Source organism: Rhinolophus sinicus, chromosome 4 (assembly GCF_057876585.1).
Source record: "Rhinolophus sinicus isolate RSI-liver-muscle chromosome 4, RSI-T2T, whole genome shotgun sequence".
In the NCBI taxonomy this organism is placed as follows: domain Eukaryota; kingdom Metazoa; phylum Chordata; class Mammalia; order Chiroptera; family Rhinolophidae; genus Rhinolophus; species Rhinolophus sinicus.
In genome coordinates this window covers 43,918,825-44,063,003 of record NC_142504.1, presented here as the reverse complement: position 1 = coordinate 44,063,003, position 144,179 = coordinate 43,918,825, and the positions used below count along the sequence as shown (strand labels likewise).

Here is a 144,179-nt window from a genome sequence, read left to right as displayed (position 1 = left end):
CATAAAGAAATCTTCTTGTCAGCATGTGTTTTTAAAAGCATGCACCTATCACTAATATATTACCATCTGTGAAATTTTAATATTTTGACTAAAATTGGCCTGAAAAAAAAATGGTCTTGAAATTTTGAAAGATTATGACAGACCTGGGATTGGAGGCTTGTTTGCAAGTGAAAGTCTTTTTATAGGTCCACATTTAAAAGAGCCCCCAACATGTCTTTTGTATACTAATATGAAAGGATAAACATATTGTTATACAATAATAACAAAGATCATGTATTTGGATATTATCGGCCATAATGATATTTCCTGCTAACCTCAGTACAGTCCCATTTAGGGCCTGCTATCATGTCTGTGGGGTTTCCTGCCTATGGTTTCTTCAATACGAGTAAGTCATTTTACAGATTTCCTAGATGCTTTCTCTGTTGCCTGACTGGAACCTTATGAATTTACCTCTAATCAGATTCATACCATTTATTTAAAACAACAATAATAACAATAGCTTTCACTTACAATGTGCTAAACATTCTCACAACAACTTGTCAAGTAAGTAGTATTGGATTAAAAATGTATCGATGATGACATTGAGCCTTTAATTGGCTAAATAATTGACGCTTGTCATGAAGCTGTTAAATGGTTGAATTTTAAATGATAAATATAATAATACTTTCATTTCTTCACTCAGGTTTTTATAAAATATTTCAGCTGGGCACTGACTAGACGTGAGAGCACAAAGATAATAAGAATTCAGGCTTTAAGTGGCTCAGTTGTGTAGAGTCAAATATGATTTATCAGGTACTTGATGGATCTGGACTGGAAAAAATGGGATTTGAGGAATTTATAAGTAGTTTTTACCTTACGATAGATACTAAAATATCTTTAGAGAAGTTCTTTAAAATGACCCTTTGATGATATCCTTTAGACATGGAATGGTAAAGCAATTCCCTATGCATTTTTCTTACAAGTCCTGATTGTTGGTGAGCTGATTTCAAATTGGATGCTTTGAATCCACAAAATGATGTAAATTACATGTGCCCTGAATATTTAGAAAGTATTTTTTACTTAAATTTGGATTTAGGTTGACCTATATCTGATGATCATTATTTATTCTTAGGACATCTTTGTGTTTTTGCCCAAGAGTTTCCTCAAAAGATAGATTGGTATAAATCTATAATAGATTAGATGCACAAGAGAACTCTTTTCTACTCAATAACAGAAAATATTGCAACAAGGAATTGGACCAGATTTGGAGAAGGGCTGACTAGAGTGAGTGGGTTTTGTCCTAAGAACAGTGTTATTAAAAGTTGTGTAATGTGGGTTCTGGACGTGTGATGTGAGTCATTGCGTGTGTGTTGATCAAGTCACAATGGTAAGACTACATTCCTCAAAAGGAAGAGGACAGGCCTATTGTCCGTCCTCTCAGATGGGCATTGGACTCTGGTCCAAAGAGCAGGTGGGCCTAGGTTGTAAAATGTAGAAATGTCTGCAGCTTCACGCTGGTGGAAACTGATCTTCACTCTGTAGGTAGGGACTCTGTGCATAGCTTTTGTCCCATGGGTTCTAAGACTCACCACTTACTGCAGAAGGTTGTTCACTTCAGGTAATACACTCAGTCTATGGCCAAGCCTCCTGTAAAACGGTTAAATTTCACATCACAGTACATGGTTTTGCCAAAAACGGAGGGATGGAAAAGTAAAAAAGAATCAGGGTAATTTAAAATAGTCCCAATATTATATAACCCAGTGAAAAGCCAGCCACATTGATCTTTTCATTAATAACAGTCATCAAAATTATATCATTGAGGCTAACGCGAGGGTACTTCACATGCCTGCAAGCTGTCCCCCACTCTAAAACTGCAATTATAAATTCTAATGTGATTGTTTAGCCATTACAATTACTGATTATATATAAATCTAGAATAAGGCTTTTTGCTTTGTTTCTTTTTTTTTTTTTTCAAAATCTATCATTCTGAGTATTTCCATTATGGATTTAGTTGTCAGTGTCTGAGAATCAGCAAAGAGAAATTCATTTTAAAGTTATAAAAACATGAAAATAAAGATTAGATCATATCCATCCAATCTCCAACAAGTTTCTAAGGCAAAGATAACTGTAAGTGAATTAACACCAACGGCATTTGTTTCCTGAGACTATTTCATCTTCATTGTTGGAGGCCTCCTTGTAAACTAAATGGAATGTATAAATCCCTGCTTGCGGAGCTCTTCTGGTAATAGCGCCTTATAAACTTCATGTTACCTGTCTTTTCTCTTTTTTTCCCTTTTTCTCATTTCTATTTGTTGTCTCTCCAGTAATCAATTGTGCCTTCCATGCTCTATAAACTAAATCAAGAAGTATGATTTGGTAGATTACACAAATAGATTGTTTTGTGTGAGGTAGAAGCAGAATTTCCCCATCCTCTCCCCACCCTCACCTTAATAGATTTTTTCAGAAGATTCATACCCAGAAAAGCATTTCTCTTCTGTGGCTTAATCTCCATAAGCGTACCATCAACATTCCCAGTAATTACCATACTCTAGTTCACTTACTTGATTGCCTTTTGTACTCTTTGAGGAAGAACAATACAGCCTGTTTTCTCTTAGTGTTTTCTGCGAGCAATTTTGTATCTTTGGAACAGGCTTCCAAATATCTTTTTGAACACAAAGAACTCTATTCTTCCATTCAATGTGAAAGAATTGTACAAATAACCACCCATGCACATTGCTGGATTGTGAAGAATAAATAGCCCCCTTAAAGTATCAAACACATCATTTAAAATTACTCACATCAATCATTTAAAATCTATTGTCAGACTTCAAACATTTGAATTGGAAAATTTAAGCATTAACATTGTAAAATATTAATAAAATACTCAGTATAAACAATTTCCCACATTATAAAATTTAATTTTAAAGTCTGAAAAACAATAGAATTTTTTTACTAAAGGTTTTAAATATGGCAGAATTTATACTTTTAAAATTGAACTTGAAAATGGAAGAGTCAATAGAACCTGATCTCATTTGTGAATTTGTAATGTTCTTTCAAAAAAAAAATTAATTGGGCCCTGAAGGGATGTCTAGTCAGATATAATTTTATACACTTCTAAATCTCCTTCCTCAGTTGCCAACATATTGACAATATTATTATAAATTATGTATTTGTATTCCATATTTTCTATTTTAGTCAATATATAATTCAGTATTTATATTTACAAGACACTAAATATGATCATAATATATTTCTATGTAATTGTTTGATGAGCCTGCTTAGGTTTATATTTGTGTTGGTAGAAAGCTTGTGTTTGAATAATAAAGCAAATGTTAGACTAAATAATGATTGTGTATGATTTTAATTGTAAGGAGTCACTTATAACCATTTGAGGTTGATGAATTTTTCTTATTACATAATTTGTAACTGTTTGGAAGTTTGTTTTGAGAAAGCATCTATCTATGTGTGTGCTGAAACCCCAACACAATTTGCTGACTAAATTTCACACAGACCCTGTATGCGTCCTTCTTCCTCTTCCACACACATAGACTTGACCAAAAGACACCTACACACCGCCATATTTCTTCTGAGCTGCACTTTTGGGGTATTTCTCAAGACTGGCTAAGTCTACCCCGGAGGCAGCTGGAAGTTATTTTTACATGGAACTACTAGGCTAACAATACGCAATTGCACTTGGAAATGACTGTGAAGCACATAAATATAGCCTACTAATTGCAGACTCAATATATTCCCTTAGCTAGATCACAGAAATGCCTGTAGCTTCCCCCAAACCATAGACACTAGAGAAGTAAGTGCAAGTAGAAGGTGGAGTGAAAAGAGATGTGATTTGTCCAAATGGAGTTTTAAAAAAATCTTGTATTTGCCAATATCACAAAAACATGCAACCACAGAAACATGTGGGAGGGCCTTCCTTTGGTTCGGAAGAGGCTCATCTTGAAACTTAAGCATCATTCTCTTCACAGCCAGTTTACTTCCAGGTATATGTATGAATGCAGTCATCAGGGACAATAGACTTTAGAGTGACTAATCCTCCCTGAGGGAATAAGAGGAAAACTTTACCAAGGCAATATTTGATCTTGCAGGCAGAGAGGAGGCAGCAGGTAGAGAGAAAACATTGGTCTTAAAAATCAACAGGAAACACTTGTAATGGATGTAGCTTTAAATATCTGGTGTGGATAAACATTCTGAATTTGAATGTTCATCCCAACTCTAGCTGTTTTCTGAAAACTAACTACATTTAGCAAAGAGGAATGTAAATATTCTGAGAATAGACTCTTCATTAGATTATTAATTCCTCTGTGAACTTTTGCCTGAAGAATACTTGCCTTGCTTCATAGTAAGGATGAGACACGAATCTTGGCTAATTTTTTTAAAAAGAAGACACAAGTTATCAATAATGTAGTTTGTAATATAGACCAAAGAAATCAGTGTATCTTTACTTTCCCTCCCAGACTCTCGTTCCTTTACTGTTTGTGTCTATATTTTCCCATGCTCCAACTATTTCCTTCCCTTTAATACATATTATTTGTTGTGGACTGAATGTGTCCTCCCTGAAATTCATATATTGAAACCTAAACTCCAATGTGACCATATTTGGAAGTGGGACCTTTGGGAGGTAAGTAGGTCATGAGAGAGTCATCATGAATGGAATTAGTGTTCTTGTAAGAAGAAGGCCTCGAGGTATCTCTGGGTCTTTCTACCCTATGAGGACACATTGAGAAGTCAGCAGTCTGCCACCCCAAAGAGGGCTGACACTAGAACCTGACCATGCCAGAACCCTGATCTTATACTTCCAGCTTCTAGAGCTGTGAGAAATACATTTCTGTTGTTCATAAGCCACCCAGTGTGTGGTACTTGTTATAGCAGCCCAAACCGACTAAGATCTCATTAACTAAGAATTCCGCTTCTCCTTCCCAGTCTTGTCCTGATATACCCTCTGAAAAACCTCCTCCAAAAAGGAAACTTCTTTATATCTTCCTGCCATAGTTTTGCCCTGAGATCTGACTCCTTCTTCTATTAAGGGAGGTCATTGTTTTAGCTCCTAAACTTAGGGTAACCATACAGTTTACTGTCCTAACTGGAACACTTCAGAGAGGTAAAGAGTTTCAGAAACAGAAAGAAATGATTTCATTTCAGCAGTCAAAAGCCTTCCTTTAGAGTAAGTGTACTTATAACATATACTTGGGAGGTAGTTTCACCTTACAGAAGGATACCTTAAGTCTCTCACTCACCACTAGATCCGGGGTACAAGAGTTAAAAAAGAGGGGGAGGGGGCTCTCTTTATACCAGCATAACAGGTATAAATTTGAACTGTCTGGGCAAACAAGAACGTATGTCAGCTTACCTCAACCCCAAAAAACATGTGACTAGAGCTGTGTTAAAAACAAAATGTAGTCTCTTAAATTTCCATTGTCACTTCCAAAATATTTTGTTCACTATTACTTAATTTATCATCCAAAGGACTGCATTGCCAGACTAGAACAGGGTTCGGCAACTGCAGCTATCAGGTCAAATCCAGCCCGCTCCCTGTTTTGGTAAATAAACTTGTATGAGAACACAGCATGTTCTTCATTTATATATTGTTTGGCCGATTTCAGCTACAATAGCACAGTTGAGTACTTGCAGCAGAGACACAGTGGCTTGTAAAGCCTAAGATATTTACTATTTATGGAGAATTTTTGTTGATCCCTCTACTTCCTGAGGACTAGGGATGCTTTGACAATAGGTGTCACTCACCATGAATTTAAACAGTATGCCAGGCACGTAGTAGATGCTCAATATTTGTTTCATGGATAAATATAAAAACAGAAAATAAAGCCACAGGAACTGATAGAATGTGGTATGATACATGAACAGACACATCGCCCGAACAATAGAAAATGCAGAATTTCTGTAATGTTTGTCAGTATTTAGGATATAGAAACATATTTTCTACAAAAGGAAAAATGATAGCTTATAAAATAAATAAAATTGGGAAAAATGAAACTTTTAAAAAATTACATATTTACATTAGACCTTTTGTGTGCAAGAAAAACAGTTTTCTAGTTAGATAGGAACTTCCACTTGACTACAATCTCTCACTGCACTCAGGCTCCCTTCCCTCTGCAGCCAAAGGACTCCACTTCCCCTCCGGACCAGGCGCCTCCCTTTCGGCACTTCAGCTTTCACTCCAGTACTTTTATTTCTCCCTCTAGGACCTCAGGCTTCGCCTCTTCTGACTTTTCCTCAAGAGGCAGTGAGCCTAAGGTTAGGCATGAAGACTCTGGAGTCAGTCCGCCTGCGTTTAGCCCTGCCTCTCTTTCTAGCTAGTTAACTCGGGTGTCTTAAACTTCCTGTACTTTATTTCCCTTCTTTTAAAAACAGGGTTAGTTACCTCATACATGCTCCATAAGTTTGTAAAGTGCTAGCACAACATGTGATAAATAGCAAGTCCTTGATAAAAATTAACTATAAGTAAAATAATATTTAAGGTTCTCCTATCTAAAAATATGAAATGTCCCATGGCCCTATATTTCCCTCTATATGTCTTTCCCTTCACAATCAAGTTTCCCCTCCTCCCCCAGAGATAATTACTGCTAATTTGGGAGTCTATTTTCTTTCCATACATTTAAATGGGATAAATCTCTGCATGCTGCTGTGTAACATTTTTACATTTATTAATATTTTATGAACATTTTGAATGCCTGAATATTCTTAAACATTCTACATGATGTATAATATAAAGAACATTTTGATGGCTGCATGTTGTTTTATGTCATGGTTATACCATAATTATTTAATCAAAGCCATATTGTTAAACGTTTAGGGTTGTGGTTATTGTTTTTAAGCAAGATTGATATAATGAACCACCCATGACCAGTTTCAACAATTATTAATTTATAGTCAGTCTTATTTCATGTATACCTTCACCCATTTCCCACTCTACCTTTAAAAGGTAAGAACTTTTTTAAAACATATTTCGTAATCTTTGGCATGTAAAAAATATTCTTTGATCATGAAGTTTCTCTTCTGTCAAAATGAGGCAGCACCAAATTCTCAGATTTGTAAGAGTAAATAAATGGTAACATAGACAAAAGTACCTACCATAGAAACACATAGTAGGCTTTCAAAAAATACTAATTTGCCCTGCCTCTCTATTCCTTGATCACACATCCCATTCATCACGCCCTCTGTCTCTTTTCCTATATGTTTTCACATCCATTCCTCTTTTCCATCTCTATTACCACTGCCTTAGATTAGTCATTCATTGTTGCTTGTTTGGATTGGCAGTATCTTCAACTAGTCTTCCAATTTCCAGTCTCAACGTTCTCCACTTCACCCTTTACTCTATGACCAGAATGTACTTTTGAAAATTTATGCCTGATTATATCATTCCATTGTGTTTAAATCAATAGTTCCTAATAACCTTCAGAAAAATAAATCCAAACCTTCTTACCATGCAATTTAAGGCATATTATATTCTAGTGTCCGCCTATTTCTCCCATCTCACCTCTTGCCACCGTGCCCGCCCAATCTGTGCACTCCACCTCAGCTTTCCCTATTTTTTTCACAAGCCATATCCCCGAAACGCATTTTTCCAATTCTAACTAAAACTACTTACCTACAAAGCAGTATTCTAACTTTGTAGGGTGGGAGAAACTGTCTCCAGAGTATACTCATCTGTGAGGTGGAGGTTTTTCCAACTATCTATGTCCCCTCCCCACTTGAATATTCTGGATCATTCCCTATAGGATGACACCATCCCACTTAACTGAGAATCATTCTAATAGAAAGCCACTGCCATAGGAAGAGAACATGGTGCATCCTTCAAACGAGCTGGGGCAGAAAATAGTATGAGGATCATTGTTATAAAGATTCAAATAAAACGTCTCAAATCGGGTTCCCTATCTTACCTAGTCACCACCATAGACCCTTGTACATTTCTCCATCATGTAATAAGATGAATGAAATTATCTTTTAAAGCGTAATCTCTCTCATTAGACTGTGAGTTCCTTGAGTGTATTCCAGTTTGAGGCCCCAGTGACTGGTTATATGACAGGTGCTTAAGATCAATTTAGAAAGTGAAAATGTACTCCAATAGACATATTTATTAAAAGTTCAGTCAAAACTCATTGAAAGTCTAATAAATCCTGGTATAATAAATTATAAAAGATATTCTGAATTTTCACTAAATCATAATTTCATTGTAGTGCATAATGCTACAATCAAAATGAAGATCTCCAGGGAATAAAGAGAGCTCCTGCCCAACTTTCTAGACTTTTGCAGATGAAAATCATGACTGCATGAAATAGAGAAAAGGGAAATCTTGCTAAATTCATCACACAAGCAAGTTCTTGGTTCTTGTGAGTGTTGTGTTCTTTGACTGGGCCTCCTTCAGGTCAAGTAAAAAAAAGAGGCTGTGTGCTTGAAAGAAGACCACTCCTCTGTAGTTTGTCGTTGACAGCAGTCAGAGGAGGTGGATGTCCCGTGCTCCAGGTGGGACTGCTGCACTGCCAGAGGGGACCCTCCCTTCTACAAAACCCAAGAGGAATAGATTGCACTGGGAGTAGGACCCTAATCTGCAGAAATCTGTGCTTCCATGGCAGGAGAAAAGTGGGAGTCCAGAACTAGTCATTTTCCTCATAGAAGACCTCCCGCCTTTCTCACTCCTTCTACGCACAGCCTGGCCACCACTGTCTTGGAAATATTAAAACTAAACGCATTAATCCTCTTACACCAGTTGATGTCAATCACCAGAAGAAATGCAATATTCCTAGATTATCTGGGTTGCAGTGCTGCCTGGTGCCTTTTCTGACCCTATATTCTACTCTTCCCATCTCTTCTCACTGTGACCACTGAAATTCATGGTAGGTTATTAACAAATTGTTCCATAGCCTAAATCTCTTCTGTGAACGCTCACTTTGTCACCTTGCTTCAAAGGAAAACTATTTTTTTCCCTGAGGATCTTCTTTATTTATAGTTTTCTGAAATAATGGCTGATTTCCACTCTCTTCTTAACGTGGGCCTACTGAAGTGGTAGGTATCCTCCTTGCTCCTCTTTGCCACGTTGCCATTTTCTCTTCCTCTTCCCTAAAAGCTCCCAGCTTTCAAACTTGTGTCATCAGTTTGTACCCGCCATTCATTATATGTCCTGGCTGCAGTCATGTGACTCCCGAGGTCAGCTCATCTCACCTTATCCTGAAATTAGGATCATTTACTCTTGATCATTGTCAGGCTCTCCAACATTGGATTGCAGTATCTATGTAGATGATCTTTTCATTTCTCTGATTTTTTAATTGCCAGATCATATGCTAGTTCTATTTTTCATTTTTTGAGGAACTTCCATACTGTTCTTAGTGACTATACCTATTTACAATCCCACCAATATGACAAGAGGGGTCCTTTTTCTCCTCGTCCTTACCAATGTTTGTTATTTGTTGACTTTTGGATAATAGCCATTCTGACAGGTGTGAGGTGATATCTCATTGTGGTTTGGATTTGCATTTCTCTAGCGATTAGTAATATTGAGCATCTTTTCATATGAATATTTAATATCTAATCATAAAGTAATATTTTTCCTCATAAAGTTTTCAGTTAGAACTCTGTTTCGACTATTTTTGGTACCAATGGGACAGAAGAATATGTTTATGTAAATGAGTTGTGAGATCTACACAGATTTACAAATAAAATATCACCGTTAGAAAACTTATTATGGCAATAAATTTTACTGCAGCCTACTACTACTGAGTGATAATGTTACTTGCCTTAAAGTTACTTCAAGGATAAAACCGCCTACCTAAGGAACTTAAAACTTCCAACTTTGGTTACAACCCAATGTTAGCTACATGAGTAATTCTAAATTCTAGGGATAGGTTCATGTTAAAAGATCTACAAGCTATTTCCATATAAATAATTGAGTTATTACCTATAAGGAAAGTATAAAAATAAATATATGTTGAAATTCTACTGACAGGGAAAATTTGATACTAATTTTTAAAAGAGATTGCAATAATTGTTTCAATCAAAAAGTCCTTTATTAGGCCTTCAAGTTTTAAATAGTGCTTACAATGTCAAGATAAATTAGTTCCGGGATGTAATGTACAGATTAGGGAAAATAGTCAATAATATAATAACTTTGTACACTGACAGATGGTGACTAGATTTATGATGGTCACTTTAAAAGATATAAAAATGTTTAATTATTATACTGTACATTTGAAACTAATATAATATTGTATGTCAACTATACTTTAATAAAACAAAATTTAAAAATTAATTTTAAAAAAGAGCTTTCTAAAAATATCAATTTTTGCTTCTTCTAGTTTTTAATCTAAATTTTATTTATATATAATATGCATATTATATACATATGATAAGTATAGATCTCAATGAATTTATACCAGTGTAAACAGCCTCCAGCTCAAGAAAGGGAGTATTATAGAGTCCCTCTTTGCTTTATACAGTAAGTGTGGAACTAGATGTAAATATAAATTTGTTTAAATTGATAATTGCCATCAACACACTTCCGAGTTTATTTCCAGTCAGAATTATTTAAAATCATTTTTAGAGTTAGAGCACAGTGATAGTAAGATCTGACAATCTGTGTGATAAACTAGATAAACTATGTGATAGTTTCACATGTAATGTTCATATAAGTGAACAGAACATTCTCAATAAAAAATGAAATCCTTGTATTTAAACGCAGTCTCACATTTTTATTGATTATATCATGTAGATAAACATATATAAATATCTCTTAGATATAAAAATATTCCATTGTTATTAATTAAGCCTTTCCTAAACCAAATTGGTGCACACCACACTTGGTCATAACAAATAAAAGATAATGTCACCTTCTTTCTTCTAATGAGCAGTATTTAAGAAAGTTCAAAACATGAGTATGTTGTGGTCAGGTTTACAGTCTTTTAGGCAATAGATGAGAGACTACTCATATACTATTAATGCCTGGTGGTGATTAAAAAAAGCTTACATGACACTTTTCTGCTACAGAAATAAAAAAGGCAAATTTTATTACTTCCAAAGTTGAATCTCTTTTTATAGCCCTTTGTTCTAAGGTAGTCTTTTGTTTGATGTTTCAAAAGTAATTTCTCTAATTTAATAGCAGTAACTCTTTAGCACCATCTACACAAAAAAGATCTATATTAGAATAAATTCTTTAGTGAGAAGAATAGCACTGTGTTTATTAGGCGAAGTACACAACTGCTAAATAAAACACCAATTTAATATTGCAAAAGTTTGAATCAGCAGATCTTAGTGAACTGCACTAGCAATTGAACCAGCTTTTGGCAATTACTGCCAAATTCTAACTAATAACGGACAAGTTAGAAATAGCTAGGAAGAGGATTTTTATAGACCACTAGGTGCCACTGTTTTGTGAAAAACTCATTAAATTATATAAATGATCTCTAATTTATATTCCTTTCTTTTATTAAAGTCATATATTAAATTGAGATACAGTATTGACATATTGTTGTTCTAAAATTAGTATATTTCTTTGCCTGGGGTTAGTCAAACCCACACCAAAATTAAAGTAATACAATATTTGAAAGAAGTGATAAAGCAATTTACCATTATCAAGATAAATCTTTGGCTGATAAACTGAACCATCATTGATCAATAATCGAAGGATTTATAAGCTGAAACCGTAAGTGAATATATGTAATAAGATGGCTGTGTAAGCATTTCTAAAGTGTGGTTTATTGCTTGCTTCCAAAATACTTTCTTTTCCTACATGATGGTTTACAGATAGTTAGTAATGGGATCACATATAAGTTAATGTAAGAAAATGTCTGTAAATCAATGCTCTTTAATCCATCAATTGACATTGACCCCAAATTGGATATAAATGGACACACGTCAAAACTAAGGAGCATGAGGTTATCTTCAGAAGTAACCAACCCATTGATATCCAAATACAGAATACCCTTTTCTTATTTATATGCTAAGTTTTAAGGGCTGACTCTATTTGGTCTCCCAAAAGAGGCTAAATAAAATCTTTACTACAATCTCTTAGTGTTGGGTAGAGTTGGTGCTCTTTTGCTCTGGCATAGAGCACCTATGGAATACCTATGGAAATTTCAATACCTATGGAAATTTGGTGGAAAGTTGTACATAGATGAGTTTTCACTTTCTGAAATATTTATAAAGTAATCCTTTAAATACCCTAAGGTTTTTCCAAATATAACAAGGTAATATAACAGCAACTAATGTTGACTAATAAACTATAATTTTATTAGACAACTGATGTGTGATAAGTTGTCATCTAATTATTATTTTTTTAATTCAAGAGATTATTGTCATAACACAAGGTACTCTTTTAACTATCTATTGCTATATGACATATTACCCCCAAAATTTAGCAGATTAAAAAATTACAAACATGTATTATCTCAGTTTCTGAATGTCAGGAATCCAGGCATGGCTTAGCTGGATGGTTCTGGAACAGGTTCTCTCACAGCAGTTACTATATAGTTACCATGTCATCCAGGGCTACAGTCATCTCAAGATTTCCAAGTTCATTTACATGTTGTTTGCAAGATGCAGTTCCTCTCTGCCTGTTGGCCGCAGACTTCAGTTTCTCACTATATAGGCCTCTCCATACTAATGCACATCATATGGTAGATTGCTTCTCTGAGAGTGAGTAAAATGAGAGACATTGGACACCCAAGAAAGAAGCCACAGTCTATTTATAACCCAGTCTCAGAAGTGACCTACTATTATTTCTTCTATATTTTAATCATTAGAAGTGTGTCATTAAGTCTAGCCCACACCTAAGGGAAGGCGATTGCACAAAGGCATGAAGATCAAGTATAGATCATGACAGTCACCTTGCAAGCTGCCTGCCTGGCACTAACACCCAAATCTAAAATGTCTGTCAAGTATTTCTTAAAGTAACTAAAAAGTTTTCCAAAACTGATGTTGACTATTAAGCGATTATCTGATTATTAGACAACTAATTTAATTATTTAAATATTCAAAATACTATTGTCATAGCACAAGGATATTAATTTTATGGAGTCTATAAAAAAAGAAGCAGTGAGTTGATTTGGTAATTGTATCTTCATACCTCTCACACGGTTTCCTTGACTAACAGAAGTAAATAGCTGACTTAGGACGTAGTAGTATGATGACATTGTTTTCTAAAATCACTCAGCTCTCTTTACTATCATTTTATATATTACAAATAATACAATCTTGGCAAAGTATTGATCTATTGCAATCCTGTCTGAATATTTAACTTTTATCTGAATGATATGAAATTTCTTGATGAACACTCTTAAAATATGAGTGTTTAGCAGCTTTATTTCTTAATAAACTGAATGTGAGCTAGATCTGGCTGTATTATCTGTTGTCCCATCATTAATTCTACTATTGGGTTGTTTTCCATCCTTTGGGGGTTACCTAGTTCCCCAAGCTGTGACCTGGATTGAAGGAAATAATATTTACAGAATGGGCCAATTAAAACTTTTACATTTTATTTTATTCATCTCTGCTGATTCATATGAAGTAATTTCCCAAGGTCTTAATAATCTCTGAGTAACCTGATAAAATTATGACTTTGGCATATAATAGGTACACTATAACTGTGGAATGACTAAACATGCAAACCTGATGACCAATTTAACCATACATATCCTTGCTTTCCTTTATTTGAAAGGACCTTTGATATCCTTTAAAAAACATCTCTAGGTCTTTTTTTTTATTAGTTTCAGGTGTACAAAGCAACATACTAAATAGACATTTACACCTCTCCCCAAGTGATTACCCCCTCCCACAGTCTACTACCCCTCTGACATCTTATATAGCTGTCACAATACCAATGACTATATTCCCTATACTGTACTTTACATCCCATGACTATATATATGCATATATATGTATATGTGTGTATATATATATATATATATATATATATATACATCTATGCATATATATATATATATATATATATATATATATATACACAAACACACACAGACACAAGTATGGGTGTGCGTGTGTATGTGTGTGTGTGTGTGTGTGTGTATTTTTTAATTAGAGTTGGCATTCAATACTATTCTACTTCAGCCTCAGGTATATAGCTCAGTGGTCAGGCATCCACATAGTCCATGAAGTGATCCCCCTGATAAGTCCAGTGCCATTCTGACACCCTATATAATCTTTACAACATTATTGATTATATTCCCCATACTGTATTTCACATCCCTGTGACTACTAATTTGTACTGTCTAATCCCTTCACCTTCTCCCCCATCCCACCCCCCTCGCATCTAGCAACCATCAGTTTTTTTCTCTATATCTCTGTGTCTATTTGTTTGTTTGCTCATTTATTTTGTTATTTAGATTCCACATATAAGTGAGATCATACAGTATTTGTCTTTCCCAGTCTGACTTATTTCACTTAGCATAATGTTCTCTTGGTACATCCATGTTGTTGCAAATTTGTTTGATAGTTGCCATAGCTTCAGAGTATATCTGACTATAGATAAACATCTGGTTATGTCAACAGGCCCTCCAGCATACGATATGATTATGGAGGAATGTTTGTGACCTCACAAAACTAGAAAAAGGTATAGACTGGAAGAGATAACATGTGACCCTACTGAATGTTGTAAATGCTGCCTGGTAGTTATAAATGTCACAGGAACTAAACTGGGTAAGGCTGAGAGAAGTCAGCACTGTCCCTCTTGTCCTTGCCTCCTTTGTCTAAACTAGTTATGGCAAGTTTGCCCCCAAAGGTTCCAAAGGCCAGCAAGGTTCAGACCAGCATTAGGATGTCAGAATCAGACTAGGGAGGTAAAGCACAGTGAAGGAGACAGAATTTTAAAGGACAGGAAAAAAACCAAGACGGGGTAATGTGAATGGAGCTGTGGTAATTAAATACAAGAACACACACACACATAAGGAGGGCTGCCATTCTTTTGGGAAGGAGGCAGAATGTTTGTGTCTTTCCACAGTTTCAAGGACTGACAGATGTCCACGTTCCTACACTGACTGCACTGAAATTACCTCCCCTTCTTAGGAACAACTAGAAAAAAACTGTAGCAGCAGGTAAAGGCCCTGAAAAGCAAAATTATTTTACTTTTACTGGGTCCCAGATGGTAAACTGACACTATCAGCTTTGAACAAAATAAGAAGCCACAAAAGAACATAATAACATTATCTTTTGAAATTAAAACACACACACAATTAGCACTATCAAGGGTGATTCTTGAAAACATACACAGACATCATTTACAGTGCTAATTATGTTCTTTGAGAACCTGTGAATGTGGCCTTATTTGGAAATAGAGTCTTGGCAGATATAATCAATTTAAGATGAGTCATACTGGATTAGGATAGGCCTAATACGGTATATCAGGTGTCCTTATGAGAAGAGGGGAATTTTCTCTCTCTCTCTCTCTCTCTCTCTCTCTCTCTCTCTCTGTCTCTCTCTCACACACACACACACACACACACACACAGAGGGAAGAAGGGATACGAAGACAGAGCCAGAGATTGGAGTGATAAGTGAAAGAGCCAGGGACCACCAAGGATTGCTAGCAACCACCAGAAACTAGAAAAGATAAGGAAGGATTCTTCTCTAGATCCTTCAGATGGAATGTGACCCTGCTGGCCCCTTTCTTTCAAATTTCTAAACTCCAGACTGTGAGAGAATACATTTCTGTTCTTTTAAGTCACCCAGTTTTTAGTACTTTGATACAGCAGCCCTATTAAATGTATTCAACTATTATAATACATTTTTTCCTATTCAGATGAGTGTAGAATTTAGCAGGAGCAGAAAGACTAAGTTGCTTTTTAAAAAGTTGTCTCACATTAGTACCTGCTAAGCCTTCCTTTTTGAGAAACAGAAAACCCAGACAGTTCAGAATCTAACACCTATTCCGTATAATCATACCATGTTGAAGGACGTCATTTAAGCACCCATGGTAAGTGTGGAGAACCAAACAATTTATCCTATGCGGTAACTGAAGATAAAATTATAGTTTTATATATTTAGTTAATTAGATAATGGATGCTTTTCATACGTAATTTTAGGGTTTGGGTTTGATGCCATTTTCTGTACAATCAGATTGGCATTCACCTTTCTTTCATACCTAAAAATTGGTTCAGCTCGGAATATCATTTTATTTAAATATTTTTGGTTCAAGACTCGACAGAGATAGAAGGAAATGTAGAAACCAGAAGACAAGCCAGGGAAAGGATGTGTTACACAAAGGAGGAGTCAACTCTGTCAGGTACCACAGACCCTGAGTAAAGTACTGGCTGGAAACTGTTTTGTGTGGAGGGAGCTCTTGACATCTTGGGGGCTTTGAGAAGTTCTGGAGCAGAGGCCACACTGCAGTAGGCTCAGGACTGAATTAGAGGTGAGGAAATAGAGTGGAGAGTGCTCTGCTCTATCAATAAGTTTGGTTTTGAAAGAAAGGAAACAGAGGGGCAGTTACAGGATATTATTTCAGAACAAGAGAAAAAGAGTGGTGATATTCAGAAGGGAAGGAGTCTGAAAGGAAAGCAGGCTAGACAGAGGCAGATAGAGATGAGACAGAGATAGGGACGGAGAGTTGGGAGAGGGAGAGGGAAAAAGAGAGGGAGAGAGAAGATAATTAGTCAAGATATTTTCTTGAGCAAGAGGGGGCACTAATATCCAGACAACAATATGTGTTAGCGTTAGCTTTGGACATAAGCACAGCCTCTGAGACTAGAAAGAAAAATACATGTGGTAGAAGCCACTATTTTTTTTCAGGGAGTTAAGTGGGTAAGGACAGGAAATTGAGAACTCTTGATTTTTTGTGATGTTAGAAAGCAAAATCAAGTGCTGATTTTAACAAACACAAAATCATGTATTTAGAGAAACTAAACATAGTAAACTAAAGCTATTATTTTACTTCAAAGTCAAAATAGGAACAAATATGACTAAATAAACAAGTGATCTAAGAGGTCTCTTTAAAACAACATGGAGAGAGAATCATTGAGTAACATCAAATGTCCTAAACACATGGCTTCTTAATAGGCCATTAACAGAAATTATGGATTTCACATAACCCATCAGTCTTCTATTTTTAGTTCATTTACAAAACAATACATGACAGGTTCAGACTGTGGTTTCAGATGCTAAGAGACTGGTAGATTCGGCTATTTTATCTCTGAAGGCTCTAAGTATCCTGTTTCGATTAAAAAAGTGCTTCCTCTTAAAGGCATCCATTGAGGATGTGGCTTTGCGAGGCACACTTCTACTTTATTTGCCTAAGTGCTTGCTTTTCAGAGTGTGAGAAAAAGCTGCACGGAAATTTTATTTGACTTCAACTGGTAACACTGCCTTATTTCAGAAAAATAATAAAAAATAAATAGTAAATAAGTGTGTAGCTCCTGTACATAAACTGGAAGTTCCTGACACAAATTTAAAAATCAGTAAAATATAGATAAGTGACTTCATGAAGTATTGTCAGTCTGCTTATTTGGAAAAGAAAGTGCTTTCTTTAGCTAAACGTATAATTTATTCAATCCTCTCAAATGAGCACATTCATAATCGAACATGACACAAATGTTTGCTAGAATGCCAAGAGACACACAAAATAAGATTCATGTTTGAAAAAAAAATTTACAGACATATTTATGAAGCACACAAATTCAAGGAAAAAATTTAAAGTATTTTAGCATTGCTGCTAATATTTGCAACTTTTCTCTTTGATTTTATCACTGTATTTATAAGAGTATTCTAGGCCAAAGGGGGGAGAAATGGCACAGGTACAATTCCTGTACTTAGCTCAGGCACATAGCTACTTGTAGCTGGTTCCATTTCCAAGTGAAATCACACGGTACTTGGTATGGGTCAATCTAAATTGGGTGGTAACCATGTCTCTTTCTAGCAGATTAATCAATCCTGCCCTTATGGTGAACTACCTTGTGATGCTTTCCTTCCTGCCCAATGGGTTAATGATAAAAGAGCAAAGCTGCATTAAATGTAGTACCTGGCTTTCTGGTTTTTACCTTTTCTACCAAGGATTTTTATTTCTGAATGGATTTTCGTTTTGTAAATTTTCGCACAATGTCAGGTTCAAGAAAACTAAGATAAAAAATAAAGAATTATGGAAATGATCCTAGCCACACTTAAAAGCATTTATTGCACTTATGTAAATGAGACTGTTTTAACTCAAAACTCAGAGAGAAATTGAGGTTTCTGATTACCCTAGAAATAGAGTAACTGCATTTTTTAAATGCCTCCCCCCTTTTTAAGAATGTATCTAGGTGTAATTGCTGCTTTTTAAATTAGCTTACAAATATAATTATTTATTCATTTTGGGTGTACAAAACAATGTAATAGACATTTGCAAAGTGATAATCCCCTCCCCCAATCTACTATCCCTCTGACATTGTATATAGCTGTTATAATTCTATTGACTATTTCCTATGCTGTACTCCACATCCCGTGAATACACACACACACACACACACACACACACACACACACTGGGTGGAAACAAGAGATTTTATTTGCACATATATATATAATTATAGTTGACATTCAATATTATTCAGCTTCAGCTCCAGGTGTACAGCACAGTGATCAGGCATCTACACCACCCATGAAGTGTCTCTTTAATAAAACAAGTGCCCATCTGACACCCTACAAAATCTTTACAACATTATTGATTATATTCCCCAAACTGTCTTTTGTATCCCTGTGGCAATATTGTAACTACTAATTTGTGTTTTCTAATCCCCTCATCTTCTCCCTCATCCCCACCCTCCTCCCATCTAGTAACCCTCAGTTTTTTTCTCTGTATCTCTGAGACTGTTTCCGTTTAGTTTGCTCATTTATTCTGTTCTTTAGAGTCCACATATAAGTGAGATCATATGGTATTTGTCTTTCTCCATCTGACTTATTTCCCTTAGTGTAATGTTCTCTAGGTCCATCCATATCATTGTAAATGGTAAGATGTCGTTCTTCTTTATGGCCGAGTAATACTCCATCGCTCCATCGTATAAATGTACCACAGTTTCTTGATTCCGTCATCTATTGATGGGCATTTCAGTTGTTTCCATGTCTTGGCTATTGTGAATAGCGCTGCAATAAATATAGGGGTGCCTAATTCTTTTTGAATTAGTGTTTTGGATTTCTCTGGATAGATACCCAAGAGTGGAATTGCTAGGTCATTAGGTAGTTCCATTTTCGATAAATGCCCCCTTTTTATCCTACTACATCAGGGCACTACCAAGGCATTTCATGGTTTACTGAGAAGCAGAAGAAGCAGTATGTGGTGTGAGAGATCTCGTACACTTTGCTCAACATAATTAATTGATAATAAAACGTTACATTCATGATATTTTATGTTTTGTACTTTTATATTACATTTATTTTCCTTTAAAAGGAGAACACTTATTTTTTAAACATTTATGTTACAAAATGGAAATTTCCTTTTAAATACATAATAATTAAACCAGGGGGGAAGTAACAAATATTAATAGTAAGATGATAAATAGTTTGTAAGAGTACAAGAGCACACACCTAAGACATTAATAATGCTATTGTTCTAGAATTCTTGACTATTCTCCATGTTCAAAAAAATTTCCACAAGCATGGTAGGCAAACTGAGTTTTGTGTTTGCAGCTAAGAATCCTAGATAAGCTATACATTAATCATTTATACTGATTAACACGGTTGTCCATACCTAAATTTCTGATAATAAGTAGCATGATTAACTTACTGACTTGTAGTAATTTAGGTAAAGGTAAACTTTCAGTGTTTAAAACGAAAAGCTCATTTTGGGCTCTGTCTCCCCAGGCAATTATGGGCCCACTACTTAGGACTTAAGGACATATCAGGATATAGTATCAAGATTATTTATCACAATTTGTACGCTTTTAATCTGTAAGAATTCTCTTCATAAAACATTACAAGTTATCAGAATCTTGGTCTGTCTTCTAGGGCCTTATTATTCAAAGGTGACTAGTCCCTGGATCAGCAGTGTATCTACATCTCCAGAAAGCTTGTCAGAAATGGAGACTCGCAGGCTCCACCCCAGACTTGCTGAATCGTAATTTTTCATTTAATAAGATCCTCAGGTGATTTGCATGCACCTTAGAGTGTGAGCAGAAATGCTCAAGGGAGTAAAAACCTAGTATGCTAGAAGCTTTAAAGTTCCCAGGTAGTGTGGAAGGAAAATACATTCCAAGGAAATACAGCTCAGTTATATTCAAATTTACTTTTTCATAGCTTGGATTTTCTTTAGACTCAATATATTACAATTGGGCCTCTGAGTGAGTCAGTTTAAACAAATAGTCCAGAATTGGGTGGAAACAAGAGAGTTTATTTGCATAATATGCTAGGTTGGAAAATGTAAAAAAAAAAAAATAGAAAAAGGAAAAATATCTCGAGTATTAGTGATATGTTTTTCTAGTTAATTCCTTTATCTTTTAAAATCATAATTTCGATAATATTCAATATGTCACTGAGCCAAATGTAAAAATCCTTAAGTATACAAATGATTGAGCACTGTATTCACTTTCTTTGAATGACCTGAAGATTTCCAAATCTAGAGAACCTGTATAAAGTGGAAAACAACATAGGAGTTGGTCCTATTTTGAAACTTCACTAACTGTATGTGCTAGATGGTTTCCTCCTTTTACGTATTGAGTCCTCTACAAACATTTGCTGAATGAATGAATTGATGATGAATCAGAGACAAAGATTAATATTTCTAGATCGACTGTAACAGAAAAATATATAGGGCAATGTCCAGAAAGAATATACATTCCAAGTGCTTTTGTTTGACTGTTTATAGAACCAGAAAGACAATTTATTTCAAAATCAGAATTACATTATCAAGAAGAAAGGATACTCATGTTTGCTGATCAGCACATTCTCTTCCTGGGGCAAATATGTGTGGGAAGCAATATTATAATCGGAAAGTTATTGTGAGCTATAGACATGAGATGGATGATCATAAGGCTGCTGCCATCAAGACTGAAAAACTGATACATAGCTTTGTACCACAAGAATATACTAAACCCACAGAACAGATACATGATTTTTCTGGGTTCATGGCAAACCTTCATCTGATCAATACAAGAGACATTTTATTGTTATTTGGCTTTCTGGTTCTTCCTTTTATTTTTTCCTTTCTTTTGGAGAAATGCTTGGAATTGGAAGGAAAAATAGCTTGAGGGAAGGCCAATTCAATTAGGAGTCTATTGCTACAGCGTGTGTGTGCGTGTGTGTGTGTGTGTGTGTGTGTGTGTGTGTGTCCCAGTTTGGCTGGAACAGACCTCCTTTATACCTACTTAGCATTTTTCTAGGATTTTTCATTTTTATCAAAGTGTTAGTATTAATATTTATATTAAAATAATCAGGGATGCATTTGTAAGATCTACTCTTTGTATTTCCAGCTTCTGTCATGATCTGTCAGGAATATGGTTATACAGTAGTAACAAGTTAATAAACGAGAAAGAAAAACACTATCGTCACATTTTAATTTTGTGTGAGACCAAAGCAAATCAATTAAGAACCCAATAACATAATATAGAGAAAGGTAATTTTATAATGCCATTTACCCAGTAAACATAATGTATAATTCAACTAAACAATAAATCCATTGAAATACAGTGTACTAAGAAAATTAAAAATTAATATATGAGTATTTGCGTTCTTTATTGATTTATTACATGGTCATGAAAAAATGACACTGTTTTGTCATGTTGAAACATTCACACACATACATGAACTGAAATCACAGCCCATATAATATCCCAGTTGAAAATATATAGATACAGCATACAAAGCTGGGGTAATTTGGCATTTTAAAGGGTTAAAAAAGACTTAAATTTTAACCTGGCTAATTTTATTCATTTCATATATTTAGTAAGACACTATTATGGTTACTCAAATCTGTTTTTGTGATTTCTATCCTTCAAGTTCTCAAATTATTTTATAGTTTAATTTATCTTATTCATTTATTTGAATACTTTGGAAAGAAATTTTCATGAATGTGCATATGTGTATATTTTGGAAAATCTTTGTGGCAAATACAATGTAGAATCTTTTAATAATATAATGTCTGAATTTATAGAACAGTAAATGGTAGTTCTGACTGCTCATTATATTTGAGGGACTGAAGATAGATATTTAGTCTGGCTAGGTGTCAGTAAACGTAGAAAGTAACTGCTTCTCACGTCACTAAAAGCGGAACAGAAAGTAAATAAACTAAATGGAAACAAAATCAATTAGATTCTAATCACTATTATAAAGCTAATTTTAAAATTTACATGGGGCCTTATTTTCCTGAAATATGTCAGTCATATTGCTTGATGCCCTCATCTTTCATGTCTTGAAAAGTAACTCATTCGTTATGACCTTAAAATACAACAGAAACATCTCCTTATGCTCCTGGTGAGAATGTTCGCACCCCCACCCATCCCGTTAACTGTTGCCCCCGTTGTCCTTTTACTTTATACTTGTCCCCTCTCAGCCAGTCTTTAACACTCAGCTGATGCACACCCAACCTCACTGGTTCACTGAGAAAGTGACTAGAGGAACTCCCTCTCGTTCCTAGCATCAAATCTATTTATTTTCTCTATACTCCTCCTTGTACAAAGGAACTAACTGTCCTATCAAATCTACTCTTATATGCACTGGATTGCATTCCTTCTTGCCTTTTCAAGGACTCCAGTTCCTTCGCCATGTCTCCTCTCTCCTACTTCTTCTATATTTTCATCTCTTCATCACCAGTCTCTTCCTCTCTACAGGAATAATTCTGTCAGCATGCAGATATTCTCTACTACATTATTTCCATTTTTAAATCCCTTGTGTAACCTGTCATCTCCTCTACTTACTGTCTTAGTTTTCTGCTCTTCTCCTTAGCAAACATTCTTTATTTAGTTGCTTTACTTATTCTCTCCAACTTCTTTTCTCCAATTCATCCATCAAACTACACATATTTGGCTTTATTCCCCTGACTCTGTTCTTTTCAAAGAACTGACTGTGTTCTTTTCAAGGTCACAAACTACCTCAGAGTTGCCAATTCCAACAGGACTTTTTCTGTTTAGCCTACTTGGCCTCTTGACAGTATTCAACAAGTTGGCAATGCTTACCTTCTGGAAACCTTCTCTGCTGAATTCACTGACCTAATAGTTTCAGGTTTTTCCTCCTACCTCACTATCTCCTCAAACTCATCTCTAATTTAATTCCTCCTGCTACTTCAGCCCCAAGATGTGTTTGCCTCCTCCTCTTTATTATCCATATCTTCCTGGGTTATCTTTTCTTTCTCCTAACTTGAGATAGCATTCCTGTGCTCGCACATCCCCAAATTGTTTCTTTGTATCAGACGTACTTCCTAGATCTGAAATCTAACTCATGAATTCCACTCTTACATGCGCCGATTTGAGTTGAAATTTTCAAAAAGTAGCTAATGATTCTCTCCACCAACCTATTTCTCTTCCTGTTTTCCCATTTTTTGCAACCACTCTGCCTGTTACTCAAAAAAAAAACAAACAAAAAAAAACAAAACACTAAAAATCATACTTGATTCTTCTCTGTTCTACACTATCATCCCACACATTTAATTATCAAGTCCTATTCGTCTAATTCTAAAATATTTGTTGAATTTATCTACAAGAAGTCAGTTCTAATTCTGAACTGTACCTGCTCTGTTCTAAGTTATCTTCCTGTGCTTCCTAAAATACAGTAAAGAGATCTTATATAATCCCCACTCTCATGAACAGTTCTCCCTTTCTCCAAATTGTGGTAAGAATTATCTTTTAAAATAAATAAGATCACATCACTTCTCTGTTTATTCTCCTCTAATTGTTCCCCACTGTGTCTTTCCATGATCAAAGTCATATCTACCTTTGCAAACACAGGTCCTCCATCTCACCTCTTGCTTACACTCCATGCTTCAGCTGCCTGATCTCCATCCTGCTCCTCCAGTATGCATGTTCCCTTTATCTGCTTGAAATGATCTTCCTCCCTCCCCTACCCTTTACCTGGTTCATTTTCATCTTTCAGATTTCAGGTCAAATGTCTACTTTTTTGAAGAATCCTCCCCTCCCCCATACCATTTAAAGTGGCCTCTGCCTGCTACCCTTTATCATCTCACTCTGTTTATTTTACCCTACACTTATCCCCACCCCCTATTTGGTTTCTTGTTCACTATTGTGTTTCCCCAAAAATAAGACCTAGCCAGACAATCAGCTCTAATGTGTCTTTTGGAGCGAAAATTAATATGACCCAATCATGTTATGTTATGTTATGTTATGTTATGTTATGTTATGTTATGTTATGTTATGTTATGTTATGTTATGTTATGTTATGTTATAAAGACCTGGTCTTATAGCAAAATAAGACTGGCTCTTATATTAATTTTTGCTCCAAAAGACACATTAGAGCTGATAGTCCGGTTAGGTCTTATTTTTGGGAAAACAAGGTATCTATCCATTTGAATGTCCATTGGAATAGAAGCTCCTGGAGGACAGAGACATTGTTTCTCTAAATCAATTTTGTTTTTTTCTTAGGCCTAAGCCAGTATCGGCCCTGTATAGCATTTGATAATAATTAATTGTTGCATAAATGTATGACTAAATGAATAGATGATTTGTAAAGTATATTTGTCATATGAAAAAGTCAAGGATTATGGAATTGGATGGCATCACAATATAGCCCAATCTAAGTGATCCAATACCGTTAGTTGTCTAGAAAATTCACAACATATAGTTGATCCTCAAACAATGCAGGGGTTAGGTGTGCCCACCTCCCATGCAGTCGAAAATCCACATACAACTTTTGACTCCCCCAAAACACTACTAATAGCCTGCTGTTGACCAGTAATAATACAGTTGATTAATGCATATTTTGTATGTTATATGTATTATATACTGTATTCTTGCAATAAAGTAAGCTAGAGAAAAGAAAGTGTTAAGAAAATCATAAAGAAGAGAAAACACATTCATAGCATTTACTGAAAAAAATCAGCGTTTTAGTGAACCCATGCAGTTCAAATCCATGTTGTTCACAAGTCAACTGTATAAATAGTCCAAGAAGACATAGAGCAACAGCAGAGCTGAGAGAATAAAAATAAAACAAATGTATTAAGTTTAGAGGGACATTTTCCCCTTTTTAAAAAAGTTATAAAGGAATGTATATATAACTAAAGAAATCTTAGCAAATATATCTAAGAAAAAATAATCTAGGGTTACCTGCTATCCTAACAACTGAATAAAACCTCAATATTTTATCACATAGTTTCCAGACTTTTTCTCATGGAGATCTACATATGGTTATTGAGCACTTGTAGCTCATACAAATGAGGAACTGAAGCTTTAGTTTTCTTAATTACGTATTTATTTTTAATAAAATTAAAATTAAAACTGAAGTAGCATAAAGCATTTTTTTCAAACACCACTTTATTATTTGGTATGACCACATTTTGGTTTATTGAAAATATAATGTCTGAATTGAAATGTACTGTAAGATATAATATAAAAAATGCAAAAGGTCTTAGTAATAACATTTATGGATTACATGTTGAAATGATAATATTTTAGATGTCATGGACTAAATAAATTTAATCTATTTTTATGTTTTCTAAAGTGGCTATCAGAAAATTTAAATTACATAAGTGGCTTACATTATATTTCTATTGAATATCATTTCTATACCTATACATTTATATACATACACACATATATAGGTTTCTTATAAATCATAATCTTTTATAAACTACTTCCTTAGTGATACTGTACAAACATCCTTTGAAGTCAATAAATATACATCTATATTTAGCCTTTTTGCATGATTGTTCAGTACTTCACTGTGAGGAATATTAGATACATTCTTTATTCCTGAACATTTAGATGGTTTCAAAATTTTCCTTTTATATGCAATGCTAGGGCAAACACATTAAGGGTTATTTTTATTTGTAAGGGATGGTTATAAAGGCCAACTATCTTCTCTGTTAAATTTTAAAAGAATTACAGAAAGCCTAAGGAAATTTTTAGAAAATCTTTAAAGTAATAAGAATAATGGAAAGCAAAAGCAATAGTAGGTTATTGTGTGTAAAGGTAAAAGAACAGGATAGAGAATCAGTCACAAAGAGTTCCAAAGAGGAGCACAAGAAGTGGCAAGAATAGTTTTCAGTGACAATGGAGCAGTGACAAACAGAAGACAGAAGTGGCTAAAATCAGGGACATCAGGGCTATCTAAAGACATTTGATCCAAATGAGCTCACCCAACTCCTATACATGTGGTAGTAGTAGAAGTATGTTCCTAGGATAATAAACAAAAGATCTGATATGCTTCACACCTTCTGTTTACTAAGACAGAAAGTTAATAACATGTTATAAAGATTTCTATCAACAATTAAATTTTATAAAAACCTTATGATCAAGTCGGTTCTAATATTCTGGGAAAATATATGATGATTTCACCTCTTTGAGAACACTTATAATTTGGGATAAATGAAATACTGCTATTTAAAAGATAATAAAACACAAGCTTGTGGCTATAAGGGGCTGAAAGCTCTGGCTTGTATCTGTCATTTTTGCCTACCTGAGACGATGCCCTGAGTATAGTAAAATCTCAGAAGACAAAGAGCCTACCTGGACAAGTAACTCAGACCAGCCCTCTTGAGAAAGTGTGTGTTATCTCTGTTCTGATGTTTACCCATATAGGCCAGCCTCAGGAATGTGGACTGGAATTGTTTAGACCAGTTCAGTGCTCCAACTTGTTAGACTCACTGCAGGTGTCCAGAATCGAAAACAATGTTGTCTCCAGAGAGTTTACAATATACTCCACATTAGGGGAAATAACCAGGGTAGGATTATCTTGCTTTTTCAAGTGTTTCGTAAACACTACATGCTCTGTTTCAGTACTGTGTGAATTACATATTCCAGTGTTCTCCTGCCACTAATAGGTTCCTAGACAGCAAAACATTCAAGTTTAATGTAGAAAAATTATGGGTACAGAAAACGAAATATTTTATGTCAGTATATGGAAATAAAATATAAATACCATAGTTAGTATTGCTAGAAAGTCTTTTAAATTTTGAACCAGTTATGCTACCAATCATACAAATAAAATCGTATTACTTTCTTAGTTAAAAGCAGTGTAGTTGAGTCATTTTCATTTGTCTGTTCACTTCATCAGCAAGGGTCTTGCTGCCTATGTCCTACATTAAAATTTTCCTACAATTGTAAACAAGTTAAGTGGATCAGTGGATCTAAGCATTGTTAAATTTCTAACAGTTATACCTTGTATATACATATATTGGAAAGGCAGTTAGAAACCACTCCTCTCTACCTCATTTCTATACTGTCATAGAAGGAGCACCTAGAAGCTCTGTCCTCTCATTCTGGTTCTGCCACTTACTTAATACTTTATCAAGGCAATGTCAGTTAATCCCTCCGAAAGTCAATTTCCTCATACATAATATGGGGACAATAAATCTTTTACTACCTACGTCACAGGGTTATCATGAGACTCAAAAAAGCTAAAACATATAAATACATTTTGAATGCCAAAAGATATTTCTGGAAGCTTAGAAAAATTTTAACAGTGATAACAATAACAAGTCTCATTTTGTGAATATTTACTTTCTTAGGAATCTTATGATTGCAAGCAATAGAAATCAACTTAAAGTAGCTAAAGCAGAGTGGTGCGGGGAGTAGAGAAAGGATTGCGTTCTAAGGATATTAAAACATCCCCTGGTATCTGAAACCAGAAGGACAACAAGGTCTCTGGAAAGGATTAGAACCAGGTACTTCCCTCTCTTCTCTTCTATTTGTTCTCTGACCAAAGCATTTTTTTTTTTTTTTAATATCTAAAGATAGATTTCTTCTGCTTCTCCTTGAATGTAACTGTGACTACCCGTAAATCCAGAGCATATGTTTTATAGATCCAGCCACCTAAAGACACAAATATCTCTTTCATTTCCAACACCAATTCACAGGGAAATGTGCCTACACATTCACAGGGAATAGTCCTGTACTGTGAAGAACGATCAAGGACAAGATAAACAAACTGGCTGTTTGGTGAATATTGCTATTCTCAAAAGGTAGGAAAAAGAGACCCTTTTTCCCTCCCAAGAAAAGCAGTTATTGAATATAAAATCCCTTAAGTATCCGCTAGTCTATTTAACTTTCCAAAGCACTTTCACATGTGCATGAAAAAAGTATTATCTTAACAGATTAGAAACAGAATTTCTCTGAGGGATGGAGCTGCTTTTGTTGAGGAGGAAAAACACCTTGGCAAGCTATTTGAAAGAGAAGTGAGAGCTTGAGGGTGTGGGTGCCAGCTGAATCCCAAAAACAAAAGCGTGTTTAAGGGTACTCTGCTTCAGAAAATGAAAGGCATTGGATTTTGTCCCTAAGTAGATTGGAGAGGAAAAAGAAAAGAGGAGACTGGGAGGCAAAGAAACCAAGAAATGCTGTGCATCAAAGCTGCATGGAGTAAAGAATTTTTAAAAATCTCCCCATGGTAAGATCCTCCCAGCCCCCTCTGCACCCCCCCAAAAAAAAATTTAAAGAAGAAAAATAACCAATACATGATTTTTAGTTGTTTCTGTATCATTTAGGTTATATGTCCACTCTGTGGACATTATGTAAGTGAGGTAAGAGTGTGTGTATATGTAAATTGAGTATGTCTGGACTGAATCAGCACAGAACAAAGGATGTATATGTGAAAGCAAAAGCAGAGGCAGAGCATGCACTAACTAGCCAGGATCTCTAGGGCAGGGAGGCCACAGCTGACTCAGAGTTATAAATGCATTATTTCCTATAATCTGCCCAACAACCTGTCAAGTAATTAAAACAGATATCATTACCATTTGACAAATGAGGAAACTGAAGACAATCATTTACCCAATGTCTTACAGCAAATTAGCCTCAGAGCAGAACTAAAGCCTGTATATCTCCTCATTCCTGAGCTCATGTTACTGTATTATGTTTACTTTATTTCCTTCAACTGTTATGACAACCACAGAACAGTGGTAGCATACCTTAGTGGCAAGAATCAAGAAGACGTTTCTTTTAATGAAATGCTTTTAATGAAACCACTAAGATTACCTTTTGTTCATTTATCCATTCATTTAATACATATATATATATGTATATATATATATGTATATATATATATATATATATATATATATATATATATATATATATATATGTTGAACTCCTGCTCTATGACCAGCCGTGTGACAGGTGATAGCTCTTTGTTTATGAGTAAGAATAGTTTTGACCACAGTGAATCTTAAAACAGTGAGAGAGGGGCGGCCGGTTGGCTCAGTTGGTTAGAGCACAATGCTCATAACGCCCAGGTTGCCGGTTCGATTCCCACATGGGCCAGTGAGCTGTGCCCTCCACAACTAGATTGAAAATGACGACTTGACTTGGAGCTGAGCTGCGCCCTCCACAATTAGATGAAAAAAAAAAAAAAATCACAACTTGATTTGGAGCTTATGGGTCCTGGAAAAACACACTGTTCCCTAATATTCACCAATAAAAATTAAAAACACACAAACAAAACAACAAAAAAACCTGTGAGAGAAAAAAACTAAAGTGTAGTGGAGAACCATGCAATTCACAAGTGTTCTTGATTTCTTTTTTTGTACTCTGAAATTGCAGTGTCACACAAAGTCTGATCTGGTGTAAGCAGCAGAAATGAATAGTTAAGAATCCAAAATGAACCCTATCAACCCCATACACTGCTGGTGGGAATGTAATGGTGCAGCCGCTTTGAAGATAACTTGGCAGTTACACAGCAAGTTACCATGTGACCCATCAGTTCTACTCTCAGGTATGTGCCCAAGATAAATGAAAACAGGTTTTCAGACAAATACTTGTACACGAATGTTCATATCAGCTCTATTTACAATAGTACCAAATGGGAAACAATCCAAATGTCCACCACCCAATGAATCGAAAAACAAATGTGGCATATCCGTACAAGGGAATAATATTATTCAACAATAAAAAGAAATGAAGTACTGATACAGGCTGCAATATGCATGAAGCTTAAAAACAATGCTGAATGAAAGAAGCCAGACACAAAAGGCCACATACAGTATGATTCTATTGATATAAAATGCCTAGAATAGGTTTAAGTCCATAAAGGCAGAAAGTAGATTAGTGGTTGCCAAAGGCTGGCGTGAATGGGGAGCCGGGAATGACTGCTAAAGGATTGGCGTTTCTTTGTGGAGTGATAAAAATGTCCTGGGATTAGTGGTAGTGGTTGTACAATCTTACAACTATATTAAAAATCACTGAATTGTACACTTTAAAATGTTGAATTTTATACATGAATTATATCCCAATAAAAAGAAAAATAACAGCCACATCACATTTCTACTTGTCTATAAATTCAGGACAATAAAATCACTATCAAAATGAACACTAAGCACACTGCATTCACAGTACTTCTATGGCTACATTTTCCTTTTCAGTGTTTTCCTATGCTATCCAAAATGTCCTCTAATCAGCTACTTGATGTTAAAAAGGAGTCTCAATAATCTTATGGAAGATGAACTGTTCAACTACTGTTCTCAGAATGAACTTTTTGTTGTTGAAAAAGCAATTGTTAGTGGTTCAGTTTAGTAAGATCAGACTTGCCTGTGGAAACAGTGTACCCTGGGCAGGTCATGAGCCCACTGACCCACCCTAGTGCATCAAATGGAAGAAAGAATCTCTGCAGAGTCCCTGCCGACATCTGCCTACCCTGTGGAGATTAGAAGCAGGATATGTAAGGAGAGCGTGGACTCTGGGAGCCTGCCGAGAAATGGAAATCAGTATATTGGAACCCATTCCATGTCTAGGCCTCTGGACTACTCAAATTATTTAATTTATCTTCCTGGATGTTAGGGGGAGAGTAACAGTGAGCTGAGAATAATGGGCCAGGCAAAGGAAATGTGACCAAAGATTTTCTGCTGATGCATGTATTTTACCCCCTCACTTCTCTCACAGGAGATGTAGGATCTGGTCTTCATCATTTGACTGATTGACTCTCCATTTTGCATGCTTCTGTGGTTGGGTATATGGAAAATCCAGATCATTTCACGTCTTAAATCTCCTCATATGTGATTTCCCCCCATTTGATAACCTTGAACTCTTATGAAGAGTTCTTAAGACCTTAATATAAAACATATTCTGCCCCTTTTAGCACCTCCTCTATACATAGCCTGACAAGGTCTTGATAGTTAACAGATGCTTGCTAAACTCATTACTACCATTATTTGGAACAATATTGCTAACAGCTGTAATTAACGCAGGAAAGTACTCAGTGTTTCCCTGAATCCCTTTGGCCTGGCTTCTACCCCCTATCCTGGATCAGTCCTTCTGTTGTAGTTCCTGCTGAGATGAACAAGAGACACATGTCAGTTTCACAGCTTACACAGAAAGTTACAGTGAGAGAAAAACATGCTTCAAGCTTGGGCCAAGGTTTGCATAATCCTTTGTTAGGATTTTTGAAATTTTGGTAGTCAAACAAATATGGGAGAGGAAGAAAAAAGGTATGCCTTACTTCTTCAGTTTATTCACAAAAAGAAAAGTAGGAAGATTGAGAACCATGAAAAGACAAGGCAGAAGTCACAAAAATATGAGCACACGATATGCCAGGAACTGTGTGATGCGTAATGTTATTTAATCATTGCAACATGTTTGATGATATATCCAGTTTTGGAGAAGAAACTGAGGTTTACAAACTCCAATTTAGAATAAAATGAGCATAAATTCTGACTATCACAGAAGGGTCTGCACAGCTCTGTAGGATGTGGCCCCCGCCCGCCTTGCAGCCCTCACCTCTCTTATCAGTTACCACTCTCATCTTCACTATCACACTTCAGTCAAACTGACCTTTGGGTTCCTTGATAGACTCATAGGAATTCAGAATTATTAGGACCTTGTGGACAGTCTAATTGAACACACTCAGCTTTATAGATAGGGTTACTGCAATTTATAGATGTTAAGTTGCTTTCAAAGACAGTGACAGGTGGGTGAAAACAGAGCTTTGAATGGGTCTAAGGTTATCTGACTACCTGCCTAGAGCTTCTTCCATCATACTGCTATTGCCAGTTCTCGTTTTCTTTATACTTGTCTGTGGGGATATTTTTTGATGTATTTGAAATCATATATTACCCTTTTTTTCTTAAACCTCTACCTCCTTTACTTACATTCTGTTATATTCCTCAATGCCCCCTGGCTCCATCAATGACTTCAAGACTTACCTGCGTCAGCGGGAAATTAAGCCTCCTAAAAATGTTCTCCAAATATTTCCGAGAGCCCCCCAAGATGGCATCGAAGTCACATGTGCTCACAAACCAGTCTGTTGGTTGAAGCCACTGCCTCATATCCTCCATGTTTTTCTTCTTCTTTTCCAGTTACCTTTTGTCCTGGGCACTATGAAGCTACTTGAGGAAGACTGAGTATTGCCAAAGGTGCATTGCCCTTCAGGAGAATGCGGGTGGCCATATCCAAAGCTCTGTCTCTAGATGATTTCAATCAGTCAGTGCTCTGGTGTCCGGGTTGGGGGTTGGTGGTAGTTTAATGCTGAGACCATGACCTCTACCTTATCTCAGTCCCACAATGTTGTAACCTGCACACTCAAAGAGTGCTGCTTGCCTTATAATATCTCTCAGTAATAATTCAGTGGGCTTTTTTTTTTTTTTAACCTTTACCCACAATCTCACAAAATGGTTTTGATTTGGGGCCCTTATAGCTATAACTATAGAAGGGTAAAGATGCCATGCTAGCCTCTCTAGTCTTCTAATTATTCCTGTCCTCTCCCCAAACCAAACTCTCTCCTGATTTAGAAAACAGAAACCTCAATGTAGGTAACAGACAGGTGTCCACATGCCACATCTGCTCCCAACTGAGCCAGCTGAAAATACACACTTCCCTTCTGATAATCTCTCTCGCTCTCTTTCTCTCTGACATGTTGTCCTCGCTCTGTCTTCTTCTATTGTTCCTCCTTTCCCTGCACTAATCCATCAACACACCAAGCCAACACATCTCAGGTACACACTTCTTTCTGGCTTTTACTTGTAGGGATAAAATTGAAGGCCAGAAGAAGTTTCTGAATTTTTATCTCAGGTCTGGTCTGAGACTAATTCCATGAACTTCTGAATAATATATAATAGAATCTCAAGGTTGGAAGGGATCCTGAAAGTTCACCTATCTCTAGATCATTCCCAATATGTGATCATCCAGTCTAGATTTTTACATCTTAGTCAAGAATGACTATGTTTCTGAAGTTCCCTATTCTCTTTGGGGCGGGGTTGGGGGTGGGGAGGGTGGGGTGGATTATACACTGTTTTTCCTCACATCAAGGAAAAATTTGTTGGCTATAGCTATCTTCCAACACTTCTAAATCTACCACCTTGAATCCAGACAGAAAATGTCTAATCCCTCTGATTTAGGATGTCTCTTCAGTCATTTGGAAATATCTGTCATGTCACTTTGTAGCTTCTAATTCCTATATTAAATATCCCCAGTTTCTTCAATTATTTCTCATGACTCAGTTTGGAGTTACTTTAAGTACTGGATGCTCTCAGCTGAATGTGTCCCAGTTTGTGATTTAACATATGTCCCTAACTCTCTAGCATATGACGCTCAGTATTATTCAGCAATAAAAAAGAACTGAAGTATTGATACAAGCTACAACATGGATGAACCTTGAAAACATTATGCCAAGTGAAAGAAGCCAGTCACAAAAGATCACATACTATGTTTCCTTTTATACAAAATTTCCAAAATGGAAATCTAAACAGACACAAAGTAGATTAGTGGTTGCCTAGGACTTGGGGGGTGGTGGATGTCCTGGAGAGATTGGGGGATAATGACTGTGGCGTATGGGGCTTCTTTTTGGGGTGATGAAGTGTTCTAGAATTGATTGTCATGATGGTTGCACAGCTCTGTAAATATACCAAAGCCACTGAATTGTATACTTTAAATGAATAAATTATACAGTATATGAATTATATTTCAATATAGTTGTTTAAAACATGACGTGCAGAAGAGAATCAAACAGTAATCTGAAGTAGGTTGCTTTAACCTCTGTATTTCAGTTTCACTCTCTGGAAAACAGATGAGTTATAAATATCTGCTCCACCTCTTTGACAAGGTTGTTAAATCACATTTTGCAAACATCATAATTATGTAAATTATTAATTTGAATGACTCTTACACCTCATATCTGGGTTACTAACATAATCCACTTGCTGGTAACTCATTTGTTTTGTTGGGTAAGAGATTCTTTTTTAAACACCTATTACCCAACTCAGGAGAATGAAAGGAACATTTTCTTCCCATTTTATAAAGTCCAACTCTTCACCTTAATATTTAAAGCTACCTTCCAACTTTGTCCTAGGCTTCCTACCATTCTTCACAGCTAAGCTTCATTTCAATTATAAAACAATTGCTTTCTCCAACATGCACTTTGCATATTAACCCTTTTAGCTGTTTTTTTCCTTGCGAACGAAAAGTACCGTTACGGACTAAATGTTTGTGTTCCCTTGCCAAGCTCATGTGTCAAAGCCCTAACCCCAATATGATGGTATTTGGAAGTGGGGCCTTTGGGTGGTAATTAGGTTTGGGTGAGGTTATGAAGGTGAGCCCCTCTCCCCATAATGAGATTAGTGTCCTTATAATAAGAGGAAGACATACTAGAGCTCTTTCTTTCTACATGTGAAGGCACAGCAAGAAGGTAGTCAGTCATCTGCAAGCCAGAAAGAGCATCCTCACCGGAAAACTGAATGGGCTAGTACTTTGGTCTTGGTCTTCCCAGCCTCCAGAATGGTGAGAACTAAATTCCTATTGTTTAAGCGACACAGTCTATGGTATTTTGTTATGGCATTGTGAGCTGACGTACACATACCCCTTGGAAACTCCCCACCAATCCCCAGTCATGGCTTCCTTCAAAAGTTTTTTTAAAAACTTTCTTCTCTTGGAATTTCTCCCCATACTGTTCACTGCATACACTGCATCTTCTCATCTAAAGCTACTTTTCAGTTCTTATTCACCCATGTATTATATTTTAACTCCTCACCTACTTGACAAGTTTCTCAAAGGAGAGGGGTAATGTGTATAATTCTGTTACACCTTCTTTTCTCCAAAGTACAAGTTTTGTAGTCATTTACCAATAAGTACTCGGTCATGATTACTTCCTCTTTTCCCACAATTGTTGGTCCCACACTCTCCACGCCTTGAAGCTTATAGGAAAGACTCACAATAACAGATAATCCAATATGGCTGATACACAAAGACTATGTTGTAAATTCACTCAAGTTTAAGTCCAGAGTTTCTGATGAACGCCAACATTTAGATGGCCAAGCAATACAAAGAGGGTAGAAGGTGATTAAGTACAATTTTAGGCTTGCTCCTTTTGTTGTTACATTACAGAAGGTCATAGGAAAAGTTGAGGCAGTTCTTGCAGTTGCATCTCTAGAGCCCAGCAGGTTTGACTTTTGTAGAACAGGAAAGGACATGTCCAATGAAGAGGAAACTGGCAATTTCTGCAAGCCACAGGCCTGGCTTATGTGACTCACTCTAAAGCTATACTTGCTGTAGCATCAGCTCAGCCTTACCTTCGTGGAAACAGTTTTTACTAATTGTTTTTAGAAAACAAGAGTTCCAGATGGGAACCAAAGAGCAACTTTCTAATTTTTAACACATCAAAGAAAATGTTTTTCTTTACTACCAGCCCCATCTTATTATCAACCAACATTCTCTGCTATGACGGTAATGGAAAGGTGTAGTGCAACTGACAGGAACCAGACCTTAAACCTACAGCTTATTCATTTGCTGTTGGGTGAAATGCATCTGCAACCTCAGAAGCTTCTCCCCAAACCAGTTAGAGCTAAAAGGGTGGAGCAATAGCGTGGATCAACGCCGTATCATTTTATGGGCGAGGAAGCTAAGGCCTACAAAAAGAAATGACATCCCCAGTGGCTTATGATTTATTAACATATTCATAAGTATTGGTTCAAAACTTGGCTTGGAAATTTACAGGACACCCTAGAAGTGGGCGGTTATGGTGTAGGGCAGATTTATTTGCGTAGGTGTTTTATTCCCCTTGTCATTTTAAAATATACTCTTTGATACTTTGCCTCACATTTTCTCAGGTTATGAGGAAATCCTTTAAAATGTTCTCTGCCTGTGCAATGTGAGGATGGAAGGAGGGAATGATGGAAGGGGAGGGATAACAGAACGAAGGAAAGACAAACTGAAGGAAGTGACCTCCTATCCTCTCTCCACTCTCCTGATTCCCAGTGTTAACCATCTCTGCTTTCTGTTTCCGCCACGGCTCCATTCCCTTCCCAGCTCCCTCTATTTCCCACAGTCCTGAAGGCCAGCCGACAGAGGTTTACATTTCGAGAACCTTTGCGTGGCTGCCGGAGCTGGGCATGCTCAAACGCCCAAGACGAGCTTTTTTTCGGCTACCAAACTTTGGCAGCTCTCCCACCCATAAACCCGAAGAGGCAAGCGGGTCCGCACAGATCCCTGGGAGTGAGTAAACGGGCAGAAATTATCCCACTCCCGCGGAGGGAGCGAGGGAGGGGAGCTCGTGGACAGTTTGAGGTTCCGCGGGCTCTGCCACGGGGCGCGCGCGGCGGTGACCACCGAGCGACGCGGCGCGGGAGTCAGCGGACCCGCGGGAGCGCGCGCGCCCGTCGGAGGGGGCGCTGTCCGAGGGCACGTGCGTGCGCGGGAGCGCGCTCTGGGAGTGGTCCCGCGGTGGCGGGAGGGGCGGGCAGAGGCGGGGCCGCGGCGGCGCGAGGACGCCGAGCTCTGTCGGGCTTCTCCAGGCTGCAGCGCGACTACGGGTGAGAGGGTGGCAGCCGCTGTGCCCAGAGCCTCAAAACCGGGACTTCGGGGGCGCTGAGGGACGCCAGCAGCGGAACCCGGCCGTGGGGAAGAGCCGCGCGGCGCTGTTTGCTCCTTCGCTTTCCTCGCTCGGTTTAGGAAGTGGGTGGGAGTGTTGTGGCCGGCGTCGGGAGAGAAAGCTTTCACCTGTGTTTCGAGACAGCGCGCCGGACTTGAAGGGAGCGGCGGCAGGCTCTCGCTCCTGGCACCATGGGCTGCACGCTGAGCGCCGAGGACAAGGCGGCGGTGGAGCGGAGTAAGATGATTGACCGGAACCTCCGCGAGGATGGCGAGAAGGCGGCGCGCGAGGTCAAGCTGCTGCTGCTCGGTGAGGGCGGCGGGGCGCCCCGCGGCCCCGGGGGTCGGGCGGGCGGGCTGGGCGCGGCGCGCGGCGGGGGACGCTGCGGGCCCCTCGGCGCTCGGAACCCGGGAGGGGACGTGTCACAGCGGCCGAGGGCGCGTCTCCGAGCGCCCAGGATGGTTCCCCAGCGGGAGCTTGTCTGGGAGGTGCGGAGCGGGGGCGGCTGCCTCTCTCCCGCCTCCTGGCCGGTGAGAACTCGCCGGCCGTGGCGCGGGAGCTACCCGCGCGTGCCTTGGTGTGGACCCCGCGGGGAGCCGAGGAGCGGAGCTTGAGGAGCCCCTTTTTCATTGAAGTTAGCTTAGCTTTATAAAGATAAAGGGGCCTTCGTGACGAGAAAATAAAAGCACCTCCCACCCCGAAACCCTTCGCACATGGTGTCGTGTCGCGGTTGGCGTTTTCCCACGTCAAGAGTGCCACATTTTGTGAAATCAGTGCACCTTTTGTGGGGCCTCTGTGGGATTGAAATGTCTTTCCTGTTAACTTCCTGTGGCGACTCAGTGTTGATGGAACACTGATAACATTTACCTGATGACATTTGCGTGAAGAGGTAGGTAGGCTACTACGCTGCATGCTTGATTCTTGTTACTGTGGGGACCGGGAAACCATCAAAGTTGGGTAACGTTTGCTCCAGTAAGAGAACTCGAGCGGTCAAAACCGATGTGAAGGTACGAAAGGGTTGCGCCGGACAACGGGGTTCTCTCTCCGCTGCCATGGTTTCTGATGAAGGAGATTTTCTGGGTACGACGCCAAGGCTTTTTATTTGTTCTTAGTATTGTGCTCTTGGTGAAACGCTGTGTGGAGGTCTTTTCCGGTTGTTTCAAGGGAGATAACAGAAAGAGAAAGCCAGGGTGTTGACTGAGGGGTACATTAGGAAAATATTGACAGCGAAAGATTTGTAGATGTCTGAGTTAGGTTTTCCTTTTGTTTGCTTGTCCCCCGCCCCCCCCCCGTATCCCCCCCCCGCACACGCTGTAGGTATTTAGGTAGATGAAAGGTTTCTCAGAATCTTCATTTGCACTCCGAGCTATTGCTTTTATTTTTGTAACAGTTATAATAAAAAAGAAATACGGCACAAATCTGTTTTCAGTAAGCTTCTGTTTCATTGGTTTAATGACTGCAGGAAATATGGTTTTTTTTTCTCTCTCTATTACTTGTAGGCTTAGAAGCAGCAAACTTGGCATGACTAAAAGTAATAATGCTCTGAGTCATTTGCAAGCAAACTGTGAAATAACTTTGCATTTTAAAGACCTGGGTGGCTTTCTTCATCCTCACTCCCAACGTAAATCTTTCTTAATGCCGTTTACTAAGTTTATACATTCATGAGAAATACTTTATTTTGCCAAGGTCAGTGTATGTTTTAGTACATTGAGCGCAGAAGAGAAACACCTTGGTATGGAAACATGTAGGTGCTCCTTTTATGAATTGAATGTGCTGTGCTTGACAGAAATGAAACAAAAGGAGGATTAAAAAGTTCTTGCATTTCTGCATTCCTGATAATATCATTTCAGTGTGTTGTAGTTTGAACCAGCCATCTACCATGTTTAAAGCAATTGAAAAATAAGTCCTCTGGTGGTGGTCTGTGCTTTAATTCCATGTATGTGAGAGAGAGATGACTAGGATACAGGTCCAAGGAGTAGGCTTTTCCTCATATTCAGAAGAGATCACTGTTTCTCAGCCTTAGCACTATTAGCATGTTGGGCAGGATAATTCTTTGATGCGCACGTTGTCTTGTGCGTTGTTGGTTGTTCAGCAGTATATTTGGCCTCTACCTGGTTAGATGCCAGTAGCAGCCCCCTTTAACCTGTAACTCTCGGAAATTTCTCCAGATAGTCCCCCAAAAGCCACCTGGGAGCAAAAATTAACCTCAGGCCTAGAACCACTGTTCTAGATTAACAATTAAATAAAGTTGAATGTGTAATGTAGAACCAAAAGTTGCATCTCTACAGCTAACAATAGCGAGAGTTGTGAGAGGTGTAGCAGAGCAGGGATTTTCAGAAGAAATAACGGATTTTTTGATTCTCCATACCAGTGACATTAGAAATATTTCAGAATGGTTTTTAAAATCTGTAGGTAAGAGAATTCCTTCAGCTGTCTTTTCTACCTTTAGTCTTTTTGTTTTTTCCTACATCTCTTTTCTACAGAAATTTTGTCTTGTTGGCCCAGCACTCTTCTTCCTCCCCTCTTTATCTGTCTTACTCTACCCTTTTGCCCAGTTCCAACACCCTAGTTCCTATAAACAGAATGCTGGCTTACTTATTTCATAAATCTTAATCCTTGGAATGTTTGAAAACATTTATTTTTTGACTTTAGCAGTGAAGTGTTGACCTTTGGTTCTTTTTTTTTTGGATGTTTAAGCAGCTCAATAAAATCATTCCCTACAAAACACAGCAATTGAATCAACTAGAAATATAAAATGGTCTCTAGGTAACGCACAACCAATGTCAATTCCATTTACATTAGGTCTTCTTCCTCTTCATTGTTTTTCTCATCAGATGATTTTTTTTTAAAAATTTATTTAAGGCACAGTGCCTCCAAAGTGCATATAAGACAGTGGATTAAGTAATTCATCATATTGCATTTTTTCTTAAGACCTATTATGTTTTTAGACATCTGAGTTCAGAGATTCAGGTACAAGATGCACATTATTAGTAAAAAGATTTTGGTACACGGTGTCTATGATAACTTTTTTTTTTTTTTTTCAGTCTGAGGTATTTTCCTATCCAGTGAATTAGGCCTTTAAAAAGAAAGGACCTAATGTAATCATTGACCTAAAGGAAATTAGGTCAGGGTTTGGGTGTTTCAGGGCTTTAGGTTTAGTTTTTAGATTTTAGCATTAGGAAAACAGTAGTAAATAGAGAAACTTATTTTAAAAAGGAAAGTTTTCTTTCCATTATGCATGGCTAATTCCCTCAGGTGAAAACATTTTTTCATTGTTATATCTTTGAGGATGTTACAATTTATCATCCTTCTAAGGAAAGTATCATGAGGCCTAGCCTGTTGATTCAGTGAGACTATATCATACATATGGGTACATATTAAATATGATATTATAATTTTCAAAGATGTAAGGAGTTAATGAGTAAAATCTCATGAATTAATTCTTCCTAAGTCATTTCACTCTAAAGCTTTGAACTTTTCTTTCACTCTACCTCATTATCCTTCCCTGCATTCCACTCATCCTCACAAGAAAACCCAAATAAAAATCGACACCCTTATCTCCTTCTTTAGCTTGGTTTAAATATTATAGGTGGAGTGAAAGTGAGATGAGGGATTAGATTTCTTTTGCTTGGTAAATATTTTTCCATTACTGCCACCAACCAGCTGTTTGAGAAGCTACATCATTAATCTTTTTTTGCTCCCTTTATACTTGCCCTATGACTTCCTTGGTTGAGAAATTCTGGAATTGCAGGGCTTTTGGGTTTTGCATTACTTGAGCTATTTCCTTAGAATTGGCTCAGGATCTTAGATGTCAGAAAGCCTGTTTTTCTTGAATAAATGAACCTAGGATTTCAACATGGGTTATGTGCTTCTTGCTCACTCACCATCTTGTATTAGCAATTCCTTTGATAGAAGCTACAGGTGGTATTAAAGTATGTTTTAAGAGGGTTGATTTTTTTTTGTATCGTCTGTTTTTCATTCTCACATTTACAATTCCAACTTCTTGTCTGCTTGGCAGCTTCATTCCAGGTTGGCTGTCCTGCTGCTGCTCTTTGCTTCCAGCTGTTCTTTCAACCATAGGTACCATGATAATTCTTTGCTCCGAAACCTTTGTTGATTTCTCCATGGCCTGCAGAATAAAAACTTTTTTCTAGACCTGGCATCCCTCTGTCCTTACACTGTTTTCCTCAGGGCGCTCTCCTCCTCCAAATAGTAACAGTTGGCATATGGTAAAGCAGATTTGGACTCTGGTGTTGCTTAGTCTTACTGCCTGCTTCCCCCACTAGTGTGAGCATGTTAGGGGCAGAGTCTTTATAAGTCATCCTGTATCCCTAACAACCCATTTACTTTGCATCATTGGTTCTTAATTGTGGTAATACCTTGTGTAGAATTAGGACTTACCTAGAATATAAACTTTATTATTTGTCTTTTTCAGTGTCAATGGGAATAAATAGCTACCCAAACAACGTAAACAAAAAAGGAATGGTAATAGTGTTATTATGGCCCAAAATAAGTGCATGGTATCTAAATGCAAATTGTTTGGTTTAAAATTTCTTTTTCCATATTTATGAGAACTTTTAACAGTCATTCTATTATATGATAAATTAGATGAATTAGAGAAAATGACAATGGCTGTTTCATTGGAAGAGTGTGCTTTGTTGCCGTTATAGTGCTATTCCTTGAAACTGTTTTTTGTTAGGACACATCTCACATTCTGATCTTTATTTTGGTCTCTTTTACATGTAAATACAGAGCGTGAGCTTTGCTAAATTTATCCATGATAGGAAATATAATGCCAATATTATAGGATTTAGTAGAAGAGCTTAGAGAATATAATGCCTATTTTATAGGAGTTAGTAGGAGATAATATTTTTAAACCTGAAAAAGATTGCTGTAATTTTTTAAAAATTAAATACCCAACCACAATCTTAATTTTTCTTTTGTTACACATCTCTCTGCTTTGGAAAATTCAAGATACCACAAATTCACATGGGAGGACCTGAATGTATTTGTCACATTTCTAGGTCACATATTTCTTGGTCACATGTTGTGGAATGTAGTTACCCAATGTGTGACTTCCCAGAGTGTGACATTGGTGAAGCTCAGATCCCAGATGGCATTTGAGCCTAATGAAGTAAGGTCGGTTGCACCTAATCTTGTGCTTATTGGGCTGCTTTCTCTCATATCTGGTAAAATACTAGTTGAAAACCTTAACAGAAATAGGGCAGAGATATTTTTTAAATGAATGCTTCTTATGACAACTTAGCGACTCAAAACAATGCTATATATATATATAATTTTTTTTTTTTTTTTTTTTTACCTTTCTGGAGGCCAGAAGTCCAGAAAGGGTTTCGCAGGGTCAAATGAGGATGTCAGCAGGGGATAGTTTCTTCTGGAGGTCCTAGAGGAGAATCCCTTCCTTTGCCTTTTCCAACTTCTATCTGGAGGCTGCCAGCTCTCATGGGCTCATGGCACCTTTCTCCATCTTCAGAGCCTGCAATGGCTGATGGACTCTTTCTCATGTAGCACACTCTCCTGCCTCCCTTTCACTTACAAGGACCCTGTGATGACATTGGGCCCACCTAGATAATCCAGAATAAGTCTCAGCTCAAGATCCTTATCTCTGATCACATCTGCAAAGTTCCTTATGCCATGTAGTGTGACATGTTCACAGGTTCCAGGGATTGGGACACGGGCATGTTTGGGGACTATTATTCTGCCTACCACAATCTGCCCTGTGGTTCCCAAAGATTCATGTCCATCCTGCAAGGAAAATTCATTTACCTAGTATCAATGTCTCCAAAAGTTTTAACCCATTACAGCATCAAGTCAAAGCCCAAAATCTCATCCAACTCTCATGATCTTACTCAGTTATGGGTGAGATTCTGGGTGTAATCCATACTGGGGCAAAATTCTTCTTTATCTGCAACCCAATGGAACTAGGAAACATGTTATCTGCTCCTAGAATAGAATGATGGGACAGGCAGTTATAGACATTTCGGTTCAAAAAGGGAGAAAGTGGAAAGGAACAAGGAGTCATTAGTCTCATGTTCTTTCCAAACTACATTAGGTTTCAAGGCCTGGGAATAAGCCTCTGTGACTCTGCCCCACTTTCTGGGCCGTGGACTCCACCCTGGGAGTCATCCTTTCTTTTTAATGAAAGGTAGCACATGTTTGCAGCTGAGTCATTTTGTTAGCCTCTTTCTTGTCTGTAGAATTATGGTGATTTAACAGCATTCTTTTCATTTTTGTTCTCTCTTAATTTATCTTTTTGCTCTCCCATTTTACTATAACCGGCATAAAAAAACAGGTCACACCTACAGTTTTCTTGGAAATCTCTTCATTTAAACAACTGAAGGACTTAATTCACTTAAACTTTCTGCCTCTGTATACAAGGATCATCTTTCCTCTGGTTGCTAATCACATGTTCCTCCTTTCCATCCAAGCCCTCACCAGTAGTACATTCAAAGTTCGCATATCTATTCCCAGTCTGTTCATGACAATTTAGATATTTCCTAAGATCATATATATTTTCTCTACCATGTTTCTCAATTCCTTCTGAGCTCTCACTAGGAGAGACGTTAACATCTGTATTTCCAAAAGTGTATCAAGGCATTCTAGGCATTTTCTCCTGCTCCTCAAAATTCTTTCGTCCATTGTATAATTCCAAAGCCATTTCCACATACATATATTTTTTAATGTTTGTTTTAGCAGCATCCCATTTGCAGATATCCTTATTAATATCTCATGGGTAACTTTAGGGAATGCGTAATGACTGCAATTTTGTATTCTTCAATCCTTTGTAATTTTTGTGACCATCATGCTAACAGCAAAATTACCAGTTTCTGATGCTTCACATTGAATTCGTGATGTGTTTTTCACTTGAGACGTAGTGTGAAAGAATAAGACTGTTCTTTGTCTTCAGTGAAGTTTTTCCTGACCATCCAGTCTGAATTAGTCTTCCTTCCTCTCCCTTCATAATTACACCATTTTGAAATCTTGTCCCTTTACATTTTTATTGTCTGTTGCGTCTGTGGAGTTGGCTCCATCTCAGCATGAATCTGTCTGACTTGTTTATCACTTACTGGGGTAGTACATAGTTGTCCTTTCATAAACGTTGATTAGATGAATGACAGGTTCAGTGAATGTGCATTAATTTTGACTAGTAGGCCTTCAAAGGATAAAAGTTTCCCGTGTGCCTTGGGTAATTTTAGTGAATTCTGGCCCAATGTATCCCAGTGTATCTCTTTTATATCTTGCTGGTTAGAGTAACTAAGATCAACATTATTCCTAACACATTTTTTTTCTAAAAAAAAAATGGAATTAATTTGGGGGGCCTAAATTCTGTTGCATGATCAGAAAAATATTGTGAGTCTTGGTAAATTAAATGATAGAGTGAAATGTCACTTTTATATTTCAATATTCTGGACACTTTGTTTTCAACAAGATTGTTACAGTGCTACTCCATGTTATTAGATTGCTTTCTTAAAATGCAAATGGTAACAGAAGGAGGCATTAAATATATTCTCACAGTTATCTGTCCCATGGGATGATGATGTGATGGTAAATTTGGCTTTTGGGAGCCCGCAGCGTGCTCAGAAGCTCACCACAGTGTTTTTTTATGTCTTGCTTGTCCTTATGTGGTGAGAATTACCATTGGTGATATTTGCAAAGGGTGTTCTGTATTCTTAGTGTCAGGTTATGCCTTAGGTTTATGAAAACCTTAAGAGAATTTACAAGCTACTTAGGGCAACAAGATATATACACAAAAATAATTCCTCCTATTGGCAAAGAGGGAAGACGTGGTATTTTAATAGATACTAGGAAGGGACCTCTAATATTGGGGTCTCAGTTGTTGATCTTGTGAATTGAGGGGGGTGGGAGCACGCCTCTCAGAGGTGGTTAGAAATCGTTCCGTTTCCTTCATGTGTTTCTGAGCTTACTTTTCGACCCTGATTGGCTGTAAATTCTTACTGTATAGTAACTTACAATTTAGAAGAGACTTGGCTATCTATGAATTTAGTTTTCTTACATTCTCTATGTATAAGGAATTTTATTCCTCCAAGATTTATTTAGCTCTGTAGAGAGACTCTCCAGTTTGGGAAAAGCTGTTGACCCAGAACTCTGGCAATAAAATGTTTTCCTTGAGACCTTGGTCATCTTATCCCAGTTCTTTAACACGTTGCATACGGATCACGAGAATTTTCACGAGGGATTTAAACCCCGCCGTACGCAATGTGTTAAGTTTCAGTTTTCTTTTCTATACATGTCGGATAATGTGCCTACCTCATAGGGCTGGGGGACAAAGGAATTTAATGCATCTGTAGTACTTAGAAACAGGACATGGCACGTAAGTTCTTAACAAATATAAGCTGTTATTATAAATACTTTAGAGGCTCTTTGGGGTGAGCCCTCCTTCTCTGCCTCCTTGTGATTTGATCCATTTATGGTCATAGATATTAAATCCTTTTGTTGGCTCTTCTTAGCAAAGAGTGTACATAGCAAAGTCTTCAAGAAATACAAAATCAATCTTAATTTCTAGTTTCTGATCCCACCATAGCTTCCTCATACCACTTGGATTTCTGTTAACACTGTCCCCACTGGGAATAGACCAGCTAAATATGTGTGCTGTGGTAGGAATTCTAGAGAGAGTGAATTTTAAGTAACTGAAAAACTTCACAGATGATTTAAAAGTAATTTTCTCTCCATTTCATTACTCATTTTTAGAATAAATGCAGTCATTTCCTGCAAACTTTCCTTTTATCTTTCTTGAAATTAAAACAAAGCTGGTATGTAAATTATGAAACATTATTTGAGTTGATTGAAATGAATGTGCCATTTCTCAAGGGAATTTATGATTACTTTCCACAAACTTTAAAACCTTTTGAAATTCCCTGTACTGATGACTCAAAGAGATTCCTAATAAAACTCCAGAATTACCATGAATTTACTTGTAAGAGAGAAGCAGCATCTCTAGAAAAGGAGCAGTAACCTTGACATAGAAACTGCAAAGCACTCCATCTGTAATAATATTCAAAGGACTTAATAATTTTCAAAGGACTCCCTGAAGACTTAGACCTGAATTACCTGGAATTCCTTCTGTTTACCTTGCCTTTTTAAGGACCAGTCCAGAATTATTTTAAATAAGTAAATTTACTTATCTGTATTACATATTTTCTTGTTTGACACGTGGCCTTTTATTTGACGACAGCCTTCCTAGGTATTTAACAGGCGTTAAACCTGTAAGTAAACTGCACTTAAAATCAATATAATAAGAGTTAGAAGAAAATTGCCTTCTTATCAGTAGTTCTGCAGGTAATCTAATTTCAAGAATTACGTTTATTTCTATTCAATTTAAAATTGATCCACCAAGTTCACACAAACTGAGCACAGCAATGTCATCAGCAACCAGATCCAGAAATGTGTGCATGGGATGTGTCGTGATTGCAAAAAGTCGTGATGCTAGTCAGCAAAGTTGCCGGATGGTGCTCCCCAAGTTCAAGGCCAGCACTGAGTACTTGCTCCCCTCATTCAGCCTCTTGCCTCCAGGACCTTTCCGCCCACCCTGGTTCTCTTTACCACCTTCACTTCTTTAAAGACTCCTGTGTCCTGGTCCATAACATTAAGTAGTGCCTGGCATTACCAATAATAAAATCCAAGCAAAACTGTTCATACTCTCCTTAAATAATTGTTAATCTTTCCGTTTTTTCAGCTAAACTTCTAAAAATACTAGTTTGTGTTCCCATTTTTATTTTTCCACTTTTCACTCTTTAAATTGCCTTTTATTTTAAAAATTTGGACTTTTTCAATGATATAGATGTATTGAGAAATATACACTCATGTAACCCACACCAAATTATTTTTTTGCAGAGATAATATCTTGTGGCTGTTCTCTGTCTTCTGGAGTTTCTTTTTATAATTAGGGCGGGCTTCTCCTTCTAACATACATATCTTTAAACCTCTCTCCAGTTTTTTATTTCCTTGTCTTTTCATGCTACTTACATAGCTTATAGTTCACTTTCTTTATTTAGTGAAAACCTAATCTGGCTTTAATATATTGAGGTGTTTGTTTTTTTTTTAAGATTTTATTGGGGAAGGGGAACAGGACTTTATTGGGGAACAGTGTGTACTTCCAGGACTTTTTTCCAAGTCAAGTTGTCTTTTCAATCTTAGTTTTGGAGGGTTCTGTTCAGCTTCAAGTTGTTGTCCTTTCAGTCTTAGTTGGGGAGGACGCAGCTCAGCTCCAGGTCCAGTTGCCGTTTTCTAGTTGCAGGGGACGCAACCCACCATCCCTTGCGGGAGTCGAACCAGCAACCTTGTGGACTCCAACCAACTGAGCCATCTGGGAGCTCAGCTCAGCTCAGCTCAAGGTGCCGTATTCAATGTTAGTTGCAGGGGGCGCTGCCCACCATCCCTTGCGGGACTCGAGGAATCGAACTGACAACCTTGTGGTTGACAGCCCACTGGCCCATGTGGGAATCGAACCGGCAGCCTTCGGAGTTAGGAGCATGGAGCTCTAACCGCCTGAGCCACCGGGCCGTCCCTAATATATTGAGTTTTTAATCAATGGTGACATTTTTACTTCTAGAAAGTATTTCTAATTTTTCTTTTAAAAATTGTTTATTTTTATATTTTCTAGGTTTTACCAAAACTCACTTTCATCATACCATACTTATTGCACAGTCTTTTTGTGAAAAATTTATTATTTGAGGTCTTTGGGGTACTGCTACTTGACTGTGTCTCATGGTAGGTAGATTGTGTCTCTTGTAACTTTTTCTTGTGAGCATATACTAACCAGCACATTGTCTGAGGGAATTCTGCCCACCCTAAGTCAACTGCAGTTTTCCTTTCAGTCTTGAGGGTTGAGGGTGGAGGGTACGTTTATTTCTAACTTACCTTAACTAACACACTATTCCAAAACTGAAGGCATCATCTCTCACCCCCTTCTTCAACCACTTGCTCCTTCATGTTTTCTCTTTCTTAGTTGGTGGCACCACCCATCCTTGACTTACTTGCCTTCACACACAATTGTCATAATCTCCAGTGACTTCATTTTCTAAGTATTTTACTTATTTTCCTGCCTCATGTTTTATCATCCAGTGACACTGAACGTAACTGTTTCCTTCTGTTCCTGTGCAATTTTTTGCCGCCTTCCAATCTTTGCTCATATGGTGTGTGTGTGTGTGTGTGTGTGTGTGTGTGTGTGTGTGTGTGTGTGGCGGGGGAGGGTCTCCCAGTCGTGTTCTGGGCATCCTCACTGACTTCCATCGTGCCTTTTCCCTGGCAGCCAGCTACTTTCTTGCCTGCTGGCATCTACTGCTTAAGTGTGAGTATCCTTCTTGGTCCATGAAGGACCATGTCTTTTACTGTCTTGACCCTTTTTTTGTCTCTCATGGATGCTATGGACTTCCCAGTCTCTGTTTTCCCTGGCAGCCCTTTGCTGAAGAGACAGTATGTGGCAGCCAAGCTCTTAGCTATCTTGAGTGTTCTGCCTTCTCCGGTCACCTCCAGCATATGGAAAATTATTATATGTTGCATCCATTCTGCGGTGGTGCCAGGGTGCTGGGGAGAGAGGAGCTCAGGTGTTCCCTCCGCTTAACCACACCGTTCCACCAATTCTCCCAGGATCCCAAATAGGACCCTCTGCCTTTAGCAATCTCTTCATTTTCCCTGGCATGCCATTCACCTCTGAAGCATCGTCCAGAAGAGGAGATCAGGAGAGGGATGTCTCCCTGCCTGCCTTATCCCCATCTGCCTTCTGCAGCTTCTGCTGGACCACTGATTACTCTGTGGCTGCCAGATTTATGGGCTGACCATGTGATACCAGGAAAGTAAGCCTCTGTACTCGTCCATTTTTATCTGGATGGCACTAATGCACCCTATCTGCCTCTTTTCCCATTATTGATGTAAATGCAGAGGATTAAAAAAAAACATGAATTTTCAAAATATTCCTTGCATTGCATTCTCTGTTATCTTTACATTTCTGCTCTGAAGTTACATTGTTTTCATAATTGTCCTTATTGTATGTTCTTGCTACTCCACATGTCCTCACCTCATTTTCCTAAAGCAGCTCTTAAATGTTCATACGCACAGGAATAAGTTGTAATCTTTTTAAATGGAGTTTCTCATTCAGTAGGTCTGGGTGGGCCTGAGGTTCTGCATTTCTCAGGCTCCCAGGGGATGCCCTTGCTGCTGACCCACAGGCCGGTCCATATGCCAGCGGCAGAGCTCTGGACTAGGTGATCTTCCTGGGTCTTTCCCGTTCATCCATTTCGTGAGCATTTTTCAAGACGTATCTCATCTTTGCTATATTCATGAAGCCTCCCATAATCTTATTGATAAAATATTCAAAACAGTGCCTTGTATGAAGTAAGCACTCGTTATGTTTTACACGTTCACGTATGTAATGCCTAGCACATTATTATATAAACAACTTAAATGTTCATCTGGAATCTTGTTTATAGTGCGTTAAACTATTTCATTATCTTGCATGGAAACGTGCTTCCTGGAGAGTGATCAAACTTTGATTATTGATCGATCACCTGTGTATGTAGCGAGAGTTTTTAAAGTGCATTTCTTCTTTTGAAGATACGATTATTCAGATCAGGTTCAGTGTGACCTTATAATAATGTTTTTATGAACATTTTCATCTGGTAATGTTCATGATGAAATTCCTTTGTCAGAAATAAATAAAAAGTGATTGCAAACTCTTAGAAAGTTTACAATCATTGGACTTGAAATAATTGATGATGCTATTTTTATATAACCTCAGTTCTCCTAATTTATATGCACATACAGCAGAATTTCTGTTGCCTTTAAAGGGAATTCTGATCTTAGAAAACTGTCCTTCACGTAACTATTTACTGACAAGTACCTACAAAATATGCAATAGTTTGTGTCATTTACAAAGTCTAGACTAAAGTTGTAACAGTAGATTGCATTAAAGTATGAAACAATCTTGGATATATAGTCTATAATCCATTATTAGCAGAAGAAATATATTCAGAAGATTACTGTAAGAACAGAAATGCTTTGATTGAATGGTTCAGTGTGAGGCACACACATATTAAGGTTTAGAAACGTATAGTACACTAAACCTTGAAAATGCAGCAAATTAAATGATACACTATTAAAAACCATTTCACAGTATGAAATACTTTTGTGATTAAATACAGCATAAATGTTCTTTACTTTCTGCTTCCATCATAGTATCATTAGCTGCTTGGGCTTACTTTAAGTGAGTTATGACATCTGTTTCTTATGAAATGTGTAAATTCATTCAACAAATATTTGTAGAATTCCAGCCCTATGGCCTGCATTATTTGGGAATGGAACAATCTTTGGGAAACTGATATTAATTCAAATAGGAAAAAACCCTTTTTAAGCATTAGATAAAAGCAATATGGTTATTTTGGCTTGTTTAGTTATAAGTTTAAGTACAAAAAATTGGTTCTGGATTTTATTTCTCTCTCCCATTTGTCTTAGTATGCCTTTGTAGTAGATCATTTTAACTTTGTTTTGGATGATTGCATTTTATATGTTAGGTTGAATTTTATTGCTTTTTGCCAAGAGCTGTTCAAAAACTTTCAGAGCAAAGAATAAATAATGAGCTGTGCAGTAGCTTAGGCTCTGCACGTGCAGATGCTTAGTGTTTCAGGACGAATATCCTAAAAAGTCACCAGCCGAGAAATGTGGTCCCTGGTAGTCACATCTGAAATAACTTAAGCTCTAATGTAAAAGTAACTAATATAAAGACAGTGATTCTGAGAAATACAAAACTGTTAACAGACTCTTAATAGTGGCTACCTTTGGAGAATCAGTCAGTAAGACTAAGGCTTTATAATTCAGAGACTTGGCGTAGATTTTGAATTAGATTAAGTGTTTTTGGATGTTTTTGTTCATCAGTGCACACATGTTATTTAAAACAACAAGAACAAAACATTAGAAAATCAAGCATCAGAATGAATCTGTCATATAAGCAATTTAAGTTTTTCTGAATAAAGGTACAAAATGCCATGAGGAATTTCTACAGTGAATCCATATACACAGGGGAATAGGTTGAGAGCTGAACTTTAATATTTTTAGAATTATATTCTAGAAATCATTTGACATAATAGTATGTTTGACAGTTAAGATTAGATATTTAGATTTATGATAGTTTTAATTAATATTTGGGTAAATTTTCAACCAAGATAGCCAGCTTATTTGATAAAACATTTTGAGGAACAATATAGAGGTGTAACATACTTGTCATTTTTTCCAATACCTGTAGTCTGTGATTGAAGAAAGGTTGGTTTTTGATAATGTATGTGTCATTTACATTTGCTACATTTTTAAGATTTAGTGTACTCTGAGTTTCTAAACCTTGATATGTGTGTTCCTGAAATTGAAGCATTCAGTCAGAGCATTTCTGTTCGTATAGCAATCATCTGAATATATTTCTTCTAATAATGGATCATAGAGTATAGATCCAAGATTGTTTCCTACTTTAATGCAATCTACTGTTACAACTTCCATGTAGAGACTTCGTAAGTGACACATTCTGCAACCTTCTTAGGCATAAAATATTCACAAAGTGTTTTCCTTCCATCTAGCTATCTCTGTTTTGCTAATTTTATATTTATTGTTTATATGTCATTCTCTTAATGAATTGGCTTCTGTGCTAGTAGATATGGTAAATAACAGTAAATGTGCGCAGAGCACTTCTGTTTTTAGGGAGGGCTCTTTCCATGCTAGGAAGCCACGCTCCGCAAGCTGGCTGTAGCCAAGAGGGCAGTACACAGAAGGCTCCGCGGAAACCTGAAGCTGACATGCCACTCACTACCTTAAGCTCTTTAGTTTTTCAAAATCAGACAAATCCGACTGCCCGTCTCAACTTTTGCTCCAAGCTATGGAGTCCTGGGTCGTTGTCAGGTGAAAATTGGGCTACCTTTTGCTCAAGTATTCAGTCCTCTCTGGTTGGGACAGCTGTGATTGGAGAATAGCGTAGGGTCGCTGAGCCTGCTCCTCAGAAAAGCCTAGGAAAGGGCTGTCAGGCTGTTTTTTAAAAGTCTGATGCCACTTTCAAATCCCTTATATATCCTGGATCAGAAAATAGTTTACTGCCTTTTAAACAAAGAAGTGGCTTTTTAAAACTACTCTGTTCGTGATGATGTACGTGTTCATTGTCCCATATGTTTTGGGTTGTTCAATCTTGAGACTGATCCAAGAATTACTGGCGTTAATATCTTAGTTTGACTTGAATATCCTTAGTTAAATGGGGCATAGGAAGAACCTATAGGTATTGCTCTCTTTTGTTGTAGTATTTAATTATTTTCAAGTGTTGATGCTCTGATTTTAAAGTATTATCTATGCACTTTGGACGTTTGGGAAAATAAACCTTTGAGTTTCTTTTCTCTATGCATTTTGAGTAGTTGACATGATACTGTGTATGTATGTAACTGCACTTTTTTTTTGGCTTAAATGTTTACCTGTTATTAAACATTTCCTGTAAATCACAAGTTTAGTGATTATATAGTAATCCACTTTATAGGTGTGCCATAAGTTATTGGTCACACTGATGTTGAAAATTGAGATCTTCCAGTTTTAGAATTATATATTATGCTACGATGATCATATTTTATGCATTTGCCACTGCCTGTATTCTGATTATTTGCTTAAATTACTGGGTTAAAGGTTTGAAGTGTTTTAAGGCTTATGGGTACAGATAGCTTGCTTTCCTCAAATGTTCAGGTGGTACTGAGGCTGCTCTTTCACCTCATTCTCATTAGCATCCAGTGTTCTTGTAATTATGTTTACTGAACTGATGGATAAAGTGGCTTCACATTGTTATTCTAATCTGCAATCTTGGATTTGCTAAAGGGTAGTATAAGGACTTTCTATTCTAAAGAAATTAATCTGGTCCATTTTGAGATTCATCAGAACTTGTCCTGTAATACTTTGCCTTCTTGTGTATATTTTCCCCCACTTCTGTGTTTCTTGATTTAGTTACTTTTTGACACACAGCTTTACTTGTTGGCTTATATAACTATGCCTTGAGTGATTTTAACGAATAATATTTTTATATTCACTTAATTATACATGCTTTCAGGATATACAACCTAAGAACGTTTTTGTCAGAATTAGAGACGAATTTCTTAAACCAGAGGAAAAAAATGCAGACTATAATCAACAAGGTTGATAAATTCATGTTAACATTGATGACATATGCACCATAACAAGTAGGGCAGAAAGTGTACCGTATACCATATACCACCAATTGTCATGGAAGTGCGAAATAAATGAGATACCATTTCACACTTATCAGAATCAGACAATACCGAATTTCTGACTTGGACAACTTTAATACACTAGCGGTGGGAGCATCAGTTGGTAGAACCGTTTTGAGTAATGTTTTGTCCATATCTGGTAAAGATACACATCCTTTGGACCCAGCAATCCCACTTCTAGGTTCAAACTCTAGAGAAAGTGTTGCACTTGTACCAAGCAAGATGTTTCCTGCAGAATTACTAGTAATAGCAAAATTTGGAAATCTAAATCATTCATCATCAGGAGAGAATAAATAAGAGTATAGATTAAAAATGAAATGCTATATACAACTATACAAATGAAATATTACACAGAGAAAGTGAATGTACGGTAAATCTCAGTGACCATGTGGTTTAATATGCACTTCGCAGAATATGCTCTATGACATATTCATATAAAGTTAACACTTTGTAAGCGGGCATTTTCCCGCCAAATCGCATCGTAACGCGGGGCTTTTTTGACATTTTCTCGCCAAAATTAGACTTTCTGTAAAATATTCATATCTTTCGATCTATTTGATATTTTTCTATGAAACTTTCAGTGTTTTAGTTTAAAAAGAGGTCTCTATTTATTTACTTTGCAAAATTTTTGCCGGTTCCAAAATGATATGACGAGTTTACTCGTTTCCCGCAAAAAATGTGTTAAAAAAATCTTCAAGCTATGCCATATGTTTATAGGTACAAACATATAGAGCAAAAGTATAAAGAAATGCATGGGGAGGGTAAACATCGAATTCACAGTGCTGGTTAATTCTGAGACGGGACAGAGAGAGAAGTGGGTGAGGGAGAGAAATATCAGGGTGTTTAGTGTTTGAATTCTTAACCAGGGTGCTGGGTACACAGATGTTTATTCTCTCATTTTCTAGATATTTTTGTAAGACTGAACTATTTCATAAGTAAACAAGTTTTGCTGTTGTAGGCTAATCCATGTCAATTTGGGATATTCTTTTTTTGTGCTTTCACATCCCGTCATTTTCCAAGCTTTGCTTACTCTCATTTCCTTTGCCTTGTCCATCATCCTCTTCTTTCAGTGTTCACGTTATCTACTGTAGTTCCCTCCTACGTGGTCTGACCTGCACACTTTCTCCTCTTCATTCTAAATTCATCCTCCTGAATGACACTTTTGATCTTACCAGTAACTGCTCAGAAATCTGCGGTAGTTCCAATTAAGTTCAGAGTATCCCTGTTTGTTAACATGCTCTTCAAGAGCCTCTGGTTGGGCTTCCACCCTGTCCTTCTGTGTTTCCCGTGACTGTCCCTTGACAGCTCTCAGTACTTCCGGGGCTTTCCTATTGTGGTGCTCATGCCCTTTCTCTTTCCAGGAATACCCTTCCAGTCTTATTTCCAGCCCTGCCCATGTATGTTTATGAGCAGACTTTGGGACAGTTTTTATCAAAATTGAATAATACCTGGATCCTTAATAAAGAGAAAACACTTCTTATAAATTCCTAATATTGATTTAAATATATTACAGTATCACTTACATATATATAATTATGCAAACACATAATTAGGTCTAAAAATCATACATTTCTTACTCCTAAGCAACCACAAAGCCAAAAAATGACAAACAAAACTACAAGCTATAGTTTTCATTGACATGTCTTGCTCTGTGCTGATTGTAATATAAATCAGGTATAGACTGCCTTTGCATTTGGTATGCCTACACAGCCAAATGCCATAAGATGTCTCAATTCTCTCCTCCCCTTTCTCTAATTGAATTCTTGCAAAACCCTCATTCCTGTGGTGTTCCCATCTTCATTGGAATAAATGCGTCATTGAGGCGTCGTGTGTAATATGAATCATAAGGCTCAATAGTGTTCCCACCAAGTAGCTTGATTTTACATGTAGAAAAAAAAAATATATATATATATCTGGACCTAAATGGAGCTATCATTCAATAAGTATTAAATGAGCTATTATCTGCTATGGGCTGTGTCAAGTAGGTGGGTCCAAATATGCATCAAACATGGACCCTGCCCTCAAGGAGATTAGTGGCAAAATAAAACAAAAGGGAACATTATGGGAAAGATAAATGCGGGAGGTGGGATTTGAACTTACTAGGCAGTTTCAGGTTCAGAGCTGTCAACCATTCAGCCTTTTAGCTACTCAAGGGCACAAGCAGGAAGACTAGGTCAATCTGTTTATTTTGAGTTGATTTCTCTCCTTTTATATATGCTGTTCTTTCTCCTTTCATTACCTTTACCATTTCTTTTTCATGGACCCAATTTCCTTAAATTTTCTAGAACTAAGGAAGGTAATATTAACCTCATGTTACAAAGTAGGAAATTAAGACTTAGGTACGTAATTTACTCAAGGATCTACGACTAGGAAGTGGCCAGGCTGGATATTGTATATCTCCTCATCTAATTCCAGGTTCTTAACCCTCTTGGTGTATATACTGCCTGTCAGTACCTTCTTACGCTTGGATCTAAAAAGTAAGGGTCTAGCCTTACGTTATTTCACTTGGGCTTTTGCATTTGTGAAATTTTCCCTATTAGGAGGACAGGGCCTGGTAAAGAGTATACATTCAGTAAATATTGGTTGAATAAATTAATTAACAATTATATCTTATGTTGAAAGAATAACTTAAACACTAATATTAACTGATATACATAATTAGGTATTTTAACTGGATTTAGGGGAGACCAAATCACACACATATACATTAAAAGAGTGTTTTGTGTTTTTAAAACAATGAGTAGGAGAGATCAACTTCAGGATATAATCTGGGGTTAGTATAGATTCGTTCTCACACCTCTTACATCTGTTATGTCTAGGGCTGAAGTATTTCAAATAAAATTATTTAAAAAAAACTGATGCAATTAAATATCCAAAATCTTTGAAGAGTTAATTATACTTGCTATGCTATATTTACCAAAGGAATAACGTAGACTGTTATATTTTAGAAAGACTTTTTTCTACATCAGTGACTTTCCCATTCACCAAGGTAACTGAAATAGTAATTTTGAAAGAATATTATACAATGTAAAATCTACCCCTGTCATTGACATGGCTGCTCTGCCTGATGAAGGGCACAGATTGAATTAATCAAGCTTGTCATGTCTAATGTACTCTTCAAGAAGCAAAAGATTCATTTTAACTTTACATTCTTTTTTCCTTTGATATAGACATAGTACGTGGTTTAACAACCCTAATTTGGGTTATAAATGTATATCGTAAAAATTTGTAAGCTATAATTAATGCTTGTATTAATAATTTTATAAATGTATTTGAACAGTGATGTCTAATTATTGAATTGGAATTAAAACCATTTCCATTTCTACAGGTTATTCAGTAATATATTTGGGGGTATTTTTGCTCTGGTACTGTATAAGAAAAACATGATTAATAAACAAATCAGAGGTGCCTGGGATAGGATGCTCGTTCCTACCAAAATGCTAAAATATTGTAAATATACAAAGGAGTGTTTTTGGTCAGCTTATTTTGAGGAATCATATTTCTTGACGGTCTTAAATATTCTGAAATATGGCCCTAGATACTTTACTCCAGAAGCCCTGAAAAAGAGCTACATCATTTATTTGTGCATGGCCAAGGAGAGGAAACAGTTTTTAATGAACTGAAAGTAATCCTTTTCTGTCGTGCATTTAGAAGATTGTCTAGCTTTCTTAATTTTAACTTTTGTGACTTCTACTTTGTTTCTTTTAGTGTAATTTCTAGAAATATTTCAGGTGGTTAGCTTACATAAGTCACTGTGGAAATCAGGTTTATATACTTACTAAACTGATTTTTTAAAGAAAAGTAGGGAGGTGCACATTTATTTTAATTGTTGTATATGGTTATAATGTCTTGTGTTAATTAATTGAGTTCTGGATTGTAAATGTTTTGCTAAGGGTGTGTTTTTAAACCTCTGCGAATTTGGTGAATTTTGTACTTGATGCAGTTATGATAAACTAGGATTGAACTTGGTGCAGAAGAACTTGAAAATAAAGCTTTAATCTTCCCCAAACTCTTGGAAGTTTGCCCTGGAAAGAGTGGCGGGGATAGGGTGATAGATCCCAATTCTGTGAACTCTTGTGTATACATTAATTCTAGACTGAAGTTATCTGCAGCTTTTATTTTTTGTTGGGTACTTCTTGGATAAACAAGCTTCTACATAATTTATATTCTTTACTAGAGGAACTTTATTTAGGTTCATGGTTGACAAATAACAGCTCAGTTATTAAATCACTTTTAGGATTGTTTTCTTTATTTATAGTAAAGTAAATGATGGGTACATTTTACATTTAAGAGAAAGTATAACTATCTCTTGAAAATGGTATTTTCTCCATGTTGCAAGAACTTAGAATGATTTTGATGATTGTAACTAGAGCTTTGGCCCCAGCAATAGCTTTCTGGGCTGTGCTCCAGAATTATATGTGGGTCTAATTGTGAAAGACTTGGATTTGCAATTTGCTAGGTTACAGATATAATATTTTGAAAAGTAGGTTATTTTTATAAAATATAGTTTCATCTTTAATGAGAAACATTATTGCACTAAAAATACCTTTTTACATGTTATGGAAAAAATAAAATAATATATTTGTTATTCTTGATTGCCTTTCAGCTTGCTCTTGAATTCATTTTTAAGTGGATTGTCTATAAATGTTGTATTTCGAACTAAATTATTGACTCAGTAAGTGGGAATATGCAACTTCGAATTATTGAGCTTAGTAAAAGTTAAATGCTTTTAATAAAGTCTCCTTACATTAATAAGGAAAAACCATTCAGAGTTGATATTAATGAAATGTATGGATTATTTTGTGTGTGTTTTTATATTTTAATCATAAATGGTTTTTTCTTGAAAAAAGGAAACAAAATTTTCTTTGACAGTATTACTATCAGTTTCAAATTCTACACTTCTATCAGACATGTATAACACATAAAAATGTTTTGTTTTGGGTTTTTTTGGTGTGTTAGGTCTAATACTCAAAGACTAGTGATTTCAGAATTTGGTTTTAGGTGTGTTGTTTTTATTCTGAAATCAAATGATTTTATCATGGTTAAACAAAAACTATGTGATTACTTTCTTTAAATACATTTTCTGTAGTCTAGTTTTCAAGACTTTGTTCTCTTAGTCATTTAGGTGTCAAAGTCAGTGAGTAGGCTGGTGTCTTTATTATTAAAGATCAGTGATTATAATTGAGGTTTTGAAATTTTAAGTAGCAATGGCATTCCTGAAAGAATGATAACAGTTATGCACGTAGATGTTTAAGGAAAAAAAAAATTTGGTGTGTCACTGAGCAGACTATTAGGAAGCTAATGTACATATGAAAAGGCAAGTCTGCCTCTCTTCCTGGTGACATTTAAAAGAGCTGTTGGAGCAGGCCTTAGCTGTGGAGGATGCCAGGTTCATTCACACAATTCTCCCATTTTCCCGTCTTAAATACATTGGTTGCATTCAGTAAGCGCTTACTGTTTGCTTACCATCTGTCATGCATCCTGTTGGAAGAAGACCAGGAAAGAGGAGGTTCTTATCCCTTGGATCTAATGGTGAGTGAGAGATTTAAGGGCTCCTTCTGTAAGGTGAAACTGTTCCCCAAGTATCTAACAGTACACTTATTTCTAAAGGAGGACTTTTGAGTACTGAAATTAAATCGTTTCTTTCTGAAACTCTTACTGAGGTGTTTCACACTTAATTAGTATGCTTAAGTATATAAATAAGTAAATCAATATTTAACAATGTTTCTGGATATGTAGTTAATTTTTGCTGTATCAAAGAGTGTGACCATTAAATAAAATGTAACAGTGCAAATGGTGAAACATTATTTTCTCACTGTGCACCAGGCTACTCTTGTCACCCTCAGGAATGCATCCTTTTCGAATTGCTCCAAGTCCATCTTGGGATCTGTTAGGGGGAATCTCCAAGCTGTGTTTGCTCTTGGCTTTCACATGGACTCCATCCTTTTCCTCCACTCTTGTTGTGGCACAGTGTGATGTCTTCTGAAGCTGTTGAGGTCGGAGGTGGCCTAGCTTCAGTCACTGCTCGCCCCGGACGTGCTGGGAGGCCGGCGCCCAGGTGTGAGTTCGCTGTGCCTGGCTTGTGGCCTCACTGAGTCTCTTGTGATGTTTCCCATGTCAAGTTTAGGGTACTGTCCTCGGTCACAGCTGCTGGCACCATTTCTGGTGCCTTGTCCTCTCTGTTCCACAGGGGCTTTTGTGAAACAGTTCTTTTTAGGTTTTACTTACTTTTTTATTGCAGTGCCCTGGAGCCCTGTTCTGGCCCGGGTGGGCTTGATTGATGGACACCGTGCTAAGAACCATAGCTCTGAGGCTGGTCCTTTGATTTTGATCCAGACTGTGTAGATTGACTCCTCCTCACCCCCTATTTTTTAAAAATACTGTCTTTTAAATGTCTAGAAAAACCTAAATCCTGGATGACTACAGCTCAAAGTTCAAGCGGTACGCTCAGTGGGTGTTCCATAGCAGACACTTAAGACATTTCTAGTTACAGTCGTCTTTTTCAGCTGTTAATGTTTTGAAATACACTTTATTTCCTATTTGGATGGCTAAGAATCTTTGTTGTGGTTATCTCTGTGTAGATTTTCTCTGTTTCACTTTTCTGTGCTAAAAGATCGTAGTCTTTTTATTTGGGGGGTGGGTATTGGGGAACAGTGTGTTTTTCCAGGACCCATCAGGTTCCATGTCAAGTTGTCTTTTTTTTTCTTCAATCTGGTTGTGAGGGGCACAGCTCAGCTCCAAGTCAAGTCCTTGTTTTCAATCTAGTTGTGGAGGGTGCTGATCACTCGCCCATGTGGGACTCGAACCGGCGAACTTGGTGTTACGAGCACCGCACTCTAAGCACTGAGCCAACTGGCCGCCCACCGGAGGCTCAGCTCCAAGCTCAAGCCGTTGTTTTCAATCTAATTGCGGAAGGCGCAGTTCACTGGCCCCTGTGGGATTCGAACCCGCAACCTTGTTAAGAGCTCCCACTCTAACCAACTGAGCCATCTAGCCACCCCAAGATCCTACCGTGTTTCCCTGAAAATAAGACCTACCTGGTCCATCAGTTCTAATGCAGTTTTTGGAGCAAAAATTAATGTAAGACCCAGTATTATATCCTATCATATCGTATTATTATTATATAAGACCCAGTCTTATATTAAAATAAGAACAGGTCTTATAAATTTTTGCTTCAAAAGACACATCAGAGCTGATGGTCCAGCTAGCTCTTATTTTCGGGGAAACACGGTACTCTTGATATGGCAGAATTTTGTTTGAATCTCAATTTCAACACTTTAACTGGTGGGATGACCATGGCACTCTTCTGAATTTCTGGGGAACTGAATCTCCACATCAGTGAAATGGGCAGAAAACATCTGTCTCATGGGGACTGTTTGGAGGAAATGTGGCAGGTGCTGGGCACTGTCGGGTGCTCATTATGTGATAGCTAATGTTGACCTCCCTGGATTGGTTGGATCACTTATTAACCGTCAGTACATAAATGAATCCCTTCTGTTGCTTTGCGTCATAGATCTGTGCTTAGACACAGTTCTATCGAGCAGATATTCCCTGTGGCCTCTGGAAGATGACTGCTTCTCTTTTAAATGGTCCCTCCAACACCCCACAAGTGACTTTTACAAATTATAGCTAGCCCCCTTTTTTAGGTTAGCTCACTGCAGACCGTTTTTCTTTAAAATTGGGGAAACATTAGGATGGTTTATGATGTGAGCATGTGGCAGTCAGCAAAGTGTAGATTAAAACACAACAGTACACAGAGCCCAACCTCTCTGTAGTTCCCTGGACCTCAGTTTGATTAAGAAAAATGAGAGGAATGAACCAGGTGATCTTGTAAGAACTTTTTCAAGTTAAAAAATAAAAGTCTGTTTTTCTGTAAGACAAGAACTACTGTGCTGGACATTGTGTTTTAGAGAGGTGGTTTGCATATACGTAGGATTTATCCTGGTATTCCCATCATGGAATAAGTTAAATGTTCAGGAGAAACTCAGTACAAAGTTGGAGTTTGGAAGTTGATCAGACAGCTTCCAGCCCCTTTTGGTTATAGCCTTCAAAAATTCTCATTATATTTTGAAAATAAATATTTCTGCTATCCATTTGCAAATCAAAGACTTCAAGTTATTTACCAATGTATTACCTGGAGTGATTTTACCAGTTAATACTTTTAAAAAGAATAATATTACCTTGAATTGTTATAGCAAATATTTTTGAGAGCAATGTGAAAATCTCTTAAAGATTATGTCTTAGTAAAACAATTTGAATATGTCCTAATGAAGGCAGGAAGTACATTTTTATAGTCTTTCCATTTAGTAATACTATTTTTCAGGAGAAATAATTTGATAGCTAACATAATAGTTGATATTGTGCAATAGGGTATCTTCCAGTTTTCTCCAGAACTGGATTTCCAAAAATCAAGCAAAATGGCTCCCCAGTTAATTCCATCTAAGAAGCGCTGAGTTAATGTTAGTAGACTTTTTTTAAAGTAGGACACCTTTGATGGTAATCTGCATTGTGTATCCTCAAAAAGAAAGGCTAGTACACACCTTATGTAGGCTGATAGTCACGGAACACTTTTGGCGTTCTTCATAATATTAGTGTTCCAAGGATCCAGTTTGGGAGAAGCTCGTTCATGTATAGTACTTTGCAGTTAATAAGTAATGTTGCATTAATACCTCATTTAATTCTCACAAGCTTGTTAGGTATTGTTTTACTGGTCAGGTGCATGAGTGTTGGAAGAAACTGTGGCTACATTATGAAGACACATATTTACTTAGTTGGAGATTAGTTTATGAAGAGAAGGAAATTAGATCTTAAATCAGCAACAGAATGTGGTTTTGAGAAGTATTTGAGAAGTTAATGGAGTACAGCTTTGATGATAAAAGAACAATGTGTTAGAAGACATTGATTTAGAGAATGAGAGTTTAAGAATGTCAACTGTTTACCACTAGGCATGCTAGTGAAATTTTCCACTCCTTAGAATGTTTGTGTCAACAAGAAAGAATTTCTTTAAATGTCATGTTTTTAGAAGTGCATTATGGCTCTGCAGTATAAACTCTGGTTCTTATTAAATTTAAAAATACAGATTAATCTATACTATTAGTATTTGTGAAGGCAGGCTGTGTTTGTTTCTAAAGTGTAAGCTCCACAACCCAAAATACTCTGAGTTATAAACTGATAGGAAGTTGAGTCAAAAGAGATTTTTGGTGTCCCTTAGTCCATCCTGTCAAAAAAGCTGAAATTGTCTCTGTGACATTCCCACTGGATCATGGAATTGTATAGCATGGTTAAAAGTCACTGGAAAGGTGCTCAGTTGTTTTATGTATTTACAGATACTTATATAATGCTTACCATTTGCCAGGCAGTATCCTAAGGGACCTATAAGTAGCTTCTTTCATTAATAGTTATTGAGTGTCTGCTAATGTGCCAGGGAGTTTGCCTGGCTTTTTAAGGTATCTTATTAAATCCTCTAGCAACTCAATGAGGAAGTTTGTATTATTATATTCATTTTATATATGAGTAAACAGATACTTCTTTTACGTTTAGTTTATTTTGTTCTTTAAGTTCCACATATAAGTGAAATCACACTGTATCTCCTTTTGTCTATCTGACACCATTCAGCACAATATCCCCAGGTCCATCCATGCCACCACAGATGACAAGAACCCATTCCCTTCCATGGCTGAGCAATATTCCATTGTATGTATTTCCCACCACCTCTTTATCCATTCATCCATAGACAGACACCCAGGCTGCCTTCACATCTTGGCCCCTGTAAACAATGCTGCAATGAACAAGTGGATGTACACGTCCCTTCAAAGAAACATTTTAGATTTCTTCAGATAAATACTCAGAAGTGTGATTACTGGGTCCTTTTCTTTTCTCGTTATAACCTTGGTTTTAAAGTCTTATTTTGTCTGGTATAAGTATTGCTACCCCAACATTTTTTTCTTTTTTCTTTTTTAAATTTTCATTTAATGAAATATCTTTTTCCCATTCCTTTACTTTCAGCCTGTGTGTGTCTTTTGATCTTGAGTCTGTTGTAGGCAGCATATGAAAGGGTCTTGTTTTCTTATCCATTCAGCCACCTTATCTTTTGATTGGAGCAGTAATACATTTACATTTAAAGTAATTGGTGATAGACAAGTAGTTATTGCTATTTTATCATTCATATTTTTTATGTTTTTTTTTTTTTTTTTTTTTTTTTTTTGTCTTAAATAAGTCCCTCTAAGATTCCTTGTAATACTGGTTTGGTGGTGGTGAACTCCTTTAGTGTTTTATTGTCTGTGAAGCTCTTTATCCTTCCTTCAATTTTAAATGATATCTTTGCTGGGGAGAGTAAGCTTGGTTGTAGGTCCTTGCTTCTCATCACTTTGAATGTTTACTGCCAGTCCCTTCTGATCCACAAAGTTTCTGTTGAGTAATCAGCTGACTGTATTATGGGCACTCCCTTCTAAGTAACTATTTTTATCTTGCTGCTTTTAAGATTCTCTCTTTGTCTTTAACCCGTGGCATTTTAATTATAATGTGTCTTGGTGTGGGCTTCTTAGGGTTCATCTTGTTTGGGACTCGCTGTGCTTCCTGGGCTTGAATATTTCCTTCACCAGGTTAGTGAAGTTTTCTGTCATTATTTCTTCAAGTAGGTTTTCAATTCCTTGTTGTCTGTGTTCTCTTTTGGTACCCTTATGATGTGAATGTTATCAGACTTGATATTGTCCCAGAGGCCCCTTAAATTATTCTGATTCTTTTGGATTCTTGTTTCTTCTTCGGTTTCTGCTACCTTATCTTTTAAATTGCTGATTCTATCTTCTGCTTCATCTAATCTGTTGATTGCCTCTAATGTATTTTTCATTTGTTATTTATTTATTTATTTATTTATTTATTGCTATTTTAAGAACGTACTTTATACAAAATAACCAGTTCATATGGAAATAAAATACAGACCTCCAAGGATCAAAAAGCTTTTTAAAAAGTTCTTTTAAAGTTTCCAACACACAATATCGAATTAAGTATTGAGGTAAGCTTCGCTCTAAGTGAAACAGGGACTCAGCAGACCATGACAAAACATACACAATATAAAAATAAATAGCATTCCCCTTTCCAGTACTGTCCAGGAAAGCTCACAGAGCGCATCCCTGATCCCGGGTGCCACAGGCTGGTGGTCACTGACCTGGGCCCCCAAGAGTTGTGTGTGAAGCAGGAAGGAAGGTGCCCAAGCCCCATTAGGGAAGAGAAGGGGTTCTAGAGTCTGAACAGGGGTCAGCATTCCAGTAACTTACTATCCACACCCACTTCCAACCCCGTCCTACTCCACCCTTTTCAAAACCACATACGGGACAATTAGTTGGTTATTATGCATTTCTACAGAAAGATTCAATGAGCCCCTGTTACAGAATGAGAAAGAGACTAGCCAGGAGACAGGCCCTCCAGACGTCTGTTTAGCAAAAGCCTACAAAGCAGAGGGGGAGAAACATCTCACCTGGAGACAAAGCATGTGCACAGCTTCATATGAAAGATGAAATGCAGAAATAAGTGTTCACGCAAGTCCTGTCTTCCCAAAAGACAAGCAGGACTCAGCTCAGTGTCCTAAGGCTGCACAGTACAGAGTCCAACCCACCAAGACAGAAAACGAGGAACTGGTTTCATCTCCTACAGCAAGTCTCAACCGCAGTCTTAGTTTCTAGATGGTGATGTGAGCCCAGGAGTAAAAGCCTCTGCACACTCACCAAAACTCCAAGTGCCTAACTGCAGTGTTGAACAGAGTGCTCTCCCCAGGGATACTGCATCCCAGAAGGCCCCAGCGTTTAAGTTTTTTACTTTCACGCACAGGGAACTACCTTCTGCAGTGGGGGGTGACCATGCAGAATCTGGCAGGGGTGAACTGATTGACACATACAATGGGGAACAATAATGCCAGAAAACTCTAAGCCTTTTATTGCCTTGACAGCAGTTTCTCTGAACGCATGTCAGGATTCTGACACTAGGGAGTGTCACTGCTTTGGGACTGCTGGCTTAAGACTTCCTGTGAAGTTTCAAGTTAGGTCTTAAGAGCAATACGTTATGTATAGATTTGAACAACCATTAAAAAAAGGTAAGAAAAAGTTACTCTTTATTTTTGACTTGTTCTTTTTTTATGTTTTCTAACTCCAATTTTATGTTTTCTCTCTCTTTGTTGAAGTTCTCACTGAGTGAGATCATTGAGCATCCTTATAACCAGGGTTTTGAACTCTGCATCTGGTAGATTGCTTGTCTCCATTTTACTTCTTTTTCTGGATCTTTGTCCTTGCATGGGACATGTTTATTTGGGACATGTTTCTTTGTCTCCCCATTTTGGCTGCCTCTCTGTTTTTGTTTCTATGTATTGGGTAGGGCTGCTTTGCCTCCCGGTCATAGTAGAGTGGTCTTGTATAATAGGTATCCTGTGGCTCCCAGTGGTACAGTCTTCCTGGTCACCTGAGCCAGGTGCGTCCTTTGTGTGGGTTGTGTGTACCCTCCTGTTGTAATTGAGCCCAGGTGCCATTTGCACATCAGTGGGAGAGATTGACCTTCGGGCTGTTTGGTTGTGAGGACTGGCTGTGACTACAGTGGAGAAGCTGTTGTGCAGGGGCTGGCACTATAGAGCAGGATTCACTTGAGCAGGGCTCTGGTGCCTGCCATTTGGGTACATTGTCCTTGGAGGTGGCCGAGTGGTGCTCTGGCTTCATACAAAGCTGGCCACGGGGTTAGCCAGCCCTGGGGCCTCCTGGGATGGGCCTCACAGCAGGCCAAGTTCAGTCACAGCCTGTGCCCTGCCTGCGGCCACCTGGCATGAGCTACAAAGCAATCACAGATGGCTGCTACCTGAGCTGGGCTTCAAGAGGTGCCTCAAGAGGCCAAGCTGTGAACTGAGGCTGGCTGTCACTAGTGCCGGGCTTTGGGGCTACTCAGCAAGAGGTGTGGGAGACGCTAAAGCCGGATGCTGCTCGTTTGGGTTTTGTGAACATTTGAGAGAGTTTAGGAAAGTCTGCAGCATGAGTCAAGACAGGCTTTTTGTATGGAAAAGCCACTGGAAGTGGCTTGGGTGTACCCGAAAGTTGGGTGGGGTGGGGTCTCAGGATTCACCCTGGTGGGGCAGACAAATGGTATTAGTTGCTATGTTGATGGAGACTCAGATTTGGAGGCCTCCTGAGTCTGCACATGCAGCTGGATTGGGGGAGGGCTCAACAAAGGAATGATACTTTCTGCCAGCATTGTTGTCTAGGATAAAGCTGCTCCTCCAGACCTCGCTCTGAAGACAGACAATTTAGTTCCTCTCTGTATGTCCCTTTGAAGCTACTGCCCCAGTGCTGGGGCTCAGAGCGAGTGAATCTGACAGCGAGTTAATCTGACAGCGAGTAAATCTGTGCGTTGGCCCTTTAAGAGGAACATCGCCTGGAGCTGTGGCCTCACTAGTCTCACTCAGCCACAGTCTCCACTGGTTTTCACGACCAGAAATTATGGGGACTTCTCTCCCCAGCACTGGAACCCTGGACTGGGGAGCCCGATGTGGAGCCTGAGTTTTAACCACCACACATGGGTGTGGAACAAGCCCATCCCATCTCTGCCCCTCCTCCTACCAGTCTCGAGGTGGCTTCTTCTGTATGTCTGTAGTTGTAGGGCTTCGGTTCACGTAGATTTCAGGCAGTTCTCAATGATGGCTGTTCTGTAGTTTACTTGTAGTTTTGATGTCATCACGAGAGGAAGCACGCACAGCATTTATCTACTCCAACATCTTGACTGGAAATCACGGTGTTCTTCTCAGCATCTCAGACTAAGGGTACACATCTATATGTTCAGGTTAATATAACATCAGCAGAAGAACTGTGCTACATATTTCTTCCAGAGTTGGTGCTGCACAAGCAAAATCAGTGGAATTTTCAGCAGGTTCGTGTTTTCAAAGAGGTTTTACTCTTGTAGCTACCATTTCACTAGCAGTGGGAAATCTCGCCACCTAAAAAGAAACCTTTCTTGGATTGAAGGAATACTTCGAACAGCTCCTAGAGGTTGGGGGAGAGATGTTTAAAATACCTGGGAGAAATGATAAATGTTCCTTATTCAGCTACATACTAGGAGTTAGTGTAGCTGAGTATGGTTGATCGTTTTTAAGACACCATTAAGAACAGAATAGAAGAGCATTGAGGTGACTTTCAGTGAAGAGAAGCGGGAAGAAAAAATGGATGTGTGGGGGTAATAGTGTTACGTTTCTAGTATGCATGGTGTGCTGTGAATCTTATTCCTTGTCTTCCCCTAAAATGTTCATGAAACTTTTAAAAACAAAATTGTGAAGCTGGATTTATTTTAGGGATTGGCCAAAGTACTGACTACAGCTTTAAGGGAGACTCAGTGCTGCCTCGTTGAGACCACCCGAGGGAGGCGGACACATTTCAGTTGCATTTGTCTCTGTGGCCCTTGTATGCATTTTCCTCTGGATGTGTCAGTTCTCTTTTACAGAGCATCTAAAAATGTTTTAGGTGTTTGGACAGTAGAACCCCTCGCTCTTTAATTTAGGCTAAATAGTTGTAGTTCTGTAATCATCTTTATCACATTACACCCCAGACACCTTTGCTTCCTTGGGTCCCTCTGTGTGTGCGTCCATAACTATTAGGAAGAAACCCAGCTGTATTTGCACAACAGCAAGTACTTAGACTTTGCTTGAACTCTACATGTCCTCCAGTAATAGAGTCTGTTTAGGGTAGATTCTCCATCACTCTGTTTTGTGTTTAGCAAACTTCGCTGTTGGCAGTTTATTCCACTGAAATTCATTATGTATCTGTTTAGGACAAACCAATAACATACTGAGAAATGGACATTTTGAATCTAAGTTCTGTAGTTTATGTCCATTTGAACGTATGTGAAGATAATTTGTTCTAGCTCATTATTATTGAGTTTTGATATATTTAGAGATAGTGGTTTTCCTTCTGTCTTTTTGTCCACCCTCTGATTAAAGTATGCATTTTGTAGCACATTATTCACACTCATAGTAATTCATTAATCATTCTTTTAATAGGTACCAGATAGGAACCCACCTAAATGAGCTAGTCTAGCATTGTGTTCTTGTATTGAGCACAAGAATATCATGGGATATATTGTTAAAGCCTTGCTGAGATTAAGCTACTGTAGGTCTCAGGTATAGTTATGCTTTTTTCCCTGTCTAATAATCTTACCAAAACCAGACGGACCTTTTTTAGTGAATCTATTGTACTTACTCATGCTAGTGATTTCTTTTCTGAGTGTTTACAATTTACCTTTAAATGAGGTGTCTTCAAAATTGTCAGGAATTGATTTTATGCTTACCTGATTTTCCCACTCCTCCTTGCCCATCTCTTCTCTAACATTCTCCATGATTGTTCAGCTTTCATTGGATGACTTTACAAAAATACCGTCAATTGGAGAAACAAGAATGATGACTTACTAGCTGGTTGACATTTCAGAGCATTAGCGTACCACCTGCTTTTTCACTTGGCCTTATAAGAGTAATTGAGAGGCATCAGAGGAAAGGATTTATAATAGGTTAGAAAATAAAGCCTATGACAAAGCTAAAGATGGTGTATTTGTCCCCCAAAAAAGAGAAAGCGGAAGACTTTATATGTGAGGATGTATTGTAATCATCAACTGTTTTGCACATTCCACAGAGACCAAACAAAAGGAAATGGATTTAAGCTGAACTATTTGAGGATTTGTATTGAGTATAAATAGGAATTTTATGATTCTAAATATTGTTTGTCTCTGGAATGGCTTTATAGAGGAAGTTGGATTTTTTTCCTCCCTCTAAAGTCTAAAAATAACATTTTCATCTCAGTAATGGCGTAGTCTTATAGTGCTCCCAAAGGCTGACAAAGCGACTAGATGACCTTTGCAAGTCCTTTCTTGCTAAGTAATTCTGTCTTTTCACAAATCTCACTTCCACATCTACAGATCTGTTGTATTAGAGTCATTCGTATGCCTTCTCTTTCTGTGATTTAAAGTGCTGTTAACATTCCATCATGAATGTGCTAATGGAAAAGTGACTGTGCAGGTTAGTGTACTACTGTGTCTAAAAAATAAAACTCTGTGTGTTTATACATAACATGGATACTTTGTATACTATCTCAGTAATTTAAATAGCAGGAGATACTTGATAAATTCTTTTTAATGGCAATCTTTATTTTTAATTTGCTTTAATAGTTTTGGCAGAGCATTTTTTCTGTCTGTTGTGAAATTGAATATGTCATGCATTTATTTTTGCTTTCTCTTTTAAATATTTCATTACTAGTTCTTTTAGCTAAATTATTCTATAACTGCAGGTATTTTTCACTATAGTACTTTTTAAAAAGTAGAGTATTATCAAGCAGTTCATGTTATCTATCTCAAAAGAACAAATGCTATTTGGGAATCTCATACCTAATTTTTTTTTTTTTTTTTTGATTTGGAAATAAATCATAGATATAAAAAAAAATTAAGGTAAATATGTAAAATGTCTTCATAAGACTTACTGCACCCCTTGGGCAGTGTCTCATCCCCTTTGACCTTCATTATTTTGTACTTTACTGAGAAGTAGTTAATTTACTGAAATTAATATAAAACCTGTGACTCCTGGATCTCTGATTACAAATGGTGTGACCTTGGGCAACTTGTTTAATCTTTGTTAAGCCTCAGTTTTACCATTTATTGTATAACATGGTAATGACACAACGCTTATTAAGATTGATGGAAAAAATGAATGCGAAATGCTTAGCATAGTGCTTATCACATAGTAAGAACTATAAAGGTAGTTGTTTTTGTGCATTAACAAAAACATGGTGCTTGCTATTGTTCGCTAGATATGCTAGGCACTGAGCAGGTAAAAATGAAAGTATTATCTCTTGCTCTGAGGGGAACTCTCATACTTACATGAGAAACAAGTAATTATGATAAAAGCATGATCATAGAAATGCAAATCTTTCAGAAAATGTAGTTGGATAATAACTTGCTCGTTGGGAAAAACAGACTTCCAAATTTTTTTTTGAGAGTGCAGGGTGCTATTCACATCATTTCTCTTTTTGCAAAATAGATAATCATATCGTTAGAGATACATTTTACATTTGCTTTACTATAAATGATTTTGTATAGAGCACTGTTGGAGAAAGTGAAGAGTCTTACAGATAATCCCATTGTGAATATTTGCATATTTATATTCATTTAATATTCTAAGTTGACTTTATGATTACTTATGTTGAGTTTTCATTCTACTTTTGTTTTTTTAACTCTGCATATTATAATTTAGTTTTAGTCCTTTTAAACTATGTGGGAGGTTTGACAGTAATACATATGAAATTATTTTCAATTTTATTTTTTCCCCCACTATTCCTAATTTCATTGGCTAGGGATGAAAATAACGCTCCATGAAATATACCTGTGGTTCTTAAAAGTGACTTGCTACAGTTCCTCCGCAGGTTCCAGGTGCTCTTTAACTCTTAGTCTTCAGGTTTATAGTTTGACAAGGCCCATAAAGGTTATTGTGACAGGTGCATGTGACCATTGGGGTAAATCACCTGGAGCTTTATGTTGCCTGTGAGAGCCAGTGAGGTCGATGGCATTGTAAACAACCAGTGAGTGTGAGAGGGTTAATGGGTTGCTGTTTACTGGGATGTTCCATAATCTAAAGTCACCTGAGAACCATTGATAGTTGCATAGGCTTCTTGGAGTTGGAAAGAAACTTGGAGGTGGTGCTTGTCCAGCCTTACAGTTAATTTCAGGATGATCTTGTCATTCCATGTCTTTGGCTAGTGGGTATCCCGCCTCTGAGCACTGTACTTGGATGGATGGGAGGAAGAGAAGAAAATTCTTTCTTGAATGCTTTGCGTTCTGTGGGAAATGTCTGTAATGATCAGCAAAGACAAATGGAGTTAGCTTCTCTTTTCTGTGTTTGAGGAGGAGGTCTGGGTTTCTGAATTGAAGATGGAGTCGGGTTTGTAAAAGGAAAAGGTCCATATTTTACTTGCCTTAGAGCGACGGTTCCCATTCTTATCAGACCCAATGCCCCATTTGGTAGCAAATAATTTTAATGTGCCCCATAATATACAAACAAAATTTGTAGATAATAACCTATCTTTATGTACTTATTAAAGAAGCAATCAATATAGCACCTTAACTGTAATGCATTAAGAGGAAATAAAAGAAAGTAATTTGTTTTTCAGTATGTAAATGCTCAACTAAAAGTCATTATAAAAGTCAGATACTTATTTCTACTTGTAGAATCATTGTAGTTTGCTACACGTGCCAATGGCAGTAGCTATGCCACTGAGAATGTGATTGTCAGAAATGAAGCTCATCTTTTCTGAAATTTCTGACTGATGAAGATATATTCTTCTCTCCACTTATGTAGTAGTAGTTGCATTCCTGGGGAAACTCAGTATATGTTAAAGCCACGCAAAAGGTCTTTGTGTTTATATGGGAAATGAGAATTGGTTCTAGACTCAGATTATGAACATTTTTTTTTTAACAACAGGAGTGTCTAGAGGGTCATTAGAAAATTGTGCAGGACACAGCACAATGCATCATTGATGGGGTCGCTTCGTATGTTGCGGTAATCCACCCAGCCACTCCAACAGCCAAATATGTTCTCATACATTTCCATTACACTGCCCATGGAGCGGCACCATCCTTTTTTAGAATCACGGCCCTGTGCCCACTCCAGCAGAACTTGACCAGCGACTTGGGGCCCTAGGCTCTACCTTAGGTCAAAAAACTTACACGAACCTATGCAGGTGAAAGGTGCTCTAAGACATTTCTAGTTGTATGTTTAACCCCTTTCACTAATTTACTGGATTTTAAGATTACTGTGCTGTTTATTAGAAACAAAGCTCCTATACATACAAATGCCGGATACACTTTTATTTTTTTATTGTAAAATATACATAACTTAAAATGAACCATTTTTAAGTGTAACCATTTTAAGTAACGCAGTGGCATTAAGTACATTCACTTTATTGTCCAACCATCACCACTGTCTGTCATTGGAAGTGTCACATCATCTCAAACTGAAACTCTGTACCATTACATTAAACAGTAACTCCCAATTTCTAGCCTCTGATAACCACCATTCTACTTTATGTCTCTGAGTTTGACTATTCTGTGTATCTCCTAAGTGGAATCATACAATATTTGTCTTTTTGTCTGGTTTGTTTCACTTAGCATACTGTCGTCAAGGTCCATTCACATCTCATGTACCAGAATTTCCCTTTTATGGCTGAATAATATTCTATTGTATCTATATACCAGTTTGCTTATCCATTCATCCATTCGTCCACATTTCAGTTTCCATCTTTTGGCTACTGTAAATAATATTGCTGTGCACATGTGTGTATAAATATCTCTTTGAGACTGCTTTCAGTTCTTTCGGTTGTAAACCCAGAAGTGGAATTGCTGGATCATATGGTAATTCTATTTTTAATTCTTATATTTTAGAATATTTAAACTGCTATACTGTTTTCAGTAGTGGCTGCACCATTTCATATTCCCGTCAATAGTGTACAAGGGTTTCTATTTCTCCACATCCTTCCCAACACCTGTTACTTATGGTCTTTTTCATAGTAGCCATCCCAGTGGGTGTGAGGTGGTAATGTCGGGCAGTTTTGATTTGCATTTCCCTAAGGATTAGTGGTGTTGAGCATGTTTTCATATGCTTATTGGCCATTTGTGTATCTTCTTTTGAGAAATGTTTATTCAAGTCCTATGTCCATGTTTAATTGGCTTGTCTTTATTGTTGCGTGTAGGAGTTCTGTATATATCTGGATGTTAATTCCTTATTAGATACATAATTTGAAAATATTTTCTCCCATTCTGTGGGTTGACTTTTCATTTTCTTTTTAGTATCTTTTGATACACAGTTTTAAATTCTGATGAAGGCCAGTTTAACTTTTTTTCTTTTGTTGTTTGTGCTTTTGGTGTCAGATCCAAGAAAACATTGCCAAATCCAGTGCCATGAAGCTTTCCCCTTGTGTTTTCTTGTACTAGTTTCATATTACATCCCTTATGTTTAGGCCTTTGATCCATTTTGAGTTAATTTTTGTATATGGTGTAAGATAAGGGTCCGACTTTATTTTTTGCATGTGGGTATCTAATTTACGATACTAGATTTTTAACTTCTCACTTTCAAAACTGTTGTTCATAGCCCTAGCTATCTTACTATTAAGTCTTAAATCTCCTTTTACATATAACGTTTTTTCCTTCTACATTTTTAATATTGTCTACTTATTTTCTAATTTCTGTTATACAGTCATTTTTATTCTTAAATATTACTTTGCTTTTTCTGTTTTTCCAGTTTTTAACCATCATATGTCATCTCTTTTTGCACCTGCCCACTTGATATGTTATTTACTTGGTTTGAAAGCTGTTTTTCCGTTGTAAGATTATTATTATTTTAGTATAAATATGTTATTATTATAGAAAAAATTTACCAAAAATGATATATAATTAGAAAATGAAAAACACTCATAATCCTGTCCTCAAGGAATAATAGTTTGGTGCATATCCTTCCAGATCTAATTGATTGTATATGTGTATATCCATGCATATGCATTTCATCTGTCCATACACTTTCATAGCCTGCTTTTTCTCGCATAAGGTATCCTGTAAACTTTTCTGTGTTGGCTCCTGGAGAGCATCATAATTTTAAAACTTACATGAAAATATAGTTATATGGCTATCTTATAATTTGTTTAGTGAACTCCCTATTACTGGACATTTACATTGACTATACTGTTTTTGTACTGTTAAAATGTATAAATGTTTTATGATAGAGCTCTAAAAAAGTCATAGTGTTTTGGATTTAGGGTATTTTTAAGGCTTTTGAAATACATTGTCCGTTGCCCTCTGAAAGGTTGTAACAGTTCTACTCTGAGTAACAGTATGTGAGTGTACTCACACTCTCACACCATTTGTATGGTTTACCGTACTGGTTTGGCTAGTATGGTAATGAGTCCAATTGACTATTTTTTTATGTTTGAAGGTTTGTGTATTTCCTATGTTGCCAGTTCTTGTGCTTTATTTTTGTTTCCTTATTGTTGCTTGTTCTATCCTTATTCTGTATTGGTTTATATTGGTTTCATCTTACCCATTTTAAATAATAGTTTTATCATTACCCTCTTTCTATAGTTCTTTTCCTGATTCTTTTAATTTTATTTTCACTATTTGTCAGAATTTTAAAAAATGGTAATTTTCCTCTTGTAAAATATTACCGGATTTAAAATAGGGAGCAAGAATCATGACTGGAGCGATAACAATTTTCGTAAGGTTCCACGTCTTACATCTAGCACTAGGGGTGACTTTTTCTATCCACTTGCCAATATGGTAGCCCTCTTGGCTCCTCTTTAATGAAGCTCTAAATTGACTGTGTGAATGGCCTAAATTCTTTTAACTTTTGCAAGTCCAAAGACCTACTGGCAAAAATTTCCTCCTGAGGAACTATTTTACTAGTACTAGAATTCCACTAAACTAGTAGAAATATATTATTCTCTTATAACAATCCTCACCTGTCTTCTAGGTATAAACTCTTTGGACTTCTGTTTTAGATAAAATCACTAGTTTTCAGCAAACTGTGTAGTCAGAAATGCTACACAGTAGAAGGGAGCTACAATGAAGGTTCCATTTTAGAACCTCAGTAAGAAAAGGTTTGGTCTTACTATGTATGGTGCCAGGTGGGTACTAGACTAGTCAGGGGGATCACTTCGTAAATTACCTAATTGTCTAATAACTATGCTGTACTCCTGAAATTAATGTAAAATATTGAACGTCAAAAAAAAAAAAAAAAAGGCAAGCAAAAAGTTGTGGCACATTGTAGACACTCAGTAAATGTTAGTGTTTATTTAAAAAAGAACAGGTTTGGTCTTATCTAAGCAAGGAATCAAATGTTAAAGTTTCAGGACAATTTATTTCATGGGAAGGAGGTAAATGGAATATCTGTAATCAGGCCTTTATTATATTATTCTTAAATTTTAATTATAATTATTGATCACTAAACTTTTATTATCTTTTTAAAAGAATTTCATTGAGGTGAAATTCACCAACCATAGCATTTGTCTATTTAAAGTGTACAATTCAATGATTTTTAGTATATTCACACTATAGTGCAGCCATTCCTATAATGAATTTTAGAACATTTTTATTACCTTCAAAAGAAACCCTGTACCCTTTATGATCTGATATTTTGATTTTAGCTATCCTAATAGGTGTGAAGTACAGTATCTTTTTTGTTGTTTTGGTTTGCATTTCCCTAATGATGATTAGTACTGAGTTGCTTTTTAAGTCTCACTAACTCTTAAAACGTAAGTATATTAAATCTCTAATGGAAGCCCTAACCTGGCATTTAGATCCATTAGTGAGGGTGAATTAAGGGGACATATATTTCATTAACTCTAAAATAATACATTTTTCACATTGAACATCAGTGAAATTAGCACATCTTATAGTGAGTATAGTAGTGCTTTCATAAAGATAGTTTGAAAAAAAAATCCAGTTGGCATTTAAGAAGTTTACTATTTCTGGTTCCATAGTCCTGGAGCAATGGTTCAAGTAGAAACTAAAGTGTTCAAATTAGGACCAAATAAGTCCTCCTCTTCCAGGTCCTCAGATTGAATTTTAAATAACTTCTGATGGATGGCCTCTTGCTTACACAAACCTTTTCTGATTGGTGTGCCAGTCCTGGCCAGCCCACTTTATCATGTCCTGGCCAATCATGAGGGATTTGGTGCATTATTTATCCTGGGTTTTGATAAATAATTCCTATTTCCTTGTAAAAAATCAATTTACTGGATATTTATTCAGGAATTTTTTTCCTAATTTCTTTTTTTATGAACTTTTAAGTTTCTGTGTGTAAATTTGCATGAAGAAATGCAGGGATTTAGTTAAAGCCGCCGTTTTATTTATCATTTTCAGATGCACTCTTGTTTGGTGGAGAGAACTGATGAGAAAAAGCAGTGAAGACTTGTCTTTTATTTTCCTGGGACTTTGACCCTTTGCAGAAACTGGCTGTGTTTAGAATGTATGAATTCAGTGTTGTCTTTTATTATTGTTGCTTATAGGAAACCTACATTTTAACACAACTCATGAATTAGGGTAGTAGAAATAACTTTAACAATTTTCAGTAGTGTAATCCAGAGTTCTGTATTTGCCCCATTTCCTCCCTCCCTCCTCATCCCCTTTCTCCCTTCTTTCTTCTTTTCCTCCATGCCACCCTCCCACCCAACACTTTATTGTGGTAAGAACACCTAATATGAGATCTGTCCTATTAACACAATGTTAATTGTATGTCAAAGTATTGTTAACTGTGGGAAATGGGGAATTGCCCCATTTTTTTTTTTAACTTACATCTTAGTGATGTAAAATGACATCTAGTGAAACTATATATGTATGCCTCCTAGAGTAGAGAACGGGAGTGGGGGGGTGGGTATAACAATCCTATTGACAGATGATGTTTTATAGATTCTGGCATCAGATTATGGATACATTTTTCCTTTTACTGAGCCTAATTTGCTTCTATGTAATTTCTGTTATTGATCTTAATTCAGCCTTCTTGAGCATCACACAGTGTATGTTCTCTTCCCATGTGACAGTGCTCTTCAGCTATTTATTAGACATTATATTTTCTCCTAGCCTTTTTCTCTCCTTAGCATTCCTCCCTTCTTCGGCCTTTGTTCAAATGCAGTACAGTAGTTTATAGTCCGCTATGCCGGGCTCCCACTTATCAGTGTCCTTCCTAGAAGAATAGTTCAGGAAGGTATTTTGGACGTTAGTGGACCTATTAAAAGTGTAACAGGGCTGTAGTTCTTGTACTTGGGAATTACATGTACTTGTGCACATTTTGTTTGTATTAGCTTTTCTGTAATCTTTTACTGTCACTTTCTTCTAATTTAGTTCTTCCGGTGAATTACTAGGTGCTTTTAATGCACCTCATTACTAATGCAGTAATGAGATAGGAACATGAGTTAGTAGCATGTTAAGTAAACTGTCTGCGTGTATTAATCACTTCTTTGCAGTAGCCTTTCCTTCCCACCCAATCTGAAGTGTTTCCTGACACCTGTTCCTCCCACTCATGAGACCAGAGACCACAACTCTTCCTCCCACTCGTTCTGTCCTTAGTGTGTAGTGTTGTGCCTGCTAAACAGTGGGTACTTCATAGATATTTTTTGAATAAAAGAAAAAATGTTGTGATGGTTCATTTCCTTGATTCTCTCCTTATATTCTGGATATAACTTCCTAGAATCAGGACCCATGTTTTAACCTTGACTTGATTGTCTAATGTAATGGTTGACACAAAGATGCCAGCATTCTGGCTGTGTGATTAGATAGATTATTTTGAAGGTTTATATAGCTAGAGAATGATTGCAGGTATGTAAAAGAGGTGAGATAAAAGGCATTTGGGTCCAAACCTAAAATCCTTTGAATGCCATGGTAAGAAATTTGCAATGAAGAGCTGATACAAATTTAAACATTTTAGAAAGTAGTTTGGGGAGGAGCATAAAAATTGGAACGTTAAATATATCTTGAGTATGTTGTTGTGCCTGGAGAAGTTTCCTCTGTATAGATGGGATCAGAATTTATCGTTAAAAACTACTTGCCTTAAGGGGAAATCCTAAAAAAAAAAAAAAAAAGACAAAAATACCTTGAATATTTTCTTTTAGTTGAAAAATATGTAAGTATACTTTATTCAGCAATCTTTTGATATAGGATCCTTGCCATTTTTTTAGCATGATTAATTAATTCAGAGTTGTCATTTTTGCATATTCAAAATTATCCCCTTAATTTTAGTTTCTGTTTCTTTCAAGAGAGAATTGAAAGATATCTGCAATGAAATCTGAATAATCCTTTCAGATTTTAAATCATTTTCTCCTCTATTTAATAATGTCTTACACTTACCTAATTCAATAGTCATTTTTAGCAGCTTGCTTTATTGAGTCTTTCCAAGACATCTAACTTAGTTGTCTGGAGTAAAAAATAAAAATGAAAAACAAAACAAAACAAAACCCAACTTTTTTATTTTGTATACGTTGATTGGCATAATATTTCATTAACAATTTTTTGTTGTTGTTGTTTTTGTTTTGTTTTACTCAAAGGTGGAACAGACAGCAAAGGGAAGGAAAGAATAGGCTATGGAGTACAGCAGAGACTTCCGGTTATACCCCAGTGTCCAGTGTCCCTCGGTACCTATGTGGACACATAGCCACACAGCTAGTGACTCTATCTGAGCTTTACTGTAGCCAGGTGAGGCCGGGAGGCCAGATTCTGCTTATGGGGATGTGAGTGGAAACGATGGTTGCCACTCCTGTGTTGTACCCTTAAAAGGAAAGCACATTCCTCCACCTCCCAAACTTATTCTCCTTCCCACTGACTGCCAGGCTCATGTACAGGTGGGATCCCAGTAGATGTCTACACCTGAGTTGGAAGCCATGTCCTGAAGATGGCAGAGCAGCAAGATGAAAGCGCTTGGATCCCTGACATTTTCAAGTTGACCGTTACCCCCGGACGGCTCACACTGAGACTGCTGTGTGACGGAGAGATAGCATTCTTTCTCTCTTGTTTAAATTACTTTCGTTGCCTGAATCAGAATCTAATTAAAACTGTTCAGGTACATGTATAGTTGTATACGCCGAAAGTGTCGCGTTGCACAGAATTGATTTAATATGAGTCGGTGAAAATAAAAGAGGGGCTGTTGAAGAACTTTGTTTCATTCAGTCGGTGAGATTTCCTGTATATGCATTGGACTACTTACTGAAAGGAAATGTTTAAAGTGGTGCGAGAATAATATTAGCTCACATCAGGTTTGCAACACGTGGTCTTCCAAGGCTGGTATGATAATTCCTCAGAGCAGGTAATAGAGATACCGTGTTTCCCTGAAAATAAACCTAGCCGGACATTTCAGCTCTGATGCGTCTTTTGGAGCAAAAATTAATATAAGACCTGGTCTTATTTTATTATAACACTGGGTCTAATATAATATAATATAATAATAATATAATATAATACCCGGTCTTATTTTACTATACTTATAAGACCAGGTCTAATATATTATATTATATTATATTATATTATATTATATTATATTATATTAATTATATTATATTATATATACCCGGTCTTATATAAGACCAGGTTTTATATTAATTTTTGCTCCAAAAGACGCATTGGAGCTGATTGTCTGGCTAGGTCTTATTTTCGGGGAAATAGGGTAGTATGTAAAACTTGTTTGATAGGGGAAAGTATAATATCCATCTCTTTCTAAATATAGTTCGAAGTCATTGCTTCATTGCTTATGTGTTAATAGTGAAGGTTACAAGAGTTATTTTACACTGTTTTTAATTTAGCCTAAAATCAACCGACCTCCTGCTGAACCCCTACCTGCTGATTAGTAGGGAAAAATTACAAAATGTTCTGAATTACAAAATATTGCCAAAGCTTTATTTAGTCCAATCTGATCATTTAAATAGTCCAGTTATATAGCATTCAGATAAAAATGTTTCATCATTTGCCATCCTTCCCTCCTGCTGTTCTCCTTAATTGGTGTGGGGAACAGTGACTTACTGAAACACACTGTAGCAAGGACGGAGTCTAGTCTCTTAGATGTGATGTGCGCTGTGTGCCTCCTCTGACCTTCAGGGCATTGGTTCCCACCTGGGTGCTCCTGGCAGCACCACTGAAGTGTCTGTCTGGTGTAGAACGCAGGGCTTGCTCAGAGCCCGCCTACGGGAGTTGCCTCTAAGTGCAGACCTCACAGTCTCTCACCTACGTCTCTGGGGTTATGATCCTGGTGGTGGTTCCACCTGCTGTATTGGGCCAAGTAGGAGGCCCAGTGTCTGTCCTCTCAGTCTCCACACTCCCTGAAAATTGGAAGGGCTTTGGTTAGGAAAGCTGAACCCCAGGTACTCCCCTGCCTACATATGTGTGGTCCTTTCTAGTGCCCATGTTGATAAGGGGCTCCACTTTGGAGAAAGTAGGGGGAAGGAATTAGGCAAGAACTGTCATGAAACTTTTCGGAGTAAAACTAATTTGTTGTGTTTGGAATGTGAGATTTATGTGCATGAGTAATGAGATAGGAACATGAGTTGAAGGAAACTAGATTAAAGATGGCTTTATTCAGCTTTAATCATTGGAAAGTTATGACCAAATTTTTCTAAATGAATTGCATAATGTTGATGCAGACTTATGTACAATGTAAAAATTTGGAAATTACAGAAATTTTTGAGGAATAAAATTGCATTACTCAGATATGAACACTTAATTTTCAGTGTATTTCTTTGTACTTGTTAGGTTTTTCTGCATGAATATATGTATACAGTCAGCCCTTCGTATCTATAGGTTTTGCATTCACAGAGAACCAACCGTGGATGAAAAATATTTGGAAAAACAAATCCAAGAAAGTTCCAAAAAGCAAAACTTGAATTTGCCATGTGCTGAGCACTATGTTGAATCCATGCAAATGAAGTGATGTATGGGCTTACTCTGCGGTAGCCTGTATGCAAATACAAGTCATATGGAAATATTAGGCCATTTTATATGGGGGACTTCAGCGTCTTCGGGTTTTGGTGTCTGAAATGGGGTCCTGGAACCATTCCCCCATGGATACTGAGAAACAACTGTATTTGTATGGATAGTTTTAAAATACTATATATGTTTGTTTTTTCTCTATAAATTGTTTGTGTCTTTTACCATTTAGAATATTGGTATTTTTCTTGTCAATTAATGTTACTTCATTATGAATTAAATCTACACTTTGATACTCATTAATTGCTAATAGTTTTCCCTCTTCTGTAGTTTGCCTTTCCACTTTGTTACGTTTTGGCACTTTAGAGATTGTTTCGTTTATATATCTGTATGTTTATATGTTTGTATATTTTAATCTAGACAACTTTTTCAAAAATTTGTCAACATAATGGCCAAGCTCTGTGTCCAAGAAACCTAACCTGATCATGGCCTCAGAAGATAGATGTTTATTTCTCCTGTGCAACAAATATAAGGTTAGGTAGTGCTGGGTTGCTGTGCCTCACCTGGGCATTCTGGGAGCAAGTGTCTGCCTTCTCATTACCCCACTGTGCCCTGTGCATTGTTGGAAGAAGACCGTAGGCTCTCCCGTTTTCCAGTTCATAGGAAGGATCAGGGGAGAGAGAATCCTTGGCTGTGTTTTCTTTTTACACACACATCACATGGCATTGGTGAGAAAAGTGGTAATGTGGCTTACTCCTAGCAGCACAGGAGGACGAGAAACGTAGTCTCTAGCTGCCATGTTGCCAACCACCACTCTTACTACAGTAGAAGGGAGAACCTGTTTTATGGGCAATCACAAGCTTCCACCATACTTTTTCTTTATTTTTCGTGGTCTTTTGAAAAAGTCTCCTTCTTCCCCAGTTCCTATAAATATTCACTTAAACATTTTCTTTGTTTTTTCATGGTTTGTCCTCCCTCCCTGTCATCCAGCCAGTGAATACATGTTTATTGCTCTCCTGCTAAGTGCTAAGTATAGGACTAAGCTTTGGGGATATATCATGGTGATACTTCCCTCATAGCTTATACTCCAGTGTGTGAGAAAGACATTAAATCAGCAGTTCTAGGAGTGACCCATAGACCCTGGAGGTCCCTGAGACCATTGTCATAATAATACAATGACATTGTTTGCCTTTTCTGTTGTTCACTCTGATTGTACCCCAGTGATAATGGGTCAAACTGCTGAGTCAAGTCAGCAGCACCCAATTGTACTAGTCGTCATTGTATTCGCTGCTGTGCACTTGCGATAAAAAACTCAGAAGTCATCAGTCGTTATTTTTATTACATCTGGATCATTAGGTACACAATTCTTCAATATTCTGTGTGACCAAATGGGAAATACATCCAAAATACTTCTGTGTGTCCCGAAGCGTGTTGGTTAGCTTGAAGAAAAGCAATGGTGTGATTGAGTTGTGAATTGAATAGTTGCTCTTTTCCTGGAATTCCATTTTTACGTGAAAGAATGATAAATTATGATTAGTTCAAGTTGGGGATTTGACAGAGTTAGTCTGTCACTTTAAGGAAAACAGCTAACAGTATTTGTTGCCAATAATAAAATTTGTGCTTTTGCTCATACACAGAGAAATTTGAAGTTTAGAAAACTTGTCTCTAACACCAGAGCTCGACATCTTCCCAAGACCTAAAGTGACTTCTGATGAAATTATGGATAATATTAAAAGGCATTTTTTTGTATATTTAAATTGCTTCAATATTCAATTCTGTAGCAATCAGTGAACTAATTTCTAGATCAGACATGGGTTAAGGATCCATTCCAAGTAAAAGACTATTTGATTTTAAAGTATCAGAGTATAAAAGGTTAATATAAAATGCATTATAACCAAACTTTTAGCTAGTCTTTTAAAATTGTGTTATAGAATTAAGACTATCCACAGTTATCTGAAAATGCTATTGAAATGCTCTTGCTTCCCTAATTACATAATTATGTTAAAATAGATTTGTTCATATATTTCAACCAAAGTAATACATTGCACCATATTAAAGGCAGAAGTAGATATGAGAATCCAGCTTCCTTTTAATATTCTATTTGTAGAAATGTAAAACAATGTTACTTGTCTCACTTTTTGGGGAGAGGAGGGAAATATAATTATTTCATAAAAGTGATATATTTTTTATAGCCAGCCAACACCTAAATGAGTAATTATTCTGATCACTAATCAACAAAAAAAGGAGTTGATCTTCTATCTCAAGCTGTGGCTTGCATCAGAATCCCTTGGAGGGATTGTTAGAGCACAGATTGCTGGGTCCTACTCCCAGTGTTTCTGATTTAGTAAATTCTGGATGGGACCTGAGAATATTTTAAGTGTTGCTGCTATTCCTGGCCCTCAGATCATACTTTGAGAACCACTGTTCTCTTTCTTTGGATTTATTGGACAAACCTTGAGCTGCCATTTGGGGGAAGAAAAAAAAAAGATTAAGTACAGGTTTAGGAACAATGGCTGGAAGTGTCTGTAGTTGCCAGAAATTTAGGAATTAATTATAAATTGAGCAAAAGAGCATGAAAGAACTGTTCAATGTCTAAGGCTGTACTCTGTTTACAAGCTAGCAAGTTAATCTACCGCAGTTTCATGGTTGCTGGAAGAAGACATGAGATTCTTGGTTCAGAAACAAAAAGAACTTTATTACAGTTGCAGTTGCTAGAGCATCAGCATTTATGGTGATTTACCTGCTACCCTAAGGGAGCCAGGTGATGGCTACACAAGCAGTGGATTATGTTGCAATAGAGGAACCCTGAACTTAGGGATTCCCCAGTTTTTTTTTCATAATGTGCAGTAAGCCTGCTTGACCTTTGTCCCACAGGATACATTATCTTGAATATACTGGACAGTAAACAGACCTGCCCTCTGCTCCAGTTGGAGACACTGCCTTCTAAGACTGTTCTCTATATAAACATCCTTGAAAAAGATGGTTGAGACAAAAGGCAATCAGTGCCTTTGCTCACACATGTTCAGAAATGTGAAAGAGCCCTATGGAGAACTAACTGTAGGTCTATATAGGAAAAGTTGACAAAGTTTGTGTATGTTAATTATTTACTAGTCATTAACTGTAACAAGCTGAGCAAAAAAAACATGAGAACAAATGGACTTGAATTTTAGGCAAAGCAATGTATGGTTTGGTTCCCTTATGAAGGAGAACACTGTCCCCTTGTGTGATTCTAAATTATTTTCATAAATGTATATAACTGTCATTGGGAGCATCATTTCCTTATGTGTATAAGACGTATATGAACTTTAAAACAACAATTTTATAAATTTATATATATATAGACTTAAAAAGTAAAAATACTAATTTAGTATGATAAATAATGATACATTAGCCACAATAAATTGCACTTGCAGAATGATCTTTTTGGATCAAGCATACCTCCTCTACAGTGTGCTATATAATGTCTAATTTTCCCAATCTTTTCTCTAAAGTTCTGTAACTTCCTTTTGTAAAGCATACAGTAATTATCATTTGACCTTCTCTTAGTCTAAATGCATCATTAACCTCCTTTGTTTTTCCCTCATTAGCTCAAGATAATTAAAGTAATACTACTTGGCCCAGGGTTAGTCCAAACTCTTTTTGGATCCATGTCACAGAAAGCAGGCTCACACCTGGCTCTCATAGCTTGGACGTCAAGGTGAAATTGTCTTCGATTATGGCTAGAGTGATATATTTATTTCCTGCTTTGCCCAGGTCAATCCTGGTTTATGCTTGTGCCTGGTTTATGCTTTAACTCTCAGAAGTGTTCCGATTAGGATGGCAAATTGTAAGTGTTCTCCCTAAGTAGGACTTCATCGCAACGCTCAAGGGGTGTCCTAAGGATTCTCTAAGCCTGGCTTTCTCAGTCTCTCAGGGCTGCTTCCCTCTTTTGGCCCCTCTTTCAGTGGTTTCTTCCATGATATTATCATGGAAAGTGGCTTCTGTGGGCCAGCTTTCACATCATCCTTTCAGTGCTGTGGTTTTTCTTCATAGCGTTCACATAAAAGGCCAGATTTCATTGGTGCCTAGATCTCATTCTTTTGGCGTGGGAGGGGGGTGGATCACTGTATCCGAAGTGATTATTTTGTAAATATATATATATATATATATATATATATATATATATATATATATATAAACTTTGTAAAATATTTTGTTCAGTGATATTTACATTTCAAAGAAATGGCTCCCAGGTCCTCTAGAAAGACATCCTGGGTCATAAATCTGACCAAAAAAATAAATAAATAAAGGCCTATTTAAAATTAAATAGTTTCCAAAAGTGTGGAACACACATATATTTCAAAGAGAGTGAGAAAATACATACAATTGTAATTTTTCTCAAATAAATGCTCTAAGAAAAAGGGGAGGGAAATCTTTTCCTTTCAACAGGGATAATTAAGCCTCTTATTTTTAATTTATATTTGCCCTTACACTCTCTTTATTTGCTTCTGTCTTAAATATAAAGATCTTGATCTTGTTAATCTTACAGTAGCTCTACTGTAATCAGAAGTGACTATAAATGCACTTGTAATTTGGTTTTATTCCAATTTAAATTGTAATTTAGTTTTATTCAATGTAAAAATTTTAAACTGTTAAATTCTACATAAAAAGTAGGATTTCTTAAATATAGAGTAGTAGTGTCAGGAATTTAGCATAAGATAACTTGACTAAATCAGCATTTTAATAGCTGCCGAGCAGCCTGTGAATTTGGGCAGTTTACAGCCCTGAAGCCAGGCATTAAGTGGTATAAATATGACCCTAAACAGCAAATTAGAAAAAGAATCTTCTTAGAGAAAAACAGTGTATTTCCTAAAATCATAAGTTTTCTTTTTTTTTAATTTTAAACTTTGCCAGCAGTTAAAACTTGAAATTTCCTATACTGTTTCTCAACAAAATCAGGAGCAGGTAGGATTTGATTAACATTTTTATAATGGTAACTTGCATAATTATTTTCAAGGAAGTAGAACCTAGCCGAGGGTTACTTTACCTTTTTAGTATCCACCCCTTGTCTGAGTATAATGAAATTTCCATTTCTGGGTCCATGAGACCTCAAACTGCATACAAGTGCTTGCTCCCTGTTATTGTGGAATTCTCCTTTGCCCTTCCACCTTCTGTGCGGTGCCTTCTCATCAGATGCTGAGCTCCACTTCATACATCTGTTGGGCTAAATGTTTGCTCTCAGAGATGCAATTTTCTATCAGCCTCTTCCTCCTTAGAGAGAAGCCTGAGGGGACCCCCTCAGTGACCCCACCCGTGTCTTTATAGTTAAGGGCCTACCCTGACCACACTCCACGCGTTCTTGGCTCTTTGGGAGTTATACTGCCCTAAAGTCTCACTCATTTCACAGTGACCAGCTTGTTGGCAATTACTTTACAGGCCACTGAGTCACCTTGACCAGCCTGGCCTTGTGACCAAGCAGTGGTCACGCACTTTGATCTTTCCTGACCAATACATGTTATATATTCTTTGTTTCTTCTTGAAAGAGGGTGCTCCTACCGTTTTAATCCCGCCTCTGAATTTAGGTGAAAAGCTGTAGCTGCCTAGCTGAGTACTGTAAGGAAAATGAACCCTTTTCTCCCTTCCCTGCCCCTCCACTAACTTTGAGGTTTTGTTGTTGTTGTTGTTGTTTTTATGATACTGCTTCCTGCCAGTCTCTCAAACATGTCTGTGCAGACTTGATTTGTAGAGAACACCCTTTAACTCTTCTCTGTACACCTATGTGGAAAGAATATCGATATTTAGAATGTTGGAACCATAACGGTGCAACATTTGTAATTTTTCTATTAGGACTGTCTACATGGAAGTGAGAATTGAAAACCAATTACATAAATTACTAAGCTTTGAAAGATTTCTTTTTTCCAACATTTCTCCCTCTACGGTATGTATTCCTCAGAGTATCTTGTGACTAGTAAGAAATTAGGTTGAAATTCAATTAGTAAGAAAGCCTTCCCCACTCTTTAACGTTAAACAGATTTCAGGATTTTTTGATCCACAAGCCATTGACGAGATGCTCATTGCAAAGTAACTAAGTGTCCCATGCCACCAGTTATTTTAAGAGATATGAAGTGAATTAGAATTTAAAGTTCATGTCTAACATCGGGAGAAAAAAAACTTTGTCATTAAGATTTTAAAATTCTTACCTGTGTATACATAGTTTAACTGGTAAGAATGATATTCATGATTTCTGATTTTTGCCCTTGTATGGCTCTCAGACCTTACTAGCTTGCATCGTGTGAGCCTTCTCTGGGCCTTTGAGTTGTTTCACTAGTAGAATGGACCATGGGTGGCTGTTCATTGACTCTCACGGTGCCTCTGAGTGTGGATGCTGGGATTTAGAATGCCCCATCTTCACAGCAGGCTGCTGCAGACCCAGTCTGCAGTGCTAGAGAAATGCAGGGGTTCTTGAAGATAGCCCTGCTGGATGCTGCGTAGGGTGTGTTGCTTGGGTAGACCTCTGGAATCAGAGGAATGTGTGAGCCATGATGCCTACAGTTAGGCTTTTCACAAAGCCAAGTGTGCTGTTGTTGATTAACAAATAATGGGTTGTTTATCTTGGAATTGCTTTTATTGGCAGACACCCTGAAAGATTCAAAGGCTGTCTGTAAATGAAGAATGTTCTCATTGTTTGTTCAGCTCCTGCTTTTCTACTTAATGTGCCGATGTCTGGGGAAATTTTCTTGAATATCAAGTCATAAGTAAAATTTAAGCATTATCCCCTGTCCCCCACCCCCCATTTTCAAGTAGGACATTTAGCTATGACCTGTTCTCAGATGCTTCTGATGATTTGGATGTGTGTAGCTAGAGGAGGAAAGGTGCAAAGGGACTGAAGCTCAGAAGTTTGCCATCTAATCGTATCAGTCATGAATAGCTTAAATAAATTCAAGTACATTTCTGGTTGGTTGACTGTATGTCTGTTGCAAGTTAACTTCTGAGAATTCAAATTGAAATGTGCAAAGTCAGAGGCAACAAGGATCACGTGGGCAGTGGGTCAGGAAATGTTGATGGAGATAAGTGGTGGTTGATGGAGGATCACCAGGGTGGCAAGAGGAAGTAGAGCAAATTACATTTTTGCAAAGGAAACGGTATGTGAAGATTTGTGGCGTGATCAGCAGTAGGTGTTCTTGGAACTGTTAAGTTCACTAATGCTGGGAGCATAAAGTACTGTAGGAATGGCTCTGGGAAAATGGGAAGATGGGCCCAGGTAATAAAAGTCCTGAGCCCTGTCAAACAGCAATAAATACATCCATGATCTCCAGCTCTGGCCAAAGACAATGTGAAGCCAAATGTCAAATCTTGCTTGTTTCATGTCCTATACACAGATGTTCTCAATATCTGCCAAGTAGCAGGAGCCAGACGAATAATTGATCAAATTTATGTAAAGATAGTAGCTGTTGTTAAGTGTGGAAGATCAAAGGGCTCTACTTTGTAAAAGGCCATTTCATTAGTGATATTTTCATGTTACGATGGCATAATGTGAGAAGACCCTGTCTATGTAGAGTGTGAAGGAGAGCTTTGAGAATGGATTTCTGTCACTTGGATGACAGGGAAGCTAGAAAAACATTAGAAAAACATAAGGGGAGATCTTTCTGTCCTGCATACCATTGCCTCCTGGTGCTAGCTGATCGTGTTGCCTATGTGTCAGTTTAATAATGGTGAGTGAACATGCATTACAGGCGATGTGGCTATTTTAACATATAATATTCTAAATTATTTTTATGTGTCTTATCACTACTGCCATCAACTTTACAAGAGGCAAATACTAAATTATGATAACTGGCCAAACGGTTAAAGCATCTTCCAGTCAGAAGCAAAATATTGAGTAAAACTAATTTATAGTGTTTCAAGTTACAGAATATTGATATTTTTAATGTTTTGGAGAATATACACAAACAACAATGAAAGCATTTTTTCAGTTGAGTTTTATTTATTGGATTTAAGTATTATGAAGTAATAAACAGATGGAACTTATGTTTGAGAATTTTTCTATGTTTGGAAGACAAAAAAGATAGTTTTGATATAAAACAAAATTCAACGTAAGAGAGAGAGAGAAATAAAGTGTGTACGTGTGTGTGTGGTGGGAGTTGGATATACATGTAAGGAAGTTAGCAATCCCTTATTATATACTATTTTGCTTTTTTTTTTTTTTTAGGTGCTGGTGAATCTGGGAAAAGTACAATTGTGAAACAAATGAAGTAAGTAGATGTAGGACATTAAATTTGTTCTTTAAGTATATCCTTCCATAAGAGGAAGTAAGTGTTCTCTTTCTCCTTTTTGTCTCGGTAGAATTATTCACGAAGCTGGTTATTCAGAAGAGGAATGTAAACAGTACAAAGCAGTTGTCTACAGTAACACCATTCAGTCCATTATCGCCATCATTAGGGCCATGGGGAGGTTGAAGATCGACTTCGGTGACTCAGCTCGGGCGGTAAGTTATCGAATTTTTGGGAACAGCCTGATGAGTAAAAAAGAATAACTTGCCTGATCATACCATACTACATGACATAGATATATCAGCTATCTCAGGGCCATCTTATAAAATGACTGAAAAAGATAGTGAATGAAGTGAGTCAGAAGCTTTAGAAGTGAGTGAAATCATACACAGGATTGTGTAATCTTCTCTTTATAGCTAGAATACTTTGCTTATCCATCAGATGATTTGGACAACTCAATAACCATTGCAATATTTTCTATATAATATGTGCTATTGGGGTCCCCCCTATCTCCATGCCAATTTTTAGTCAGTACTACTGAGTTTAGTAAACTACCTTACATTAACACGCTTCAAAATTTTTCGTAATTTAGAATGCTGAAAAGCGGAGTACAAAGCAGTCTCATCTCATATAATGAGAACAGAATAAAAGTTTGCATGTCTTTAGAATAGAAACATGTTGGCTATTCAGAAACACAGATCAGAATTTCAGTGCGAAAGGGACAAGAACCTTAGGAGATAAGCTAGTTCTATCCTCTATTTTGCCAGCCAAAAACCTGGAACCCAGGAGATTCCGTGATCAAAAGATTGCCACACAGTTAGTGGGAACCAGGGTTTACTTATGTGGCCCAATAACTTGCTCTAGGTTTTGATTGGAAGCAGCCCTGGCCTAGTCCATATGACGCTTTTCTTTTTTCCACCCAGCTTCTGTTTGCTTGCTTAATCTGTGTAAGTTTTATTTTGTGTGTGTAGTTTTTTCTTCATTGATTCTGTGTTTAATAACTATTGTAAAACTTAACCTTCCCAGAAACCTTTAACCGAATCTCCCACTTACTTTTTATTCTTTTTATACTCAGTAGATGTATTGTTTCTAATACCCCTTTTTTATAATTCCTTTGTATTTTTATGTATTCAATGTGTGTGTGTGCTGCCTCTTTACTAATACTGTGAAGAGTTTTGTCTAGAAACTGTAACTTTTCCTTTTTGTCACTTTAGTATTTGCTTGATTTTTTTTTTTAATGGAGCCTCAATTCATGCTTAATAATGTTTAAAAAAAAAAAAAAATGAATGAAGGCCACATTAGAAAATATACATTGGAGAAATCTAAAATAAACCCGGTTTATTTTTTGTAAGTTACTCTAACATTTCTTTATATGTTACAGGGCTATATTAATTTGCTTAAGCTTTTACTTTTTTTTTTTAAGCTTTTACTTTTAAACAAGGGTTTAACAGCTTAATATAATGAGTTCAAGTTTTCAAATAGATTTCAAGATCATTTCTAATGATAATTCATAACATTCTTTTTAAATTGTCATTTCTGAAACAAGATTTCATCATATCTAGACATCTTTTGCCTATCTACTATCCATTCAGTTTGTAACTTACTTATAATTTATTCATTCAACAAATGCTTTTTGAGCTCTTAGTCTTACACAGAAGAGAACCACCCTTAGAAAAAAGAGAAAGAATTGATATAAATTGTGCTTTACACCAATTCCAATTATGGTAATTTAAACCTTTTATCAAATTCACATACAGTATTCTGCATTCATATCCTATATGTGATTAGAGAAAAAGGTTTTGTAGCCTCCATTTTAGGAGGTAATGAAAGGTACAAGCAGGTTTTTATGAATTATTTTTTCTTTTTCATATTTCTCAAGGAATTTTGCCACCTTTTGCTTTTTTAAAAACATAATTTGGACTTAGTTTCAGGACTGATGGGGAACAACTGCCCTCACTGTAATCTTTTACTGTTTTCAGACTCTCTCTAGCTGTACCCTAGTAATCAGCCTATTAACTTCTGTTTGCTTTAGCCATTGTTACTAATTCCTTCATGCAAAAGTCTTTATGCTCCCACATTGGTTTTGATCAGTCTACTCTGTGGCTTGGGTTGCTTTGCCTCTACATAAGCTTTAAAATACTAGGAGGCTCTTGGAATTGTGCTAAAGAATACAAAGATGAATTAAACATGGCCTGAACATGAGGAAGGGACATTGGAGCTTGGTAATGAAACGTGTAACAATTTTCTAGACAAAAACAAGGAAAAAGCATTCTACGAGTAATAAACAATATAGTCAAAGGGTGAATATATTTCTGTTTTTTAAGTACCAATTCCTGGATGTATCTTCCTTGAGTTGAAGGGTAACCAGATATTTAATTTTGATAAGTACCTCAGATTTGCTTTTCAGAAGAAAAGTGATGCGAATAATTTTTCTAGCAACTGCACCAGTGTCTACGAGAATCTCACCAAAGTAGATACTAACATTTTAATTTTCAATCTCTCACAAGTGAAAAATATTCTTTTTTTTTCTGTTTTAGTTTTATATTCTCCTGATTTGTAATGAATTGGAGAATGTTTTAGCTTTTTGTATTTTTGTGCACTCCTCAGTATATTTCACTCAATTCTGTTAAATTACTTGTCCTGTTCACAGTGTGTCTCTTTAAATATTAGGGATGTTTTTATATTTTGCAAATATTTTTGCTTAATATAGTTCCTTTATTTTTTGAATAGTATTTTTCTAGTTACCGAACTCTGACTTCTGTGTTTGTCTTGTTAGAAAGATATCTTCAACTTACAATTATTTTTTAAACTACTCTTATTTTTCTAGAATATTTATAGTTTTATTTCTTTAGATTTATATCTTCACCCACCTGGAAGTGTTATTTGTGTCTCTTGAATTGTTGCCTTGAATTGATTTAAACTCCTTTTCTCCTCCAAGCCTCACCATGCTCCTGAATAATGGCCACTATTCTGTTCCTTTAATTTTGTAATTGATTCCATTAGTTTATGTCTGTCTGCCAGATTTTCCAGATTGCTTTTGAGGAAGGTTGTATCAATTTACCTTACAAGCAGCAGTTTTTTTTAGCACTCTGGGTAGCCAAAAAATACTGACTTAATTTATTAGTAAATTTATTAGTAAATTTTATTTTAATTTAATTTGCATATTCAGTTTTAGTGCAATTGTACAGTTTTTCATCTTTATTGACTATATTTTTGTTTCTCTATGTTGGTGGGCTGTTTTATCCCTTATTTACCTGTTGGAGTCTTGCTGTATCCATTATCTGTTTGCTTGTTTTTATGTACATACCAGTATGTAGTAACCCTTTGTCCAGTTATATAAATGTTCTCTCACATTTTGTTGCCTTTAATCATTGGTTTCCATTTTTACATCTTACCCCATTATGTCTTCCACTATGTTTAAACTTAGAAAATCTTCTCTCAACCAAAGATTTACCAAATACTCGTGCCATTTTAAAAGTATTTTAGGGGAGTGAATTTTAACATTGTTTCTTGTGTTTGTTCTTTAATCCCTCTGAAATTTACTTATTTTGTATGCGTGGAGTAATAATCTACATTATTTGCTTCCTCTTCAGAGGGCTATCTAATCGTTTAATTTACCTTGCCACCTTTATATAATAAGTTCAGACTTAAGATCTTTTTCCTGTTGATCTGCATTCATACCAGACTGTTCTACATATCACAGGCTTTTAATATCTGATAATTTTAGCCCTCCTTCTCCAGTATTCTTTTTAAAAATGTTCCTAGTTATTTCTACTTGTCATTTTTTGAGATGAATGTTGAATTGGTTTTGTATTGTGGTTTATGGTTGAAAACTAAAATAAGGTTATGGGATTATATTGTTTTTGAGTCCGAGAAATATTTTGATAGATGTATGTGGCAAAGTGATATTAACCTTCATTTGGAATATAATATGTTCCTCCAGAACAGTATTTTTCTATTTCCCTCAACTCATGTATTGATTGTCCCATGTTTCTGTATCGCTTTTGACAACAGGGTCTATTGTCCATACAAAAAACGCTTAAACATTTTTTATTTTATTAACTTGAAAATGAAAATATATACATTTATAAGATTCATAAGTATATGCATAAAAGTTATATTTGAGTCACGCATGTATCACTATTTCCCTTCTTGACATAGTGAAGCTCATGCTCACTGCAATTTAGTCGAAATTTTTGCTGTCTGCAATGTAGTTAAAATTAGATTATTTTATTATTAGGCTTTTTCCTCCTTTTAAAAAGCAGAGCTATGGGAAAAGGAAAAATGACTTCCTGTTTCCTTGCCTCAGTCACTTTTATTTTGATTACATTTGTGTTTTTAGAGAAAAATATTTCACATTTATGTATTTCTTATTCAGAGCAGAGCAGTTCTTTAACGTTTGGGATTGGCAGGCACCATGAGCCATGGGACAGAGGACTCCACCAAAGTTCTCAGGATTTCTTTAAGGCAGGGGTGTCCAAACTTTTTTCAATGTTTTTTACCAAGGGCATATGCGGTAAAATACACAAACAGCCGGGCCACTCACTCGAAGTGAAGTACGTATTGCTTCACCTGGTTTATTTAAGTAAACTAAATATATTTTTGGAATTTGCTGCGGGCCAATTAACAATGGATTGCGGGCCGCAGTTGGCCCCCGGGCCGCAGTTTTGACACCCCTGCTTTAAGGGTACACTAACTTTGATGAAAGCAGTGTAGCTGTCTTAAATTTATACGAGTGTTTATATGCTCTAGAAATGTTTTTGATTAAATATATAAATAGTTCTCATATGTGGTGTTCAGTATTGTTGGCTAATGTTATTAATGAAATAATTGAGCTAAACCATTGAAACCAAAGATCTCTATACATACATACACGAGCCATGACATCAATATCATCCCTGGGGCCAAAAATTCATAGGTGTCTCTAGTTTTAAGACTCCTTTATCACATTTTTTAGTCTCTGTTGTAAAAGGGCTTTCTGGTTTTCTGTTTAAGCTCTTAATCTCCTTCATAAATCTGTCTGCTATCTCCCAGTAAATAATAATTGTAGCCTGTACTAACTGCAATCTCTCACTCGTCCTCCCTTTTATTTAGATGGTTTTAATTGTTAAAAATGTTCTTATGGAAATGAAGTCTGATATCTTTTGCCCTAAGAATTCTCCTTTTTCTGCTCTGTTCCTTAACACAAAGTCTGCTCTGTCTTGACTTTTATGACAGGAAACAGCCATTATGATCCCTCAAAGTCTTCTCTTTCCCATATTGGCCAGACGCTTCTGAATTCTCATAAAGTGGTGACAGCTTCAAGTAGAATGTGCTATCACTAAATAAATAGAGTATGTCAAGTGTTCCTTGACCGTCAGTGGGAAAAGAGGCCATATTATGTGTCTCTTGACACCTTAGCATTTTTATCTCCTTTCAGAGTTCTCAAAGCACACAGTTATATGAACTGGAACTTACATTCTTTAAACCATTTAGATCTTAGTAATTTGAAAACATATTAACTTGGCTACTTCCAACGATTTTCCTTGCTACTCAAAAGTAATTGCCTTGCAAATAACATTCCTTTCTTTGTAACATCACAAGTGTTCCTTTAAACTGGTTTACTAATTTGTAGCCCTTCTGACTAAACTCCAGTCTTTTTTCAGTAATCCCTATTCTTTTTCTACCCTGTGTCATACTGTTTTGGCACACTCATGTTTATCTTTCTAAATGTTCCTAAGTAACATACTTTTAGGATCATTGTTTTCATTCTGCAATTTTTAAATTTATCCTGTCTGAGGCAGTGGTTACTAATTGTTGACTGACATATATGTGTGATTGGGTGACTGGTTAGCCGGGGAACTTTACATAAGATGCTTAACCTCTCTGTGCCTTGGATTCTTTTTATACAAAACCAAAAATTAGGGAGAATAATTTCTAAAATACCTTCCTGCTTAAATGTATTACCTTAATGCTCATCTGTAGACATCTGAATGTCCTGCTAATGACATGGAAATGAATATTCCAATTAGTTTTTCGAGAGAAAGAGACTATTTTACATTTCTTGAAGAGGAGACATTTTTTAATGTCATAGAGAGTACAGTTTATAAATACAGCTTCCAAAGTTTCTCATGTCTTTTCTTCAGGCTCCTTCCTAGAAAATGTGAAGACAGTGTGATCTTGTGACCCATACCAAAGGATATTAGTCTTTTCTATCAAGAACTTTTATTGCAATTGAACAAATATAATGAAAGCTCATTTGAAAACTCCCTGAGTATTAGAAAAGATGATATAGGAACATTTGTGACAACATGGATGGATCTTGAGAGAGTAATACTGAGCGAAATAAGACAGACAGAAAAAGCAGCGAACCATGTGATTTCACTGATATGTGGTATATAAACCAAAAACAACAAAAGAACAAGACGAAAACTCCCTGAGTGAAAAGTATTTTTAATGGATGGAGAAGATCACGTTTGATGTTGTTTAATAAAAATGACCAAATTTAGAAATTTTTCATGTATAGGTAATTATTTGGAAAAGTGAATATTTACTGGAATTAGGTAAATGGTACTAAGAATGACTTGAAATCATGTTATGTTGGGATTTATTAAGGATATTGTACATGTGTTATTTGCTTGCCTGCAATTCTCATGTGACTTCCTAAAAAGGGGAACATATGTTCTCATGCTGGGAGACTTAATTATACTTCAGATGGTTTCATCTGAAAAGAAAATGTCTTACAAATTGGCAGCAGAATTAATTTATATTGTTAGCTTGTGCCCTCTGCTAGCCTGTCACCGAATGCTTCTCTTCTGTATACCTTATCCTAATGTGTGCCATCGCTTTATAAACATCTACTATAATATGTTGGGAAAATGCCCCTTGAGAAAAGTTAGAGATTATCCACCCAGTTTACAAAGCTTCAAGGGTCAGGCTAAAGAGAATCTCTGTGAAGACAGCACCCTCATATCTCCCATGTTTTTGACTGTTATTACCTAGGGACTAGAGTTGTGTTATCCAGGACTGCAGCTGCTACTCACATGTAGCTACTGGGTATCTGAAATGTGTCTCGTCTGAATTGAGATGTGTTGTTTGTATACAATAAACACCAGATTTCAAAGTTTATGTATGAAAAAGAAATAATCAAATGTCTCATTAATTATTTTACATTGATAACATGTTGAAATGATATTTTATGTGAATAGGCTAAATAAAATATGTCAAATTAAATTCACCTTTTCACATTTTGAAATGTGGCTATTAGAAAATTTAGAATTTCATCAGTGGCTCATGTTACGTTTCTTTTCGACAGCACTGACTTAGAGTGGTTGATGACCTGTGGATCAGAGCTGTAAATATCTGTAGCCTATAAAGTTAGGGAAAATTTAATTAATTTTATATACAGTATTATTTAAATTTTTGGGCATGCAGTCTTCTGAATGCATCATGGTTATTTCTATTCCAAAGCCGCGCTTATTTTGTTTCCTATACCTGCATTAACAAACACTTGCCTCTACCTCCTGGCCCATTGATTTTAATGTACAGTCTCCACCCTTATCCGTGGAGGATATGTTCCAAGACCCCCAGTGGATACTTGAAATCAAGGATAGTATCAAATCTTATATACTATATTTTTTCTTATACATCCATACCTAGGATAAAGTTTAACTTACAAATTAGGCACAGTTAGAGCTTAATACCAATAATTAATAATAGCACAGAACAATTATAATAAAAGTTATGTGAATGTGGTCTCTCTCTTTCTCTCTCTCTCTCTCTCTCTCTCTCTCTCTCTCTCTCTCAAAATCTTACTGTACTCTACTCACCCTTTTTGTGGTAATGTGAAATGATATAATGCCTATGTGCTGAGATGAAATGAGCTGAATGACGTAGGCATAGTGACGTAGCGTTAGGCTACCACTGACCTTTTGATGTTTGTCAGAAGGCGCATCCTCTGATAGGGGTGATCCTGGATCACTGAGCTAGGGCCGTGTCATGGGTGGATGTCAGCAGCAGACGATGGCGATGGATGGGGAAATTTAATATTTTTGGGACGTAGTTGACCACGGGTAACTGAAACTGCAGAAGGGGAAACTGCAGATAAGGGGTTTACACACTATACACATTTTAAAGTGATCTGAAAATGTCAGATCATTCTGTGAAACTATTCTTGTTTATTGATTTCTCCCATCTCTGAACTTATTTTGCTTCTATAAAGACTATCAGAAAGCTAACATTTAATTAGATTCTATCTTCAAGTAATCACTAACGGTGTTAATGTGTTTCTTAGAAAAATTTTTGGAAGGGAGGGGCAAGGCATACACTTCCCTTCTGTTTTCTCAAAGGTGATCATCTTCAGCGTACAACAGTCAGTCAGTAAATAGTTGGTTTGTATGTCCCCTTAGAATCTCTAAATGTAATTCTTCCAGCGCCTTGATAGCTATTACAAAACCCACAACACATACTCATGATTTAAGATGATGCTCTTTTGGGTCAACCAACCTTTTAAAGTGGTGCTTTAGAGAAATAAAAGTTATGGCACTAATAAAAAAACATAAGGGAATCTCGCTGTTGCACTTTTTCATATCTGTAATACCCAGCTTCGTACTTTTTTTTTTTTAATTAAATTTATTGGGGTGACAATTGTTACATAGATTTCAGGTGTACAATTCTGTATTACATCATCTATAAATCCCATTGTGTGTTCATCACCCAGAGTCAGTTCTCCTTCCATCACCATATATTCGATCCCCCTTACCCTCATCTCCCACCCCCACCCCCCGCCCCCCTTACCCTCTGGCAACCACTAAACTATTGTCTGTGTCTTTTTACTTTTTTAAAACATGGCCTTTGAATGTTCAGGATGATGCCCGCCAACTCTTTGTGCTCGCCGGAGCTGCTGAAGAAGGTTTTATGACTGCAGAACTTGCTGGAGTTATAAAGAGATTGTGGAGAGATAGTGGTGTGCAAGCTTGTTTCAACAGATCCCGAGAGTATCAGCTGAATGATTCTGCAGCATAGTAAGTAATCATAACTTCAGAACTAAACTACCATGAATAATTACTTGCAAGTCAAATATACCTCCAAGTCAATTTTATTGCAGAGTCGGCTGACACATTCTTGTACAACTCAGGATATTCAGGATGACAGTATTTGAAAACTTTGTCTTTTTGTGTGTGTGTTGGTAGAGAGCAATGTTGTTATTTTCTTTGTGTTCAAAAGTGTCTCAAGAGAGTCATGCTTATGTAACTCTAATTGAAACGTGCAGCATGGGACTGTTAACAGTATTTTCCAAGAAAGTACTTGGAACTTCCCAAAGTTCGTGCTGAATGGGGGTGTATTTCTAGTTTGCCTGGGACTGGCCCAAAAGTGAGTGTGAGTAATTTGGGTTCTTTTCATTATACTAATGGTTCCTGAGAAGAGTTACCTGTCCAGTGACAAATACTTGGAATGACGTGCACCCCTTTTGAAGGAGCACATGGTGAGCCCAGGACATTTTCTCACTGAGTAAAATAGCTCTACACTTGCAAATTGTCAATTTGTATGCTCTCTTGCATTAGACATTGTTTGCAGATATCTACGTATAGTTTTTCGGGTGAAAAATCTGCCCTGATTTTCCAGACAGTGGTCTAGAGAGTTTGTAAAGCAAGTTGTGATAAAACCTAATCGGGGAGTTTCTGCTTGGTGATCTATACAGAATTTTTAAAAAACTAAGTATTTGTTTCCATAATTTGGTACACATACTCAGATATGTCAAATATAATATGAGTAGCATTAATTGGTCTTAAAATGTGCTGTTCACCCAGTTTACTTTTCAAGTTTGTTCGAGGTCTAGTAAATGCACACACTTTGCCACAGTAAAAAACCTGGCCTCAGGGGCCATACTGAGTGATTATCATATGGCATGTCATTTGTTGTACATCAGAGTACTCGGTATGTATGACATGAATGATTTAGTGTGAATGACTAAATAACACACGCTACTGTATAACTCATAGCAGTTTTTATAACACTGTATTATTTAATCTGTATTTTTAATGTTTTCCAAGTAAAACCATATATATTGTTACATACGTAGTTTATGTATTTATACATAACATCTTCTTATTGAATATGTAGCCCATCTCTCCATCTGGCGTCATTACTTCTACTAGGAAATATTCCTTGACTCACCGAGTAGGTCCTTGCTTCCCTCTTATGAACTCATAATGTATTTTATGAGCTCCTCCAGCAAGAGGAGCTATTTCAATAATTAAGGAATACGTCTCAGGGACAGTAGATTGAAATTTGTTTCCCCATGTGGGGGGACTTCCTGGCCCCCCTCCGTCTGCTGACCAATATCCTCTCTCCTGTGCAGTTTTTGGAAATACATGGAGAAAAATACATCCCTTTAGCTCCTCATTATTTCATTGTTAGTAGTTCTGACCTTAAGATGGAAATAGTGGAGCCATTTTTCAAGAATGAAGGAAATCATAGAACTCTTTCTCCGTAGTGGTTCCAGGGCATTTTGATTTCTGAGTTCTTGACTGGAGTTGGGGGTGCTGCCAAGTTGCCCATTAAGACTGTCCAACCACCAATTTACACTTTAAATTTCTGATCGTTTAAAACAATTTGAATTTTCCACAATGCCTGTTTTTCTTTTTTGTCCCGTTGAAACATAAATGTGCATTATTTTTAGAATCTATTACAGCCATAGCAGTTTTAAGCAAAGAAATGTATTTATGAGTAACCAGAGCATATTTTAAATAAAAGTAGTTATTACGTAGGGACAGTTAGTAAAATCTTGGCATGGCCTGTTTAGTTTATTAAATCAGATTTTCTTATAATAAGGTATAACGTTTTGTATGTGTAATTAAAAATACTGGGGAATTATTACCAATGCAATAATAAGATAATAACATTCTTTGTAATTCAGTAAGTACAATACAGATAACTCAAGGTATTATCTCTCTGTATATTCTTGTGTGTCAACAGCAGATACTTATACTTACCTGTCTAAAATATTTTGGGTTATTAATCAGTGCTTGGATAGTTTTCCAGCTCCATTCTCAACAAATCAAATATTTATTGAGCCCTTTTTGTTTGCAAGAACCTCATTCTAAATGGCTAAGGAACAGTTTCAGAGAAAACGTCAATTAAAGTTGCAATAGTTGGTGCTTCTCTGAGAAACAAGATGTGACTGTTCCTGCCTCCATCCCGTGTCACTGCTTGTTCCAGTGAGAATGACATTCCTTTTTCTATCCCATCGTTCACATTTCTGTTTACACCCCTCACTATCCATGAATCTTTAACTGCTCAGGTTCACATTAATCTCTCCATACCTCGACTTCCTGTACCATTATGGACTCTCCTCTTGATGACACAGAGTTACACAACATCATTGCACGGTATGGCACCACCACATTTTTATATCGCAGCACGTTTGGCATCATCGGCAGAGTGATGAATGAGTGATAAAAACCATTGAGAAGGAAAATATAAATATTCATTTAGAGAGTCAGTAAAATGCAGAGTAAAGGATCATGTGTAGTGTTTCCTGTATGTAACTTACAGCTGGTTGAAAAGGAATAACAATCCCATTCAGCCTTTGGGCAGAGGTTTCCTCACTACCTTCTCAAAAACTGAGAATATCTAAATCCCCAACAAAAGAGTAATAATGTCTGGAACATAAACACAGTGCTACATCAAAAAAAAAAAAAAAAGGTGAAGTAAAGAAGTTTAAGAAACAAACACATGGTGTACAGTTATTTTGGGTGTTTTTAAAGAAGTTATTCTCAATCAGTTTTCTTTCCCAACAACGAGCATTACTACTGTCCTTAAGAAACAAATCACATACCATTTTTAAAATGGTAGAATACTTTTGTGGTTACAGAAGTATAAATATTTTCATTTCAGTGGGATTTGTGTAAGATATAAACTTAAATTGGTTGTATTATATCATTACGCAAAACGGTAAAAACTTCCAGTAACTTGGAATATTGCATGCCTCAGAATGTCTTACTCTTTAATTTAAGTGATCTTTATTGGCTATATTAACTGTTAGCATATTGTTGTTTTGTTTTTCAGCTATTTGAATGACTTGGACAGAATAGCACAACCAAATTACATCCCAACTCAACAAGATGTTCTCAGAACCAGAGTGAAAACTACAGGAATTGTTGAAACCCATTTTACTTTCAAAGATCTTCATTTTAAGTGAGTAGCTTCAAAGCATATGATTTATAAATTTACATATAAAACACGTTGTGTAGGAAAAACAGCATAATAATAAAAGTTTAAAGAAATTTAGAGTTAGAATTACAAAAAAATTGTCTCAGATAATTGGACAAAAGAATCTTTTGGGTGAAAGAGGGCAAGAAACATTCTTAGGAGTAATATTTATATCTTTATTTAAGGAAAAATAGCCATGCAAATTCATTTTGCCTATATTTTTCACAGCGATTGACATAAAATAGTTTTTGGCTTTTATTTCTAAATAGAAAATACTGCTGCAATATTGCATCCATTTTTAAGTAGAAAGAGAGTTTTATTGATAGGACATTTCCTATTTATGGACCTATTTTAAAAGAAAGGTACCTTTTTAAAGTTTGTCATGAAAATTTTTATTCATGCAAACTGATGAAAAAAGTTCATTTAATGTAGAGTGTACTGATTATTAACTTCCTGAGGTCGGATCAGGGAAGCACTGAAGTGCAGTAGCTTTCAGAATGAAGGTATCTTGGAGTTCATTTTGTCCCATTTGCTCATTTTATAGTGAATCAGGCTCAGGGAAGTTCAGATAAGCAGTACATTCAGATTTACAGAACTACCTTTTTCTTTTTCCAATAAATAACAATTTTCAATGTATGCAAAAAACTGCCAGACCTTGCTCCAGTTAACTCTAATGCTCTGAAACAGTAAAGATAATAAAACAGAAGTTCTGAAAGCATCTTCAAAAAAGGTTCCTAGTCAAATATCAACAAAAACAAATAAGCATCAGCTTATGTCATAAAGAAGCTTAACAATTATGAATGTGGGAAGCACAGTTAAATATATGCAACTATACCTCTAATTCCCTTCGTAGGTATTTTAAATACATTTATTATTGTCATTTGTCACTAATTTATCCCACATTCAGTGGTTTATATCATTGAGTTTTCCAGAAAACTGAAATTTAATTTCAATTTCCATAGTAGCTTCCCTCCAAAAAACAAACATCGCCCTGCTTTTTAAACAGAGATACAGATTATAGTTAGTTTATATGACCATATAACTTTGTGCTTTAATACATGGTGTGGTTTTTCACCTGCTTTTAATTTTCTTTTTTCTGTTTTCACTATTTTTTAAGCTATCAGTGGACGTTTTTTGTTGTTGTTGCTGTCATTCTCTCTTATTGAAATAATTTACCTTCACTTGGTCTGCTTACTACTTTTAGAATATTAAATGACTAAAGAATATTAAAATATTGTTATTTGAAATCTGTTGTCTTATTTGAGAAAATTATGAAGTGATTTAATTATAAGGAAGTTCACTGTTAGAATGAGGCTTTAAGGTTTGTTTGTATTTTAACCTAGTGCTCCTTAGATTCTGATGTTTTGCTTTTTATTTACCTTGCTTTAAGACCATATTCTATAGCAAACGTAATTGTTATGTTCAGATAACTGTTCAGTAATTTTTCAGATACGTTCAGTAAATTGTTATGTTCAGGTTTTATTCTGACTGCAGAGCTTGAAAAAATGTATGCTGTTGGGGAAAGCTAGTAAGGCTTCCAGACCTAGGTCGCTATTAGGTAAGTGGGCAAACTCAGTGAAGATTCTTAACAGAGAGTGTTACCATCTTGCCCTTCACAGAGGTTTAAATGTAAAATGAGTTACTGCCTATAAAGGAAATGTGTAGACTTGAGAGCTCTGTAAATGGTGAGAAATGGCAGTGGTAAATGCTAACTCGGCCATTTTTGCTTAAGGCAATCTATGTAAAATTCACTTTCAGTCTGGTTAGTTTCATGTTAAACATTCACTTCCAGAGGGTCCTTTTCACTGCCAGTCTAGGTTTCTCGAGGTGTCATTTCCACATCAGGCAAGTACTGGGATTCAGTAAAGTGGTCTCTCACGTGATGCCTTCAGGAAGCCCACTTAACTTGCTCTGTTTAGTCTCCTCGGGTGAGGTAGCATTTCACAGTATGTATTTAGGTAACTGTTTTTGCTTGCTGACTTAAAGATAAATGTAGGTTTGTCAGGAACTTCAGATAAACTTTGTCTTATTTTGGATTTGAATTATTTTAAATTACTATCATTGCAAACATATGGTTCCAGATTTGCTTTTTATATGTTAAATGAGCCTCAGAAGAATTAGGGCAGAAATGTGTTTTGAATAATTCTACTGGGAACTCTTGAGTGTGTTTATCATTTTTTGTGTTTTGTGTTATAATTCATTGTCTGATTTTTAACTGGTGATGTAAAATTTCAATTTCACTTATTTTGTGGTATGATTGGAATTAAATTCAAAGTGAAGCAATAAATTATACTTTAAGACTATATCTTATTACCTCTGTGAGTAGGCATTTGTGGAAAGTGTCTATGTGGATTATTTTGCTTTAAAGAATCAAGTTTTATTTTACTATGATAGTTTTCGCTGAATATAGAATCATTGTGTCCCTTCTATTGTAAAATTATCATAATACAAGACACTTATATTTCTTTTCTATAGGTAATATGAAAGTATAATAGGTTTTGGAGTGCAATATCATATTTATGGGGTTAATTTCCATATATAGTCAACTAACTTTATACTAATCAGTCTTGGTGGTATCAGACGATAGTCTGAGGATAAGTCAGCACATCTCTTGATTTCCAGTAGTATCCCCTTCCAACTTGCCTCACTCCCTTTAAAAAAGAAACCACTAAGAGAACTCAAAATCACTCCCTATTGGATGCAAGTCAAAAGTCTCATCTTTTCATATGAAGGAGAATATATAATTTTGTGCTGTTTTAGATTAATTTTTTTAAATAATGTTCAGAATTGGAAGATAACTAACATGTGTGAAACAATGAATAATGCTCTGTGCACAGTCCAGTCATTTGCAGTATTGGTTCTTAGTCACTTTCGCTCCTGGCTTATGAAGTAGACCACTGAGTCACAGAGTACGGTCCCCACATCAGCAGCATCTCCTTCACTCACCTGGTGGCTCTGGTAGTCACTGAAGTTTGAGAAGCACTGGCTTAGATGAAAAGTTCATTTGTTTATGACCAATATATGAATGACCCTCACACATTTCTAAGTCCAGTAAATTGAAGAGATTTCTTTTTCTGCTGTCAAATTACTTAATTATCAAGTTAAAGCTCAATATTTAACATTCCCACACCATAACTGATAGAGATCTTTTACATGGTAAAGTTAGTCTGTTATTGTTTGAAAGTGTTTTAAAATATTCTGTGGATACAGTTCATTTATTCAGTCAACAAATATTTATTAAATGCTTGTTAATGTCCAGTGTAGGGGATATAAAGTGACCAAATAAACAAAGTTTGTATCTTTACATTGTGTATGTGTGTGGTGAAATAAATAAATATTTAATATTCAGGGGATGATAATTAGTATAGTGAAAAATAAAGCTGCTATAACAAATTACCACAAACTAGGTGGCATAAAACAACAGAAATTTATTCTTTGGAAGTTCTGGAGGCTAGAAGTTAGAAATTATATGTCCGCCAGGCTGTGCTCCTTCTGGGCTCCAGGGAAGCATCCTCCCTCCCTTACCTCTGCCAGCTTCTGTGGTGTTGGCAGTCCGTGTCTCCTTGGCTTGTAGCCATGTCATGCCACTTTTTGGTCTTTGTCACATTCCTCCTCCCAGTGTGCGTCTTGTTCCTCTTTGCTTTATAGTTCATTCCTCAGTTTATCCCTTTCCTCTTGCATTTTCTGATAGCAGCAGGGAGAAACAAGGCTGTACCTTTCACACTATGCTTGGAAACTTCCTCAGCTGAATATTAAGTTCTCGTATAAGTGCTGCCTGACACCCGGCAGGGGAACATCATTAGGCAAAGTTTATGCCACTTAAAAAAGAATTGCCTTTCTTCCAGTGTCCAAAAACATGGTTCTCATTTCCTTCTGAGATCTCATAAAAATATCGAACATTCATCTCTCTCCCAACATTGTGTTCATGATGATGTATGTATTCTCTAAGATTGCAGCAGCTTCACTTCCATCTCAGTCTCTCCAAAATCACCTGTAATGTCCATGTTTCTAACCAACCATCATTTCATGGCAATCTGGGCTTTTTCTGTCAAGTAACTCAAGCTTCTTCCAGTCTTTACCTATTACCCAGTTCCAAAGCCACCTCCACGTCTTTAGGTATTTGTTACACCAGGACCCCAGTCTGGGTACTAAAATTTGTTATCAGTCAGCGTTCTCCAGAAGGTTCTGTTTATTTCAAGGAATTGGCTTACATGACTATGGGGGCTGACAGGTCACGGTTTGTAGGGCAAGCTCTGACGGAAACTGATGCTTCGGTCTTGAGGCAGAATTTCTTTCCCCTCTGGGAAACTTCCGTTTCTGCTCTTAAGTCCTTTCAACTGATTGAAGTCCCCCCAGGTTATCAAGAATATTCTCCTTTACTGAAAGTCAGCTGATTATACTCTGAATCACAACTCTGAAGTACGTTCACAATAGCACCTAGATTCACGTTTGATTACATAACTACATATGATAGCCCAGTCAAATCAACACATCAAACTAGTACAGAGGGAAAATGTGGGACAAGGTGGGCTTGGTTATCTTACATTGAGTGGTCAGGATGTATGTGATGTTCGATCAGAGACGTTACCTAAAATATCTCTCTGGTAAAGTTCTTTTCAAATTGTGTTCCTTGGCAATTTAACATATATGTAATCATTTTAATGTATTTTCTTGTTTGATTTTTATTACCAGCTGTCCTTTTAGTGTCTTACTCTTTTTATTCTGTGGTAGAATCATTTTGTTATGTGGTATTCTTAAATGTAATGAACAATTTACTAGCTAAGCCATCACTGAAATGATGATAAAAGTGAACATACTAGTTGATGGCCTCAGATTTGGTTTATAGGCCAATACTACTCTACAGGGAAAATTCTTTTTGCTGCCTAAGAATTAAATAAGTACTGTTTTAATTAGTGCACCATCTAGATAAATGGAGCCTTTAAAAATGTACCAGTTTGCATAGTGTTTCCATTATATAAGTGGTTATTTCTAGGTTGCATAATGGACTCTAAATTTCAACTTTTGCTTAACTTAATAAACTCTTACAAGAAAAAGAGGAAAGGTCATTGTGTTTCTACTTGTTAATTGTGTTACTACACTGTACACTAACCTACAATGGTCTACTGTTGTATATCGCATAAACATTGAGTATTTTTCACTCTAAAATAAGACTGTTCATTAGGGCCACCCATTTGTCTTATATTTCATTTCTCACATTTTCTTTTATACTGTGATTTTACTTTTTAATTTAGGCAACCTGTTGGTCCCTATCTGAATATGACTTGCTTGCTCAGCTTTTTGTTACCTGGAATAGTTTCCCCTTCACATCAAAGTCCTTTCTATTGCCTCTGAGAGAAAACAACATTTTATAGTGGGAAGAGGGGACCATATCCTCTGACCCTAATGTTTCATGACATTGGCAAATTGAATATACTCTACTCTCGCTGCATTTCCTGGTTGCTTCATGTGATTTCTCAGTGTTTACACATAGTGCAGTCCATTTGTATTCGTTTTAATATTCAGTTCTACTTAGTTCTCATGCGTTATTGCAGGTGTTGTTTTTGAAGGTATTTTGGGTTTGTGGGTTTTGCTTTGAAATACTCTCCCTATAATCAAACATTTTAAAAAACCAGACTTTTTTCCATTTGTGAAAACCAATTTCTGACATTATTTTCATTCCATAAAGTCCTTTTTTCCTTTCTTCCCATCTCACATCTCCCTGGTAGTTTGGAGCATCTTGTTGATACTGTAGAACTCCTCAGAGCATTTGGGCATTTAATGTGATTTCAAACTCATTACTTTTCTCTACAGAATGTTTGATGTGGGAGGACAGAGATCTGAGCGCAAGAAATGGATTCATTGCTTCGAAGGAGTGACCGCCATCATTTTCTGTGTGGCGTTGAGTGACTATGACCTGGTCCTGGCTGAAGATGAAGAAATGGCAAGTAGAACCACTTTTAATTAAAGATGGAGCATGAAATATGAGGAGCCGAAGACATTGCCAAGAATATTTCTGAGAAAAATTCTTGAGAAATTCTTGCTAATGTCTGAATTATTTGAAAGTTTGGGCTCTTCAGCTTTTCTGTTTCCATACTAAAACATAAGTATACTAAAGAAACACAGATGGATCCTATGTGCGCTTAACTGTGCGTTTTCTATATCTGGTAGTATCTATGTTCTGAATTAAAATAAAGTTAGTTCCATAATAGTCCATGGCTTCTTTTTCTTAACTTATTGCTTCTGCCAGCTTCGTAATCTTTGATCCATGTCATGTTTTGTGATTGCCATGTAATTTTCAGATGCATTCCTGTACATCATTAATCTGAAGGAAATATTTTTAAGTCGAAATTTAAAACTTTCATTTTAAATTAACTTCAATACAAACTATGGAAAACATAGAAATGTCAGGTTTTTTTGTTTTTTAATCAGGAATATACAGTTATAGTGCAATAGATGCAATGCACCATCATACATTCATTTGTCTCATTTTGGTACTCTAGCATACATCTGTGCCCTTTTTTAAACCATGGATACTGGAAGGGCAGGAAACAGGATTGGAGGTTTCCTTCCCTAACATAACTTTGTATTTAGGGTGTTGGGCTAATTGTGTTTCAGCTTGCTCCGTTTAATTTATTAACTTTCAAAAACCTCTACTTCTAATGGAAACTTCAGTTAGAGTTAACTCTGTAATGAGATCCTTTCAAATGTTCACACTTGGCCTCCCTAGATTGCAAGGTCCTCCCCAGGATAGTCCCAGGCAGTGACACATAGTGGACACTGAGCTAGTACCGGTTGAATGCAAAGAGTAATGAGTGATGTAGACACTTAGTCTCGCCTAAAATGCAAGTATGCCAGAAATGTACTCTTGTGGTATGTTATCTGTTTTTCATCTGACTAAGCTCTGTTTTGTTACAACAGTTGTTATGTTTTAAAAGTTATAGTTCTCAAAATCCTTGCCATTATGACAAACTGGTTGTATTCTTTTCTGTTGTAGAACCGAATGCATGAAAGCATGAAGTTGTTCGACAGCATATGTAACAACAAATGGTTTACGGATACATCTATTATACTTTTTCTAAATAAGAAGGATCTCTTCGAAGAAAAAATCAAAAAGAGCCCTCTCACTATATGCTATCCAGAATATGCAGGTATTTTACTTTCTGTAGATAACTTGTCAAGTCACATATTTCTAAGTGAATGTTCCCGTAAGGCAAGATTTCAGTTGTTGATTTGAATCCCTTAGCTTAGTAATTCTTACCATAAGAGAAATTACTGATCGGACTACATTCAGGCACAAGTCGTTAATTGAGGTTTGGATTCGATTATTCAAAATAGCATTCATTTTATGGAAAAGCTGTTGAATAATTTTCTGTGCTGACTCCAAGTCTTCATAAACTTAAAATGCTGATTTCTTCATCTGGTTATCAGATCTCGTGTCAAGTATTGTGTGATGCGCAATAAATAAGACATATCGCTGTTCTAATCTCAGAGACAGATGTACTCGTAACCAAATAGTAGCAGTGTATAACAAGCCTCTACAGAGGAACATGAACATGGAAGGGGAAAAATATCAAGAAGGAATTTGCGAATTAGCTAACAACTCAGGGGAGTCGGGGAAGGTTTCGCAGGAAATCCAAACTTTGGTAATGGGACTATTAGTGGTACTTTAATTTTATTACTGTGGAAAATGGTTTGCGGTGAGAAAAGGAGACCTGAGATGCAGTCCTGGTTTCTCCATAATGAACTCTTTGATCTTAAACAGGGCAATTAAATTACCTGGGTCTCAGTATCCCATCTGTAAAATCATAAGTTGGGCTAAAACGGAGCAGCGCCTGAGCTGCTATTGAAAATGGGTACCAGGAACAGAGGTACATACGTATCCACCCCCCACACACACTCACACAACTTCTCATTAAAGCAGAGTAACTTAGCTTTCATCTGTTTTACATATTGGATTTCTGAAAAAGATTTTATTTTAATGAAGAAAATTCTGTACCTGAAAAAGAGAGAGAGAGTTTGACTACCACTCGTTTATATGATCTCTAAATCTAAATATTCTGAGGAGTTTGGTTAATTTAGCTAATTTGACAGAAGTTGCCCTCACTCTTTCCTTCCTGTTTAAAAAAAGTCCCCAAAATTTGTTTCATTATAAACAAAACTTCAGTCATTCTTGTATTGAGTGAATTGTACAATGAGTATTTACTGCCTTTTCAGATGTGATGTTAAAACAACCCTGTGACATCAGTGCTCTTATTTCGCACTCATATTAGTGAGAACATCGGGGCTTAATGAAGTAACAGAGTCCAAATCCAGACCTGAGTCTTTCTCAGTCCTGCACCTAGACCATTAACAACCAGACTACATTTAATTAAATTCTTATGGGAACCCGGGGGTGAGGGAGATCCTTCAATAAATATACTCACACTACTCATTACAGCCCTTTTTGTGTACTGCAAAGTTATATGCCAGTTAAAAATAATTTCACGCCATTGCTTATTTTAAAACTTTTGTTTTGTTTTTGAAAGTCGTAGTATCCTAAGTCACCTTATTCAGGAATATTTTTAGTGCTTATTACGAATAAAATTATTTATAGTTCTAATTCTAAAATTGAAGTTATCCAGACTCAAGGCGATTCAGTTTTGCCTTTACTTTCATCTGTCTTTCAGTTTATTTCTGTCATTTTCTATTATGAAAGAGCCATTTTGTGTGAATATTACTAGAGTACCCAAATGATTCTATAAATATCACATACCTACAAGGATTTCAGAGCAAGCAAGAATATACTTGTTAGCTCTTTCTTTGCCAGGTATTTAGTGTGTACCAGAATTTTCCTTATGTTTCAAGTTAATAGGAATCCCTGATTTCAGAATCTTTGAACAAAGAGAGTATCATATAATTATTTCACATTCCTGGTGTTAAGATTATAATTTAATCTTCACTGCATGCCCTAATTATTGATTGAGTTGCCTCTTGCTTCAGCCTCAACTCTTAATTCCTGTGGCTGTTGCTTTATATAAAAGAACCCTACGTAGTCTCCAACCATTCAGTTTATTTCCTACCTCTGCCTGTTCTTATATTCTCCTTTTCTTTAAACTTTGGCAGTTCACCACATTCCATCTGCAGTCCTATAATCTTAGCAAGCACTCTGTCCTTTCAGAGTCATATTTATTCTTACCATGTTACATTCTGCTGTCAATTCTGATTTCTCGCTAGAACATCAAGCTTACATTTCCAGCTACTTATTGAACGTGTACTTGCTCTTCAGCACCTGAAACTCAAACTAAACCCTTGATACTTTTCTTCTCAAATTGCTATTCTTTTTTTTTTTTTCCAAATCTCTATTCTTGAACCAGGTTATCATCTATACTTAACCTTTATTTAGGACAGTTCTCTCATGTGTTGGGAAATATCTGTCACATCTCACCCCACCCCCATCCTTGCTATTCTCTTCTTAAGACAAAATCAGATTGAGAAATGTGCTCATTAGTTTATTTATGTATCTTGTTGCTCTTGGGATTAGGTAATATAATTAGATAGAACATATACAAGAAATTGAGCTATGCACTCAGTGATAGCTATTTTCCCCAAATATATTTTTAATATAGAGGTTGCATTAGCTTCTGTGTGAACACAGTGTTTATTGCTTTAGAATTTCAGAGCACCAACCTTATTATGATTTAATAAAAAAACTAACATTTTATGTGTAAAAGAGTTGAAATGTGTTTTGACAACCTAGAGAAAATGGATAAATTCCTAGAAATGTATAGCCTACCAAGACTGAATCATGAAGCCATAGAGAATCTGAACAGACTTGTTACTAGTGAAAAGATTGAATCAATAATCAAAAACCTCCCAAAAAAATAAAAGTTCATGACCAGATGGCCTCACTGGTGAATTTTCCAAACATTTAAAGAATTGATCCAGTTCTTCTGAAACTCTTCCAAAATAGAAGAGGACAGAACACTTCCAAACTCATTTTACAAGGCCAGCGTTATGCTGATACCAAAACCAAATACGGATATCATAAAAAAAGAAAATTACAAGCCAATATCCCTGAAGAACACAAATAGAAAAATTCTTAACAAAATATTAGCAAATCGAATTTAACAACACATACATTAAAAGGATCATATACCATGATCAAGTGGGATTTATTCCAGGGATAAGGATGGTTTAATATCTGAAAATCAGTGTGGTACACCACCTTAATAAAATGTGGGATATAAATATCATTTTAATAGATGCAGAAAAGCATTTGACGAAAATAATTTGACAAAATTTAGCACGCATTTATGATAAACACTCAATATAGTAGGCTATATATGACAAGCTGAGAACTAACATCATAATAGTGAAAAGCTGAAAGCTTTTCCTCTAAGATCAGGAATCTAACTCTCACTACTTTTATTCAACATAGTATTGGAAGTCCTAGCCGATATTAGAAATTAGACAAGAAAAAGAAAAGACATCCAAATTGGAAAGGAAGAAGAAAAATTGTCATCATTTAAAGATGACATATTATATATAGGACATCCTAACGACTCTACCACAGAACTGCTAAACTAATTCAGTAAAGTTGCAGGGTACAAAATTAATATACGAAAATTTGTTGCATTTTTTTTTCCTTTTTTTATTAGTTTCAAGAGTACAAAGCAACATAATAGACATTTAAACCCCTCATAAAGTGATAACCCACCCCCCAAGCTACTACCACTCTGACATCTTATATAGCTGTTACAATACCATTGACTGTCTTCCCTATGTTGTATTCCACATCATGTTACTATATATACTTATATATTTAGTTATAGTTGACATTCATTCAGTATTATTCTACTTCCCGCTTCAGGTGTATAACACATTGGTCAGCATCTACACAGTCTATGATGTGATCCCTCTGATAAGTTCAGTGCCATGATCTGGCACCTTACATGATCTTTAAGTTTCTTTACTGCAGGAATTTTCCTACCCACTGACACGCTAATATCCTCTAAGATTCCTTGTAATGCTGGTTTGGTGGTGATTAACTCCTTCAGCTTTTTCTTATCTGGGAAGCTCTTTATCTGTCCTTCAATTCTAAATGACAGACTTGCTGGATAGAGCAATCTTGGTTGAATGTCATCGCTTTTCATCACTTTAAATATTTCCTGCCAGTCCTGGCCTGCAAAGTTTCTGTTAAGAAATCAGCTGACAGTCGTATGGGGGCTCCCTTGTAGGTAACTAACTGCCTTGCTCTTGCTGCTTTTAAGATTCTCTTTCTGTATTTAACCTTTGGCATTTTAACTATGATGTGTCTTGGTGTTGGCCTCTTTTGGTTCGTCTTGTTTGGGACTCTCTGTGCTTCCTGGGCTTGAATGTATTTCCTTGAGCAGGTTAGGGAAGTTTTCTGTCATTATTTCTTTAAATAGGTTTTCAATTTCTTGCTCTTTCTCTTCTCTTTCTGGTACCCCTATGATGCAGATGTTGGTATGCTTGATATTGTCCCAGAGGCCCCTTAAACTCTCCTCAATTCTTTTGGATTCTTTTTTCTTTTTGCTGTTCTGGTTGGGTGTTTTCTGCTACCTTATCTTCTACTTTGCTGATTGGATCCTATGCTCATCTAATCTGTTTATTCCCAGTAATATATTCTTCATTTCTGTTATTGTACCCTTTATGTCTGACTCGTTCTTTTTTATGGTTTTCATCTCTATTTTTATGCTTCCTATCTCTCTGTTGAAGTTCTCCCTGAGATCATTGAGCATTCTTATGACCATTGTTTGGAACTCTGCATCTGATAGATTGCTTATCTCTGTTTTGCTTAGTTCTTTTTCTGGAGCTTTGTTCTGTTCTTTAAATTGGGACATGTTTGTTTGTCTCCCCATTTTGTCTGCCTCCCTGTGCTTGTTCCTATGTATGAGGTAGGGCTGCTATGTCTTCCAGTCTTAGTAGAGTGGTCTTATGTAGTAGATGTGCTGTGGGTTTCCGTGGCGCAGTCTTTCTGGTCACCTGAGCCAGACACACACTCCAGGTGTGTCTCTTGTGTGGGTTGTGTGTGCCCTCCTCTTGTAGTTGAGCCTTGGTTGATAACTGCGTATCCATGTGAGGGACTGACCCTTAGGCTCACTGGTTGTGAGGACTGGCCTTGACTACAGTGGAATAGTAGTATAGGGGCTGACCCTATGGCTCCAGCTCCTTTTGAAGCCTGCCACTGGGGATGCCAGCCCCACGATCACATTGGAGGGGGTCCGCTGTAGGTCTACTTCAGCCAAAGCCTGTACCGCACCTGGGGCCACCCAACGGGAGCCAGAAAGAAATCCACAGATGGCTGCCACCCGTGCTGTGCTTGAAAGCGCTTTGAGAGGCCAAGCTGCAAACCAAGGCCGGCTGCTATTAGTGCCAGCTTAGGGCTGCTGAGCCAGAGGTACAGGATGCGCTCAAGCCAGATGCTGCTTGTCTGGGTTCTGCAAACCTTTGAGAGACCTTAGGAAAGTTTGCAGCTTAAGCCAAGGCAGACGGTCTGCATGAAAAAGCTGCTGGAAGCGGTGTGTACCCGAAAGGAGGGCAGGGCCTGGTCTCAAATCGCCAGGGTGGGGCAAACTAATGGGGGGGGGGGCACGATTCAGATATGGCAGCTGTCTGCGTCTACACACAGGGAAGGGGGAGGGCTCAACAAAGAAACAACGACCTCCACCATTTCCTCCATCCAGGAGAAAGTGGCGTCTCCAGCCCCCGTCCCAAGCCAGACTACTAAATTCCCCACCATCTGTCCCTGCCTCCTTTCCAGCTGTTGCCCCAGCATTGGAGCTCAGAGTGAATGAATCCGTTGGTGGGTAAGCCCATGCACAGTCTCTTTAAGAGGAGCGCCTGTGAATACAGCTGTACTCAGTCTCAGTTACACTCTCCACAGCCAGAAATTATGGGGATTTGTCTCCCCAGCACTGGAACCCTGGGCTGGAGTAGGGCTGGGATCTCTTGCCCTTCTAAGGGATGGGGAGGGACCCCCACAGTCAAAATAGCCCTCCCGACCTTTAATGGTCACACGAAAGTGTGGGACCAGCCCGTTCTACATCTCTGACCTTCCTACCAGTCTGGAGGTGGCTTCTTCTGCACGTCCTTGGTTGAAAGGCTTCAGTTGAGCTTGGTTGTAGGCGATTCTCGATAACGGTTGTTTTGTAGATTAGTTGTAATTTTGATGTGGTTGTGAGAGATGGTAAACAGTGTTTCCCTACTGTACCATCTTGGTTCCTTCACCCTGTTGTATTTCTATACACTGTAATGAACTATCAGAGAAATCTAGAAAACAGTCCCAGTTACAATTGCATCAATAAGAACAAAATGCCTAGGAATAAATTTAACCAAGGAGGTGAAAAACTTCTACACTGAAAACTGTGAGACACTGATGAAAGACATTAAAGAAGAACAAATAAAGGAAAGATGCTGTTAAAATGCCCATGCTACCCAAAACAATCTAGAGTCAGTGTAATTCTATCAAAATTCCAATGACATTTTTCACAGAAAGAATAATCCTAAAATTTGTATGGAACTACAAGAGACTTCAAATAGCTAAAAGCAACCTTGAGAAAGAACAAAGCTGGAGACATCATGCTCCCTGGTTTCAAATATATTATAGTGCTATAGTAATCAAAACAGTATGGTATTGTCATACAATGGATACATAAATCAGTGGAACAGAATAGAGAGTTCAGAAATAAATTCATGCATATACAGTCAATTTATGACAAAGGAGTCAAGAATATACAGTGGAGAAAGGGTTGTCTCTTCAATAAATACTGTTGGAAAAACTGGGCAGCCATATTCAAAAGAAAACTGGACCACTATCTTACACCATACACAAAATTAACTCAAAATGGAGTTAATTTTAAAGACTTGAACATAAAGACCTGAAACCATAAATTCCTAGAAGAAAACATAGGTGGTAAGCACCTTGAAAACTGTCTTGTGGATGACTATTTGGAATGACACCAAAAGCAAAGGCAACAAAACCAAAGGAAACAACTAGGACTATATTAAACTAAAAGTCTTCTGCGCAGCAAAGGAAACCATCAACAAAATGAAAAGGCAACATCCCGAATGGGAGAAAATATTTGTAAACCGTATATCTGCTAAGAGGTTAATATTCAAAACATGTAAAGAGCTCATACAACTCAATCGCAAAAAAAACCTAAACTCAATTACAAAATGGGCAGGGGATCTAAGTAGACATTGTCCCAGGAAGACATACAAATAGCCATCAGGTCCACGTAAACATCAGGTCCACGCTCAATGTCACTAAACATAAGGGAAATACAAATCAATACCACAATGAGGTATCCCTTCACACCTGCTAGAATGGCTATTATCAAAAAGACAAATAACAAGTGTTGGGGAGGATGTGGGGAAAAGAGAACCCTTGTGCACTGCTGGTGGGAATAGTAATTTTGGTGACTCCACTGTAGAAACAATGTAAGTGTTCTCAAAAATTAAAAACGTACTATATGACCTAGCAAGTCCACCTCTGCGTATTTATCTGAAGAAAACAAAAACACTGACTAAAACTGATACCTGCACCCTCACATTTATTGCAGCATTATTTGCAGTAGCCACCATATGAAAACAACCAGTGAGCTGAATGGAGGGCTAGCTTAGCACTGCTCTATCATAGGTGGCAGTTTGTATATTGCGTCCTCATGACATGGAATGAGTCTCACATGTAGAATAGAGGGTCTCGGAGCAGCTGTACTCAATAGGCTGAGTATTAGAGGACCTGGAAGCCAGACAAATGATTTTGTGTCATTACTGCAAAAGAGGGATTTACCCATTTTTTCAAATGAACATTTGATTGAAGTATTATATATGTATATATATATAATATATATACATACACAAAAAAACACAAATATAAATCTGATTGAATTTTTAAAAGTGAAAATACTGATATATTCACCCCTCAGGTCAAGAAGTAGGATATTTCCAGGTTCTCAGATGTTCCATCGTGGCCCTCCCAGTCTGACTGACCAAACCCCTCACATACACTCACACAGTAAATATTATTAGGACTTATCCTCATTGATTAACTTTCTCACACTTCTCTGTTTTCTAAACATCAGCTGAATATACAGTATATACTCTTTGTATCTGCCTTTATTTGTTCATCAGTATGTTTATTAAACTTACCCGTGTTATTGTGTGTAGCCATGGTACTTTGATTCTCATTACTGTAGAACAGCTTGTTTCATGAATATACCGGAATTTATTGAGCTGGATTATTTCCACAACTAGAAGTTCTGCTGTTAAGAGTCTTAATTGTTTTCTGGTGAACAAATGTATATAGTTCTGTCAAGGGCACATCTAGAAACTGAATTACTGGGTCACAGAGTATGCGCACGATTATTTTTAGATAGTGCCAGACAATTTCTGGAGTGTTTGTACTCAGAAGTCTTTAGTCAGTTCCCTGAAAGCAGGAGCGTGACATTCACTTGTTTGTAACCTCATAGCCGATAAACCACATTTTAAACGCTTGTACAATTTTCTAATAAAAATGAGTGAGAAATGCTAATTAATGTGCATATAGGAAAACAAATGAAAAATACAGATCAGTATTCAGCCAGCATTTTTTGATGGCTAGTCTAGAACTGAAATACCATGCCACACCGTCAGAGAGCTGAGTGGGTCAGTGCTGGGATGTGAAGTACGAAGGAGAGGAAAAAAGACTTTGGGAGACAGAGGCAAAAACAAAGATTATATGAAATACCATATTTTTTGGTTTGGGGAGTTTTTTTAAGGGTAACTTATAGTCATTAAAATTAGTTAACATTGGGTATTTTTCTTTTTTTTTCCTGACAAATGTGATTAATATTTTCTATTACTCTCTCTTTTATTATTTACACCCCTCACAAAGTGATAACCCCTCTCCCCCAAGTCTACTACCCTTCTGACATCGTGTATAGCTGTTGCAATACCATTGACTATCTTCCCTATGCTGTACTTTGCATCCTGTGACTATATATGTATATAATTGTAGTTGACATTCAGTATTACTCTACATCAGCTTCAGGTGTACAGCACAGTGGTCAGGCATCTACACATCTAGTCCATGAAGTGGTCCCCCTGATAAGTCCAATACCCATCTGACACCCTACATAATCTTTACAACATTATCAATTATATTCCTCATACTGTATTTCATATCCCCGTGACTATTTTGTGACTAGCAATTTGTACTTTCTAATTCCTTCACCTTCTCTCCCATCCATCCAGCAAAACAAATAGACACAGAGATACATATAGAGAAAAACATTGGGTATTTTTCATTTAGAAGAAATAGTTTCTCTCATTCTAGACAGGAAACTACAATTACAGAGTCCACGTATTTTACATGTATGAAGATGATTTCAGTATTTTAAGGTTTACTCTGCTTAGCTATATACTCATTTTAACTTTTTTCCTTATGTTTCTTTCCGTTTCCCATCTCAGGCTCAAACACATATGAAGAGGCAGCTGCATATATTCAGTGTCAGTTTGAAGATCTCAATAAAAGAAAGGACACAAAGGAAATATACACCCACTTCACATGTGCCACAGATACTAAGAATGTGCAGTTTGTTTTTGATGCTGTAACAGATGTCATCATAAAAAATAATCTAAAAGATTGTGGTCTCTTCTGAATTTTGCAGTTAATGGGAAAATGCATTTTCAAACCAAATGAGTACTTATATGTGGATCTCCCTAAACTAGAGTCTTGCAGCAACACAGAATGTAGCATACGGCAAATGTATCTGGGACCTGACCAAAGTTGTTCTGTTTTGTTTTTTTGACTGAAAATTAACAGAAGGACCTTTCTTAAATGTGAAAGGTGGTCCGGTAGTGTGAAACCAGGACAGTGTTAAAGCTAGGCTCTAGTGTATTGATGATTTCTGCGTAAGTGTAAATATGCAAATGTATGTATACATGTATTTATAACTTTACTTTTCCACATTACTTTTATTTTAGGTTTTAAGAGTGGCAACTTACAATTCTAGTGTGATGATTTTGGAAATAACAGATATACTAAGTACTTTGTACTGAATGACAGACTATTACCATGTGTGCCAGTTTCAAACAGCTTTATTTATGTTCATGTCCTGTAAATTTTTAAGTACAGTAATTAATATTAGGACACATTGCAGCCCTTGTCTTGATTATATGTATACTTGTAATCATAAAAATGTTATTTGTACAAACATTGCACAGATTATTTTAATAACATGATTTGTTTTTCAAATTTAATGTTTAAAAAGAGGATTGAATATTCCTGCCTTCAAATCAGTTATTTAAACTTGTGTGCATTTCATGTTTTCTTTTAAGAGTGCATGTTGATCTGATTCTACATTAGATTTGGTTAAACTAAATTTTCATATTTTGAGGATATACTATCTTATACTTACTATACTTAATTTTTATTCAGTTGGTTTCTTTTCACTTTGAATTTTAATATTTGGATGGTATTCATGCATTACCTTAAAGGTGATGCCAGATTAATTTTTATATATTTTAAATAACTGCCGTTTTATTTATAACTAAGTTTAGGTGGGAGGTGAGAGATTTTAGGGATAAAAAAATATGTCAGCATAATGAATTTGGAGACATTCATTTGTGTATTTCCTTTGGGAAATCCCTTGTACCTAGCATATATGATAGCTCTTTGTTTGGAAGATAACAAGAAAGATCTTTATTCTGCTCCTGATATAATGCAAGCTTTTAATTTGTGTAACTAGTCTCAAATTTAATTATCACACTATATTAAATTACTTTTTTCCCTTACATTATTCAACTTTCCTCCACTTTCTTGAGTTTAAATTTCTTTTTAAATTATACTATTTCTGAGAATGAAACAGGCAATTACACTTAGAAAATTAGTAATAGTATTTAATAAAGTCAGTGATTGTTATGTATGCACAAATAAGTGTTACATATCAGCTAGATACTGAACTTCGATAGTCATTTTTCTTTGATTATTCACGATGTGTCTTGTGACCTTGTTTAATCAAAACTCCTCACCCTACTTGCCTTTTTCACTCATCTTGAAAAAGTTAGCCTTTCAGTAAGCTTCGTGGGTAAGTAGTTTTTAAGTTTAGCTACGTGCTGTCATTTGTTGAATTTTGTTGAAGTGTATTTGTTACTGTATGTCTATATGTGTGGGTGGGTAAACACAAACGACATTTATATCTGTTTCATTTGGGGGATTTGCTTTTCTTTGTAATGTAAAGAAATTCAAAATTATCAAAATTTCTTAAATGTGTTAGTTTAGATTCTTTATGTGCCTTTCATGAAAGATATGTTTTCATTAATTTTACCAATTGAAGACCTGTAATATCCATATTGTAAAGGTATGTATGAAATTCAACTATAAGAATAAATTTGAATCATAAGAAATACGGATTTAAAAGCCACAAAGAAGCACATATTGGTTATCATCATTGATGAATTTCTGAACTTTATTCTGTGTAATTGTGTTACTAATAAATACCAATAAATTTACATTTTTAAAATTTTACAAACCTGTTGGCTAAACACATTTTGCATTAGGATTTAAGTATCAGTCTATAGTATGTTCATTTCTTCTTTACCTGTGCTGTCTCATTTCAGTTTCATCTACTGTAGAAGATGGAGTGTTCCCTGTCCCAAGTTTTCTCATCAGATATGGTGTCACATTTGGAATTTCCTACTTGGTATCTCCTGCTGAGAATTTATCACTGCTCCAACCCAGAATGCCCAAAACCAAATTCATCATCGTTCTCCCTTTAAATCGGTTCTAATCCCCTGACTGCCATTGTAGCCACTCAGTGCCATTATTCATTTAATCCCTCAGTAGGGAGCTTTCTAGCCATTTACAACTCTCCTTAGTCCTCACCCATCTCTAATAAACCACCATTTCTTAACAATTCTACTTGTCCAGTGCCTCACCTACGGTTTTCTTTTTCTGTTTTATTTTTCCTTTCTATCCCAGGACCACTTACTGAATTCAGGTCTTTGCTTAACTTTCACTTGAAATGACTTATTGATGATATTCCCCACCCGACCCCCCATTTCTCCCTTCTCTAATCCAGGTTAGTTATCCTAATACAGAATTGTGGCTGTTTTCTCTGTGCATTGACCTGCATTGGCTCTTTCTCAATAAAATTATTAGGTTGGTACAAAAGTCATTGCAGTTTTTGCAATTATTTTTAACCTTTTAAACCTCAATGACTTTTGCAGCAACCTAATAACGTAGACTCCCGTTCATCTGAGCCTACTTCACTACATTCCCACTCCTCTCCCACACTACATCCTAACAGTGCTTTGTGCAAAGCTGGGGGCTTTCCTCCAAGCGTTATACTACCTGAGATACGCTTAAAACAATGCCCAGAACGTGGGAGGAAGTGTCCATTGTCACCATTTTTATTAGTACTTTGTGGTATCTTGCGTAAATTCAACTGGCATTTGTCCTTCAGTCTGCCCTTTTGGGAACCGCATGGTTCTGGTAGGAATGCCAGTCACATTTCTCACCTCCCTGGCCATAGGCTCGGCCTCACCAGTCCTCCTCTGTCACTGGGCAAGGGACCCGAACAGAACCAGTCATTGTCCCGACCCCATTCCTAATGTTCCTAAAGCTGTTTTGATGTCTATGATTCCCTTCATTTCCATACCCTCTGAAAAACTCATTTTATACTTAATTATTCAGATTTAATCTCTTAATCTCATATGAAGTTCATATGTTCTTACTGAAAGCCAACAGTAACTGTGAGATGAAAAGAAGCCCATTGAGGATAATTAACGAGAAAGATCAAATCAAGTTTTCAAACCAATGACTTCTGACTTCATGTCTGAGAACTCCAAAGAATGCTGCCTTATTTCCAGAAAATGAGTACGTAGTCTACCCCCCGTTTCACCTTCTGACTTTATCTGAACCATAATACATTTTTAGATTACAGTTGACCCTTGAATAACATGTGTTTGAAGTGTATATGTCCACCATATGTGGATTTTTTCCAATGAAGACTGTAAATGTATTTTCCTTACAATTTAATAACATTTTCTATTCTCTAACCTTATTGTAAGAATACAGTATATAATATATAACATGCAAATATATGTCAATCAGCTGTTTATGTTCTCAGTAAGGCTTCTGATCAACAATAGGCTCTTAGTCAAGTTGTTGGGGAGTCAAAATTTATGTAGATTTTCAATTGCGGTGGTGTCAGCACCTCTAATCCCCGAATTGTTCAGGGTCAACTGTAAAACTACATAAGAACGAAATGAGGTGGCCTGCTCGTTGATTTCAAACTGTATTACAACGCTACAGTAATCGAAACAGTATGGTATCAGCATAAAAACAGACATGGAGATCAATGGAACAGAGTAAAGAGCCCAGAAATAAATCCATGCGTATATGACCAATTATTTTACAATGGGGAAAGGGCTGTCTCTTCAATAAATGCTGTTGCAAAAACTGGACCACTATCTTACACCATAAACAAAAATTAATTCAAAATGGATTAAACACTTGAACATAAGACCTGAAACCATAAAACTAGAAGAAACATAGGTGGTAAACTCCTAGAATCAGTCTTGGTGATTTTTTGGATTTCACACCAAAAACAAAGGCAACAAGACCAAAAATAAGTAGGTAAAACCAGAAAGTCTTCTGCCCAGCAAAGGAAACCTTCAACAAAATGAAAAAGCAACCTACGGAATGGGAGAACATATTTGACAATCATATATCTGCTAAGGGGTTAATATCCAAAAAGTATAAAGAACTCACACAAATCAATAGCAAAAGAAAACAACGTGGTTTAAAAATGGGCAGAGAATCTGAGTGGACATTTTTCCAAAGAGGACATACAAATGGCTGACAGGTACATTTGTATGAAAAAGATTTTCAACATCACTAATCAGGTAAATGCAAATCAAAACCACAATGAGCTATCACCTCACACCTGTTAGAATAGTTATTATCAAAAAGACAGTAAGTGTCGGCAAGGATGCAGAGAGAAAGGAACCCTTGTGCACTCTTAGTGGAAATGTAAATTGGTGCAGCCACTATGGAAAAAAATGTGGTTCCTCAAAAAATTCAAACTTGTATGATTATGATCCAGTAAAATCACTCCTGGGAATATGTCTGAAGGAAACAACAACTCTGCACCCTCATATTTATTGCAGTACTATTTGCAATAGCCAAGACATGGATCAACCTAAGTGTCCATAAATGGATGAATGGATAAAGAACATGATACACAGAGGGTGCCAAAAAAATGTATACATATTTTAAGAAAGGAAAACTTATTAAAATTTTAATAATATATACCGATAACAAAAGATGAGTAAGTCAGGTTTGACTTCTGCAGTTACAAGAGGTGCTCAAAGTGGTGACCATCAGCATCCAGACACTTCTGATTATGGCAAACTGCTTGTGTCCACTTATACATTTTTTGGCACCCCTGGGCATACATATATATATATATATATATATATATATATGCAGTAAAGTAATACATGCAGTAATTACTTCTATATTCTATATGCAGTAATACAGAAGAAGAAGGAAATCCTTCCATTTATGGCAACATAGATCGACCTTTAGGGCATTATCCTAAGTGAAATAAGTCAGAGAAAAACAAATACCATATGATCTCACTTGTATACGGAATCTTAAAAAACAAAATAAGCTCATAAAGAGAACAAATCGGTGATTGCCAGAGGTTGGGGATGGGGATTGGGCGAAATGGGTGAAGGTAGTCAAAAGGTACAGACTTGCAGTTATAAAATAAGTCTTGGGAATGCAATGTGCAGCATGGTGACTATAGTTAATTATACTGTATAGCATATTTGAAAGTTGCTAAGAGTAAATCTTGAAAGTTCTCATGAGAAAAAAATATGTATGTATGTTAACTACACTTAACGAGTTGTGATCAAATATGTGATGAATGTTTTTTAAAAAATGTATTACAGTAAAAGACACATTGCCATGAATCCCCCTCAAAATACTCCCTCTCACTGTGAACACACTTATGCCATCGTTCTTGCCACTTTCTGAAGCAGTTCTGGAAGTCTTTTTTTGTGTTTTCAGTTGTGCTGTCATGGCTGCCTTATGTCCTGAATTGATTCAAAAGGTTTACCTTTCATGGTCATTTTGACCTTGGGGAAGAGCCAGAAGCACATGATACCAGATCTGGTGAATAAGGTGGATGAGGACACACTGTAATGTTTTTATTGACAGAAATTGCCACACCAGAAGCAATGTGTGACATGGAGCATTGTCATGATGGAGGATGAAGTAAAGACACAAAAGAGGACTTCCAGAACTGCTTCAGAAAGTGGCAAGAAAGATGGGATAAGTGTCTTCGGAGTGAGGGGGAGTATATTGACAGGGATTAATGGCAATGTGCTTTTACTGTAATTTTATTTTTTTAAATTTAAACATTCATCATATTTTTTGGTAACACCTCAAACTGTGATCATTTTTTAATATATACCAATATTGAATATGTTGTATTGATGAAACAAAAATATGTCAATTATATCTCAATAAAAATATAAATGGAAAAGGGAATAGCTCTCTGAGGTCCTTTCAGCTTTAAAATTCTCTTTTTCTATGAATAAAAATATATTCATTTAAGCAAAAAAATTAATAGTACTGAATTACCAGTTCTGTAGCTTGCAGAATGCAGACCGTCACAGGAACAAATTCATTTATCTTATTTATGCAGGACTTGTTTTGTAGCTGTCGACTGGATTATAACATGTTTTCCTTTTTTACAAGCATTAGTACCTGTCAATATAAGTCACCATTTCTCATAGTAACCTACTTCACAAGGCAATTGACCTTTAATAAATAGAACTTTTTGCAGGCTTAGACATACATTTCACTCCATTTTTATATACCAATTAATTTTAACTGTGTTTTTTTCTTGAAAGGGAAGCTCATCTAAAGACTAATAATTAAAAAGTTTTTCTGACTCAAGGTGGAGAAAAAATGTAGAGACAGTATAAAGTGCCCTTTCCTCCCTCTGAGACTGCCACCTATGACCTCCTGAACCTAAGGCTTCTATGTGAAGATTTAAAATGACATAGTTCTAAATTTAGTTACTTGAAAAGTTTTGCTAATGTAGGATTCATTCAAAACCAGAAAATCATATATAATTTCAAATATACAATGTCTGACAATTAAGTTTGCAAACTCATCCTCAATTAAGTTCGCGAACTCATCCTCAAAAAAGTGCTACATACCTCATTGTTGAATATAACTACGGCCACCTTTGAAGTACTCCCCTTGGGAAGCTATGAACCAACGCCAGCACCCAGTCCACCCTTCAAAGCAATTTTGGAACTTTTTCTGGAATGGCCACCAGGGCTGTCTTTGCATTACCCTTAATGTCCTGAATGTCATCAAAATGTCTTCCTTTCAATATTTCCTTTATCTTTGAGTAAAGAAAAAAGTCATCGGGGGCCAGATCTGGTGCGTGGGGAGGGTGTTCAAATACAGTTATTTGTTTACTGGCTAAAAACTCCCTCACAGACAGTGTTGTGTGAGCTGGTGCATTGTCGTGATGCAAGAACCATGAATTGTTGGTGAAAAGTTCAGGTTGTCTAACTTTTCCACGCAGTCTTTTCAGCACTTCCAAATAGTAAACTTGGTTAACTGTTTGTCCAGTTGGTACAAATTCATAATGAATAATCCCTCTGATATCAAAAAAGGTTAGCAACACCGTTTTGACACTTGATTTGGACTGACAAAACTTTTTTGGTCATGGAGAATTGGCTGACTTCCATTGTACACTTTGACGCTTTGTTTCAGGGTCGTATTGGTACACCCATGTTTCATCACCAGTGATAACACGGCCCAAAGCATAGTCATGCTTCTCTGAAAAGTCTTGGAAACTTTGACTCTCATTTGCTTTTGTTCATCAGTGAGCTTCCTCAGGACCATTTTTGCACATGCCTTTCTCATGTCAAGATTTTCGGTTAAGATTTTCCTGTTTCTCTGTTGATATTTATTTTGTCTGCTATGCTTCTCACAGTCAGCCAATGATTTTGACAAACAATTCAACAAATTTTTGCAATGTCTTTGTCAGTTTTGCTCATTTTGGCCACTCTGATCTCTCTTCATTAGTGATGTGTTCTCTCCCCTCAGAAAAATGTTTAATCCATTTGTACACTGCCATTTTCTTCTGGCATTATCCCCATAAACTTGGACTAACATGTTCCTGATTTCACTTCCACTCCTGCCAAGTTTTTAACAAGAAATGTAATGTTTACTTATTGCTCTAATTCAAGCTCAGACATTCTCGTGACGGCACACAAAAACACAAAACAACATTAATGAACACCACTCAGCAAGACACCGCCACACATCTACACGAACACAGCTGTGAGACACTGCTATACCAAGGTTATGAAACCTGAATATACATTTCTCCAAAGAGGACGTACAAATGGCCAATAGACATATGAAAAAAAATGTTCAACATCACTAATCATCAGAGAAATGCAAATAAAAACCAGAAATCCAAATAAGATATCACCTCACACCAGTTAGAATGGCTATCATCAACAACACAAATGGTAACAAGTGTTGGAGAGGCTGTGGAGAAAAGTGAACCCCCATACACTGTTGGTGGGAATGCAGATGGTGCAGCCACTATGGAAGGTCGTGTGGAGATTCCTCAAGAAATTAAAAATAGAATTACCATATGACCCAACAATCCCTCTCTTAGGTATCTACCCAAAAAATCTGAAAACTTTTATCTGTAAAGATATATGTGCAGCTTTATTTACGGTGGCCAAGACATGGAAACAATCAGTGTCCTTTGATAGATAATTGGATAAAGAAGTTGTGGTATATATACACAATGGAATACTATTCTGCCATGAGAAAAGATGAAATCGTGCCATTTGCGACAACATGGATAGATCTTGAGATTATAACGCTAAGCGAAATAAGTCAGAAAAAGTCGAGAACTGTATGATTTCACTGATATGTGGGGTATAAAATGGAAAATAACAAAGGAACAAGACAAACAAATGAAGAAACAAAAACGCATAGACACAGACAATAGTTTAGTGGTTACCAGAGGGTAGTGGGTTGGTAGATGAGGGTAAAAGGGATCAAATACATGGTGATGGAAGGAGAACTGACTCTGGGTGGTAAACACACAATGTGACATATAGAAGATGTATCACAGAATTGTACACCTGAAGCCTATGTAGTTTTACTAACAACCATCACCCCAGTAAACTTTAAGTAAAAAAAGAAAGAAATTTTACCGAGCTATTTGTACAGTACTGCCAATGTAAGCGCATGGTGGCAAGTTCACAAACGTAATTGTCAGATCTCTTATTGCAGATAAACTGTCCCTTCTAATATCATAAATATAAAGAGAAAATGTACATATAATACATTTACTGAGTGCCTATTATGTGCCAGACACCTCTCATGGTGCTTTCTACTGCTCTCATTTAGTAATCAGAGCTGTCCTGCAACGTTATCAGTAAAAGTTCCATTTTTCAGATAAGAAGACAAATTAAGAAAGGTTAAATATCCATTGTATGTTGACTACCTAGTTAGGGGCAGAGATGGTAGTAAACTCCAGGACTATAAATCATTTGTTAGCCATGTCTTCAAAATCCAGTGACTTAAAGTTGTACATAAGAGTGCCACCTGGTGTAGCTCAGCATGTCCCAAATGGTGTTGCCTAAGCAGAAGTTAATAAGTGTGTCAGTGGATAAGAGCATGTCAGTGGGTAGGAAAATCCTGCAGTAAAGAAGCCGATGTGTGTTAACCCTCTGTTCTGCAAACACTAGAGCTGAGCTACCACAGCAGCCCCTACCCCTATGTGACTTCAGAGCACTTGAAATGCAGCTAGTCCAAACTGACATGGGCTGCAAGCAAGTGTAAAATGCACACAGGAATTCAAAGACTTATACACAAAAAGAATGTACGTGTTAAACTAACATTTGGGATATATTGAGTTAAACTAAATACATCATTAAAATTTCATGTGTGTCTTCTTACATTGTAACTACTGGAATATATAAAATATTCAAGCATCTTGCATTATGTTTCTATTTGAAAAGCAAAACATTTTTCCCCCCCACAGCTCTATTTGCATTCCATGGAAGAGTTCCCAAGTTTTAGAGAAGCAGATACCATGGATAAAAAGCTAACATTTGAAGACTGTGCCAGTTCCAAAAATCTATACTTTGGTTTGACGTAATATGGCCTTTACTGTGTGTGAGTGTGGGGGGGAGGGGCGGAGGGCGGGGAGGAGGCTATTTCATTCTTACTTCAAATACGTCAGCTGTAATAAAAGAAAGCAATACACTCTTTAAAATACATGCTCTAAAACTGAGTTTTTTAATTAGTTGTATTTTTATTTTTAGTTCCAATACATGGAATAGGAGTTGATCCACCAGGGTACTGGAAAATTGCTAAGCCCTGGTTTACAAACTATCTTGTTAGTGTTCTTTATCCAAATCACAAGATTAGTTGTTGTTGTTTCAATGTTATTGTGTTGTGTTTTGTTTTTTAATGTGTTTCAATTCCTCCAGCCAAATTCCTTTCTTCCTCCATCCCTCCCACAGGACTGGGCTGAGCACAGTCATGCGTTAAAGAAGCTTCCAAACTTTTTTCGGAAAGGGTAGCTTCCGGAGCTGTGGAGGAGGACAGGAATTTTATATCCTGCAGGACTGAGTCAGGATAACATATCAAATATTCCAAGGCCTTAAATTTATATTTTGTTTTTTGATAAAGGCAGAAGACAGCAATAAAATCACATCTGTTCTTTAAATTTTAATAAAATCACATCTGTTTATCTGTATAATTTAAGCTTTCTAGATTCCCTAAGGATTTGAGTTCATTAGTTTAATATTATCAATCTGAGAAAGGCTATTTTATATGTACATATCAAGCTCTGCTTCTCATTAGAATATATGTACATATAAAAATTGTTCCATGACAAATATGATGATTTTCTGCTTGGCACAATGTGCACTACATAGAAGTTAACTATTTTGGGATAAGTTAGTAATTTCATTTATAATTAAATTATAAAGACAATTTGTAGTTGAAATTATCAAGACACATTTTAGAAATATGGCTAGTTTCTTTTGTAAGTTTGGAAGAGCCTAAATTATTAAAGCTGATTTAAGTTTTAACAATAAAGAAGACAAAGACTAGGTTTTATTGACTTAATTATCATTTGATTGAATGATTATGTGTCCAATGAAGGCATTAAGATTCATGTATATTTATATCCATGTATTTTTACATCAAACAATCTAATATTTGAAGGAATCAATTTTTTTTAAATCAAATCATCATACTAATGCTAATACAAGTCCTATCTTCATTCCAGTAATTCTACCTGTTTCTACCACTCATATCACTAAATCAGTAGAATGCACCCACCTTTACTCTAATACGTCATAGTTCACATTGGAGTAGTACTTTTACATGGAGAAGAAGCTGTCTTAATCATGCAACCTGATTTCTTAGATTCCAACTCTATCTTTCAGGCCTGAATTTTCTTGGCATAAGTGTGCCGATAATCAAAATCAATTGTTATTCTGCTGACTAAGCAGCAGAAGACTTCACATTCTTGGCTGTCAGTCCCAACCAAGGGATCTTTCTCAACACGGTTTGTCTCAAATGTGGTAAAAAAAATTCATTTAGTAAGTCATATAAATGTTCCATTATTTTTAAATTAAATATTATCCCTCTTTTCCTTAAGCCTTTGGCAAAAATGTCCTTTCTGTGTAGTTATTGTCAAGGACAGTTGGGAAGCATTTGACCTCTTAAGGAAAATACAGCTTCCGGCTCTACTTAATGGACATTGTGGTTAATCTCTAATCAAAAAGCAAATTAAAAATTCAGGAGTGATGTCACCAAGATTGTGACAGAGGTCACTCCCAACTATGCTCTCCCTCACAAGAACAACTAATAACTATTCATGGAAAAGAGAGCACTGAGAAGATCCTGGAACACGGAGGTGGTGCTAAAGCACCCCCCTGTACCACAGAGAACAAGAAAGACTGTGCTAGAAAGATAAGAGGAGCAGCTACGTGCTGATGGCATTGCCTCTCCCCCAGGCCAGTGCAGCACCATGCTGAGAGGTCTCCCCTGAGCGTACGGTTCCTCTGGTGGAAAACAAAAACCAGAGTACACATCCAGCTCTTCTTCGCAGCCCCACTTCTGATCTTTCCTCAGAGAGATTGTAGGGGAACTACAGGGCTTGACCACGGGGAATCTGATTGTAATGGAGGAGAGGAGAGGGGCTTGCAACAACCAGCACTTGGATATTGATAGACTGAGTTCCTACCTGCAATGCCCAAGTAGTAGTCCCAAATAGCACCTTTGCTCATAGGTAAAGCCAAAATGGTGGTGTAGTTTGACTAGGGAACTTGACAGGGTACAGGTCTGTCTGATTTGGGTCCTCAGATAAAGATCCTGTGGTCCTGAAGACTGGTATCCCCACCCAGACAGGACAGTTGAGTCATAACTCAGCCCATTGCTAACTGTAGATCTCAGCCCTGCCTGACTAGAAAGCCTGGCTGAAACACCTGGAAATCTGTGTAGCTCAGTAACATTTAAGCAGAGAATCTGCTAGGCAGAACTTATTGTCCACAGAGCAAAGCCAGTGGTCCCGTTTTGCCAGGACACTTGGGTCACAGGTCGGCTTGAGTTAAGACCACAATTAAAGAGCCTTTCTGGTCTTGGAGCCAGTTACTCCACTTAGCTTAGGGAGAAAACGTAATTTTCAGACCTGCCCATTGGTGAATACAGCCTACAGCCCTCCTGAGCAGGGAACCTAATTAGAACACACAGGAAGCTATGTAACTCATCCAACATCCCTGCTGACAGTGGTACTTGAACAGATAGCACAGCCTGGGGCTTTCCCCATTTGCAGAGTAAAAGTGGTGACCCCATCTGGTCAGGGAATTCAGTGCATAGTCTTGCCTGACTCAGGTACCCCAAAAATAAGCCATGCAGGCCTTTGGGCCTGTTCTGCCACATCCAGAGCAGGGAAACTAATTCATATCCCTGCCTACTACTGAGTGTAATACCCAGTCCCAAGCACCTAGTAAACATGACCTTGAACCCAGGCAACTGTGGGACGCATCCTACAGCCTCACTTGGGCAGGGAACAAAGGCAGCAATCTTATCCAACCATTCTCAGACATTAGCACTCACAACTCCCTCCTCCCAACAACCTCAGAGCTCAGACAGTGGCTTTACCTGAAAGTGAACCCTGATAGGAAGCTCCACCTGCCCAAGAGCATTACAAATAGATATATCCTGAAGTGCAAACTGAGTTCACTGATGAAGAACTATCTCTGCCAAAGTGAACCTGTAAAGTCTAAAAGAAAAGACTGCAAAAAAATCAGGTAAAATGGCATGACCAAAAGAAACCAATAAAGCTCCAATAACTGATACTAAAGAAACAGAGATCCATGAACTGTCAGAGAATTCAGTAAAATCCTCTTAAAGAAGTTTAGTGAATTACAAGAACACACAGACAGACAACTAAACAAAATTAGGAAAATGTGCATGGCAAGATAAACTCAACAAAGAAATAGAAACCAAAAAGAAAAACAAACAAACAAACAAAAAAAACACAAGCCATCAAAAACAAAACAGAAATCTTAGAACTGAACAATATAATGACTGAACTGAAAAACTCAATAGAGAGCTTCAAAAGCAGCTTTGACCATGCAGAAGAAAGAACAAGTAACCTCAAAGGCAGGATATTAGAAATTGCCCAGTCAGAGGAACAAAATGAAAAAAAATAAATGAAGAAAGTCTATGGGACTTATGGGACACAATCAAAAGAAACAATATCCTCATTATGTGAATTCCAAAACAAGAGAGACAGAAAGTGTATTTAAAGCAATAATGACTGATAACATCTCAATACTGGGGAAATAAAAGGACATACAAATCCATGAGGCCCAAAAGACCCCATATAGGTTGAACCTGAATAAGGTTATACCAAGACACAGTATAATTAAATTGTCAAATGTCAAGACAAAAAATTTTGAAAGCAGCAAGAGAAAATAGAAGTTACTTATAAGGGAATCCCCATAAAACTATGAGCAGATTTCTTGGCAGAATTTTTTTTTAGGCCAGGAGTGAATAGAATCGTATGTTAAAAATATTGCAAGAAAAAAATGCAACCAAGAATTCTATACTTGGCAAAATTGTTCTTCAAACAAAAGGTGAGGGAGTTAATTATCACTAGAGATGCCTTACAAGAAATGCTAAAGTAAATTATTTGAGTGGAAGTAAAATGATGCTAATTAACTTCATAACAACATAAAAAAGTAGTGTAAAATCACAGGTAATAATATATAGTCAAAGGTAGATTCTGTAATATGGTAGTAGTGGTGCATAATTTGCTTACAACTCTAGTTTAAAAGTTAAAAACAAATGTAGTAAAAATAACCATACCTACAACAATCTGTTATTGGGTACAATATAAAAAAATACATAAGTTATAATAGCAATAACCTAAAATGTGAGGGGGAGAAAAGGTAAAATTGTAAAGTTTAGGAATGCTATTGAAGTTATCAGTTTAAAATAAGGTGTTATAATTTTAAAATATTTTACTTAAGACTCAGGGTAACCACAGGGAAAGACATGTAGTAATTACAAAAAAAGATTATGATAAAGTAGTCAAAGCATACTGATACCAAAAAATATGAAAACATAAATAAGACAGCAGGATAAGAAATAAGCAATAATCTACAAAACAGAACACAATTAACAAATAGGCAATAGGATGTTCTTACATAAATGTATTCAAATTTCTCCAATCAAAAGAGATAGAATAGCTGAATGAATAAAAACGAGATCCAACGATATGCTGCCTCCAAGAGAGACGCTTTAGTCTTAAAGGTACACATAGATGGAGAGTGAAGGAATTGAAAAATATTTCAAGCAAATGATAAAAAAAAAAGTAAGGATTGCTCTACTTATATCGACTAGATAGACTCTCTAAAGTAAAAATTGTAAAAAGAGATAAAGAAGATCATTAAAAATGATAAAGTTATGAATCGATCAAAAAGATATAACAATTGTAAATATTTATGCACCCAACATTAAATATATAAAGCAAAAAGAAACAGAGCTAAAAAGAGAAATAAACAGCATTACAATAATATTTAGGAATTTTAATATCCTACTCTCAACAATGGATAGATCATGCAGACAATCAATAAAGAAGCAGTGGATTTCACTAACACTGTAGACCAAATAGACCTAACAGACATACACAGTACATGCTATCTGACAGCAGCAGAACATGCATTCTTCTCAAGCTCATGAAACATGGAACATATTCTAGGAGAAAGCATATGTTAGGCCACATAATAAGTCTTAGTAAATTCACAACACTGAAATAATACCATGTATCATCTATGACTACCATGGTATAACTAGAAATCAGTAACAGGTGGAAAACAAATACTGAATATATGGAAATTAAACAATGCTTCCTGAGCTGTCAATGGATCAAAAAGAAATTAAAGGTAAATATAGAAGTATCTTGTGACAAACAAAAATGGAAACATATCATACCCAAACGTATGGGATATAGTGAAAGCAGTTTTAAGAGGGAAGTTTATAGCAATGAATACCTACATTAAGAAACAAGAAAGATCTCAAATAAAAAACCTAAATCTATGCCACGAGAAATTAGAAAAAGACCAAGCTGAGCTGAAAGTTAGCAGAAGAAATAAAATAATAAAGCTGAGAGAAAAAAGAAATGAAATTGAGAACAGGAAAATAATAGAAAAGATTAACCAAATAAGAGTTGGTTCTTTCAAAAGATAAATATAATTGACAAACCTTTAGTTAGGCTAACTAAGGGGGGAAAAAGAGAGAACCCAAATTAAGAAAATTATAAATGAAAAAAGGGGATATTATAAGGACATCACAGAAATAGAAAGGATTTTATTAAGAGTCTCCTATGAATAACTACCGTGTTTCCCTGAATATAAGACCTAGCCGGACAATCAGCTCTAATACACCTTTTGGAGCAAAATTTAATAGAAGACCCGGTCTTATATTATATTACATTAGATAAGATCCCGTCTTATATTGTAGTAAAATAAGACCGGGTCTTATATTAATTTTTGCTCCAAAGGATGCATTAGAGCTGATTGTCTGGGTAGGTCTGATTTTCGGGCAAACATGGTATATGCCAAGAAACTGGACAACCTAGAATAAATGAAAACATTTCTACAAACATACCATGTACTAAGACTGAATCAGGAAGGAATAGAGATTCGAACAATTACTGATCAGGAGATTGAATAAGTAATCAAAAATCTCTCAATGAAGGAAAGTCAAGGATCAGATGGCTTTACTGATTAATTTTACCAAACATTTAAAGAATAATTAATTCTTCCAAACTTTTCCAATATATTGAAGAGGAGGGAATACTCCCAAAATCATATTATGAAACCACCATTACCGTGGTAGCAAAGCCAGAAAAGGATACGATAAAGCAAGAAAACTACAATTCAATATCTCTGATGAATATAGATGCCAAAATTCTCATTAAAATACAACTGACACTTGAATGGCATGGGGGTTGGGAAACCAACCATCTGCACCGTCGAAAATCCAGTTATAACTTAAGCCATCCCTCCAAATATGTCGATTCACAACTGCAGATTGAAATACAGTTGAACCTTTAAAAAAGAAAATACAGTTGACCATTGAACAATGTCAGTTTGAACTGTGTGTCTTCACTTAAATGCATATTTTAAAAATCTGAGTTTTAGTGGATTCATGCAATTCATACTCATGTTGTTCAAGGGCCAACTTTACTAGCAAACTGAATTCAGTAGCACATTAAAAAGATCATTTACCATGATCAAATGGGATTTATCCCAGGGATGCAAAGATGGTTCAACATATGCAAATCAATGTGGCACATTACATTAATAGAATGAAAAGAAAAAAATTATATGATCATTTCAATAGATGTAGAAAAAGCATTTGACATAGTTCAACATCTCTTCATGATAAAGATTCTTAACAAATTAAGTATAAAAGGAACAGCCTCAAGATAATAAAAGTCGTATATGACAAACCCACAGCTAATATCATACTCAATAATGAAAGGCTGAGAGCTTTTCTTTTAAAATCAGGAACAAAGGTGTCCACTCTCACTACTCTTACTCAACATAGAACAAACTTAGAACAAACAAACTTAGAACAAACAAAAAATCCCAACTAATATTATAGAAAAAAATCAAATCGGTGGTTACCAGAGGTAGGTTGGAGGGAGGGGAAATTAGATGAAGGTGGTCAAAAGGCACACACTTCCATTTATAACATAAGTCAATACTAGTGTTGTAATGTGCAACATGATAACTATAGCTAACACTGTTGTGTAGTACATTTGATAGTTGTTAAGAAAAGAAAGTAGATCCTAAGAGTTCTCATCAGGAACTTTTTTTCTTTTTTTTTGTTTCAATATGAGATGATGGATGTTAACTAAACTTATCATAATAATTATTTCAAAATGTATGTAAGTCAAATCATTATGCTGTACACCTTAAACTTATAGTACTAGAAGTCAATCACATACATCTGAATAAAACTTGAAATAAAATAAATAAAAGTGCGTATGTTCCTTCCCATAACTCTTATTTCCCCAATCAATTCTAACAATTTTAATATAGGTTCCAAAAGACTAAGGGCAACATATTGTGTAGGAAAATTATTACATTGAAATTATTTTTTGTTTTCTAAATGCTTTTTCCATTAATATTTTTAATTAGGGCTTTAAGTGTTTGAACCTAAGTGTCCTTTACTTTTCAAAAGGCTATTTACACCTTCTGTGAAAAGTCCTGTTTGGGGAGGCAATAGTGACAAAGAAGCCAAACTGTTAACCCAGATCCTGGTCCTGCCGCCTCCCATTGTGTGACATTAAGCATGTTACTCAGCCTGTCGGTGCCTCAATAATTTCAGTATAAAACGAGAACATTAGTGCCACCCTCCTATAGTTGTTGCAAGGATGAAGTCAATTATTATACATAATGTGCATGCTGTGCCGGACACATATTAAGTATGATGGAAGTTTTAGCTACTATAATGAGCATGGGAGCGATGGTGATGATGGTGATGATGGTGATGAATATATTATGGAGAATAAAGACAAAGCGGACTATCTCTTACCTCTGGCAAAGGAGTTAGGAGATATGGGAGACACCATGTCAGTGTTTAATTGTAATTTGAAGGCAAAACCAGATGAGCACAGCAGTAGAAATATAAGTAGGGTGGCCACCTGTCCCAGCACAGTTCCACTTTATCTCTGTTTTCCCAGCATACTTATAAATTTCATCCCACTGCACCTTCAGAATTGACCTATGGTCACTGCAGATAAAAGCAACCTGATCTGAGAGGCCAGGGGTTGTGGCCTTCAGGCCTCACGGAGGAAAACACTTTTGAACTGACCCATAAAAGGAATGGTTAGAAAAGGAAAGTCACATCTCTGCTTCTTGCCAAGCTCCTTCTAAAAGGAAACTGGACAGGGGAGTGCTAAGTTTTCCTTGAATTTTCCACAGAAGAGAAAACATAAAAATTCCAAAAGAGACTGTATTGGTTTCCTCTTGCTGCTGTAGCAAATTACCACAAAGTCAGTGGCTTAAAGCAATACTAGTATATTCTCTCACAGTTCTAGAGGTCAGAAATCTAAAATGGGTCTCAGGACGACATGTCATCCGGAGGCTCTAGGGACGAATCTGTTTCCTCACCTTTTTCAGCTTCTGGAGGCTGCCTACATTCCTTGTCTCATGGCACCTTGCTCCATCTTCAAAACCTGCAGCCTAATTTCTTCTCTCTGACCTCGGGTTTCATCCTTACATTTTCTATAAATGTTCTGAGCCCCCTGCCTCTCATCCTTGTGATACATTGGGCCCACCTGGGTAATCCAGGTGTTTTAAGATCCTTAATGTAACCGTAACTGCAAAGTTCCTTACTTCATGGAGACGAATGCATCCACAGGTTCCAGGGATTGGGACACAGATATCTTTGGGAGCCATTATTCAGCCTACCACAGAGACTTACTGTTTGCATTGCTCCGGTGTCAAGGGCATAGGCTTGGAGCCAGATACTATCTCATTAATGATGAAACATTCAGTGTTTTAACAATCTCAGGCACATGGATAAATCAGCGAGCTACAATTTCTAAAACTAAAATCAGAAATTCATTTACTGAGAAAGTATGGTTCCAAACTTCAATGTGCCTTTTAGATGTATGTTTAAACTAGGAGAATACCGGTGTAGGAAATCTTTGTTATCTGAGAATAATTGACAATGGAAAAGGCTTTTAAAATAAATTTCTTTAAAATAGGGAGATAAATCCATAATGAATAATAACAAACAAGTTTGACTGTATGTTTTCTTGACAAATAAAATTTAAAATTATAATCATACATATGTATGTTGAACAAAATTCAGACTACATTTCAATCCTGTTCTAATTTGTTGAACAAACAGCAAAGCAAGTTGACTCTTTTGGTATAGTATTTTTCAAAAAAAAATGTGAGTATGACTGCCTTCATATTTGGCTTTTATGAAATGATCTTAAAGAGGTATTTCTGAAAATCATATATTTGAGGGCTTATCAAATTTCTCAAGCACTTGTATTAATGATTCACCTCTGAATAATCTATTTTTATCACTCATAATTATTTTCTTTATTTGTTAACCATTCTTATTATACCAGATCTTTAGTTATTAATGGGATTTGGTTATAGCATTTTTCCAACATTATTTTTATCAGCTGCATTAAATCTTATATTCTCAATAAGATGGTAATGTTACTTCATAGTTGATGTGAATCATGTTTGCATAGAACATCAAGTCACAATATGCAAATATAATAATTAAAAACCTAGATGTCATGGTGATACAACGTACTCCTAGTAACAGAAGAGGGATGTCTGACTGGGTACTAACAGAATCGAAGGCTCAACATGAATTTTCATCATATGATGACTTTTTTCTTCCCTTTGCGCGCGCGCTCTCTCTCTCTCTCTCTCTCTCTCTCTCTCTCTCTCTCTCTCTCTCTATATATATATATATATATATATATGTAAAATGGGGAGCTCAAATAGTAATTCAGGATTTTACTTGAATAGAGTTGTAAAAACTGGAGGGGGTGGGAATGGGGACTAAGATTACATTAAATTTGCCTTAAAATTGTTCCTTATTTTACTTTTATATTAAGCACATTTAAGAGAGAGGTGATTAATTTCTAATAAATTTTTCTCGCCTGAAAGCTCTATAAGGGCAGTAATTAGTCTATATTGTTCACTACTGTGTCCCTAACAGCTAGGAAGAGGTTGGTATTTTAGTCTTTGTAGGCAATCCCTTGAGATTCGTATGCAAATGGTTCTTCACCTCCCCAGGGTTTTGCAAGCAAGGGAGTCAAGAGAGAGCCATGAAGGGCTACTGACTGGACTTGCACTCATATAACTACAGAGCCCACTTACATGATTCTTTAAAATAATCAATTATAAAATTATGTATGTGTTTGTATGTAGACAGGTGTGCACAAAACATCGTGCCTATGGGTTGTTTAAAGAAGAATAAAGCAAATACTTATGATTTCTGTGATATAGAAAGTTAACAATACCTTTGGAACCCCTCATGTGCCTGTCTCTGATCATAGCTGTCCTCCCCTCCAGAAGTACCCAGGATCCCAAAGTTCATCTTTATCATGTTCTTATGTTTCTCTGTTAATTTACCACATATGTACATACCCTTTATCTATATATTGTTTAGTTTTTCATATTTTTGAAATGATATATGGCTACACACTGCATGTGTTTTTCTATGATTGGCCTTTGTTGTTATTCATCATTGTTTGTGAGATTTATCCATGTTGACTTGTGTAGCTCTTCTTCGTTTATATTAATGGCTGAATTTTAATCCACTGTGTGAGATATCATAATTTACGCAGTCATTCTCCATTGCTGGACATTGCAATCATTTCCCCTTCTTTTGCCAATACTGCCATGAACATGCTCATCTTGAGCAGATCTTAGGGAGTGGAATTATTGAGTACAAGCATATTCACATCTTGATGTGAAATACTTCTTCAAGGTGGGTGTAGCAATTTGTACTCCTACCAGCATTTTATAAAACTGCAGTTTATTCACATCCTCAAGAACATTTGGTTTTGCTAAACTTGTAGCCAATGTGCAGCAAGGCAGTGAAGTTTACTCATGATCAGCTGCTGGGAAGCAGAACTTGTGGAATTTCGAGTTTACCCTCCAAGAACATCTCTGTGCTCTGGCTTCCTTGTGAGTCAGCGTGAGTTCACACCCAGCCACTGTGGTATGGTGTCCTGTTCTGGAAAACAATGTCTGAGAAAATATTTACCTAACATCTGTACCCTTCAAGTTGAAGGTATCCTGTGCAGGTATCTGGACCAGCAAGGACATCTCTGCAGGAAGGGAGAAGCATCCTCTGTGTGAGATGCCTGTGACCAAAAACTGGAGGATGTGGGCCAATCTGATTTTATAGTCCTCTCTTCTTGTCTGAGGTTTGGAAGCAAAGCTAATCTTCTTTGTATTGAATGAGAACCCTGGTTCTGGGACAATCCAGTGTGGAGTTAAGGATGGAATGTAGGGACACACCTTAGAAAAAGAAAAAGAGGACCTTAGGTTGTACAAGGAAATTTGAAAACTCAACTAACTGGAGACCAGAAGTAAGATTGTATTGATATTGTAAACATGTTAAACACATGATTCTAAATTCATATTATTCCGTGATATAAAAACCCTCCTCATTCTTCCTATTTCATACTAAGCCTAAATGAAACTCTGACAATCGTCACCCTAACCCAGCCTTCCTATAGCTACTCAGCATTATTTCTCACAATCCCCTCCAAAATTTCACCTTGTCTTGTCAGTCTGGCTTTCTCAAAGCCTTATAAATATGTCAAAGTTTCATTGTCAATATTTCCCTTTGTCTGGAATGACTTCTCCTCACTTCTTCCTTAATATATGTAGCCTGAGGTTATACTTAAAACTGTACCTTAAATCACAATAGCTATAAGCCTCCACCAACCTTGCTTAGAGAGATTCCAGTATTTGTAAGGATTTCTCCTTTTTAACAATTTCCAACATTTGCATGTGATGAACTATGAAATCTTTGTCAGAATCCAAGGAAGCAATACCTCAGATAGAGCTCCTAGAGGTCAAACTCCATTTCCCAACCCCTTTCCTCCATCACTTGACCATGGCCCATGTGGCACTTCCAGTGATTTATTACTGTTCTTCCCAGTGGTACAACTGGACCTCGACTATCACTGCTAACTTTGCTGGAAGCATCAACGAGTCTTCAAGTGTGTGGCTCACTAACCGTCAGTCACTTTCTCCCCATCCCCAGTGCCATCCTCCCCAAGGTCCTGATGAAAACTTCTGACAGTGCCCTCATCCATCCCTTGCTCCTTTTTTTGTGAAAAGAAAGATGATCTATCCATTAGTAAAAGCCTCTCTCTAAAAGAAACCAAATTCAATCTGTCTTAAGTAAGCAAATAAGTAAATAAAGTATTGACTCATACACCTGGGAAATCCAGGGTCTCTAACAAAGCTGTCAGGCTCAGTTTCTCTATCTTGGGGCTCTGCTTCCATCTATGTGATAATTTTATTCTTATTCAAGCTTTTCCACATGGTAGGAAAGATGACTGCTGTCAGCCTCAGGTCAGTATCTCCATAGTTTATGAACCAAAAGAAAGAAAGCCTCTCTCTTTCCCGTGGTATATCTAATCTCATGAAGGACTCAGACAGGTCCTGCTTGGGTCGCATGCCCGCCCCTTGGACTATCACACTCATTGATTAGGGAGCCAGCTTATCCTGATGAGCTCGGCCTGGTCTGGGGCCCAGCCCTGTGGCTAGGTGACAGTGAGACTGTGTGATTGACAGGCCCTCTCAGAACCACATTGAATGGAAGAGGAGCATTTCCCCAATGGAAACAGTAGTGATGAAGAGTGAACTCATGTGTGCACACAAACACTAGGCCCTTCTAAAGTAAATGCTATTGGGGGTCCCATGCTAAAGACTTCCATGTCCCCATGTGTAAGAGCTTTTAATGCCACTTTCTTATGGCACAAAACTGTGAAACAGTCAGTCTGTAAATTTTCCCTCAGTGCCAGGATGGCTGCTTTGAGAGGTGCTGGAATTAAGCGTATAATGTGCCTAAAGTCACTTTCCTCAGTGAACTTAGACATTGGTACTAAGTGTTGTTCACGGTCCAGCTTCCCCTGCTGAAGTGAGTTTCTGTTTGAGGAACTTGAGCTTGGGAAAAGCAAGCTTCACTCCATTAGTTTCACTCTGGACAATCAAACAGGTTTTATGCTTTTAAATGTCAGTGATCAAGGTGTCAGTGCGTTTTCTCCTAGGAGAGTCCTAAATATAAATGGGTATGTGGGGTAGGGGTGCCCACTGAATCCACTCAGTTACACCCAAAGCCTCATGCTGGAAGTGAATATTGCTCATTCCACTGTTCAGTGTAATCTGAATCCCAACTTCCAAAACTCCAAAAAGGTCCCATACTATTTTCCCTTAGAGCCAATTCAGCCCCCTGATCCCTGTATCTTTATGTTTTCCTTGTCTATTTCAGCCGACATTGCTATACTTTTTCTCTGAACTGTTATGCTTTTGTAGTCTTTGCAATTCAGAACATCTATATAACACAGTGAATTGTGTTCAACAAGAGTGTGTAGTTATAGAATGATCAAGATCTTATACTTATCATGTTGAATACTGTACGCATTGAATGCATAATTTTAAGTAGCCTTGAAAATACATAACTTAGTCACTTTTCATATATAGATTTTCTGTTATTGAGCTCACCAAGTTCCGTAGTTCAAAAAAAATTCTGTTCAATTGGTTTTTGAAGAAATGGAGGAAATCTTTCTGCAACATCTCCTCTCTTGTTTCCTTCAACTTTTTTGGAGTGAAAAATTTACTGATACTTTCAAACTAATGTTTCTTAAACTGTTTTGGTAAATTGACAATTAATTATGTAATATGTTGCTCAAAAAAATTCCAAAGAAATTCTTACTATTTTGTTTTCTTCTCCAGAGATTTACAAAGTAGATTAGCATAATAAAGGTCCTGGATGTGTCTATACTTAAGGAAAGCTGCCTAACTTATTTTAACCTAGTAACTTCCAAACTCATTTAACCAGAGATCATTTTTATATGAAATGTCTATTAAAAACCTTGTGAATCTAGTGTTTGAGGAACATATTAATGGTATGGGAAATTATGACACACTAAGAGATATAGACTTCCCTTTAATAAGACAATGGCATCTCTGAAATGTTTTGCCAGAAGATAGTTACTTCACACAAGATGGAAAGAAAAGGCTTCAAGTGTTATTATGGTGTAAGAAAAAGGAACTTTACCTAGGAGATCTGTTCTCTGGCCCCTATGTCTATCACAACAAATTTAATGTTCAAATTTCACTCCTGACTCTATATTACCTTATTATTTTTTCTAAGGTTCATTTCTTATTTACTTTCAATTTGCTATTTGTTTGTATCATCTGTCTTTATGTTATTTTAAATTTAACCTTTCATTTACTCAAAAAAGTTTATTGAAAACATATTATGTATAGGGTCTGTGCTAGATGTAGGAATGAAAAATTTAGCAATTACTATATGAACAATACCTTTAATTTTCCAACCCACTGGGAATTTCAGATAAGTAAGTAAGCTATAACAAAGTGTCATAAGGAAGACTCCAAGATACCGCAGAGAGTGTTATCTAAAGATTGGACGATCATTTAAGTTTTCTTGAAAGAAATCATGTCAAAGACTTGGATGAATGAGTGATGGTTAGGGGACCACCTGTCAGGGGCCAGTGTTCCAGCAGGAAGAATAACATGTGTTCCGCTGATAGGAGAAGAGAGGAAACAACTGGATTCAAATTAACATATGAAACTAAACATTTAGTATGGCTACTGCATAGAAGAAATTTGGGGAATAGTGGCCATTTTTAAGAGTCTAGACATCATCAGATTTTCATTTTAGAAAAATAATACTGACTATAATGTAGAGAATGGATTAAAAAGTGGTAAGACAGAACAAGGAGATGAGTCGTGGAGTATTTAATAATCAAAATAAAGTGGGATGATATTTGAATTGAATGTAAACGTTCCTCAAATGGGAGCAACTCATGTATAAGCTACTCTGGTCGCTGATCGATGCTCTCTCGGGCTCTTTGCAGCTTCAGCTAGTAGAATTATAAGGAAAAGCAGGAAAGCAGGGTCAACAAAAACAGGCAACAGGAATAACCACACAGTCTATGCTGAAGATGTAGCAAATGGTTGACCTGTAGAACAAGTACTCATAACTCATAATATACTACTCTGAAATTCAGGCCTATCTATTTTATCTTGGTTAATTCAAGTTCCATAGTCCAAGGTAGTTGTTCTGAAACTTCAGTGGGCATCATAATTGCATGAGGAGCTTGTCAAACTCAGATTGATGGGCTCCACTCTCAGAGTTTCTGATTCAATAGGTCTGAGTGGGACCAGGGAATTTGCATTTATAACAAGTACTAAGGTAATTCTGCAGCTGGTCCAGAGAACAGATTTGGAGAATCATTAGTCTTAGGCAATAATTTTGGAAATGAGAAAAAAAATGTAATTTTTTTCCTGGAGGAACTAAATTTTCTTATTTTATTAATTTGGATACATCAAGTCTTTTTAGCTTCACACTTTATGTACTGCAAAAAACCAAATGGAAATGATGATTAAAAAAACTATAGTATGCTTTCATTTTATTATAGATGTGAGAAGTAAATACAAAGCCTTGAAGAATTTTCTCAAAATACTTCCTGTGCTGGTTCTTCTGCTTTTAAAAAATTTATTTCCGATTCAAAATGAAGAAAACTGATGTTTTTAGAATGTGGCCTATACAATGAGAAAATATGTAATGATCTGATGGTTCACTACTCTTAGTGATTTAGAAAAAGCTTGCCCATAATAATCATCAATATTACTGCTAATGGTAAATATATAGTCCTAGTTATATTCTGCAATATGGTAATAGTGTTATATAATTCACTTACATCTCTAGTTTAAAAGTCAAAAAAAGACAGATGTAGTAAAAATAATTATAACTACAATAATCTGTTAATAATTACACAACATGAAAAAAAACAGGTAAATTGTAACAGCTATAATGGAAAATGTGAGGGTAAGGAGAAGTAAAACTGTAATATTTACAAATCCTATTAAAGTGAAATTACCAGTTTAAAATAGGCTGTTATATGTTTAAAATATTTAATGTAAGCCTCATGGTAACCACAAAGGAATATTCTGTAGTAATTACATGAAAGAACACAATAAAAAGTCAAAGCATATTGATACCAAAAGACATCAGAACACACACACACACACACACACACACACACACACACACACAGATAAGAAACATGAAACAATGCTTAAAAAAAAAGACAGAAAACAATCAACAAAATGGCAACAATAAGTCCTTACCTATCAATAATTACTTTAAATTTAAACTGGTGAAATTCACCAATTAAAAGGTACAGACTGACTGAATAGCTAAAAAACAAGATTTACCCATATGTTTCCTACAAGAGTTTCACTTTAGACTTAAAGAGACACATAGACTGAAAGCGAAAAAATGGAAAAAGACATTTTAAGCAAATAGTAACACTGAGTCCCCCAAAAAGGCAGGGATAGCTATGCTTATAACAGAAAAAATAGACTTTAAACTAAAAATGGTAAAAAGACAGAGAAGTTCATTATATAATAATAGAGATATCAATCTATCAAAAATATATAACAATTGTAAATATTTATTCACCCAAGCAAGATCTAATAGAGCTAAAAGGAGAAATAAATAGCAATACAATAATAGTGGGGGAGTTTAATACCCCACTCTCAACAATGGATAGATCATCCTGACAAAGAATCAATAAGGAAACAGATTTGAACAACACTATATAGATCAAATGAACCTACAAACACATGCAGAACTTTCTATTCATCAACAACAGAATACACATTCTTCTCAAGTGCACATGGAACATTTTCTAGGATAGACTATTTGTTAGGCCACAAAACAAGTCTTAGCAAATTCAGGAGGATTGAAGGCAAGTGT

General features: G+C 36.6%; 1 protein-coding gene across 2 annotated transcripts; it reads left to right on the top strand.

The window, feature by feature from the left end:
* The first annotated feature begins 36,472 nt into the window (after positions 1–36,472).
* GNAI1 (G protein subunit alpha i1) lies at positions 36,473–119,535 on the top strand. 2 transcript variants are annotated; one of them, XM_019713052.3, is made up of 8 exons: positions 36,473–37,173; positions 88,768–88,810; positions 88,902–89,043; positions 97,673–97,830; positions 100,877–101,005; positions 106,832–106,961; positions 108,015–108,168; positions 117,473–119,535. In XM_019713052.3, the coding sequence occupies exons 1-8, from the start codon at positions 37,056–37,058 to the stop codon at positions 117,661–117,663; spliced, it is 1,065 nt and encodes a 354-aa protein (XP_019568611.1). In that variant the 5' UTR covers positions 36,473–37,055; the 3' UTR covers positions 117,664–119,535. The 2 variants fall into 2 exon arrangements, with proteins under 2 accessions (XP_019568611.1, XP_074196756.1); XM_074340655.2 differs by lacking the exon at positions 36,473–37,173 and adding an exon at positions 37,676–37,753 and having other exon boundaries at positions 117,473–117,802.
* Positions 119,536–144,179: the final 24,644 nt, after the last annotated feature.

Bases quoted from the DNA above. Each gene is read 5' to 3' on its own strand.
- GNAI1 (XM_019713052.3), top strand. From the start codon at position 37,056: ATGGGCTGCACGCTGAGCGCCGAGGACAAGGCGGCGGTGGAGCGGAGT. The intron at 88,811-88,901 runs GTAAGTAGATGT...TTGTCTCGGTAG, and splicing joins ACAATTGTGAAACAAATGAA to AATTATTCACGAAGCTGGTT. The intron at 108,169-117,472 runs GTATTTTACTTT...TTCCCATCTCAG, and splicing joins ATGCTATCCAGAATATGCAG to GCTCAAACACATATGAAGAG.